Source organism: Colossoma macropomum, unplaced genomic scaffold (assembly GCF_904425465.1).
Source record: "Colossoma macropomum unplaced genomic scaffold, Colossoma_macropomum, whole genome shotgun sequence".
In the NCBI taxonomy this organism is placed as follows: Eukaryota; Metazoa; Chordata; class Actinopteri; order Characiformes; family Serrasalmidae; genus Colossoma; species Colossoma macropomum.
Window position 1 is genome coordinate 15,112,249 of NW_023494803.1, and position 128,498 is coordinate 15,240,746.

The 128,498-nt window shown below is 37.5% G+C and overlaps 2 protein-coding genes and 3 long non-coding RNA genes across 5 annotated transcripts; 2 read left to right on the forward strand and 3 right to left on the reverse strand.

Annotated features, from left to right (window-relative positions):
* Positions 1–8,612: 8,612 nt before the first annotated feature.
* On the reverse strand, positions 8,613–9,111 carry LOC118823502. Its single transcript, XR_005008533.1, has 3 exons — positions 9,064–9,111; positions 8,853–8,969; positions 8,613–8,689 (listed from the first exon to the last, which is right to left on the reverse strand). It is a non-coding gene; the product is annotated as an uncharacterized LOC118823502 (long non-coding RNA).
* Positions 9,112–24,759: 15,648 nt separating this feature from the next.
* On the forward strand, positions 24,760–26,845 carry LOC118824115. Its single transcript, XR_005008574.1, has 3 exons — positions 24,760–24,877; positions 24,992–25,077; positions 25,554–26,845. It is a non-coding gene; the product is annotated as an uncharacterized LOC118824115 (long non-coding RNA).
* A 22,457-nt stretch (positions 26,846–49,302) lies between these two features.
* On the reverse strand, positions 49,303–106,600 carry fancm (FA complementation group M). Its single transcript, XM_036592847.1, has 22 exons — positions 104,841–106,600; positions 104,384–104,556; positions 104,221–104,298; positions 103,458–103,616; positions 77,047–77,178; positions 76,738–76,870; positions 76,351–76,443; positions 76,161–76,253; positions 74,938–75,134; positions 73,843–74,049; positions 73,161–73,401; positions 70,629–70,783; positions 70,166–70,324; positions 56,776–58,462; positions 56,125–56,210; positions 55,164–55,271; positions 54,870–55,029; positions 54,409–54,515; positions 52,864–53,406; positions 51,830–52,178; positions 51,347–51,638; positions 49,303–49,689 (listed from the first exon to the last, which is right to left on the reverse strand). Exons 1-22 carry the CDS (start codon positions 105,487–105,489, stop codon positions 49,563–49,565), a joined length of 5,928 nt encoding a protein of 1,975 aa, XP_036448740.1. The 5' UTR covers positions 105,490–106,600; the 3' UTR covers positions 49,303–49,562.
* soul3 (heme-binding protein soul3) lies at positions 81,841–97,502 on the forward strand. Its single transcript, XM_036592848.1, has 5 exons — positions 81,841–82,494; positions 90,426–90,520; positions 94,915–95,056; positions 95,186–95,369; positions 95,706–97,502. The coding sequence occupies exons 1-5, from the start codon at positions 82,242–82,244 to the stop codon at positions 95,875–95,877; spliced, it is 846 nt and encodes a 281-aa protein (XP_036448741.1). The 5' UTR covers positions 81,841–82,241; the 3' UTR covers positions 95,878–97,502.
* Positions 106,601–112,645: 6,045 nt separating the features above from the next.
* Positions 112,646–116,305, reverse strand: LOC118824146. Its single transcript, XR_005008577.1, has 3 exons — positions 116,198–116,305; positions 114,341–114,440; positions 112,646–113,550 (listed from the first exon to the last, which is right to left on the reverse strand). It is a non-coding gene; the product is annotated as an uncharacterized LOC118824146 (long non-coding RNA).
* Between the last annotated feature and the right edge of the window lie 12,193 nt (positions 116,306–128,498).

The window sequence follows — 128,498 nt, forward strand, 5'->3', positions numbered from 1 at the left end:
CATGAGAAAAATGTAAGCATGCTGAAAATATGAGTGAAAAACACTTGCTAATATTAATATTACCTATTCTAGCTATTAAATTAACAGTCATGCTTGTTATGTCATTTTTTATTATTGCCCTAAAAATGATAAAGCACACAGTTTAAAGTTAGAACTCTAACTAGGAAAGAAGTAATTTCTTTTATGTACATTTATTTGGCTCAATAATGAAAATGTATCCAGCTCACATTATACCTGTCACAATATAATATGATTATGAAATCTAATGGCTGTAGAAAATAACTGTGGTTAGATTAAATAATTGCGATTATCTCAAATAACTTTGATCAGGTCATTATATAATAACTGTAATAATTGTGACAGGCCTACCATATTGCACATACTAAAATAATGAATTTTGTATCTTTAAAATGAACAACCTTTCCCTTTAAATTATTAAATTAAAAAAAGAAAGTAATTGTGGGTAAAAATATTAGCTAAACACCATTAATTAGTTTTCTAAAGATAAGATGAAAAAGGTAAACTTTCCAAATTTGATTATATGTCTTTACATCAGAATCTTTACAGCTGCATGAGAACTGTTACTTATGGTACATTAAATAACATGGCACTCACTGTGAAATGAAGGCCTGAAATAAAAACCCAAAAGAAAGCTATGTTCAGTTATCTACACACTGAGTTTAATGATGTTTCAGTTTCACAGTGATGACAATAATTACAGACATTAGGCTCACAGTTCTGTCTCTGACAGGCTTTCATAGTAGGTCTCAAACATCCTACAATTTTTAGAGAAAAAGCATACTATTACTTCAACGTAAAATCTCCATATCCTCAGAATACTGCTTGAATGTACAAGTACTGGCCTACTAGTAGCTCCTTAGATAAAAGTAATTTCCTGTTAGTTTAAAAAATAAATACCTGTTAGAACCGGTGTGCACAACTCCAGTCCTGGAGGCCCATTGTCCAGGAGGTTTTGAGGTTTCTCTACTCAAAAGACACTCACTAAACCTGGCAATTAACAGATAAATGTACACTGTAAAAAAAAAATCTGTGTAATTTACAGTAAAATACTGGCAGCTGTGGTTGCCAGAATTTCACTGTAAAAAGTAAGGTGACAACGTATAAGACATTATGGTACGCTTTTTTGGCAACCATAAATTTCACAGTTAAAAATTGTTTTGTTTACAGTAAATTACTATGAAAAAAATTAATATATTGTAAATCTATTTACGGTAATATGCTCTAAAAATAACAGCTATATTATAAATCTGTTTATGGTAAACAATTTTAAAAACCAGAAATATATTGTAAACATAATTACGGTCTCTCTCAGTGATGGACACACTAAAACTGTATTATATATTACAGTACTTTATTACAAAGTTCAACTTTATGGTAAATTACTGGCATCTGTGGTTGCCAGAATTCCACCGCAAAAAACGGTACAACACATAAGGGGTTACAGTTAGTTGGCATAGAATTTACAGTCAACTACTGTTTATGATAAACTACAAAGAAAATAGTCCATTGTAAACAAAGGTATAGACTACTACAGATAAATATTAAGATACTGTTTTTACATTTACAGATTCTCTGTGAAAAACAAATTGAACTGATTTAATAACTTGTCCAGTACACTCACAAATTAGTGTTGAGATCTTGAAAAAAACAGCATGTGTCCACATATAGAATAATCCATGGTGGAATGAATAAACCTCATGGGAAAAAATAGCCACTTGCCCTGGTTGATCAAGAGTAATGAGTCACCGAGTCCAGACTTGACTCAAGAGGGTGTTCAACATGGTATAGACTCTCACATGGACATGATGTTCAAGAAACCGGAACTTAAAGCATGTATTGTCACCAGTTCTGCTTGAGGACTCACATGTTGCCCATCAGGTGTTTGTTCACTGTGGGCTGGCACCATCCTCTCTGCAGCCATAAAACAGAAAAAAAAGCAGTTAGATTGATGTATTTCTTGAGCATGAACCATATTGCAGAAACTTCTTACCTCTGAAATCTTTTTAGTCACTATGACAACTTCAGTTAGGACTGAATTTAGGACAAACCCCAACAGGGTCCTAACTTCTGTTTAAGCATCTGTTTCTACCATTTTTAGGCAGCTGCATAGGGCAGCATAGTTCACGACTAGCATAATGACGCTACATTTATTTATACTGTGAAACGCTGCTTTCACTGTGAGATGTTTTTCTTTTCTTTTCTTAAAAATCTCAGACACTGCAGACCCGATCTCCACCGTCCCCTTTTATTACCTTCGTGTGTTAATGTTGATGATAAAATATTACAGTGATGGTGGTGAATAATGAGAAATAATGAGGATGTGCTCTTACAATATTCTTAACTTAGCACACAAGTTTTGTTTGACCTTTTTACATCATGGTCGGTTGCTAGGTAACAGGCATAGCAGTTGACTGTCAACTTCAACTGAGTAGGTTAAGATTTCCTAACTTGAGATAAGATTCTGCAAGATAAGATAAAGAGCCTAAATTAAGATAAAATTTGCTTCTGTAATACGAATGTGAAAAATCTTAACCCTCAGATCTAAAAGATAGGAAGTTTCTGTAATTTGGCACAGCATTCTAGAATATAGTTTATAGTCAACAGAGTATCAGGGCAAAAGGTAGAAACAGATGTTATTTCACTTTTGAGCCTATTTACAGCCCAACCTCCGCTACTCACGTTGTCTTTTCTTTTCCTCCATATCTACCTCCTTTTATTTATTTATTTATTTTAAGATGAACACTAGGGATAGGTATCGAGAACTGGTATTTAACTGCTACCTGTTCCAGACTGGTCAGTAAGGGTAAGACGTTCAAAAGTGTGGGCTCACTTTACTAAATTTGATGATAATGCAGCATTAACCATCTAAAACATTAGTTAAAAAAATGAGAGTGTAGAATCCCTGGTGATGCTACAGCCATCCGTAGCCGGGAGTCCGAAAGAGCACAATTGGCCTCGCTCTCTCTGGGTGGGTGGGATGGCTGCCCTTCTCCCCCCCATCACTCACTAAGCGCGATGCTAGTCAGCGCAGGCGTCTGTTAGCTGACGTAACAGATCTGGCGGTTGGCGCTTTCGTCCGAGCGCGTTCGGCTGTCCAATGACGTTGCGTGAGCGGCGGCTCGAAAAGATGCGGTGGCTGGCTTCACAGGTCTGTGTTAGCTTTCACCATCCTAGTGTTGATAGCATCGTATGATTGGGGGGAGTCCTAACTAGCGGGGTGGAATTGGAGACGACTAAATTGGGGAGAAAATCGGGGTAAAAATTAACCTCAGTGAGTCAGACTTAAGTTATTTTTCCATTTTCAGTTTCAACATTTTCGACATTGAACATTTAAAATACTACTTAGATTCAAAGTGCAGCATTCACTGAAATTAATACAGCTGAAATGCTTTTGAAGGTTAAAATACAAATATTAATATAAAGTAATTATTGCAGTTCATTCAAAATTCAAAAGTTGTGTATGATTGCTGAAACCTCACTGCACCATATACAACTGTTTGTAGTGTCGGGTGTAATACAGCTGAAATATTATTAAAATTCAAAATATACAAAAATTAATAAAAAGTAGTCACAGCAACATATCCAAAATCCAAAAGCTGTGCATCATTGCTGACACCTTGGTGCACCATACACAGCTGTTTTTAATGTTGTAAATAATGCAGTTGAAATATTATTGAAATTCAAAATACATAAAAATTAATAAAAGGTAGTTACAGCAATATATAAAAAATCCAAAGGCTGTGCATCATTGCTGACACCTCACTGCACCATACACAACTGTTTTTTATGTTGTAAATAATGCAGCTGAAATATTATTGAAATTCAAAATACGTAAAAATTAATAAAAATAAATACAGCAATATATCCAAAATTTAAAGGCTGTGCATCATTGCTGACACTGCACAGCTGTTTTTAATGTTGTATATAATTTAGCTGAAATAGCTTTATACTTTATATTAATGTTTATGTATTTTGAATTTCAATAGAATTTCAACCACATTACATACATCACTAAAACCATTGTATTTGGTTCAGCAAGATGTCAGCAATCATACACAAGTTTTGGATTTTGAATGTAATGCAATCTCTCATTTAAATAATTTTTTATATATAACTATATATAACTGCTTTATATACATTTTTATTTATTTTGAACTTCAATAATATTTCAGCCACATTACATACAACATCAAAAATAACTGTGTATGGTCCAGCTAGGTATCACCAATCATACACATTTTTTGGATTTTGGATCTAATGCAATATCTCATTTAAATATTTTTTTTATATATTTTTAATTTCAATTATATTCCAGTAACATTACATACAGCACTACAAAGAATTGTGTACAGTGCAGTGAAGTGTCAGCAGTCATACACACCTTACACCTTTTGGATTTTGGATATAATGCAATAAATACGTTATATTTTTTTTATTTAATTTGAACTTCAATAGTATTTTGCTCATCTTACATACAACACTAAAAACTACTGTGTATGGTGCAGTGCAGTGTCAGCAATGATGCACAGCCTTTGGATTTTGGATATAATGCAATAACTACTTTATATTAATTTTAATTTATTTTGAACTTCAATAATATTTTGGCCATCTTACATACAACACTAAAAATAACTGTGTATGGTGCAGTGCAGTGTCAGCCATGATGCACAGCTTTTGGATTTTTGATATATTGCTGTAACTACTTTTTATTAATTTTTATGTATTTTGAATTTCAATAATATTTCAGCTGCATTATTTACAACATTAAAAACAGTTGTGTAAGGTGCACCAATGTGTCAGCAATAATGCACAGCCTTTGGATTTTGGATATATTGCTGTAACTAATTTTTATTAATTTCTGTGTATTTTGAATTTCAATAATATTTCAGCTGCATTATTTACAACATTAAAAACAGTTGAGTATAGTCCAGTGAGGTGTCAGCAATGATGCACAGCCTTTGGACTTTTATATTATATATTACTGTAATTACTTTTTATTAATTTTCATGTATTTTGAATTTCAATAATGTTTCAGCTAAATTATATACAACATTAAAAACAGCTGTATATGGTGCAGCAAGTTGTCAGCAATGATGCACAGCTTTCGGATTTTTGATATATTGCTGTAACTACGTTTTATTAATTTTTATGTATTTTGAATTTCAATAATATTTCAGCTGAAATATATACAACATTAAAAAACAGCTGTGTATGGTGCAGTGAGGTGTCCGCAATGATGCAACGCCTTTAAATTTTGGATATTTTGATTTAACTTTTATCAATTTTGAATTTCAGTAGCATTTCAGCTGTATTACACCCAACACTACAAACAATTGTGTATGGTGCAGGTAAGTTACAGCAATCATACACAACTTTGGAGTTTTGAATGTACTGCAATAATTACTTTATATTAATATTTGTATTTTAAAAAGCATTTCAGCTGCATTAATTGCAGTGAATGCTGCATTTTGAATCTAAGCAGTATTTTTAGCTACATTATATCCTCAAGTAAAATTCAAAGTTTGTGTGTTTGAAACTTATCTGCACCAAACACTGCTGATTTAAATGTTCAATGTCTAAAATGTTATCGAAATTCAAAATGAAAAAATGTACAAGATTTAAAACTTACATCTGACTCACTTAGTGTTTGATGGATTTAATGATGATTTGCAATTTGATCCACTTAAATAAGACGTTTTCTTTTCTATATTCTCATTTTTTAATATTCTCATTTTTTAATATTTTAGACGGTTAAGGATCTATTGAACCTTCAAGACTGCTAATGTCTGTCGATTACTGAACCTCCGTCATCAAGCTAACTAGCTATATCAGTATATAGGTAATATCAGTTTTTACAGGTAAGGTACGCTCAGTACTTTTAGGACAATTATTGGCAAGTACATTTTAGTTACAGGTTAATTCAAAGTCCTTTTTCTAAATTAAAGTGGTGTGTGTTTCTAACCATAATTTAGAGCAAATAACACAATTAATCAGATGTGCATGGACACAGTGTTTATGGAGCTATTGACGTTTTATTGTCTGGCGGTGTCTATTGTTAGCATGAATAATTAAAATATGTATTTAAATGCACTGAAACGCTTTGGAGGAAAACAGAGGCGTGTGCATGGATGTAGGTGTGGCCTAGAAGTGCATGATTTTCCTTCCGACTGAAAAACTTGTCTCAGTTCTATGGTATTAACACAAAATAGCGGTACGTTAAATGTCACCCAAACTGCAAAAGAACAGGTGTGCATCACTCTCTGTGGTCGTACTGTCAGGAATATGTAAGTCTTTACTGACTATCTTAGTCCGATCACATGTTATTAGCGCCGAAAAGACGAATATCGAAAATAAAACTAACTTTACCGTGGTAAACTAGGCTGTATGTTAAACGGTAAACTGTAATCTGTGGGCGACACCTGTTAACTAAAGTAGCTGACAGACTCCCGTAAACACGGTACCTGTTTAGCTCGGCTAACGCTCCCTCAGGCTGGAGTCGAGTTGTGAAAGCGGATCTCAGCAGGTTTCGTGTTTGGCCGCTGATAATAACGCCGGTTTCTTTAGTTCATGTGAAAATGAATACAGATGACCGTTTGGATGCGGTCTGTTCCTCGTATGTGCTGGTTCAGTTCTCCTCTGTCCTTCTCCACTTAACTGGACATCTCTGTAGTGTTTTTCTTGCCGGAGGTGCTGTTTCTTGATTGGTGAATCTTTTCAATTTAACCACGCTTTTTTATTATTGGGTGATAAGCTGATACGCTCATCATTTATTTTTACTTTGTAAAAATTATGAAAATTAAAGTAGCAAAGTAAAAGTATTTTATTAAAAATGAACTAAGAGTAAAAGTACTATGATTTAATTCTACTCCAAAAAGTACAGTTACAGGGAAAACTGTGCTCAATTACAGTAACGAGAGTAAATGTAATTCGTTACTTACGCCTCTGATTCTAATGATACCTATGCCTAGGGACCACTGTATTTCGTGATTATGGCTGAAAAATTCAGTTGGGAAAAGGGAGTGTCGTTTGTTACCGTTTTTAGCAAGGTCAAAGAAAGTGTGGTTAATGTTTAAGTTAATGTTTTGTCTAATTAAATGTCTCTGAGACGTTATGGGAGAAAGTGCCGTTTGTGGCTGTCAATACAGCCGAATGAAGATGAAATTAAGACTCGACTGGCAATGCTACAAGCATAAAAAAAAGCTTCAGCAGACATGAGACTGTGGCTTCATAATGACTTTAAAAAGCTCAGTTGTTAGCGCTGAAATCTGTGTCTAACCGACACAGGCTCAACATTTTAATGTCTGTCAGCCATCGATGATGGACGATGGCATCGTTCATCAGCCCAACCCTAGTAAGTCGATGGGGAGAAACAAATGCTGATGATGACTTAGTGTGGAAATGCATCAGTTCCTACCGGTCACCCTGATTAATTATATTATTAATTATTAATTATAAAAGTCATCTAACTACATGCAAAACTACATTCCAGAGTGTTGGTTTCTTGTATGTAGAGTTGTGCTTGCATCTACCTACCCTTTGCTACACTGAACTATATCACCGCTTACCTCTAATTACCCTTGACAAGACTGGTGTCCAAGACGTTGGGTTCAGACGTGAATGCAGAGCGGTGGGATAAAGTCCAATACAGTCAGGGTATGATGTTCAGAAAACGGGAACTTTGAGCAGGTGCTATCATCATTTCTGCTTGAAGACAAGCAAGCAACTTGTCAGTCAGGCGTTTGCCGTGGACTGGCAAGGATCCTCTCTGCAACCAGAAAAAGACAACAAAGAAAACAACAAAGAAAACATTAACAACACCAACACCACCACCACCACCACCACCAACAACAACAACAACAACAAAAATAATAATAATACTACAACCCCTTTTCCAAAAAAGTTGGGATGCTGTACAAAATGTAAATAAAAACAGAATGCGGGTTTTTTCGCCTGGGGTCTCCACAGTTTCTCCCTCAATCTCCCTACCTCCTTTTGCATCCTGGAGGATGCAGCATCCATGATTTCTAAAAGGAATTCCTTAAATGAGCTTGGGCTGAGAGAAGTTGCATTTGTGGATCCTGTTTACATATGGTTTATCATTTGCACAGTAGAGTTTTAACTTGGAGGGGGGGGGATCAAACAAACATTTAAGAGTGACACTAATTTAAAAGTCTATCAATTAAATGTACTCACTCAATGCTGAGTGTTGATAATGCTGATGACAAATCAAAGTGCTCACCATCACACAGTCCTGCAATGTTGACAGCCTCGCCTTTTCCAGCTGCACTGTGCTGAGGAGAAAGTTCATCAACATAAAAGTTGCAATCTATTGAAAAATACAGCATTAAAAGAGACAGATCTGAGGTGGTTCTTATTAAACATTGCAATCCCCCCACTATAGCCTGTGGACCTCAGGTTACTTTGGGCCAAGTCTCCATAAGGAACAAAATATGTGTATTCTGGTAGTCAATAAAATCACTACGGATAAAATATTTATTAAACAGCCTAAAGCCTTCTGTTGTTAAATTAATGTACACTGAACTGTACAACGACTTACTACTATTTATCCTTGCCAAACTGGTATCTGATCAGAAGTGCAGAATAGTAGGACAGCAAAGAAGCTGACGAAATCCATGTCAAGTACAACCACTGGTAGACGTAATAAGACCTGAAAGAAAGAGTAAGGAGATAAAAGACAGGAGGGCATACATCCTCTTAAGTGAAAGATGAAATAATCTCAACCATGAACCGTTCTCTATTTTCAATGCACAGGTTGCAAATTACAATCAAATGGCTAAACTCACACACAAAAACAGCCAGGCCTGGCTTACCTGGTGTAACATATATACATATTGTTATTGCAGCATCCAAGGTTCCATTCCAGCTTGGGCCCTTTTCTGTATATCATCCCCTCTCTCCACTGTGTTTCCTGTCTATTAATACTGCATCTGTCCAATAAAGCAGAAATGCCAAACAAATCATCTTTGAAAGTTAAAATTAAAAACAGCTTGCTTTTGATATTTAAATGTATTAGAAACTCACCGCTTTCCATAACCGCTCACAGGAGTATGAAAGCAATGCATGAAAGGTGACAAGAGTGAAAGACTTACATTTTTACACTTGTAATAAACAGAATTTATACAAGAGCAGTGTGTATAGATAATTAAGGCATTTTACTCTTAAAATGTTAAAACATTTGTTAGACATGTGCTCAGTTTACTTACCTTGAAGAAGATTATTAGATCTTAGCAATGCCAGCAGCCTTCAACCTTCTCTGAAGTGTCACAAAAGCACTGAAACAAAGGCTCAAGTGGTCATGGACCAAATCTTCTGAATAGTTGCTTCTGGCAAAAAAAAATAAATAAAAAAAAATGGAAAACTCCCTGTATGTACTGTAAAATCTTGAACTAAATTACTGTTTGCCATTTTCAGAATTATATAATGAAAGTCAGTCTTCCCCTTTAAAATGTTTAAGCTAACTGAAAGAACAGCCTCCAACAAAAATGACAAACAAAATTGCTGTTGCTTTGAACCGTTCAAGTAATCATTAGGCATTAGTAATTCCACCAAAATGTACAATATTCAGTTCAGATAAATTAAACAGAACCAAACAATGCTTATTAAAACACTAAAGCTAGCTGAAAACATCAAAGAATACTATTCTGAATGTCAACAATTAACAGTTAACAATTAACAATTAACTGTTCCATACAGCTAGTGCTGTATAAGAGTTCAGTTGGATAAATCCATCCTTAACATGTCCCTCTCCACTCATGATCAGAGAGATCTGCGATGAGCGTGAGGACTCTTGGGTTCACTGACAGTTGTTTCTTGTTTTTCCTTGTTTCAATTTTTGTGCCCCTCTCTGGATTGATGTTGAAGAAACACCTTTGCGAACACAAGAATTCATAACCAACCACAATATACAGTGATTTGTTCTAAAGGGGGAAATTTAACTCATATATATATATATATATATATGTATGTATATATATATATATATATATATACACACACACACACACACACACACACACACCTCTGAAGGAACTCAAGTGTGGAGCCCAAATACATGGGATAGTGGATATTGAGGCAGTAATAGCATCAAATAGTAATAACATCAAACAGATATCAGAAATGAAGGTGGAGATTTGGTCATTCACAACTTCATGGTCTAGACTCAGCATGAACTGCTTTGAGGTATAGCAGGAGGTTCCTGCAAAGAAGATACAGGTAGACAATAATTAACAGCACATCAGCCATTACCATCCAAAATTGGTCTTAAAAGATGCTAGTTGTGTTTCTTCCCCATCCAGTGGTATTTTCTCCTTTATATGAGTGTAGTTTGACCTGTCAGCTGTCCTTTCCTGTGGTGAGAACATGTGCTTCACCAGGACAGCTGTTCTCCAAAATGAATGAAGTGGAACTGGACCTGCGAACACCACTTTGAGCTGAAAGATGTTTTGAAGAAAGCATAACAACACATTTATTGTGCATTCTGTTCTTGTTGTGCATCCTTCAAACCATTTTAGCAGCGTAAAATGGTGTTTGCAGGTCGAGATCCACTTCATTCACTTCAGAGATGAAACAGTCCCAATGAAGCATTTGTTCTCACAAGGAAGGAGCTGACAGGTCAAACTTGGAAGATCTATTATACTTGTATGGAGAAAAAAATACCACAGGATGGGGAAGAAACACAACTAGCATTTTTAAACATGATGATGCATTTGATTTAATATTTCCTTACATTAGCTTAGGCTCCTTCAGTTAAACTGAATATTAACTTACCACATACAATGATGCATGGAGTCACAGGCAAGCTTTCCACTTGTACTTCTGTTGTCAGACATGTTTCGTCTACATAATGTAAGAGGTTCTCCTCTTTTTCCTCAAAATAGGAGAGATGAAGGAGCACCATATCCTTGACATCTTCTGAGCGACCCTCCAACTGTCCTCACAGAATTTTCAGCTTTGTGACAGCCTGCAAAACGCGTTTGTTCTTGTTCGCACAAACAGTTCTCATGAAGTCCAGAAGCCATTTTCCCTTTTTTCCCCACACTTGTGAGGGAAGTCTATTCTAGTGATACTCCAGTGAGCTCTTGGAAGTGAACCGCCAGTCTCTCGGAACAAAAAAGGCCAATCCTCCATGAGGCACTGCAGATCTGTACCCTTATTTATCTCTTTATGTTGGGAGTAGTAAGTGCACTTCATAAGGGTTTTTACCTCATCTGAGCTGAAATTAGTTTGTTCACTGAGGACCTTCATTTTGCCTTTTTTCTCCTGTTGGCTTTCTGGTGTCTCACTCACTGGCATGAACTTCATGTCCCAACTTATGCAGCCATAAGTGTCCTGAATAGCTGCCTTTTGTTCGGCTGGGATAACCTCTGTGTCATACTCATCTGACCCCTGTTTGCGCTTCATCATCCTTGGTGCTGAAGACTGCTTCACATTTTCAGTTCAGGCTTGTAACTACTTGACCAGTGAGTGATATCCTGGTCCTACTACATCACCTTCTATGACATTTTGCAGTGACTGTGGATACTTGGCAACCATTTTTTGGCAACTACTGTGGAGGCTTGTTTACTGGGAGAAGCACAAGCATTCATCATCTCAGAAACAACAATCTGGATCATTTCCCTCCTTAAGCGTGGGCTTGGCCTTTTCCCCCTCTCCAAACACTGCATCAAGGCTTCAGGCAACTTCACCCATGGAATCTGAAAGCTGTCAACCCAGTCTGCAGCAGTAATTGGGAGGCTGGGAGAGGGGGACGGAGAGGGAGAGAGTGAAAAGCGCGATGAGGAAGCTGGAGAAGTTAAAGCTGACTGACTTTGGATTTCAGTGTTCTGTGCTGTAAAACAAAAATAATGAAATTAATAAAGCATACTGGCTGAATGATGTTTTAGCCTTGGTATTACTTAAAAATATATTTTGTCAAAATGTACTCACTGGCTTGTTTCCAGGCAGCCACCAATTTTCTCGCCTGAATTGGTCTCAGTACTGAAAGCAGATCACCTTCCTGGATGAAGTGAAAATCCTCAGTGGTCTCCACCCCTAACGATTGTAGTGTCTCCTCTACAATATTTAGAATTGAGGCTGGTAGGTCTGGTAACACCTTAGTAATGGCATTGCTTATGTTGATTTGCGCTGCATCATCCATTTCTGAGTATGAAAGTGTGAATAAATCTCATTTAACACCAGAACAACAGCCCAAGACATTCATTAGTGTGACAACACACTGTGTTTCAAAGGAACCACTTGGTATCCATCCTTCATGTAAGATGGCAATGGATAGAAATCAGTCAAGTCATTGATGTTTAGACACTGCATCTTTTCACTGGCTTTCTTAACTGAGTACAGATGGTAATGAGGAAGGAATTCTGCTATGTACACTGACACCAGAAAATGGACAATGTCATTTTTTATCAAAATAAGCACTAGTTCACCAAACTCCATGGGGTCAGTGTTCCCTGTGACAAGGAATTGTCCTTTCTTGTATGATGTCCCCTTATATAGAATTTCTACTGTGACCTTTGTGTTGGTCTCAGTGAAGACAAATTGTCTGACTGCATCTTGAATGGATTTACTGTATAGTAGTGAGTAAAATGGAGAAGCACCTTTAACTTGCAAGACAGTCTGACCCACTGATCCAGCAGAAAGATAAGCCTTCAACATCTGATGTCTTTCAGAGAGAGTATGGCACATCTCTTGAAATAACTGTGCTTACTTTCAAATCGCATTGTCCACAGCCTGATCAAGGGGTCAAACTTCAGAATCAGTGCTGGGTAATGACGTAAATAATTATGCTTTGGTTTGAGGTTACTTTCTGGGAATAGAGCCTTTCTTGACTCTAAATATTCTTGAATAAGAACATCAAGATATGCAACCTGAGGCACAGAGATTTTCTGAGCACATATCATGTCCACAATGTCTTTCAGCTGCAGTCAACTGCCACACATCATCTGCTGTATCTTTCACTCTGTCACCAATTATGAGAGGCAGCAGCCTTAGAAAATTCCAATTCTATACGGCCTGTCCTGAGAGTTTAGCTGCTTGAGGGCTGACCTCACATGGCAACAGCAGCCATCTTAGTTGTCACATCTTAGTTTATAGCCTGGAACAGCCTTGCAACCACCAAGTGCACCCTTGCAGCCACCTACAAAGACCTTGGCAACGGGCTACCCAGATAGCAAGCATATATCGGTCTGCTGGTTTGATAAGACACCCCGCTGACTGTTTGCCACTGCTGTTCCACCCTCAGACCACCCAGATATTTGTCCTGCATACAAGCTCTACCTATGTTTTAATCTCCCCAAACAGATTTTAAATGCACAGAGCCTTTTATTTTAGAAAAAAGAAACTAATATTACAAACAACTAAGATAAAAATAATGACTAGGCCCGATATAAAATGATTTTATACAAAATGTTGTTGCTGACTCTGTGCTAAATTAAAATTATTTACTAAACTAATTTACAAAGTAAAATAGGAAAAAATAAGTAAATAGGACTGTGAGTGGAAAATGAGCGATAATGAGTGGAATTTTTTCTATTACTCTGCTTAAACACCAGTGGGCCACTCAGAGAACACTGAACAAAACGCCAGTGGACCACCAGCTTTGCCATCAGCGGGCCAACAGTAGTCCTCTATCCTCTTGCTATCAGGGTAGTACACCCTAGCAATCACCTACACTTTAGATACCACCTACACCTTAGCAACCACATGGTACACGCTAACAACCACCTAGTTCACCTTATCAAACACAACACCCCAGCAGCCATCTTGTGCATCTTCGTAACCAACTAAAACACCTTACCAATCACCTAGACCAACAATAGCAAACACCTACAAACACCCTAGCAATCATCTAAAAACACCCTTACCAACTAGTAAACCCTGGCAACCACCAAAGATTGCTAGCATTGCTGCACAGCAATCAGTTGAATTTATTTAAGAAATAAATCTTTCTGGTAATGTTTGTGTTTTTCATTGCACATAACACATTAACTGTCAGATTGAACCCATATTTACAAGGATATCACCTAAAATTACAGTAAATTACAGTATATTTAAACCTATGTTTTACCATGAAATAAACATTATTTAACAAACATATACCATATTTTTAACATCTTGTTTCTATAGAAATGAAGGTAGAATTTTGCTGAATGGTGGAAGGCTTTAGACTGTAAATTTAAATGTACACATCAGCAAAATCCATAGTTTATACAGAGTAATACTGTTAATTTTAGGGTAATTACTTGCTAGTGGCTTTATGGTATTTTCCCATTAATTTTACCAAAATGTTATATTTTCACAGTAAAATTGTGCATTTTCTACATGTTATGACAGGAATAATTAAAGTAATGTAGTGTTTCTTGATTTAAGGTAAGCCATTGTATCCACTACGGTGAAATACTATTTTGCATTTCATGGTCTTTTACTGTTGCCAATTCATAGTTTTTACTGTAATATCTACGGACATTTTTTACAGTGTAATCAGTTGTGTTTGAGTAGGTAAATTACCAAACTGTGCTGGCCACCAGCCCTCCAGGACCAGAGCTGTGCCTCACTGTGCTAGAATGTTTAGGTAACAATAAAAGTAGAAAAAGAACGAGCCTTAACGTCATTGGTCACAAGAATTAATGGATGGTACCTGATATCTTGCTTATAAATCCTTATATATCTCGAATATTAAATTCTAAGTAATTATATTTTTTTAAAAACATTGAGATGAGGTGGAATAACAAGAAATTCTTTGAGCCTGAATACATTTTTTGAAGTGTTTAACTTGAGATCTGTTTAACTGTTACGTTACACAGGTCTTGAAAAATTGGCAGCTGGTATTTTAAATGCATGGCAGTTAGGACATTGCCTCTGCTCGTGTTTTATCACTTTACTGGAGCAGGGGTTCTTAACCTTTTCTACCCCAAGGCCCACCTGTTTATAAACACAAAGAACAGCGGCCACAGGAAACCTAAAATTAACTTTTTAAAGAAAATCGTATTTTTCTCTTCTTAAGTGCTGAACAAAATGAAAAAAATACGTTCCTATCCATGAGCCAAAATCAAACACATATCTTCACTATTATTTTATTTTGCTGCAGCTCGTGGTGCAAAAACGAGAGTAAACGAGAGTCTGTAAAGAGTCAGACGTTAGAACAGTCAGATTGAGCCGACGGTACAGTGCCGGCGTGCTGCTAGAAAAGGAAAACGAGCTCTGTTGATGAATCCCGTCGTTTCATCATAAACTGCTTCCAACCAGTAGCCAGGGTTCGTTTGGAAGCGGGCCACAGTTCAACTGTCTGTTGCAGAGCCGAATACGGTTGGAGTTTTCACATACGTCAAAACGGAACTAACTAAGGAAAAAATCTGATATGTCCATACCAAACAAGGTTTTCAAAGCGCCCTGAGAAACTTCTTCATCTCTGGCTGGCTAACTGCATCGCGCGCCCCCGGCTGAATTGTCTCAAACTGATGACGTGCAATGTTTTTATTTGTACGTATATTAGTTATATTTAAAAACGTTCGCTTGAGTTAATCTTTTCTTCCATTTGACGATACCGGCCCACTACGAACTACTCGGTACGGTGCATGCCGGTTAGTTTTTTTGTCCGAGTTGCGTCTGCGCCATCGGCGCGTCACGATGACATACGGCGTTATAATATGGAAAGCCAATAGTGCCGAAACGCTTTATGAGCAATCGACTGCACGAGTGGAAATATCACACGTCCGCATGTAAAAAATGCAAGTGTGCAGGCGGTAACAAATTACGTGTTTAGAGGTTTTGACATCTTACATCCAATCAGTAAAGCTGTATATGAATACATCTGCATTTTAATAAGGGAGCGTGACAACACCTGAGGAGATGCAACGTATGGTATTCCATATTCATGAGGCGCTTACAACGTAGTGTCGATGGAGCGTGACATACCGGTGTAGGTGGTGATACGTAATCTGAACGTAGGAGGTTCGTAATCGAAATGTTATAATCATGTGACTATAATTGTGCACTGCCAAAACAAGTACCTTAAAAGGGATCTCAATTGGTAATAAAGAAATTATCATCAGTCAATTAGCAGATGACACCACACTTTTCGTAAAGGATACTCATCAAGTATCTGTAGCAATAAAGATCATACAGGAATTTTCCAAAGCCTCTGGCCTTTTTTTAAACCTTAACAAATGTGAGCTTCTTGCATTTAAAGACTGTGCGACAACTCATATATATAACATACCTGTAAAAGAAGTGATAACTTACTTAGGCATACAAATCACAAAGAACAGACATTCTGGAGGTGCTCTAAACTTTAACCCTATCATAGATAAAACAAAAAAGGCTAAATCTTCGGTTGCAGAGGGATCTATCAATAAAAGGCAGAACTCTTTTAACTAAAGCGGAAGGTCTCTCCAGACTAAGTTATGTCGCCACTCCACTACATGTTAACAACCAGTTCTCTAAAATAATTGACAGCATGTTTTTCAACTTTGTCTGGAAAAACAAGATTCACTATATCAAAAAATTTGTTATCATGAATACATATGAGTCTGGAGGACTAAACTTTCTTGATTTTACTACCCTTAACAATAATCTTAAAGTCAATTGGATTAAACAGTTCTTAAATAACCCTTCTTCTATTTGGAATTTCATACCTCATTATATTTTTTCCAAACTTGGTGGCCTCAGTTTCATTTTACTTTGTGATTATAAGATTGAAAAAATCCCCTTAAAATGATCTAACTTTCATCAGCAGGTTTTATCGGCTTGGTCCCTCATATATAAACATATTTTTTCACCACATACATACTTTATTTGGAATAATAAATACATTTTATATAAAAATCAATCATTATTCTTTACAAATTGGATTGAACATGGTATTTTGTTGGTTAGAGATTTATTTAATGATAGAGGATTATTGCTTAGTTATACAGAATTTTTATCCAAGTATAAGATACCTATAACTCCTAAAGAATATGCAGTGGTTCTGGATGCAATTCCTTCTGGTATTATTATGCTCTTTAAAGAAGCAATTAAAGAGGGGCCCACACACCAGCCAGTTCTGAATCCAAAAGATACTTTTATTGGTCAGATATGTTTCTCCTCTACTTCCAAAAAAACAACAACAGGGATATTCGCAGGCTGTTTCAAAGAGATGTCACTTTTATTGCTTATGCAGTTACATATTGGAATTCTCTTGTAAAAAATCCTGATTGGAAATATATTTGGACCTTGCCGTCTAAATATCTGTTAACCAATAAAATAAAGGAAGTTTCTTACAAAATTATACATAGATGTTATCCAGTTAATCAATTTCTTGCTAAATTTAAAAACAATATCAATCTCAGTTGTTCTTTCTGTGATGTAAATCCAGAAACTCTTTTACATCTGTTCCGGCACTGCTCCCACACAAAAAAGCTTTGGAAGGATGTATGTAGATTTATCATTGATTGTATCGACCATGATTTTAATCTCTCTTTGGATAATGTGTTGTTTGGCTTCAGTCATTATAAAAATAATAAAGTCAAAGAATATTATATTATTAATTTGATCATTCTTTTGGCAAAATTTCATATACATAAATGCAAATTTACTCACTCCAAACCAGATTTTCTCAAATTCGAAATAGAAGCTAAACAATACACAACTTCTATTACCCTCTCCAAAAACAAAAAAGCTGTCAAAACAATGAATATATGCACCTTATTTAATTTGTTTCTGTAAAAACGTTTTTTTTTGTTTAAACTTTGTTGTTTAAATTTGTTTCCACATTTTTCTTACTTAACTATATCTGTTCTGCTTTATACTGCTTTTGTACAAATGTAATTCTATAATAAACAATTGGAAGGAAGGAAAAAAAAAGAAAAGGAAAAAATAACTCGAGCTAAAAGCTGTTAAAAATAATAATAATAATAATAATAATAATAATAATAATAATAATTGTGCACTGCCTATTTCACACGTGGTCAACGCATCATTGTCACATGACCAAAGCTCCGTGAAATGAGCTATACAAATTTACAAATACAATTACTAACTGCAGACTTGATCTGTTTGATTCAAACCTTAAGCCAAAAAAAGTTGTTGAAGAATGAAAGCATTTTAGCAGAGCTGTTTTTTTTGTTTGTTTGTTGCATGGATGCAATTTTGATTTATATTAGACCAAAAAAACGAAGGGTTTACTTAAACTGTTGTGATTTTACTTAGACTGTTGCACACGGTTCTTTAAGAAAAGTAATATTTTGAAAATGTAGGCCTTGGAGCACTGGCACCATATTTTATATCAGAATAGAAAAAAACAGTGGACTTCCGACTGTTTGACTAATGCCCATTCTCACAACAGGTGTGGCTGAGAAATACTGTTTTGCTGTTACTTTATTAGCATAATCTTACTCAGGAAACATTCATCTATAAGGTAGACGTATACATCTAATAGACTAAATCAGCACAAGTAGTATTGCTGAGTTTTTGCACTGGCACTTTATTGATATCATTCTATGGACACATGAATCTTTAAGAAAAGTGGCATTAAGAGTGGTATTAAGAAAAGTGGCATTAAAAGTGGTATTAGTCTTTGATTTTGTAGCAGGTGTACACAAAATCGGTAGATTTCAGACATTTTGTCTCAGATGTCTATACTAAAATTAGTATAGAATTAGTATTAGTTGCCGGGTTTTGCACTGGTAATTTTTTAATATAATCTTACTCACGACACATTATGCACTGCTGTTGTCTGATTCACATGTAACACACACTAACACGCCACAACCACGTCAGTGTGACTGCAGTGTTGAGAATGATCCACCACCCAAATAATACCTGCTCTATGGTGGTCCTGTGGGGGTCCTAACCATTGAAGTATGCAGAGAAACAAATGGACTACAGTCTGTAACTGTAGAACTACAAAGTGAAACTGTATGGACAGTGGAGCTGAGTGTAAAAACAAGGAGGTGGGCTGGTCAGTGTATATATGCACTTATGGAAAATTCTTCCCACGTACTATACCGGACAAAGCTTGGGAGGTTTTGAAAAAGCATTCACACACACACACACACACACACACACACCGACGCAAAAAAAATGAACTTGGCCCTTAGTAAATTTTACATAATAAAATTGTGCATACTTTTCTCAATTTAAATGTGTTTTTGCTTCAACTAAATAATAATAAGCAATGTTGAAAACCAGTAAACTAAACATATGAAACACGCTTAAAGTGAACTAGAAATAATTATGTTGTGTCACGGGGTAGAAACTGCGCATGCGCAGGCACAACTTTTCCCGAGCTGACAGCAGCCATTTTCTACACCTCGTCTCTGGGGAGATTTGGCTGACCTGAGGACATTCTGTCCTCTTACGTTCACAATGTTGGAGATTGTATATTGTCTATTGTTTGTCGTTATGGACATATAACATATTCATGACATTTACGCAGAAAAATATTGGCAAAAACGTGAGGTTAAGGGAGGACTTAGCATGGCTTAAAATTAGCTAGCTTAGCTAACTTGGCTAGCGAGCCAGTTTAGTTTAAACCGACGCAGATTCAAAGAACACATAACGATACTCAGTCAAATAATCACTAAACTCACTAAAGCTGACCGCAGTGTTTTAATTTAACGTGTCCTTCATAAGTATCTGTCATGTTGAGGTCCTCACTAAATTTGCTCATCAACACAACCGTTAGCTAACGGTACTGTGGACGTAGCCAAGCTAGCTAAGTAACGGCGCCATTTTCTAAAGTTCACTGCAGCATTTTGCTGCTGTGTCATCGTACAGATACACGGTAAAATATCGTTTAGATGGTTGTAGACGCACAAACAACGCAGCGCTGGATATAACTGTGATGAAAACGTACAGTTAAGGGACGACTAGCATAGCGTAAGTTTGTGAGGGGCTCAATTCAACGCATATTTGAAGTAGACAGACCTAGCTGTGTCCTTGACATGGCCTGCAATAATCTTTTCCCACGGAGGAGGCTGTGCTCGCTTCACCTGTGATTTCGGATGTGATATTTGGGTGCTAGGTGTCCACAAACCTGTGTAATTTCAGCCTTTGTTAGCTAGCTAGCTAGGAGTTTGCATATGGAGCCAGAGCCGGTTTCTGATGGAGCCTGCAAATGCTATTGTAGCTAGCGTTAGCTTAGCAAACATAGCGTTAGCAGCTAGTAGGTTACAGACATCAGCTACCTGGTTTAATTTCAAAATTTGTCCATTTAAGACTTAATGCTTTGTTCGATGAACCCAGTTCGCAATGTGGTGTTCCAGCATGGGCTCTGATACCGTTAGCGCAGCAAACGTTAGTGTTAGCAGCTAGCTGGCTAACTTAGCTAGTAGGCTACAAGCACCATGAAGCAGGTTTAACATTAATTTCAGCTTTCTGTTCCTTCAACACCAATCGCTCGACTTTGCTCTATCAGAATTGTCAGTGGAGATTTAGTTCGGCATAATAGAATCCGTTATCTTGTTAATTAGCAAGCTAATGATAACTGTTTAGCCCTGTGGTGGAAAAGAGGTTTGTTTGTCTGTATAACAGCAGAGTGTCATTAATCATTATTATAATCAAAATATAATTTTGTATATAAGATGGTGCGCACACACACACACATTTTGCTTATGTGACTCCCCTGTCATTGTTACCAAAATCAGGTTTTCCTTATGTTAAGTCACCCTGCATTTATGTTAAACATTATGGTCTTCAAGTGCCAAGTGGTAGAAGTAATTATTAGGGTTCAAGCATGCAATGCATTGAACCCTATTGAAATTGTCAAGATTTTTCTTATTATTATTATTAGAGTTCAAGCACGAAGTGCGTAGAACCCTATTGGAATTGTGTGGATTTTTCTTCTTATTAGGGTTCAAGCACGCAGTGCGTAGAACCCTATTGAAATTGTCAAGATTTTTCTTATTAGGGTTCAAGCATGCTTATTACAAGGTCGACATATAAACAATTGGTGCCGTGTGACTCAGTTCACTCGCTTGAACAACTTTCTAATTACATGTTATGTCAAAAATTGCGCTGCTTGTCTTTTATTTTGCTTTATTCATTCAAAGTCTACATTATACAAAGGTCAAAAGGTCAGTCTACTCAAAACTTAGGATACAGCCTTGTATATGGTCCCTGATCAATAATCATACCATATTGAGACCTTTTGACAAATTCTGACCCACTTTCACTGAGCTCCTCACACCATTACTGCCCCTTATGAGTGCATTAGCCTCACTGTGGCCTACATCAAACCAAAGGGTAAATATAGAACCAATCCACTGTGCAAGTGCTACTAAGTGAGAAATGCTGCCATTAGTCATGTAGTTTTGACATGTATGTTGACAACCTCTTGGATGTTCTACAAACCAGTGTAGATCAGTACATATGAAGATAAACCTATAATGTGTTTAAAGACCTCTGCTCACTTTTTATGGCAGGTGACGGCCTTTTGACGAACTGACTTCCTTTCAGTTCTATTCAATCTGCTTATGAATAAGACCCACAGCTTAAGACCTTTTTAGGCCTAATGGGCTAAACGTAAAGCTTGAGGCCTTTTTAGGCCTAATGGGCCAAACCCGCAGAAGGGCCCATACTGCTGTTGCATGCTTGAACCCGCTCATTGCCGCTTGCGGCTATATTTAGGGTTCAAGCATGCAATGCATTGAACCCTATTGAAATTGTCAAGATTTTTCTTCCTATTCCTTTTCTGCCCTGAAACGGAACGCACAGCCCAAACCGTAAGTCCTAGAGACACCAAACTTGGTCAATAGGTAGTACTCACTCCCGCTACTCAGGCGCAAGGAATCAGCCCAGTCGGCCACAAGGGGGCGCTATAGTGCACGTCAATGCGTTTGGGTCTATAACTCCTAAACCAGATTTTTCGCAGACAAGCCATAATTTTTTCCAAGTTCCTTGGGTCCAAACAAACAACTTTGCTATTTGGACCATTTAGCTCCGCCCACTTAGATTTTGAGCTAATTTGCATAAAATGCAAAACCTACTTTTGCGAACTAGTCCTACAATTTTTTCCTGATCCTCATGTTTTTGGTGTCAAAAAATTCAGAAGAGCCTGAATCTCAATAATTATCAAAAACATTTTGACTTTTCGAAACAACATGGCTGCCATATGCAAATGAACCCTTCTGGATAAATTCAAAATAATTCAGAATTAATTGAAAATTCTGTAACTCGACAATCCTTCAGCCAAAAAATTTCAAACTTGACAGACACATTTGGGAGAAGATTCTGAGGTAGCCATTCGATTTTTGTGCGCATATGTCATTAGGGGGCGGAGTTAATGCTACATGGCTGTTTCTCAGCATCCGTACATCCAATCAAGCTGAAACTTTGTAAATACCATCTGTTGGCCAGACTGTAAGTGAGTCCTTAAGGACAATTTGATTAATTGAAGTACATGGTCGCCATCGGCCAATCAGCATTTAGCAGGCTTTTGACAGGCTTAACATTGACCAGTCATCATGAAACTTGAATGATCTCTTCATATAGCCACTTTCTAACAATCAATAAAGTTTGAGAAAAATTGACCACTGGGGGGCTTTTTTTTTCATAAAAATTAACATATTACATATTATTACTATTTTATTACAAGTTTGCTTGAAAATCCTTGTATATCATATGTAGTACGTTATTCCAAACAATTTTGCAAATGCATATTTATTACAAAACTGCATAGTTTTTTTGTAATTCGTAACTGTTTAAAAAGCCTACATTTCGAACTAGTCCCTGGATTTTGATCCAATCTTTTCGAACTTGGTCTGGAAAAATTCTTTGGCATGTGTAGGTAAATAATTATCAAAAACATTTTGACTTTTCTACTTAGGGTCATTTGGATCAATCAATTAATTACTGCGACCATGGCATTGTTAGCTTGATTAGCTACAACTCAACAGTCATTGGTCAGATCATCTCCAAACTTTATGCATATGTACATATTTAGCCTTGAATGGTGTATGCCAATTTTGGTCCAGATTGGCCTTTAGGGGGCGCTTTAGCACTCAAAAACACTTAAAAATCAATTAAAATGCTATTACAATGTTATTACAAGGTCTACAGATAAATACTTGGTGCCATGTGATTCAGTTCACTGACCTGAACAACTTTCCAAGTACATGTTCTGTCACAAATTGTACTGTTTGTCTTGTATTTTGGCTTATTCATTCGAAGACTACATTATACGAAGGCTTATTATACAAAGGTCAAAAGGTCAATCTGACCAAAACTTGGTAAACATCTTTGGATATGGTCCCTGATCAAGAATCATACCATATTGTGGCCTTTTCACTAATTCTGACCCACTTTCACTCAGCTCATACTTTACTTTAGTCCTCTGTTTCTATTTTTCATCTTTTTCAACTTTACTCATATTTTTGCCTGTAACTTTTGATCAGAGTGAGATAAAGACAAAATTCTTTTTTCTGCTGATTCCTTGGGACTTGCTGTGCACCCTTGGTAAATTTTTGCCCCACCCCCTTAGTTTTTGAGCTAATTTGCATAATGTGAAAAACCTATTCTTGCGAACTAGTCTCAGGATGTTTTGCCAATTATCATCAAATTAGTATCTTAAGATTCAGAAGACACAGATCCTCAATAATTATCAAAAACATTTTGACTGTTCCACTCAGTGTATTGAGCATTAACCAATTAATTACTGTAAACATGGCATTGCTAGCTTGATTTACTATAACTCAACAGTCATTGGTCAGATCATCTCCAAACTTTATGCATATGTACATATTTAGCCTTGAATGGTGTATGCCAATTTTGGTCCAGATTGGCCTTTAGGGGGCGCGTTAGCACTCCAAAACACTTAAAAATCAATTAAAATGCTATTACAATGTTATTACAAGGTCAACAGATAAACGATTGGTGCCGTGTGACTCAGTTCACTGACCTGAACAACTTTCTAATTACATGTTATGTCAAAAATTGCACTGCTTGTCTTTTATTTTGGTTTATTCATTCAAAGATTTCGCTATGCAAAGGCTTATTATACAAAGGTCAAAAGGTCATTCTGACCAAAACTTGGTCCCTGATCAAGAATGATACCATATTGTGGCCTTTTCACTCATTCTGACCCACTTTCACTGAGCTCCTCACACCAATAGGGCCTCTTATGAGTGCATTGGGCCTCATTATGGCCTACATCAAATCAGTGGCTTAAATATAGAACCAATCCACTGTGCAAGTGCAACTTCTTGGATGTTCTACAAAGCAGTGTAGATCAGTACATATGAATGCAAATCTATAATGTGTTTAAAACACCACTGCTTCTTGTTTATGGCAACTGAAGGCCTTTTGATGAGCTGACTTCCTATCAGTTCTATTCACTCTGCCTATGAATAAGACCCACAGCTTGAGACCTTTTTAGGCCTAATGGGCTAAACCTGCAGGAGGGCCCGTGCTGCTGTTGCATGCTTGAACCCGCTCATTGCCGCTTGCGGCTATATTTTTACTTTGATTTTGATGCTCAATAATGCACAAACCCTAGACAGGGAATCCTGATAGCCATATTGATTAAAAGAACATTGAAGTGACTTAAATATCATAATTGGTTTCAAACTAAAATATTGTTCACAGGATTAAACCAAATAGCTAAATATGAATAAAATATATATTATTGTAAGACTATTAAATTATAGCCAAAATAATGCACTGTTATGTCCTTCCACATGGTGAGATAAAACATTAAGGTACAGCGATAAAACATTAAAGTAAAGCTTATGTTTAAGATAAAATATTAACATGGTCTTTCACTTAATTTTATTTAAATGTCCTCTTTGTTTATAGGTTAAGGCTTAACAAGGTTGTTGAGTGCCATCTTTTAAAGGATTCTGTGGCATGTTCTAAGTCTCTGGTAAGTGCATTTTTATGATCCAGATTTGATATTTAACTATGAGGCTATTTGTTTTGTAAAGCTGCTTTTTATTTATTTATTTTTTTAATGTTCAAATTAGTAATCATTTTTCAGTCTCTAAGATGATCGGAGAAGCCATCATAAAAGCTCTTTGTCCGCACCTGAATGATGATGATGGATTTCTCATCAAGGAGTACATGGTAAGTCAGTATGTGACCTAAGTACATCACCATCATTCTAATTCACTTCTAATTTCTAGGTAAATTCATCTTATTTCATATTTGTGCTCTGTGTGTGTCTTCCAGGCACCTCTGTTCTTATATCAATTGCTAATAACATTTGCTTAATAAAATCAGCCCCCTCCCATCTGTATAGTCAATCGAAATCGAAACGCGGCGTTGGTGTGTTAGTATGTTAGCACCAACCATAGATTGTAGGTGCTAGTGTGAGAAGGGTGAGCTAGAACTATCAATTTTGTAATGTGTATTTTACCATTGAATGGAGTTTTGTGGAGATGGGGGCTGATTTTATTAAGATTCATCATAAAATAAGTATTTTACTGTCTGAGGTGCCTGGAAGTATTTAGAAGAGCTCAAATGAAAAATAAACTGAACTTACTCTTTATGGAGCAAGAGAACAGTGAAGTTTAGTATTAATAACAAGATTTAATTTGTAGGACATTCATGGTGAAGACATATTGAGAGACCAGCACAGCACTGAAATGGACATTTATGTCATCAGAAGAGGGTGGAGCTCTTGGAGCATATGAAGACAGTGACACTGATGGAAACATTATTGTAGGAAACATCAAATCAGTTGCACCAGACTGCAGTAATGCTTGGAGTAATCTGTACTGAATATGGCTCACCACAATGGGCAGAAATGCTGCTATGAATTTGTACATTCCTCATGCCAAAGGATGGTACAAAGTTCTCCCCTAATATTCTTGGTTTGGAGAACAAAATCTTGGGATAGTCAAAGTAGGCTGTCCTTTCTGGAAATATATGGAACTTTTCACACTAGCTTGTCCTTTGCTTGAAAAGCAATGGACTTTTGAACAACGCTTAAGTCACATTCTATACAACATGTCAAGATCCTGGTCATGTTTAAGAACAATTTGTCTTAAAACAGCATGCAGTTAAATTTTAGTCTTTTTTGCTAACAGTGTACAAAGTAGCCTTTTGAACAATTTGAGCTCTATAAATTTTCACCCTAAATTTGCAAAGTCTAACAAGCAAAATAAGGTTGTGCTAACAAGAGGCAGTGCTTTGACAAGAAGGTTGTACTCTGTAGGCACTATTTTTTGGGCATTATTTTGATCATTGATGAGAACTGGATATTGTATAAAGTCGTATAACATTAATACTGTTATTGTGCTGTTCTGTTTTAAATATCTGCTGTTGTAAAGTTGCACTGAAGGTTGGTGTAATTACTGAATGTTACTTCATTGTTTCACAAATTCTGGGCCATTACTTAATTAATTGTGATTAAAGGCACACACATTTAGGTGAATGTGTTTATAATTGCAGTGTTCTGTTTGAAGCTTATTGTTGTATGTAAACTTGCATTTTAGCTTGTGTTGCCTGCAAGTCAAGCAATAATGTATTGATAGCTGTGTACTTATAGAGAAGTATTTAGTCTATTTTTTTACTACTCTGCTTTATTTTGTCTACAGTCTTGTTTTATTACTTAATATTCAGTGTTGTTTTCTATAGTGGTAAAGCAAATGTGTATTTTAATTAATCCTAATATGCATGTGCATTTGATGTACCTAAATAAAGTCACTGTAATTTTTTTTTTTATTGTCATGATAGTCATTCATGTCTTGACCAGGTGTTTAAATAGATGGAACATTAATTAAGTGTAGTTGAAGTTTAATTTGTGAAAATTAACTTTTAAAATTGTACATTAATAAATGGTCTGTGATATAATTAAGCTGTTGTACATAATAAACAATGAGTAACTGTTTGGAAATACGTAAATTTAGTAGTTTTTCTAAAAGGTTATTTAACAATCTACATAATTTAATGAAATAGCATGAGCATGATTAAATTTAGTTGAAATTACACCAAGGAAATTTTACAAAATATAATTAAGCTGACAAAACTTACAAGCAATGAGTAAATGTCATCAGAAAGGCATCAAATTTGAGTTGGTTTAACTAAAAAAAGTTTCTTACAATCTACATAATTTGCTTAAGTAGAAAGAACATGATTCATTTTCGTTAAAGTTACTGAAGTTATTGAAGTAAATCCTGCAAAATATAGTTAAGTTGACATTGCTTATTGGTAATGAGTAAATGTTAATCAATTTATGTATCTGAATCTAGATAATTTAATTTCGTGCAACAGTTTGACGAAAAAAAAAGTAAATTCAAAGAGTCATTTTTTTGAGTGCGGTAAACCCTCACATCTTTTTTTCATCGCTATTTTCATCCTTACGTTTCATGGCCACTCTCTTTAATTTTTAACTAATCTTTTTTTTTCATTAACACTTCTCAAGGGAAAATTTGCTCACGCTTTCCCACTCCAAGCCGCACCCAGGGAAAAATTTCACATTTTTTCACTGGAAAATACTTTACATCCTACAATAGTTGTTCACATTTTTACACACATTACCTCCTGGGAAAATTAGATGCAATTTTCACACGTGACATCATACAACTGTTTACATTTTACACACACCAACCCCTGGGAAAATTTTTACATATTTCACATGTCACGTCATACAACTGATGTTTACATTTTTATACACATCAACAACCTGGGAAAATTCTTTACGTATTTCACACGTGATGTCACACGTAAGTCATTAAATCATTTTGACTTTTACCGGGGTTAATAACTACTAGCGTCACCTCACAGCAAAAAGGGCCTGGGTTCGATTCCCTGGCTAGGCGACCAGGGTCCTTTCTGTGTGGAGTTTGTATGTTCTCCCCATGTCTGTTGGTTTCCTCCTGCAGTCCAAAGACATGCAGTCAGGCCAATTGCACATGCTAAATTGCCCCGTGTGTGTGTAAATGTGTATGTCTGTGTGTCTTTGTGTGCGTAAACCTGTGTGTCTGTGTGTCTGCCCTGCGATGGCCTGGTGACCTGTCCACGGTGTTTCCTGCCTTCCACCCAATGACCACTGGGATAGACTCCTGCACCCCGTGACCCAGGAGGATAAGCAGCTTAGATGATGGATGGAGCTGTGGTTCTTGTGCTCTCAACACACCTGATTCAAATATACTAATGAACAAGTCCGTCCTTGTGTGGATATGTTAGAGCAGGGAAAGCACTAAACTGTGCAGGCCTGGATACTGCAGGAGAAGGGTTGGGAAACACTGGGCATTAGGTAAGCAAAAAGCATAATGAGCTCACACTCAGCATTTCATGTTTAAAAGCTCAGAATAAGAAGAAAATGCTATGTTATTTTTTATAAATGTAATTCCATATTTTTAGTGTTCTGTTATATTTATTAAAATACAAACCCCATTCCAAAAATTGGGTTGGGACAGTATGTGAAATGCAAATGAAACAAAAAGCAATTTATAAATCTGCTTTGATTTATTAGAATAAAAACAGTACAAAGACAAGCTATGTAATATTTTGTTATCAACTTTGTTACTGTTGTAAATATATGCTCATTCTGAAATGATGCTTGCAGCATGTTCTAAAAAAGTTGGAACAGGAGCAATTTAAGACTAAAAACACAAACAAAAAACAGTGCAAGATAAAATATCAAATATAATTTTTTGGTATTGTTTAAATTTTTAATACAGGCCAAACAATTTACTAATCACTGCTGCTTTAATGACATTTCACATACTGTCCCAGCTTTTTTGGAATTGAGTTTGTAGGATATCAGGTCAGGTAAATTAATCTTTATTGTCATTCCAGCCATATACAGGTGTGCAGTTGGATAAAATAGCTTTCTCCAAGGCCTTGGGGCAATATGTAACAGCACAGTAAACAAACGGTGCACACAAGGCACAAATGTGCTGGTGTGTAATACAGAGAGTCTTTCACATGCAGCAGCATATTAAAATAGTGTCTAAGCAGCATAACGGATTCCTAGAGTGTAAAGAGGGTGAATAAAATAAGTGGCCATAACCTATGTTTATAATGGGTATAATTAACATATGAAATATTGTAATCACACAAAATTTCAAAACTCTTTAATACCACAATTTCAGTTCATCCATTACTGATATTGTTCTATCCATTATCATTATTTATTTTTGTGTTTAAATGTATACCTAAATGTGTAGGAAAATGTGTAAACAATAGTTATTGTGTATGTTATTGTGTATGTACTAGTTATTGTGTATGTACTACACATAAATCTGATCAATATCAAATAGTTATCTAATAATCATAAAATCCATAATCATTAAAATAAATATATTTTGTTTTGGAATGAGACTTGTGTAGTAAGCTACTCTTAGATTTTAGTTTGGATTGTGCTTTGTTTTAGCAGTGGTCCTGTCAGTCATAGTAGTACTTTATTTGATCTCGTTTGGTTTTGTCTCATGATTTTAGGCTACACTGTACTGCAGCTAACTGCGCATTTTATCCACAAAATGCATCCTGCTTTATCAGTCGACTTTAGCCCACCCACACTCACCAATCAAAATAATAATAATAATAATCAACCGTGTGTTGGTTTTGAAGAGATGAAGGAGAGAAGGAGAACTCCGGCTAAAGTGTTATTTCTGTTTTCTATGAGATAAATGAAAAACAAGCACTATTGTTTTTTTTTTCATTTTCAGTTCATTAAAGATAGATTTAGGACACATCTGAGATAAATGAAGCATTGAAAGTGCAAAACTAAAGACAGCCCTGCTGAAAGAAATCACAGAAACCATTAAAACTTTCTGTTGGTTCCTGGTGGTGTCCAATAGTCTCTAATGGTATTTTGTGAGTTCAGACCATGCCTTTAACATGTGGTAGTAGTATGAGGGAAGACTGATTGAAAGAGGGGGGAGAATTCTGAGAACTTGAGCTGGAGTTCTGGGCAGCTTCAGCCTGTAACTAGATGGGGCGGATGGGGTGGCGGTGGGGATTGCAAACCCTTCATCACGGGAAAGTGAAGATGTGAATTTATAGAGAGTTAGATTAGAAGAATGAGGGGTCTCAACCATTTTCCTCCCTCTCAAACTTCAGGTATAACATAACTACTTTTAGTGTTTTCCTGATGGGCTGATATCACAGTGTTAAGGACTTGACTGGTTTAACAGGTATTCAGGGACTGACTCCAGATGCATTTGAAGATTTCCTGAATGGATCCAAAGGTGTCCTACAGAAAACTAGTGGTCTCTAATGGTAACCATTAAGCTAATTCCCATTAGAAAGCAAAACCTTCAGGTTTTAATCCTAATGGTTCTAATGGTCTCTCAGAAGACGGTGAGCTTGTCAGTGTAAGAGGTCTTATGTCCTGTATGTGGAGTTGTAATACATTGGCAGCCCACTAGGGGGCATCAGCACACTTTGGGAAATAGCGTAAAATCCTGCCACTATTACAAGTAAATAAATTTCTCCTGCACATAATAAAAAATCACATGTAATGTGTCAAAATTTGTGGATGTGTCAAAATCGGTGTGAATGAGCATGGTGTTCTGTTTCTTTACAAGAATCAACAACAGAAAGTAAGCTCTTTTGGAATGTAAGAACAAAACAATGTGGTGTTCAGAAGACGATTGTGTTAAGAGATTCATCTTTAATTAACCACAGCCAAAATTCATCTTCAATGCCTAAATAATTGCTTTGCCTGTGCCTGAAGAAGCACAGACTTCTACACAATCATACAATGTACAAATTAACCCCAATGACCCAATTAGTGACTAATATTGGGCACATCCTTCACTGGTGTTTCTACTGAAGTACTGCTACAAAATACATCCATAAAATAACATCCAGTATTGCATGTTATGTTATTAGTTATAATAGGTTTGTTTTATCTCCCAACAATTTGATGTCATCACTGATGTTGATAATATATGAATATATGCACTTACAAACTGCAGTTTCATACATACCACTTAGGAATAGGATAATTCAGCTAAATGGCACACACAATGGCATTCACTGCTAACTGAATTGTGTTTAATTTGTGTAGGCTAAAGACCACTCACTAAATCTAAAAGCCAATCACTGCTCAATGGAAAGATGTGTTTTAAGTGGCAGTTTGCAGTCTACACATTTGGAACAGGTGTGCACTATTTCTCCATTAGACCTTTTGGTATATAAGGCCACTGTTTCATGTTATATGTGCCATAACATCAGAACATGGACAACATTCTTATCAATTTGAAGGACAGCCAAAGAGATATCACCTTATGTACCAAAAACGGTTGCAGAAAGGCTGAGGAATGGTGAATCGACAATAAAAGCATGATGCTACTGCAATGGTTTTGGGAATACTTTATTCATTTTGATGTAGTTTTCCAGACAAATAAAAATTGCAAGGAATACAAAAAGCTCTGGGCCTGCAGGTACACTCTGTATTTATTACACTCTGCTATACCCCTGTATGACTCCTTCTTCAACATTGTCCATAGACAGGCTAGGACACTCATTGTCAGTGGCAGTTTTGTCTGCTGTGGATTCATATAAACAGGGCAAAGGGTGTAAATCAGATCCTAAATATTAAGCAAGATAAAAAAGGTTATCATAATAACATTAAAACCATTTGGATGGTTATGTGGCTTCCACATACTCTACACACCTCTTGTCCTTAGGAGAGTCTGAAATGACCTCTATATTCTAAAAGGCTATTAGAGAGGGATGACATCCTCTAAAGTCTAAAAATGGGAAATGTAATTAAGTCCTTACATAGACAAAATGCTTATTTAGACAGTTTGGACTTAAAGTCACTTTGACACAATATAATTGGAGTCTATTTACTGCAACCTTAATGATTAAGATCTGAGTACACTTGATCATTTCCATTTAATTATTTCTAGAATTTTACACTATTTATCAGTATTCACTTATTCTACCTTGAACAAAATGAATATATTTGGAATTATTTATTCAAACGTTTTAATGTGAAATGATTCAATAGACAGTCTTAAAAACAGGCTACTTAGTTTAGGTCTATTAATTTAAATTCTTATTGACAAATATTAAGGCTATTCATAAACACAGATAACAGTTTGTTAAAACTTCTTTTCACCAGTCTACACGTTAAATGAATGATGAATAAAACAACTTGTGTTTACAGATGTTAAGAAACTTAGTTTGATGCTTTGTGGTCACCTATAGTCACAAGTGTGGATTTGGCAAACAAACGCTGGGCTTAACCAGCAACAATGATCAAGAATATTTTGTTTAGCCTACAAACGATTAAACAAACGCTGTTTCACATTCGTTGTTCATCATACTCGATTTCATGCAATAGCAGAGGGATTTCTACTGCATCCACTTCATCAGCTACGAAGAGCGCAAACGCCACGAGATCCGCCAGCTCATGTGAGTTTCATGTGGCGACTGTCCGGCTCTTTTTTACCGTCCTCCCACGACTGCAACCGGCTGCTCTCGCTGACCACCGAGGCGAGGCACAGTTCATCTCGAACAAGCCTAATGACTGCAGCCTCAGCGCCGCTGAGTCACGTGACAGCACGACAACAACACAGCAGAGCAGAGGAGGAGCAAAGTGTGCATGCAAGATGTGAAAGGAGGGGTGATTGCACAGATATGTCTACTTTTTGATGAAGCGAGAGCAACGTATTGAACGTAGAGGAGAGAAGTGTCGATCCTATCACGTTAGTATCGATCCGATACCAGTACCAACGTTGGTATCGATAGTATCGATATTTGGATCGATCCGCCCACCCCCTACTTCGCTGCTCCACACGAATGTAACTAGAGGTGAAAGATGGCTACAATTAATCACCTTACTTTGGAAGAGAAAAATCGTTGCCTCACAAAGTTGATAAAATAGGCTGCGATCCAGTTTCTCCCTGAACTCCTGGTCCCGCTTAAACTGGCGGAAAAGCTACCAAATTTGTGTTTTCCTGTTGTATATTTATCTCATGCACGACCCCTGTCCCTATTCTGGAGAGTCTCTCAGAGCGGTTAAAAGCTCAGAAGCCTACCGGCTCTTCATGTCAGGGTGGGTAAAGGATCCCATGGTGTTGCATAAAGAGGAGAAAAAACTCTTTGTCATCAAGGGTAAGGCGACATCAGCTAATTAACACAGATGTGAACAATGCTAGCTTTTAGATAACTTTCGCTAATGTTAACAGCCAAGAGATATTATCCACCTAACGCAGCTAGCAAACAGCCGGGCATAACTTTACTTCTCTGTGTCTAGAGACTAATATAACGTTTGAATGAAGAAACATAAATGTTAAATATTAGACGCATGGGACAGTAAGGCCGCCGGTGTAGGATATTTTGATGGCCTACAGAAAATGCTAGCATAAATCTCCTTATCAGAAAATGTTACCAGCATTAAAGGAATGATTAAGGTATTTGACGTCCTTATCAGGAAGTAGGTAACAATATTAAGCCGAGTCTGTACTGAATTAACATTTAAAAACATAAAAAACGTTTGAAACATTAAGTTACTGTGCTACAGTAATAATATGCACATACTCAGTAGGGCCCTCGATCGGTAGGACAAACTGTTAGATTACTGGAACCACAGTGGCGAGCAGGCATTTGTCCCTCTAATTTTTGAGATCAGGACACCCCTAAAAATTATGGAGGACTAAAAATGACATAGGTAAAAATAAATAAATGGACAAATAAATAATTTAATATATAAATAATAAATTAATAAATGCATATTTTTTTATGAAAAAGGGCATACTTAAATAAATATCTTGAATTTCTTTCTACATTTCCATACATCACCTTTTATTCGGGCTATTTCTGTATTTATACATGTATTTATTTATTTCTTCATTTATTTATTTCTATTTTTTCCACATTTCTTCATTTATTTATTTCTGTATTTCTGTGTCTATATGTTAATTGTGTGGGAGGTCCTAACCTCACTATAAAGCAGTACTGGTCAGCTTGGTGAACCAGGCAGAAGCAACCGATTACTAACAACTATGTGACCAAAGCTAGTTATGCTAACCTTCAGTGGCCTCGAGTGGGAGACCGCTGGCAGATCTCCTGCAGGATGTAGCCGACCAGCTCGAAAACTGCAAGTATTTTCCATTCATATCTCTCAGGTAGATGAAATAACCAGTGCGACCTGAAAAAAAGTAAATTAGCTAAATGAATAACTGATATTCAGGCTACTGTATTAACCTAAACTGAGCAAGTCAACAATGTGGTGTTCAACAGCAGCACCGGGGGCCGTAAACTCGCCAAGTTCTCCTCCGCGATCACATATCATGACACCCAGTCACCCAGTGGACGGTAGGTTTCTGAACATTTTGTGAAGCTGAATTCCCGACTGTGATACGTGCACATTAATTATGAAAATATTAGGCCAAACGATTGTAAAAACTGATATTTGGACTAATATAAACCATTGTCGGTGATGTGGCTAGCTGTCTTCATGTATTGCCTTACATTGATCCTAGCCGTTTCTCCTCACTATAGCCGAGGTTTCAAGACTGTTTGGTCTACACACACGGAGGGAGAAGGCTGACAAGTCGGCAATGCCTTGCTGTGCCCGCACAACTTAATTCTTACACTCATGCCCTCTGCTGTCTTGAGGATAAAAATGTGGATTTAGTCCCCAGTCGACATGCCAAACAAAGGCTTGCTGCTGCAAGATTAGGGGAGAAGCATCTTACATTTAAAGGTATGTAAAACGTCATGATTACCATGAACACTCGGTTTTAGTCAACGTATTTTATTATAGAAATTGCACTTTTTGCATATTGTTGTCTTCTTTTCAGGTAGTCAGACAAATCCAAATGAATTCAGAGAATTTTATTTAGCTGCAGGGGGTTGATTTGAATTGCTTTAAAATTTGTGGAACAACTCGAAGTCGCCAACTGAGCCTTATCCCTTGTCCCAGTGAAGGCTACCATGTCAGACATCTAAAAGATTCACAAACCCAGATTGGTCCTGCTACCATTTTCATTCGACCACTTCAACGGAACCTGAATCTGCGAACAGCAGTTTAAAGTGAGGAACTTACAGGCTCACTTAAACTGCTGCTCGCTTCTTAGAAATGCTGACTTTGAATGACAGTCACATAATTTTTTTCTTGTGTTGAATTTTAAAATCATCTTCTCTGTAGATATGTCAACCAAAATGCAGTGGTAAGCTAGTTGGACCACCTCAGAAATGTGTCACATGTGGAGAAGAATTCCCTTTTTCACAAATCAAGGCTCATAGTGATGACTGCATGAGGTGTTGCTTTACCTAACAGCAAAAACATCACATTTGTAAGCACAATGATCTCATACTTCAGACAGATGGCATAGCGAGTTCACCACCAGCCAAAAGGCATACAGCATCTTTGATAGTATGTGCCTGTGAATGTAGGATCAACCTTGTAGTGCAAAATATATAAGGAAAACTATATGAACAGGTGCAAATCACAATCTCTTTGGTGTTTTTTATTATAGGCCCAAATAATGCTCTTTTGATTCCAGAAAATCACTCTCTAAAAGCCATAATGTTAAGGTCTTCATGTCCTGGATATTGGTTCTAAAGGACTGAATTTAAAAGTTTAATTTTAATATGACCTCTTTGCCACTTTTAAACTTCTGTTGTACTAGATTGCTGTCTTTTTGTTATTGTGTCTTGCAACATATTAACACACTAACAAAAATCACTTCTATTTATCTAAGACAATCACAGAGCACTGTTGAGGTAGCCACAGAAAGTGCCAGCCCCCCTAAAAGTGAAGATAGATGTGTGAGTACGTGGACAACACCACAGGAGAGTCAGACAGCAAGGGCCAGCAACACAGACGTCTCAGTGCCACATCAGGGAAATATGCCAGCTCCAGTGACACCTCAGGGAGATGTGCCTACTCCTCAAATCATTAATCTAGGTCCTGTTGAGGAGAAAGGTGGTCTGTTACATTAAATTTAAACATTGCATGATTTCTTTCAGTAATTTGTTGTTTTCTAAATATATGGATTTATTACAAATTTAATCAAAATCTAAATTTAATTTTATCATTTTAACTGTTTAAGAATGGAAAATTGAGCCAGGTCCCACAGAGGCAGCAAAAAGATTCAAAGAAGACATTCTAAATAAGCATGCAACTGGAAAACCACGTCTTGCCATGGATCTTGGAGGCAGTGCAGAGGACAGGGAAAGGGCAATCCTTACTTTTTATAAAACGGCTCATGTTGAGTGGGCTTCCCCTTTGACATGCACACTGAAGGGTAAATTTATTATATGCTTAATATATGCTTGTTTATAGCAACACCATGTTTATAGTTAAATGAAATCACAAGGAAATTAATGAAAAAATGAAACACATTAATATAACAGGAATTATACAGGAATGTGCAACCTGAAAGCATTCACAAGCAGGTAGAAAATGATTACTGGGAATATTGTTTAAGTTACAGAGAGATAGAGGTGCTTTGATTTTTAGGTGACACTGGAGGTTATTCTACGACATTGCCACACCAACAGCAAACCATTTTTCCATAACTATATGTTTTGTTCACTGATGTATACATTGTTTTGCTTGTTCAGGAGATCCAGCTATTGGTGATGGTGTGATTTGCCATTTTTTTGCAACAATCATGTCCAAACTTCAGTATGGCTTTGATATTTGTTTTGGTAAGTAAAAACTATGATCTATTTCCCTATTTATTTCACAGATGTTTTATGATTTTATTTTATGATGCACTCCTTTTAAATCACTGTTGATCTGAAAGTGCTTGTGTATCAGCCATCAGGTTATGTATTTTGTGTGTGCCAATTCCAGGCTAAGAAGAAATCAACAGTCCCAGACCTGTACACTAACCCTGCCTAAGACATACGTGTAAATGTAGCTTTTAACCTGTAGCTTGCTCATAACTGCAAAATAAAGTCAACCAGTATATCCAGTGGCTAACTGATATTTCCTTTACTAATGCTATATTGCAGTAGAATATATAGCACTAATGTGTTTTGACATTTCTTTTAAGTGCCAGGAGGAACTCTTCTTTTTGAGGGTGAAAAATACCACTTGATTCCCTTCACTTCCCATTCCCTCTTGGAGAGCGACTTGTTTGTTGTTGCTGGCCAAATGATTGGTCATTCATTCCTACATGGTGGGCCATGCTTAGGTGGACTGAGCCCAGCAATCCTGCATGTGCTCTTTGGTGGATACCCAGAAGAAGCCACAATAGATATTAAGGATTGTGCTGACCTTGATATCTGTGAGACAATCAAGTTGGTATGATTATTTTTTTTCAGTATGGTTTTATTGATAAGTAAGGCTACATTTATTAAAAATATTAATTGATGTATGATATCATATTTTTATGGTAATGCAATTTAATTTTTTTTTCAGCAGATCAACATTAAGATAATTCCTTGATCACATGTCATAGTTTTGCTTGGTACCAGCAGAAGTGCTAAAGTATTATTGAATGCAGTAAACTTGAATAAATCTCTTTAAACACTTAATTATATTGGCAGATGCCACTTAAAATGTTCTTTAAGCAAGAATGATGTTAACAAATTTCTAATTATGAGAGAAACCAGATGGCTCTGTTATTGCTTGAGGAATTTTGTGCTTTTTGTGGTTTTAAACATGTCAGTGTTGTTTTCTGATTCAGTTAACATAACTTTATATATTTACAAATAACAACCATATTTTTCAAGTACATTTTAACTGCATGATTTCCAAGTTATTGGTAAGTAGTTTTATCCCTGTTCATTGTATCAAAGTTGATTATGTATGGAAAAAGTCTTCTTGAGAAATGACATATTAACTCAAATTTTCTATATTAGCTGGGTGGTGCAGCGGAATTATCATCTGAGGAAAAGCACACCATCAATGAGCTGGCACTGTCCTGGGACTTGCCTCAAGTCACATCTGAAAATAGGAGATGGCTGCTTGACAAACTGTTCCTTCATGCTGTGAGTATTTTAACTTGTCATTAAAACAAACGGGCTAATACGGAGTTATGAATTATGATGAAGGACTGGATTTTTGTTTTTTGTATTCCAACAGCATCTCAAATACAGTGCACATCACAGGTAAATGCACTAAATCAATAACACTCGTCCTAGCCAAGGGTATTGGTTTCAGTTCAACAATTAACTTGGGAGTACAGCTGCCATTATTGGTTGATTGACAGAAAATGTATCTATTTTGCTAATGGAATAATGGTTTGAGTACACTTTTAAATGCAAAAATGGCAAATATCTGCTGGTATTCTTTTTTTGTTGTTGTACATGATCATAAACTCATCTTGGGAGAGACTGCCTGAAACCTATTGCAGATGCTGTTAATAGTCACATTTTCATTCAGCTAAACTTACAACACTGAATAAGCAAATACAGCTCAAACATGTTCCTCTTGAAATGATTTTTCAAAGAAATGAACAGACACCAATGGCAGCCTAAAAGGAAGGCAAATCAGTCAAAAATCTGATCGATGATTTGGAAATGAAAAGTACTCTTATTTTACACATGCAAATCAGTACCAGTATATTTAAACCATCTACAACTTGCCTTTTTGCTTTTGCTTTAATGATTGATGATCGTTGGATAAAAAAAAAAAATATATAGTTTAAGCAATAACATAAATTATTTTTTCTCTCCTATGGTAGCATCTCCAAACCTGCTTGGAAAACTTGTGCAATTCTAGGTGGGCTGGAATGTGCTTCCCAGACACTTGGATGTTGAAGTGGTGGACAGCAGCTTGCTGCAATTTGGAGTGTTGACACTGGTTTTGGAATGGTCTAAAGAGACTGTACAAACATAAATGTTCCCCACTGCACCAAGCATTTGAGTTATATTAATGCTAGTGCCTAATTCTGTCAGTGTGTACACTGACTTTTAATGTGTTGAGCATGTTGTTCTATTAGGTTCAATCCCACTAGCAGAGATTTTGACTTGGCAAAACAGGAAAAACACTGGTGAAATTAATAACAAAAGACTCATTTACATGAGTCACATCCAGCACTCTGGTATTGTGAATGCTGGCTCATTGGCATGGCTTACTGGGACACTTTATGGAATGCATTTTAATTTATACCTGTACTTTATCTGATTTGATGAGTCAAAATGTCTGACATGAAAAGGGTCAATTTTGAAAAAGGAGACAAATTGAACTCTTTTTTTTAATAATAAAAACACTGGATGTTCAACATTGACAATTGTTTGCTCATTTGTTTAATTTTCAAACAAGTAAATGTATTTGGTAAATAGAAATCTTACAACAAATCAACATTATCTGAGCTGTTATAAAGTGGAGCATTGCTACTACTTTCTTCTTAATCTACCCTGAACCTTCTGCATCGTACATGTTGTGAATAAGGACTTTACTGGAGCATTTCTGATAATAAATGTAGACATCCAAAACATCAGACAGAGGGCCATTAGGTAGACTCTGGTAGACTTAGGTAGACTCTGGTAGACTTTCAATTTCCTGCTCAGTTACTGAGTGCTGCAGCTGAACTTCAGGACAGGCAACATCAAGCTGTCGATGACCACATGGTCCAGTCCAGTCAACTCCATACTCCATGTCAACCTTTAATGGCAAAAGATGCAGCTAAAGGGTCTGTTCAGCCCAAATCAATGATTATCCTGGTCATTATTTCTTGATATAAATCTGAAAGCCATCTTCAATTAGTTCACGTGCTACCGCAACAGAACGTAGTTTGTAAGTAACTTGTTGGATTAACATATATTAATGGCTATTTTTCAGCATTGATTACAAATCTCCTATAGCCAATAAATAAATATGATTTTATTTATATATATATATATATATATATATATGAAGATAGCTAGCATCATGTTTTCATGACAAATTACTGCTTCTTGTTTGATGTGAACACTAGCAAGAAATTTAAAAACAAAAATTCTCTCATTTAGTGCCAGGTTACCTGTCTACTTCTAATAGTTACATTATGTTACAGATGCACGTGTGCAGTACAGGGCATGGACTGGTCCCTTTCATAAACAAATGAAACATTTTATTGTATAATGTCAGATAAGGTAGTTAGAATGTCAATGTACTTGAACAGTCAGAAAAAATTCAAACCTGCATGGGGTCCTGCTCTGCCTCATGCACATGTCAAGTCCACAGCTGAAGTGGGGACTGATTTCCCTCAGTGCGTAGTCGGTGGCAGTTCCAGCCACGTTGGAAAAAGTCTAGTGCTTCTGAATGTGAGGCAAAAAGCACCAGTGTAGAGCATAGAAGTGGACTTCGCTGTCAGGATTAAGAAGGCCTTCTCTCTCAGGGTTGGTGAAGATTGTGTAGAAGAGATCAAGCTCTCTACTCTGATGGGAAAAGGAAGAGTGGTAACTATCATTCTGTGAACCTTTCCGTATTAGCCTTGCTGTGTGTAGGCATGTGGTATACAACATAGGCTACACACCATAAATAAAAAAAGAAAAGAGAAGATACGGAACCTGAATATATACAACCAGCCAGAAGAGATATAGGCTATTGTGCAAGAAGAGGGAGGATGATGACACAAGCTGACAACAACTGGCAAACACATTATTATAAAGGTATTAATTTGTATGTTGATTTAGGTTTTAAAACCTCAGCTGTCATACCAGTATTAACGATTAAGGAACTGTAAAATGTTCAAAAAGTATAATATGTTTTGTTTCATCCTGCAGGTTTCAGAGCTTCCCAAGATGCTATCAGCCTCCTACAAGTGGGTAGGAGCCACTTGTTAATCTGCTATTATTTTTAAGAGTCTCCAGTTCTGATGTTTTTGAGAAACACCTTTTAAGCTAAAGAAGGATTGTAAGATGGATTTTACAATCATATTAGCCCTAGATAGTTTTGGGAAATGAGGCCCAGAACTGTATAATACTATATATTATGTATTCAATATTCAGTTTGTAATAATCAGACTGGTCGCCAATTGTTCATCCTGTACATATGCAAAGTAATTCCAATATAAGTAATTGTCAATAAAATCAGTTCTTCTTCTGTGTAAAGGCATTTTTAAGTTCAGCTTAAATTAAAATAAGGCTTCACCAGTCTGGGTTAATTAGATCAATTTGGGTTCTACCAAAGTTACAGTTTTTTAAGTACAAAGTTCTCTCTGTGTTTCTATATGTCTACCACAGCAAGGCATCACTGTCCATGGAAACACTAAGAGTGCGTTTAGTACTAAAAACACTGTAATTTTGGAAGACTGCTGAAAACACATATTAACTTCAGATTTAAGTTCAGGTAAATGTTAGAAAGTGCTTTCATTCCCAAAAAGGGCTGTGGACTTTTCCAATATCACTTTCATTGATATAATATTAGTAAAGGAATCTTTCATGATCAGTATTGTAAGGGAGAACAATTGCAGTGACCAAAAACTCTTTCAGCATATAAACACTGACCAGCCAATTCATTAAGTCTGTCTCCTTGTATCTTCATTCTTTGTCCATTTTATCAGCTCCACTGACCATATAGTTTCTCTGCATAGTTTATTATCCCCCTTCACCTGTTCTTCAATGGCCAGGACCTCCTCTGAGCAGGTATTATTTGGATAGTGGATCATTCTCAGTACTGCAGTGACACTGGCATGGTGGTTAGTGTGTGTTGCGCTGGTCCGAGTGGATCAGACACAGCAGTGCTGCTGAAGTTTTTAAACACCTCAGTGTGACAGCTGGACTGAGAATAGCTCACCAACCAAAAATATCCAGCCAACAGTGTCCTGTGGGCAGCGTCCTGTGACCACTGATGAAGGACTAGAGGATGACCAACACAAACTGTGCAGCAGCATATGAGTACGATATTAAGACAGACTTGAAACGGATATTTTAATGAACATAATGTATGGCAAATACCAGTAATGGACAGATTAAAACATCAGCCCTATATAAAAATGTGAAACAGTTTGTGTTGCCATATTGAATGATTTCATGTTACCGTTGATAGAATCCAAACCCCAACGAACCAGGGAACTAGGTCTGTTGTCTGGACAAATGAAGTTTATTCGTTGTGCACACAGGTTCCAGACAGCCAGCCAGCCCGTAAGACAATGGACTGTCACAGATTTATAGCTGGACTGATGTCAAAATTAGACCCAGCTTATACAGGACAAGTAACAGGTGTGACAACATGACCATATAAGGAGAAACACAAAAATAGGCAGCCTAAAATACAACTTCAACACATACACCCACAACACAGCATATTAACTTCCTTCACCGTTGATTATGGACACTCCTGCCAGCAATATGTGAACTCCTGTTAAGTCCTTGGTTAGCCACCATGTAGCATGCAATGTCAACATTTTTCCCACCTTTATCTGACCTTACACGAGACGGCATGCCATACACTTCAACAGCTTCTAGAAAGGTTCTCAGAACTGTTGCTGCACGATTGTTGGTGTACACTCAGGTACACGATGACACGGCTAAAGCCATCAATACCACTATGCACAACAATACGCCGTCTGAAATAGATACGTATGGACATAGGTTAAGAGCAATACCACAACTTGTATCTTGTATCTCTGTGTGCATGCTCAGTGTGACACATAGGTCTATCTAAACTGTCTAAATTTGATATTCTTAGAAACATAAATATAACATGTTCCCTCCATCCCTCCCAAACTCACTAAATAAAAATTCTAGTTCCCCACTTCTGTGCTTTTACTCAAACATTTTGTATATGCAATGAAAACAATGGTTGAGGTAAAGTGATGACTGCAAGTTTTAATACTGGGATTTTCAAATCCATACTGGGCCAACAGTGTTAGAGTCCTAGTCCTTTTCTGCCCCTGACCAAAAATACAATTTCTACACTGTTCATCTGTTGTGAATGTAAGCAACCTCAAATTAAAACTGCAAGTTAACATTTAAAAGTTACTGTTTAATTTTAGCCCTGCGATGGACTGGTGACCTGTCCAGGGTGCGTCCTCCCTTCCGCCCAATGGCGGCTGGGATGGGCTCCAGCACCCCACCGCGACCCAGAGGGATAAGCGGTTTAGATGATGTATGTATGTATGTATGTTTCATTTTAAATTTAAAATCCTGTATAATAGAGTCCTGTGTTAAAGTGTATCACTGTTTAAAGACTTTCCAACTGAATTGTAACCATTTTAAAAAGGCCTGGCTAGATCGCTAACATTCTTCAAATACCTTATCAATTTGTGATTGCCGTCAGTGTACCACAAACTGTTTGGTGCTGGTACAAAGTACTTCCTTTGCTTTTGTGGTTTCAGCTGAAGGGTGCGCATCAAAGCTCCACGAGGATCCACACGCCGCATGGATTCCTGTACACGCTGTCCTATAATTTGCAAAATAGAAAACAGAATTAGGTGTATTCAAAAATCAAGTTTCCCAATCAGCTTTTTTCCCCACATTGTTAGTAGATCAGCAATTAGTGCAAATCCCAACCTGTTGGTAAATAAAACCCAGACCCAATGAATGACTACATGATTATATTGTCATGACTACAATCACTTACTCTGTATGCGGATGCCCTGTGCATTCAGGCGCCCAACCATCATTTTGTATCCACAGTTGGGATGGTGCTGCAGAATTTGGGTCACAGTTTCATCCATATCGTTGTCTTCCATTGGAGTTAATAGACTGTTGACACTGATCATCAAAAATATAGTCAACATAACACAAACATGACCACAGCACAAACAAAACACAATGATCACAAGAGCTCAGTTGCTCGGTCACTAGCTTAGCTGCAATAAGAGGTTTATGATGACTTTTTATCTGTGCTGTCTGGGACAAAAACTTCAAATTAAAACAAAAATACTTGGCCTCTTAAACCTCATGGTCTAAAACCAACTGCTGTGTCCTGCAAAAATTACATAAATGTAACAGGTTACCTTAAATGAGGTTATCATATATGCATGTGTATGAGGTTGAATTTAAATCTAAGCAAATCAGATCAAGTAAAGACAATTTTATGGCCCAATATCAGAAACCACAAATTTTCTTCAATGGACATGAAAATGTACAGCAAGACAACAGACTCTCCTTGACTCTCAGGAAGAGCAAAAGAGGAGAGAACTCCCTTCCAGGATGGGCAAACATGCAATAGATGTATGATCAGAATAGACCAAGATAAGGTCATGGAGTTCAGTGTAATGTTTTCTAAGGAGAGACTTTACATTTTTTAATTTGTAAAAGTTAAAACCTTTCACAGTGTATGAGTTTATGAACACAACAACATAAGTATAAAACCAATGCTATTGAGTATTAAAGGTTCTCAGGGCTGCCTCAGGACCAAACTATGAACTAAAGCACAAATCCAGTAGGTTAGGCCATTTGAAAATATTGAAAATATTTTTTGTAATGTTAATGATGAAGTGCAAGTATGTATTTAACCAGTGATATTTCTGTTTCTACATTTGCAGTAGAGATACAGCGTGCTGTACTGTAAAATCTGGAAACCGACACCTACTTGCTTCACTACTTTTCTAGACATTTGCACATAGATATAATACCAATTACATTTTCAGCAAACAACAAAGATGAAGTAAAAAGGAGACAGACTGGAAAAAGCTGTTGGGTGTTAATTACCTTATCCCATACCTTGCCATCCTCCGGCGAACTGTTCTCTCGCACACTCTGAACAGCTGTGCTATGTGTCCAGCGGTGTGGCCCAAAAGAAGGTGAGCCTCGATTACAGTTGGAGGTAAAATGTAGGATGGACGTCCAACTGTCGCTTCCTCCGTCTCTGAGAGATGAAGTTGGTGGGCGACTTCTTGAAGACGCAGTTAGGTCAAGGTTCACATCTATATCAGCACTGAGCTGAACCAAACCATCCATTAATCTTTCCGGACGAAACAGAAGGTAGTTATTTGGTGCGTGGTTCTCAAAATCATTCGCTAATAAAAAAAAAACAAAACGCCATTAGCAACACGGGACTACACAAAACTAACGAATGCCTACAACTTAGCTAAGTGGCTTGTCTAGCTAAGGGCAATCCGGGCAACGCTACAATGTACCAGAAAGAAGCCACTGGAGGCCAAGGGCCTCCGTGAAGCTGGTGGAGGTAGGTAGGCCAAGGCAGTAGTAGCAGAGCCGAACCGATCTCACCTCTTTAACAATCCTGTTGTAGAGTGAGGTTAGGACCGCCTGCCTTATTAACATACAGATACAGAAATACAGAAATAAATAAATGTCGGAATGTGGAAATATATAAATAAATAAATGAAAAAATGTGGAAATACAGAAATAAAAAAAATGCAGAAATGTGGAACTATAGAAATAAATAAATGAAGAAACAAATAAATACATGCATAAATGCAGAAATAGCCCAAATAAAAGGTGATGAATGGAAATGTAGAAAGAAATTCAAGACATTTATTTAAGTATGCCCTTTTTCATGAAAAAAAGTATTTATTCATTTATTTATTTATATATTAAATTATTTATTTGTTCATTTATTTATTTATACTTATGTCATTTTTTAGTCCTCCATTATAAAAAAAAACTCCGCCTTTCCTAAACTGCATGAAGCGCTGATAAGTACGAACAGGCAGAGTGAAACTGAACGGCAGAGCCATTCAGAACCTCCATTTAATCTGGGAGGCGTTTTCAGATCTGCCTTGGATGGCGTGAACCTGTCCAACGTTTTCTTTAGTTTGGTTTTGACGTGCGAAACTCCACCAGAATGCAGGCAGCACCAAACAACTGAAGCGCGCTCATTCACGAGGGAATTCAACACCAGAGCGCGTTGTTTTCCACTGAACATTTTCTCTGTAAGTTACAGCCTGCGCAATCTGCTGCTTTAAAATTTCACTCTTTACAAACGATCACACACGTGAGTGTTTGCTTTATTGACCAGACGTTTTGCAGCGCTTGTTCCTGCACTGCGGGCTGCTGTAAATACCGAAAGACAAGCAATAAAACACTGACATGCGTTTGATTATGGACTGTGGAGCACATTTTTGGCCAGACATCAGTGGCCTAATTACATTGCGTCACTCAGCACTCAGCTGTTTTTTGTGTCTTAGTAGTTTGCTTATGCAGTTAGTTCAGAGTTCCCCAGCTCCAGTCCTGCAACCCCTGCGCTGCGGAATTGTGGTTTCCCTGGATGAAATATCTCATTTTATTAGCTACTTAATCCCTTCTTGTGCTGGACGAGGTCTGTACAGCGGCACTAAACTATATAGTGCAGGGGCTTAAGGCCTGGAGTTTGAAAACACTAAATTAAAGGTATGTGTAGTTTCTCGTCATTTTCGGCTTCTGTCGCGTCTTGTCTTGTTTGCTTATGAGATCAATAAAATATTTTTGGACTTTATCTGGAAAAATAAATCACACAAGCTTAAAAAAATGTGATGTCCAACAGTAGAGCAGAAGGTGGTTTGGAAGTATTAGATTTTATTGATACTATTAATACCCTTAGAATTAACTGGCTCCGAAGGTGTCTCCTAAATTCAAATTCAGTGTAGTTTTTCATCCCCAATCATATTTTTAACAAGACTGGAGGCTTTTCTTTTGAAATGTAATTATTTGCCAAATAAGCTCCCAGTTTCTCTCTCTAAGTTTCATCAGCAGGCTCTTCTTGCTTGGAAGTTGTGCTTTGTGCACAATTTCTCCCCACATAGAACCCTTTCATGGAACAACTCTGAAATAACTATTAGGAATAAGTCCTTGTTCTTTTCCAAATGGTTTCAAAGAAATATTAATAATATTCTTTCTTTATTTGACAATTCTGGAAATGTGCTCTCTTAGCATCAATTTATGGCTACACATGGCTTCCCAGTCCCCTTTAAAGAATATAATGCCTTAATTAGAGCTATTCCTGATGGCCTCATTCATCTTGTAAAAAGTCATTTAAGTTTTAGTAATACTGAAATTACGCTACCCTCTTTGCCTTTGGGTGTTATAAATATACCTGGAAAAAAAACGTGATAACATATTCAATATGTTCTTCAACAAAGAAACAAAATTTCCCCTAGGGGTAAGTTCTATTTGATGTCCTTTGTTGAGGATATCAATTGGAAAAGGGCATGGCTTTTGCCTCATTAATACTGTATGTCCAATAAGATCAAAGAACTTCACTTTAAAATTTTACATAAAATATACCCTGTGAATTCTGTTCTTACCCAATTTGTTGACATCAATAGCTTTTGCTCCTTCTGTGGATCTGCTGATGAAACTTTGACTCACCTATTCTTTCAGTGTGAGAGAACAAATGACTTCTGGTCCAACCTATGTGCTCACATTTTTAACCCTGTCAAAATGACCTATTCCTTTAATCTCAAAGATATTATTTGTAACTTTACTAACAAGCCTCTTAAGTAGTGGAAGTGGAATTTTAATCACTACTCCAGTCCTTACATCTTGTAGAAACTAAGAAAAGTAATAGATTTTTGAATTTCTGTGACCAGCTTTATAGAGAGACACTTGATTAACTGGCTTTCCTCTTGTATGTGTGTATGTATGCATCCTCCTGTACTGTTCATATATTCTTATATGGTGTCTGATAATGTACTGGTCTATACCAATCTGGTATAGGTCTATTGGTCTTAACCCTAGACTTTTGAATAGTCAATCTCATTGAACTAAATGTACACATCACAAATAATGTTAATGTATGTAAATGTATTTTTTCAAGTATATTGCTTACCTATCTTTCATTTGTCTTCTCTTCAAACATAGCTGCTGGCTTGCCCATTTAAAAGTATGAACTTGGGCGAGCATTGGCTGTTTTCTGTAACTTTGGTAATGGGCCATTTATGACATGCCAGACTAGGGCCAAAAGTACTGAAGCATAAATCAACCTAGCATTTATGTGCTGCAACATAAAGGTGTGGCCCTCTCCCTTCATCCATGTCGTTGGGCCACAACTTTCATGCCAGAATTGGACCTTACATGCATCTACAAGTTAAAACCAGGGGTGTCCAATTTTATCCAAAAAGGTCTGGCATGGGTGCAGGTTTTTGTTCTAAATGAGAAGAGCACACCTGATACCATTCGTTTAATTAGTCAGACTCAGTCTTTAAATCTCTGATCATGTGAGCTCCTGCCTTGTTGCAACGAAAAGCTGCGGCCACACCTGTCCTTTGTGGATAAGATTGGACACCCCTGGTTAAAGCCAAACACAGCTGTCCAACATCTGGCCCAATTCTGGCCCACATACCTAATATCTATTCGGAAGTCAACCAACACTCGCAGATGTAAGCCAGAATCGGCCCAGAACTGTCTGCTTTTTGAAAATAGTTCTATATCACATCAAAAAGTATTCTCATATTTTGACAAGCTTGACATCGTAACAATAGCAGAACATTTTTTGGTACTGTATAGAACTGCATACACCACATTCTCTATCAAGCTGAAGAACCATTTCACCATGCAAAGAGCCATTTAAACATGCAGATGGCATTATATAGAACTAAAGTTTCTAAATAGAACCACTCTCTTTACTGAAGAACCATTTTTTTTTAAAGTGTGCAGTTAAGAAATTAACTATTAGCATTTACACTAGCAGTGTAAATTTTGCTATTTTCACACTCAGAGAAAAATTGAAGCTTTCTCTCCTTCTACACGTGATCCTGTGTAGAGTCTGAGTGTGTGAGTGGAGAACAGTGAAGCAGCAGACAGAATTTCATATCAGCCAATATTTAAAGCGGAACTCCACCAGTTTTTAAATAATTCTGCGTAATTAAATTATGTAAACAAAGTCATTCAGAGTGAATGCCAGGCTTGGCCGTCATGGGACCCTTAGCCAAGGAATATGCAGGATTGCTTCAAACGCTGAGAGCATTGCATAAGTTCTCACTTGGCTATATATTTCCAATAAAATATTGATGAAGTCTACCACTGTGTCTGGCTGTTCAATATAAAGACAATGAAGCCCCCAGTTTACAGTGTATTATAAAACTGGTGGTCCCTGTTCTTGAAATTTGATTGGCAGGTTTCACTTATATCACAGGCTTTGAATTTAAGAAGAGTGATGTACAAAATAAAATAATTTCAAAACACAATATTGAGTGTAGTGACATAGCTGCTTCTATAGAGCTAGAATAAGATGGGAAAAATATACAGTACACCAGACATTTAGAATAAGGAGGTTCTGTATGTTGGTCACAAAGTATCCCATGTATTTTACAAACTACTGTATTAAATCTTTAAGGCAACTATTGTGCTTTTGTTTATTTATAATTTGCAAGCAAGTCTGGAGGTGTCACAGAAGGATTAAACTTTGTCCAGCAGGTGGCGCTGTAGCTCTGAGCCAGCATTTTCCAAACACTGCAGCAATACCAAGGCTATTATCCCAGTAGAGACTTTACCTACAATGACAATTTCCACTGGCTTCTGATGGGCAAGTTATATAGATATAAATTCTATTTATGGAAATTTGTTCTATCAAAAGCACAGTCAAAAAAGATAGGAGAGAGATTTTTTTAATAAAACATGGTTAGAAAATCTGCTTTTATTGCTCAGTTACCTCCACATATTCTCATAAAACTCTGTATTGTTATTTACAGATCTAACAAATTGTTCCTTAGTAAGCTCACGTTCACACAGTACCTCCTAAAACAGAAAGATCCTAAAGTAGCTGACTGAAGGGCAAACATTCCCTGTGTCCACAATAGTTCAAAACAAGGTGCAATGAAAAACTAATATGTAGTCTACATTATGTAGCTTCTTGAACCATCAGATGCTTAGAGGCTGTTCTTTGAAGTGACGTCTTTTATTAGTGTGGTGTCACATGAGTAGTGCAGACAGCGGTAAATCTCCTCAGCTCTAGAGCGGCTTATGTACGCACCTGCCTGCAGTGCATCCACTGAACTGAAACAGAATAGAAATATGATTTTGTATTTAATCTCCTACGACAAACAGTGGGAAAGTAGTGTAAAAAAATATCATGGTTTGAAAAAAGATGAAAAGGCAAATCGAATGCAAAAACATTTATAACAAGGTATAACGTCAGCTTAGAACGAACAACCAACAGTTGGCTCGGTAGGTCAGTGATGGATCACACCGCCTTAATGCCATCACTCCTACCACATGCACGTCAGAGCGCATCACAGTATTCAAACATAAGCTAGCAGATGTCTGGATTTCTCTATTCTATTGTAGTAGTTTGAGAGTTTGAGGGGTGAACCGCAATATATCTATTGCTTGCTGTGTAAAAGCATTAACTTCAGTGGGATTCTCTCACCAGACAAACAGAGTCCTCTTTTTAGGTACATTTAAACTGAAATCGGTGCTTTTTTGTCGTGTTTGATCTACAGTAACAATTTGGTGTGTTGTGACAGAGCGCTGCTTCAAGTTAGCCAGCTGCTAAAAACAGCTAGCCTAGAAAGCTAGCGTTCTCCCACTCTCAATTGCCCAACACACAGAATCCTCAGTTTACTTTCGTTTAAATCAGTGCTGTAACTAGCATAAACCCACTTCTTTCTTTCACTGTAGTTGTGTGGAGCAGACGTGATTTAACGCTGCTAAAGCTTGTTAGGATATTAGGAAAGAAGTGAGTTCGCTGTAGGACAGTACAGTTACGCCACTTATCTTGTCACTCACACTTGGTCACACGAGAACAGATTGCCGATCGCTCCACTCAAAAAGGGAATATATAACTCCACGTTTCAGACATTGCTAAAGTATATTTTAGCAAATATACAAATCACGCTGAAAAACTCGGAAGTGTGCCCTCTTGTGGCGACCGCAGAGTCGTTTCCTTGCAGCAGAAGGTAGTGTGAGAATGGTCTATTATATCGAAAATTTATCAAACATTTCTTATATTTCTATCGAGGAAAGGTATGTCGCAATAATTATTGTTTATCACCCCACCCTACTCCAAACAGACTATAATTAGACTAGAACTGACATAGTAGAATGAACACTCAAAGCACAAGGCACAGAGTTTGGCTTGTTCAGACAGTGATGTAATGGTGTTGTATTTAAAGCTGCACTATGTAAGATTTGGAGAGTTGTCTGGTGGAAATGTGTAATAGCTTGCAACGTGCGAAAGAACATTTTGAGGTGACGGTTGTGCTTTGGACCCTCCTGAGTAGATGAATCTGGTGTGAGCGCATTGAGAGCATACTGAAAGAGAACTCAGTCTAAAATTGATGAAGGATGTGTCTTCTGAGGATGTCAGTGAATGAGGTACTATTGTCATCATATCTTCATCAGTACTGTTGATTTTGCATTTGTCAAAAACATCTAGACATCTAAACATCCAGCCAGGCCTACTTTTGAGCCTGCGCATGTGACGTTAATACATAAAGACATATGACGTATGGCGTTTTAAAAAATTCCCACAAAATCCAACCAATCTCTGACTTTTAAAGTGCTCTTTCAGGCTTTACAGCGTGACTCGCAGCAGCGTACAGACCTAATTTTTTTCTGAGACGGTAATGCTACTTCTTTCAAATCTAAGAAATCTAACAAAATCTTGCATAGTGCTGCTTTAAAATAGGTGTACAAATACTGTATGCTATACCTGCTGACCAGATGACTGACAGAACTGAAGCGATGACACATGTACAGGGCATTAATGTAGGTGACACAGGGCAATGTGAGGTAAAACTGTAATGCCTGTAGTCGAGGACCTTTGACCTCCAAGGGCACGCAGATGGCCTGCCCATTTCTCAGTTCCACCTGGGCCAATTCTGCCAAGAGTGCAGCAGTGTCCTCTGGACCCTGGCTGACCAACAGTCGTATTCCTGCTCTCACCAGTGCAGCTACAGTGCTGTCGTAGTAACGGCTGCGCTGGAAGGATCGCAGTGGCTCTCCTGGGCATAAAACATAAAAATGCAAAAACCTAAATAAATTTAACAAATGAATGGTGTTTAATATACAATTGTACTTTAAATTAATGACATAAGCTGGGTTTATGAAGCAATTCTTCATTAATCAAAGAGAATTTTTCCAAACATCTCTCAAAACAGTTATTTCTGATGAACTGCAATAAAAGATAGCTTACCAGGTTTAGTACGGTCTTTCTCCACAATGAAGCACACCCGGTCAAACAAAGCCTGAAGGCTCTGTATCCTGTCCTGTAGCCGTTTTCGACTTTGAGGGTTGGCTATGTCAGACTCGCTCTGCCACTCCACTGCCATGCGGTTGCTCACAATGAAATCACAGTTGACTAAAGAGCAGACCTGCACTGCTGCCCCATGCTTTAAGCGGAGGGAGGACACAATCTCTGCACCACTGCTGATGCAATGGCTGTCGACTAGTATGCTTACACAAGGAGGAGAAGCAGGGGCTTGGATGATTGAGACACCAAAATCTACAGGACCATCAGCCACAGAGAAAGAGGCTCCAGCTGCCTGAAAACATGAATTAAAACACCAAGGGATGTTTGGGTACAATCATCATAAATCGTAAAATATTAAAAGTATTTGTATGACATTAAAATTAAGCATTACATTAAACAACCAGCAAGGTTTAAATGAAAAACACATGGTAAATCTGCTAAAAAACGCTAATAGGATCTATTTGAGAACTGTCTGAGTGTGAAGCTAATATTTAATAAGCACATTTGACTAACAGCCGTCCATCCCACACTCACAGCCTGCTACACCACTAAAGCAGAACTATATACAGCAGCGTAAGTGAGAAACAAGTGAAGCAGTTTTTGCATATACAGATTGTAGACTACCACGCTGTGTCTGTGTGTAAAACTGTGTGGGTAGGACAAGCCACATTAACCTTGTGACTGGTGAGGCTAATGCTTATGCAAGCTTACAAGATTACAACTACATAGTTTAAATCAAAGGGAGAGAATTTTGATGAAATACATACATAATTTATAGGGCATACTTTGTACTGGCATATTGTACAGTCACAATAAGCTAATTTGAAAGAAAAGTTTTAGGTTCCCCTTGGGGTTTTAAGACATGAGAGTAGTGTTTGTTTCTTTTGCCAACTTGGATTCTAATTCTACAGTTGTTTCACTGCTGCTTTTTATCAACAGTATTTTTTTTAACTTAACAGGAGCTACTGTAATCCTACCTGAGCTGTAACTAAAGAAGTGGAGAGAGACTCCTTAAAATCCAGCTTTTCAGACAGCAGTGCCTGGTTCCTGAACTTTTGTCTAGTCATCTCCTCTTGCTGCTGCATAACCTGCTTTGTGCTCCTCTCTACATTTTGAGAATGTTCAAAACCAGGCAAAGAATGCAGTTGCAGAGCTTTAAAACTTTTCTCATCCGGTCTCTCTGAAATACATGTCTCTTCAGCAAGTAGCATCTTCCTCTTTTTTCCTTCTCCCTCCTCCTCACTGTCACTGGAATCCTCCATTTGGACAATCCTGGAGCGTTTGGTTTTCCAGGGTACCTTAGTCTGGAGGTCTGCCATCTCTCCTGTAGTCCGAGTCTGTCTAAGTCGAATTCTGTGCCGTGTGGCATACAGTCTCCTCCCATCTACGTAGGAGTCTTCAGGCATGATCTCTACTTCAGCCTCCTCTTCTTCCTCATCAGCAGCACTACCAACCTCTTCAAGTTCGCTGCCACTGACCACAAAGCTGTCCTCTGCATATGTCTCATCTTGCTCAGGGACCTATGTATATAGGAGAGAGTACTTTTGATCTGCTTACATAAACCTGAGTTATTAAGAACCTCTAGCAAATACCCATATAACATCATGAGTCTTTTTTTTTAAGATCAACCTTAGGTGTTGGCCAAATGTTTTTATTTTTATTTATTTTTTTTTTTGGAGAAAGGTTTACTTGTAAAGTATCTTTAATTTTATATTTTCATTTCTTTTATCTTCATATTATTATAAGCTGTTAATGATCATAAGCAGTTTTTTAAGAAGGTAAAACAGTAATTTTATCTTCGAAATCCAATTTTTTGTAGTTGAGAACATACTTTAAACAATGTGTCTCATTTTTGCTGGGTGCTTCAAATTGTTTTGGAAAAAAAAGCAGTTCAAATTACATAAGAACTGAAAATATACAAGTTTCATTTTTGGAAATGTGGTTCCTGTCCACTGTATAATATAAAGAGAAGCAGGACATTGCTGTCTTTCCCAGGCTTTCGGGACATTGAATTTGTGTCTGTTAAAACACACATGTTCCGGCAGCAGCGGAGCAGCAGTGTGTGTGTATATATGTATATATATGTGTGTGTATATATGTATATATGTATATATATGTGTGTGTGTGTGTGTGTGTGTGTGTGTGTGTGTGTGTGTGTGTATATATGTATATATATATATATATATATATATATATATATATATACACACACACACACACACACACACACACACACACACACACAGATATATATATAGATATAGATAGAACATTACGGTTTTTATGACCAGCAACTTTCTATAATCTTAACATAGGCCTGGATGGCAAGGATCAACTCCTCAATTGCACTATTTGTTAGTTGCTATTTTGCTGTCCTAAAGTTACAGAGCTACTGCCAAACAAATTCCTTGTGACATCTTACTTGGCCAATAAAAAACAATTATAACTCAATTATTTCTTCTTTTGTTTATCAAGTTTAATTAACGTACAGTATTTTTCCAAGTCAAGTCTATCATACTAACCTGTGAGAAGATGTCTTTGCTGCATCTAGACTTATACACCATTCTAAATTTGTTTCCAATCGCAGGGCTCTTCACAGACTTCAGATAAAATCCATGCATCTCAGAATCTTAAAAAAAAGGAGAAAGTTATGACTCAAAGGCATATTTCTGTATTTCGCAACTTTGTTCATCTCAGTCATCCCTAAACAGTATCTCAATTCCTATATATAGTTTGGGTTGTTAGTAAAAGTGTTTAGGACAAAATGCGTTGAACACAATTCTTGACTTAGAAGGTCTTGTTGGCATCTCAAGTACAGTTGCACCCAAAATTATTCAATCCTCACTGAGACTGCAAGGATTTACAAAATCAGGCTTTTATGAAGATCCAGACCATTTTAAAATACCTGTGTATCAACTGAATGACCTATTCAAATTGATAGCTGATAATGATACTACAAGGACTATCTAGGTCTTTTCCTTACCATTAAGGCCTTGGGAGAATTGGGTGGTGTCTACTACAAAGCCTTGTAAAGACTGGTCCAGTTCTTCACCATCATATTCATCTGACGAGGCAGAGCCTCCTTCTTCAGAGAGCTCTGCCTCTTCATCCAGGAACTGTTTCCCCTCTCTGTGCATCGCCTTCTGGGAGAAGTGAGAGGCAATGATGCAAGATTAACATGTTCTTTTATTTAAATTATAACCATGGAATTAAAAATGGAGCACTATTCACTCGCAGATAGTGTGTGCCACTGCATCTGCATGGTAGTTGTCTTTACCTTAGATTTCATCGTAGTATGTGAACGTTTACATGGCCGGGACACTTTGTGCTGAGTAACGGAGGTCTGCTTAAAGTCATAAACTGACTCTGCTTCACTCTCCTCTGACTAGAAAATAAAGCCAACCTTAATGAAACATGATAATACAAAGCACTAAGTACTACAAGCAAGACTAGATTCATCCATGTAGAAAACTGAAGTACCGTATTTAGAAGAGTGATGCACATCCATTTGTTAGTGCTTTATTAAACAAAAATTAGTTATACGGTCACTCAAAGCAAAAGGATTTTAGTCTTAAGTCAGTTACCAGTCTGAAATGGGTTTTCAGCTCTGACTTTGAACCAATTTTCATAGAATGATCCATATACATCACCACAATGAAAAAAACTGATTCATGCCAATGTTTGTGTGTGCTCTTTTCTTCATGATGAAATCTTTAATGGGCGTGAACAGAGCCAACAGAGTGGGCTCACGTGATATCTCTGTGAAGACACATTGGTTGGAAATAAAAGCAAACTAAACAATTACACTAATATTTGTTTTATAATCTTACTTTGATCTTTCTTTTTACTTGACTTGTGCATAGGCTGTTTATAAATTAGCTATTTTACCCGACTACCCTAAAACAATTTTGGCTAGCCTAATGATGTTTTCAAGACATGCATTGCATACATGTTCCAAATAACTACAAGTTCACATAACTCAAAAATGCCAAATAACTCAGTTTATATTACTGTGCAACATCAAAATAAAAGAAAAATGTGACTAGCCACTAATACTATATACTTAATATGGCTTGTAAACTTTTTTTGACTCTCTCATTCATGTAAAACAGAAGGAAATGAGGTATAAACCTTTTTTTACATGTTGAATGACCAAGTGTCTTTATAATGGTACTGATCTAATTGAAAGCTTATGCTCTAAACATACAGTGAGGACTGTGCTTTGTAGTGCTTCTCACCTCTGGAGAGGCCAGAGGATTGACCTTTCCTTGATGCCCTTGTTTCCTTATAACTACTTCGTCCTCACTGTCACTGCTTGGTGTTCCTTAAAGAAGAAGGAAAAAGAACTAAACAAAAAATAAACACAAACTGCCACACACAAATGACACTACATGGAAAAGGTATCTTTATGTTCAGGTATCAAGTGGACCATATGTGAATAAAGTCAAGAGGCTGTATATTTTTTTTGCTTGTTAGCCCAGTTTCTCAGACTGAGGATCATAACTTATTTTTCTTCATACCATGATGTATTTCTGAGTGAGACACTATATTTGGGTGGATCATTTACTTGATGATAGGTGGTGAGTGTGGGAGGGGAGAGTGAAACATAACATTAAAATTATTTTTTAATATTTTTTGCACAGTGCCATCATCAAAAATCAGATGATGTTTTAGAGGTGGGCAAAAGTTATTACATTTTGATGGAAGATTACAGGAAAACACAAATTTTGTCTTTTAAATGATAGGATACTTAATATAACCAGTGACGTGAACTAACAGGCAGACAATATAAAGCTGAATGGTGTGTTGACTTTAAATAACTCCTATACACTACGTTACAAAGAAATGTTATAAGATTTTGTTTTACCAATGATTTTGCCAGCAATTACCTGAACAAGCAGGATCTTGATTAAGAGTCTTCTCGGTCTGAAGCAGAGACTGTCGGAATGATGTGTTGTCTGTTCCACAGGGCTGTGCTTGAGAACTCCACTCTTTGGGGAAAATTTTTAGACTTGTGCAATTTGATGAGGCAAATGCAGGAGTTGGGGTGGAAGCATTTGACTTCACCAAATTCTTGCTCTCGGTTACTATGGGCGACAGGTTAGTTTTGGCCATAAGGGATGAAACTGCCTTTCTGTCCATTGAGCACACTTTGGGAGTTGAAGCAATTCCAAGAGTAAAGTTGGTAGGTTCACTGGTTTGGATCAGGGGGAGTGAGGGAAATTCTCCGTCAGCCATTGGTCTTGTGGCCATGCTAAGACCTTGTTCTGCAGTTTCTTCCTCGTCCGAGTCCAAATAAAACCCAAGGTCAAAGTTCACTGAAAAAATGTCCTGAGACAAATCAAAGGCCTCAGAATTCTTCTGATGTGCCAGTTTCTCTATAGGTTGGGGCAACATTAAACTCTCAGAAGAGTAAGAAGGATTAAAACTATTTGATGCATGCCGTACACCAGGTGTGGTCTGTCCACACTGTGGAACATCCTGTCTGTTAGAGATTACTGATGTTTTTTTCAGCGTATCAATTTCAGGTAATGTCACTTGTAGGAAAGCCTCATCATCCCCAAACAGGTTGACACTCACATCTAAGTCAGTAAACTCCACATGCTTTTTAGATTCTAAAAGCACATCAGTCTTCTTATATGCCTCTTTGCCATCCAGACCATCATCAAAAAGCACATCCCAGCTAGGGCTGTTGGGCATTTTGGCTGGACCATAAGAAAGCCTGTTACCAGGCAACAGTGCAAGTTTTAGATTAATTTCTGGAGCATCAGATGGTTCAGGAAGGTCAGCTGCCATGTTAGACTTCACAAAGTCACTATGCACATAATTCTGATCTGCTTCAATATTGAAGTCCTGGAATTGATCAATCTCTTCTACTGGATCATAGCAAGTGTCCTTTGGTTCACCAAGGCCAGCAGGTTGATTGTTAAATAAGCAAGTTAGGCCAAAGATCCCTGGTGGAGGTGTAGAAAGGAATTTTTTGACATTGGATAGAATTATTCTTAAGGCTGCTGAATATTGTTTCAGATGGTGCAGTGTTGGGTAGACATTCCACTTTGGTAGATAGAACATGTCCTCAAGAGATGAGCATTCTGAATGCAGATTACAGGGTGGATCAGGCTTTGTTTCAATACTTTCACCCTGTGAATCTCCAGAGCAATTCTGTAGCTGCTCTTCTTGTGCTGGCAGTTTAACCTTCGAATGCCCGCTTATACCATTTGCAACATTCATATCAGCTGCAGAGCTGTCATAGGAGCATTGGAAAGCATTGAGACCTTCTTTGCCTTGAATGATGTCAAAGCCATTGTCAGAAGAGACTTTGCGTTTTATTGAAGTCAATGAAGCAGACAAAGTAGTGTGTGTTTTACTCTCCTCTTCATCTATTACTTCTTTTGTTTCCATCTTAGCTGTTGAAATAGGAGTCCTAAAGTCTTGACCCAAAAATGTGGCTTTAGATCTTTTCTGCTGAGGAGCTTTTCCTCTTGTTTTTTTTGGTACTCTGCTGTCATCCTTGCAACCTACGACATCTTCCTTTTGTAGATGTGCTATGAGCTCTGTGTCATGTTTGTAGTCAGCCTGTTGGATGAGCAAACTTTGATGAATGTGATAAAATGGTGGGGATTACACACACACACACACACACACACACACTCATACATACATATATATATATATGTATATATATACACACACATATACATATATACATATATATATACACACATATACATATATGATGGAAAAACTACACATAGTCGGGTCAAAAATGCAATTTTTAAGGGAAATTTAAAGGTACAAATATTTAAAGCACTGGCTTGTATAAATACATAATTAGAAATCAGACGTAGTTCACATACACCAGTGAAGTTTTTATGGACTTTTTTAATACTAAAATCGAAAATATTAGACAACAAATTCAACCCACAGTATTAAATCCAATTTGGCTGTCATCTGATGTGGCTGATATAAAACATAACGCAGTTGCAGAAGAAAGGCTGGAAACTTTCTACCCACTCCCACAGGTAGAACTAGAGAAGATTATCTCCTCTGCAAATTGTACAACCTGCACACTTGATGCAATTCCCTCAAAATTACTCAAAGAAGTACTACCAGTTATCATTAATCCTCTTTTAACTATAGCAAACTCGTCCCTTAGCCTGGGCCATGTACCCAAAGCTTTTAAACTAGCAGTTATTGGGGCTCTCGAGTGGCGCAACAGTCTAAGTGTTGGCCCTATCATCAAGAGATCGCGAGTTCGATCCCTAGTGATGCTACAGCCATCCGTAGCCGGGAGTCCAAGAGAGCACAATTGGCCTCGCTCTCTCTGGGTGGGTAGGATGGCCCCTCCCTCTCCCCCCATCACTCAGCGCGATGCTAGTCAGCGCAGGCGTCTGTTAGCTGACGTAACAGAACTGGCGGTTGGCGCTTTCCTCCGAGCGCGTTCGGCTGTCCAGTGACGTTGCGTGAGCGGCAGCTCGAAAAGAAGCGGTGGTTGGCTTCACAGGTCTCGGAGGAAGCCTGTGTTAGCCTTCACCCTCCTAGCGTTGATAGCATCGTGTGATTGGGGGAGTCCTAACTAGCGGGTGGAATTGGAGACGACTAAATTGGGGAGAAAATCGGGTAAAAATTAAAAAAAAAAAAAAAAATTAAAACTAGCAGTTATTAAACCTCTGATCTATGCTAGCGTATTGTCTAATTACAGGCCTATTTCTAACCTACCATTTATATCTAATATCTTAGAAAAAGCTGTAGCCCAACAACTTTGTTCATATCTACATAAGAACCACATATATGAAAAATTCCAATCTGGATTCAGGCCACATCACAGCACTGAGACAGCTTTAGTTAAGATAACAAATGATCTTCTTCTTGCCTCTGATCAAGGCTACATATCCCTGTTGGTGCTACTTGACCTCAGTGCAGCTTTCGATACGATAGACCACAATATTCTCCTAGAAAGGTTAGAAAACATGGTTGGAATCACAGGGACAGCCCTATCGTGGTTCAAATCTTACTTAATGGAACATTATCAGTTCGTAAAGGTAAACGATGTATCTTCCAATTATTCAAAAGTAAGATTTGGAATTCCGCAAGGCTCTATTTTAGGACCACTATTGTTTACATTATACATGTTATCGTTAGGCACAGTTATAAGTAACCATGGCATTAACTTTCACTGTTACGCAGACGACACGCAATTGCACATATCAGCCAAGCCTGATGACAAATACAGGTTAAAGAAAATAGAGGACTGTGTAAAAGACGTGAAAGGCTGGATGTTGCGTAACTTTCTCCTTCTAAACAGTAACAAAACAGAGGTTCTCCTTCTGGGTCCAAAAGTGGCAAGAAATAAATTATCAGATTTAATTTTAAATGTTGCTGACTTTCCAGTTATACCTGGTTCAGCAGCAAAACATCTTGGCGTCATGATTGATCCAGATTTATCATTTGATCAACACATAGGCAGTATCACTAGGACAGCTTTTTTACATCTTCGCAACATCGCCAAAATAAGAAACGCCTTATCGCTGCATGATGCAGAAACATTAGTACATGCCTTCATTACTTCAAGGCTAGACTATTGTAACATAGTACTGTCAGGATGCACCAGCAGGAATTTAAGTAAACTTCAACTAGTTCAAAATGCTGCAGCCAGGGTCCTCACTAAAACTAGAAAATTTGATCATATCAGTCCAGTTCTATCATCACTTCATTGGCTGCATGTTAAATTCCGTATTGATTACAAAATTCTTTTATTGACATATAAAGCCCTACATGGGCTCACTCCTGAGTACCTGCAAGAGCTTATTTTCCATTACGAGCCACCACGATTACTTAGATCACAGAGTGCTGGCTTTTTAATAGTTCCCAGAATTCAGAAGGTTTCAGCTGGGGGAAGAGCCTTTTCTTACAAAGCCCCCAAACTCTGGAATGATCTTCCAGAAAATGTTCGGGACTCAGACTCAGTCACAATCTTCAAATCTAGTATTAATATTAGTAGTATAATAATTTTGTAGGTAGTTTGACCAGAGGAGGATGGGTCCCCCCTTGTGAGCCTTGGTTCCTCCCAAGGTTTCTTCCCCAGCTCTGAGGGAGTTTTTCCTTGCCACTGTCACCCTTGGCTTGCTCACTTGGAGGATTTACATTTCATGTTAAAACATGTTAAAAGTCTAATGGATTTCTGTGAAGCTGCTTTGTGACAACATCAGTTGTAAAAAGTGCTATTCAAATAAATTTGACTTGACTTGACCTTTTGTGGTAATATCTCCTTCTCGTTGCTTTGCAAATAAGCAGGGAACTGAGGGCAAATGCAGACAAACAGCAACAGTGACTGGAAACACTTATGAATTATCTTTCTATGATGCATCAACAGCACTTAATTGTTCAAAAAAGGATGCATAGCAAATAAATCAGTCTTTGTTTTGGGGGGAAAAAAGGCAGCATTTGAGAGAATCTCCAACTAACCTCTTCATTGCCCATTCATGGACAACTAGGCCACTTAGGCCTGGCCTACTTACAGCTTCCTACACTTATATAACTATTCTGAGAAGAGTTATGTAAGACCGAGAAGAGCCAGTCTGCCCTTTGCTTCTTTTGTAAAGGGGGAAGGGAGGCAGTGAGAAGGACAGTAAAGAAAATAAAGCTAGATGCACAGACAAAACAAAGTTTTAGATTAAATCAAAATAACCGAATATTATCCTAGGCTTGAGTCTTTCCCCTTTTCCCTGAGTTAACCTCTTCTGAAATTATGAGATAAGATTAAGCCATTTGAAGCAACGAGAGAGGGCTGATAAATGAAAACCTACCAATATAATCACTCTCTCTAACCACACGGACCACTGATCTACTGACACGAGGATACACACAGTCACAGTCAATAGCGAAGCCTGGGAGCGGGACATTGCCCAAAAAGTGTAACCTACGCAGCCTTACATATGCAAAAGTCTGGATGTGCCTGGTCAAATGACTTGTTTTGTTGATTTTTAAAGTGAAAATAAGTATGTCCTCCTTTTCCAATGTGTTAAAATCACCAAATATACATTATACAAAAATTTGCTGAAAAATCATGTCACATGTAACGTGTTAACTTGTCACTTAGAAAAATTAACAAAATAATTTTTGTATACAACATAAAGGGGTACTGTAGTAGTATCATTAACCCCTCATTACAAAGCCACATTTGAGAATTCAGTGGTGCAAAAGCCATAGGCAAATATCTATTATTGTGCTTATGCTTGGCTTATTTTATTTCAGAAGACAAGAGAAGTGTTAAAGTTCAAGTTAGTCTCTATAAGCTAGAAACAAGTAAAGCATCAACAACATCAGTAAGCCCTCCCTCAGCTCTTAAACTCTTACTGGATAAACTTGCCAGGTGAACTGATCATTTAAAAAAAATAAATAAATAAATTACCACAAAGCTGAAGCTGACTTTTTATGCGGCAGCTTCATATTTGAATTTGCGCCTTATAGGGTGCAGCAGTTACGCACCAGAATGTAACAGCTGCACAACTTAAGGTGGAACGGAAAATTCAGATAAGAAGCTGGCGAATAAAAACTCAACATTAGCTTTGTACATTCACCATTATTTTGCTGTCTTTTCTGTTCAGCTCTGTTGTTTTGATTTCTGTTGTCGTCGTCTAAATTCAATACAAAGTAACTTAACCCTGCTGAAAAAGGACCATTAGAACGATAGACCAAGAGGGTAGAAGCAGATGCAACAATATTTGCATTTTTGGCCTAGCAGAGAATGTAGAGGGTAGTTATATGCCTCAGTTCGTTGAGCAGCTATTGAGAACTGAGCTCTCCATACCCGCCAAAATTGATCTGCAAATCCAGCAGGCACACAGAGCATTAGCCCCGAAGCCAAGCCCAGACCAACCCCAAGATCTACTGTTGTGAACTTACTCCAGTACAAGGTGAAGGAGATGGTTTTGAAGAAAGCCTGGCAGAAAACAATGCAGTACCAGGGATGAACGCTGTCTTTCGATCATGACTATGCCACAGAAGTAAACTAGAAACGTAAAGAATATATCAGAATAAACAAAGTCTTGAAAGAAAGAGGTTTTTACTTCCAGACGCCCCTGGCCAAGATGAGAATCCACCCAGACTCTGGTCCGAGGACGTACGGGAACGTACAAGAGGTGGCATAGGACCTGAGGAGGAAAAGGTTCGAAGACCAGATTCCTGACAACAACTTTTTCATGGTAGGGAAGGAGGAGCAGCTTCAGTGTGCACTGCCGTGGCAGCGAGCTGGAATCTTTGGTGATCAATCAATGGCCGAACAAGCTAAGCAAAAATTACAAGAATTTCAAAAGAAATAATGGATATGCTAGGTATATGCTGATTGGCTAATAAAGGCTAGGTAAGCTGTAAACATAAAAGTAGAAATAAGGTGATAAATTATGTACATGCTTGATTGCCGTACATTAATATGCTTAGGTAAATAAAACGCTAAAGTTAGTTAAATAGTTCAAGTTAGACGGTCTTTGCTTCAGTTCAAGTTTGATTGGGACTAAATGTGTGTGGCGGTCTGCAGAAAGGAAGGTTATTATATAAATCTGTTTGCAAATTTAGCTGTGTGAGAGAAAGAGGTGGTTGTTTTGTGTGTGTGCATGCGTGCGTGTTGCCCCATTATCAGCTGACCTGCCTTATAACACTTATAAAAAAAAACACTTATATATAAAACCAAATACCACCAGATATTTGAGCGCTCTCACTCCTATAATAATTAACTAAAATAACTGATCAGTGATTATTTTATAACTGGTCCAAAACCAAAAGTGAAAGTGAGACGGAATTAAGTAATGAGAGTGACAGCACAGTACCTAGAAAAAATTGAGGTCTGCAGCAGGTCCACAGGTAGAGTTACAAGTACGTACACACACACACACACACACACACACACACACACACACACACACACAATCATCTAAACTGCTTATTCTTCTGGGTCGCGGTGGGGTGCTGGAGCCTATCTCAGCTGTCATTGGGCGGAAGGCAAGATACACCTTGGACAGGTCGCCAGTCCATCGCAGGGAGTTACAAGTACAATATTGTTATTTATTGTCTCATTTAGATGTCCTAACTTTGTCTTTGATTAAAGTATCTTAAAAATTCAAAAGGTAACATATCTGAGTTTGAGTCTTTTTTTTCCCCTCAACAAAACTTCCAAATTACAAAAAGTGAAAGTTTCACTTTTTTGAAGGGTTTCTGCAGGCTGTCACACATATTACTGTAATGACTTAGGTTAAATGAAGAGGTGATATGATATACCGTGGGATGAATGTGTTTGTAGCTTTACAGCTACTGGCCATATAAAGCTTAGCTGGCTACGTTTTAATCTAGCTAATGTTAGCTAAAAGGAAGTGTTTCAGGGACAGTTGCAGAGACTAGAGAAGGACTTCAAATAAGAAGGAGAAGTCATATCTTTTGGACCCTATGTAAATGATTCCCCCGTTGTTGAAATGATGCTGATACTTGTGTGACAAATGCTATGCAGCCAATGGTGGTTTAGCAAAACTAGGCTATCTACTCTGGTTTTCAACTGCAGTTCTGGTGACTCCTGCCCTGCACAGTTTTAACTATTCTGTACCCCCTGCAGTGGGGGGTAAATTCCCTCAAATCCCCTTTTTACCTCTTTTTATCAGCTTTTCCTAATTACCAGGCTAACTGGTAGCCCAAGAAGGGATTTAAGAAGGGCTAACATTTTGGGGCCTTTATCCCTGGAAAGAAAACTTTTTTTTCCCCTTGCTGACAGACTTGAGCAACAGGGCAGTGAGAACAAAGCTCTCTCAAAAGCATCATTCTTCTGTTTTAAATCTAACACCTAAAATAATTCTAAATTTTTAAGCAATGAATTTTCAACAGAGTGTTAAAAACTGCATGCTAACGGCAGGAAAACTGTCTGTGCTAAAGATGCTAATTTTAAGACTGTAATTAACTTTAATCTAATTGTAGCACACTGGGGTAACAAACCCAAACCCAAGGTCCTCCCTGAAGAACTGCAAAGAGGCATAAGGCTTATTCTATGACACTCCAGTGTATTTGTTAATTACACACATACTAAAAAGAAAATCTACAAAAATAAACAATTCCGGTGACTCAAGTCCCAGCTGCCTAAATCCAATGTTACTAATAGCATCAGGGTTAAAAGCAGTTTGAGGGCCGCAAGGGCTCTCTAAACAAACACCAAAATGACTTCCCGTGCTCACCTTTCTCCCCACAATATACCTGTAGCCCTGCCTACATATGCCTAGGCAAAACCATTTTGTTTAACAGGTAGAATACTGGTTTACTTGAACAACAACTAAGTATGCATGTATGTCACTACGAACATTTCTTTACAGCTTTTTTCATTTAAGCAACAGAACACAAGAGGGAGTTCGAATCGCGAAATGACATCACATATTTGTGATAACACACGACCTTGAGTGTTCCATTGTTTTTATACAACAGTTAAATAAATAAAGTAAGAAATAAATAAATTGGGCCGTGAACATGGCATTTAATGTGTTTTAATGTTAGCAGTTCCTTCCGCCAAATTGTAGTTCCTTAACAAGCAGCTCATTGCTACGTCAGAGTAACAAACTCCGCTCACTTGCTGCACAGCCAGCAGTTTGCTCTCCAGCTCTACACTAAATTCCGAAACTGTCATTACCACTGTGCAAGCTTTGTTTTTTATGGCGGCAGTTTTATGGCTCAGTCCGATTTGGTCAGACTCTGAAGACGAGACTACACGTTTGGCGAACGGTATTCGGTTCATTTCTGGCTAATTCCAGGTTGTTTAGGTGTTGTTCTGTCACAGCTGCCGAATGAAAAGCATGCTCAGTGGTAATGACAGTTTGGGAATTTAGTGTAATCTCATCTTCAGAGTCTGACCAAATCGGCTGCAGGTCAAATATGATCTTAAAAGTATCCATTTTCTGTTTGTGCGCAAAGTAAGAAGTAAAAACGTTCAAATGGCTTAAGCGTCTTCTACAGCTGTCAAACTTTTTGCTTAGCAATGGCGTCTTAGCGGAGTGATACAGTGTTTGTGAAAAAAATTTGATGAAATAAGTGCACGGTTAGAACGCTTCTCAACCAATCAGCTTGCGTGGCCGGAACTAACTGTTGTATAATAACAATCGTCTAATGTTCATTATCGGTAAGCTGCATCTTTAGTCGACTCAATGTAATTCATGTTTTCTTTTCTCTCATTACAGGTACTTCAAGCACATTGTTTTTTATTCATCATTTTGAGTTCAGTGCATCACATATTCATTTTGTTTAATGCCAGAGCATAGCAGGATGGGGTGCACAGGGCTGTCTTACCACCCTAGCCTTATCATTAGCACTGCCAATGCTAGCTAATATATTTCTTTCAAGCCTTAAAAACCACAATAATTAGACACTTAGTTGTAAATTAAGTCACCGTAGCCTCAAATGGTTCCCAGGGCCATATTATGCTGTTCTGCACTGTAGTGGGCTTGCGAGACTGGTTTTCTAAAACCAAGAAATACTGAACAAAACTCCACAAAACAGTGGCTAACTGCTAACAGTCTAACACACACACACACACACACACACACACACACACACACATTATAAAACCAGGTTTGATTCCGGCTGTCACTGCAATACCAGGCTCTTTGAGTGTCAGTTACTGAAGCTGAGCCTGTACTGTGGTGGGTGGAACCTGAAATGCTAATTTTTTTTTCCTTTCTCTTACTTCTCCAGATGAATTTGTGCTCTCAAAAATGAATCTTTATTCTCTTAAGTTTTTTATGCATCAGTTTGCTGGAACTGAGCCTGTACTGAGGTGGGAGGCACCACTTGTTTACATGAGCTAGCCCAGAAGGCAAGATAACAGCTTAAGACACTACATAGCAGATTTGATTTGGCTTTCTGTCACTCTAGCACCATACAGTTGACTTTGCCTTCTCTGATATGTTTTTATCGATAGATACTTGATTGATACATGCTTGTTTGGGAGAATGCATTTTACTGAAAACAATCTTTGATTTTTGATGATAATTTCTATTATTCTAACACTCCCTATTTACAGCATAAGGAGGCACCGTGATTTGTGATAAATGTAATATGTATACGATAATATATGATATTTTAAATTTGCCTGCAACACTTTCCAAAAAAGCTGGGACAGGAGCACGTCGCTGTTGTTGGAAGAAAACCTCGTATCTCCATTTTTTGACGTTCACGTTGCCCTTTACATTGTGTGTAAATTTCATGATGAATGGACTAAAAGAAAATGACCTAAAATGACTTGGAAAAAAGTCTGGTTCCATTGACTTACATTAAAAGTAAAATATGCTTTTCCCTTCTGGAGTTTCCATTTTGGAGATACAAGGTTTTCTTCCGACAACAGTGATGTTTACTACTGTGTTACATCACCTTTCTTTTTAACAACACTTAAGATACTTTGTCTTGGGGACTGAAAACAACAACTGATCCCGTTTTGAAAGCAGAATTATTTTGTTAATTCTTTCAACTGCACATGGTCTTTGTTGACATATTTTGTGCATCAGTCCATTTCAGATGAGTTCGATCCCAGAGAAGTCAGCTGTGTTTCTGGATATTGTCTAGTCTTAACATTTGTGGATACAGCAACTAACAGTGTTTACTGACCACAGTTTGTCAAAGTATTCCCAAGCTCATGTTGTGATATCCATGACAGAAGCATGGTGTTTTTTTTTATGCAATGCCATCTGAGGGACTGAGGTCTACCCATCCTTATAAAGGACTAAGCTTTTCTTAGATGCTCCACTTAAATCCAAGCATGATTTTATCACAGATATTTTCACAATGTTCCTAGTCTTCAATTGCCTGGACTCAACTTTTTTGGAATGTACCGCATGAATCAATTTCAAAATTAAAGATTGTTTTTCAAAAAACAATGAAGTTGATGAGATAAAACATTAAATATCTTTTGTCCAAGTGGATTTACAAATCACTGCTCTGTTTTTATATGCATTTGACATACTGTGCCAACTTTCATGGAATTGAGGTTTGTATTTTATTTATTAGATTTTTATTTTGATCATTACAAACATGTGACTAACAAAATGCAACACTATTCCAGAGGCAAAAATGCACACTTTAAATTAAGTTATATAATCAGAATTCCTCTTAAAATAAATGAAATATTTGAATAAAATTGACATATTACATAAATGAACAGTGTGTTAAGAAGGAAGTGGAAGAACCTATGGTAAGGATGATGCATTTAACAGCATAACAACATGATAAGAATATAAAATACAGACAATCAAACTATGCTAAACTAAACAGACTAAATCCGGTCCACCAATGCCAGCACAGCATGTGCTCAGTATATATTCCCTGCCATATATTATACAATTCCTATTACTTAATTTAAAGTTACTTATTACTTAGTTTAAAGTTCATTATAGCCCCAAATGATTTTTTCAGCGCTGGTATGGATAACCTTACCTTTTATAGTTGGATTTTATTTAAAATTACTGGGGAAAAAGATGATGTGCACACCACTTGATTCCCCATGGCGTCACCTGCACTGAGTACAGATAGTCCTGCACAAATGGAGTTAGGATGCCATTCTAACAATAGTTAAGCAATGCCCTACTTAATCAAGGCTTAATCAAATTTCATTGGGATTACAACAGTAAGGGTGTAGGGGTCTAAAAATTTGCTGGTGCATCGTGCAGCACTGATTTAAAGTTAGAGATTTAGCTGCATCTTGAAATGTTATAATCAGCTATAACTGATTCTAAAGTATGTGCTCATTCTTTTTCTCAAATAAAATTCTGTGCATGTTTAATAGTGTGTGCTGACTAAGAAGTGGTGTGGTGTTATCAGTGTGTTTTTGTGTAACTGACACAAGTGTCAGCTGGTGGGCTTTTCCAAAGTTTTGGCACACCAACAGCGAATGCTTTAATTTAAAGCCGAGGCCATGGAACAAACAAAAGTTATTGATAAATGAACCTTAGACATCTTGAAGAAGCATTTAGACAGAGCATGTCCAATATTTATATATAGGTGCATGGCCACAAAATGCCTTAAAAGCAATCAAAGCCACCTTATATTGGATTGATGTGATCTCTTTTCTATTGTACCAGTTAAAAATCAAGCTGTGGCATTTTAAACTAGTTGTAAATGAGCCAGAGAAGTCTCATAATTACTTAATAAATCCCATGATACTTCTTCCAGTAATATTTATGAAAATATTCCCAAACTGTATTAAAATAATTAAATCAAATCATGGTGAAATTTGAGATATAATCTAATCAAGTCTGGTGAAAGATTTACAACCCTATTAGGCTACCCCCTTACCAAATCGAAACAATGTGCTATCAAATTAATGCTGTCTGCTAGGTAGCACTGTTATCTTGGGGGGGGGGTGACCAAAATAAATAAAGGATAAATAAAAAAAGTTATGTTAGCATTTCTTTTCTAATTCTATTGTATTCTAATGTATTGGGATGCAAAAACAGTAATAATTCATGATACTTATTGCATATGAAATATGCATACTGTTGCACCCCTACTGCTAGGATATGGAGACCGACATAAACACTTGAGCTCTACCACGACACTGTGTGATTAACGGCCTTAACAGCGTGTTTACACCAGAGAGTGTAGTACATCACAGTATGGTTGTGAATCCTAACAGTACCCAGGTCAAGTATCTGTGTGGTTTCCCAACACATCACGGGACCAATGAAAGTAAGAGATTTCAAACTATTTTGTGAGCGCATTTTAAATTACTGCATCATTTCTTACTTGACCCATATGTCCTTGAAATAACAATAATGGAAGATTGCAGATTTATAATTGCACTGCACTGCACTGTTGAGAAAGTCGCAGCGGCTGGCTTCACAGAACAGGTGGTCATATGATACAGGAGATACTGCTTAAAAAAAAAAAGAAAAAAAAAAATCTTATTTATGCAAATTTCCCCTTACCCTAAATATAGTCAGTTTGCCAAAATATGCTTCTTTTTCACTTAATACTATGGTATCAAAGCTGGAATCCTTTACTTGTTAGCTTAGCTACATTAGCTCCTGGGCAAAAGAAATTAATAAGCAAATTTCAAACACCACATGTCTTTGGTGTTCGACCACACTTGGGGTAAAGAAAAAAACTGTGTAAACTGCCTTCTACTGTGAGCTATTGCTTTAAAACTGTGAACTGGTTAAGTCTACTTTTTGGATATGTGGGTTTGGTCCACACTGGCAAAACCTGGCCATGTCCCCCTCATATCAGTTTGTTTTTATTTTCCTCACACCCTTTCTTATGTCTCACCTCTTCCCTGAGTTTCATCCTGTCAAGGAGGTCCATGATGGTAGTGAAATGGAGGCAACGGCTGGAGTGCTCCACTCTGTGTGTGGGAAGTGGCCGATTCTGCCAATGTCTCCATTCCCAGAGAGACAAATCTCTCACTAGGCTCTGTACACATACTTCCTATAAAAACAATGACACATACAACACAAAAATTTACATAAATGCATAAAGGATGCTTTACATACCAAAACATTATTTGATCATTTATCATTTTTGTAATGCTTAATAACAGAAGAGCTACAAGTCTGTACTTGAGACATACGGATGCAGATGCACATTTTTTTCCTTTAACCATCAATAAATTGCACTATGAAAGATACATTTGTTACATATTTTCAGTGATTTATTTAGTGATTTAGTAATTTTAGTAGCAGAAAATTCTGCTCCAAAGTCATTATATATTTATAGATAAATGCAAGCATACATGAGGTTGGGAGTCTGCACTGACGGACAGGAAAGATGACTGCCTGAGCACGGGCTGGGGTTCATTCTCTTGCAACTTCATAGTGGAAGTCCACAAAGCTTGTTCAGCAAGGTTGAGAAAACTGTCCTCTTTCACACACTCCTGCTCACCACCTTCTGTAGAAAGAGGACACAGTACAAATATTTATGCATTGTCTCAGTGCCTTTCTGAAACAAATGTAATACTAAAGTTAACTTACTAGATTGCAACATACAAGAAAAAAAAATCCAGTAACTACATGAGATGTCATGGGTACTTGAGCACTTGTTTAACTGGCTTGAAGTGCCAGTAATTATAAATCTCTATTCACAGGAAGACAGAAAAAATATACAGGTCAACTGTGAAATGGCATTTTCATGTTTTAACAGTACTGTAAATTGTGGAGAATATACACACACACACACACACACACACACATATGAGAGTATAAATATAGATAATTCCTTTTATTTAAGGTAAAGATTTACTCAAAATCATATCACCCATGTGAAAAAGTAATTACCCCCAAAAACCAAATATCTGGTTTTGCCACCCTTGGCAATAGTAAAAGCAATCAAACGTTTGTGATAACTTTCCAGGACTCGCTTATGTCACTGTGGAGGAATTTTGGCCCACTCTTCTTTGCAAATTTGTTTTAATTCGGCTACATTGGAGGGTTTTTGAGCATGAACTGTCCGTTTAACGTCTTGCCACATGTTCAAGTCAGGACTTCGACCTAGCCACTCCAAAACCTTCATTTTGTTGCAGTGTTAGCTTTACGCCACATGTAATGGGAGCCACGTCATCCAAAAAGTTCTACGTTTGATTCATCAGTCCACAGAATATTTTCCCAAAAGTGTGGTGGTCATCTAGAAGTTTTTTTGGCAAATACAAAACCAGTCTTTGTGTTCTTTTTGGTCTGCAGTGGTTTGCACCTTACAACTCTCCTATGGATGCCAGTGTCTTTCTCATTGTGGAATTGTGTAAACTGACCTTAACTGAGGTAAGTGAGGCCTTTGAGGCCTGCAGTTCTTTAGATGTTCGTCTGGGTTCTTTTGTGACCTCCTGGATGAGTCATTGATGCGCTCTTGGTGAAATTTTGGTAGGTCGGCCACCCCTAGGAAGGTTCACCACTGTACCTTGTTTTCTCTATTTGTGAATAATGGCTCTTGCTGTGGTTTGCTGGAGTCCCAAAGCCTTAGCAATGGCTTTGTGAACCTTTTTTGGACTAGCAGATTTCAATGACTTTGTTTCGCATCTGTATTTGAATCTCTTTAGAACATGGCATCATGTGCTACTTGTTGAGAACGTCCAGCCTGTCTCACATTGCCAGACAGGTTCTATTTAAGAGATATTTAGATACAACAGGTCTGGCAGTAATCGTGCCTGGAACACAAGCGGCTCAACATGAGCGCACTGCCAAAGACGTACTGCACATTGCCAAGAATGTACCTGAGAAGGCACTTGTAAGTGGCTTCAACACAAACAAGTCTAGTGAAAATGAACCCAATAGTCAACTGGTTGTGGTTAACTGGTTGATTTAGTAGCTAAGGGGGCAATTACTTTTTCACATAGGGCCAGGGAGGGCTGAACACTGAACAGGTACAATTTTCCTTCAATAAATAAAATGTGTCTATGCTGAAATAAATAAGATTTGTCTATGCTGAAACACAAGTGGCTCAACATGAGCACGTTGCCAAAGATGTATTACTAAGTGTAAGCATGTTACCAAGGATGTGTCTGAGAAGGCACTTGTTAGTGGCTTCATCACTAACAAGTCTCTACCAATATAGCATCACATAGCATCAAATTGGTCACCGTATTCAGTGTTCACTATCTCTGAGGAACTCTGTCCAACAAGGTTAATGTTAGCTAACTTCTGTTATCTGAAGTTGGCAAGCTAAATAGTTTGTTGATGTCCACTCGACCCATTTTATTTTGTTTGGCTTTAAGTTTTAAGTTAGATGTAGTTAACTTCCATCAAAACCAATCTCCTTTTAAGAATGTTCAACAGTTCAACAACAATTTAATAAAATATAAGCATGAGGAATGCACCACAATTAAATTTCTTACAATATGATAACTGAACATCAAAAGCTTATTGTGGTCCAAGCGCAGGGGGGCAATTTCTTAACAAAACAACAAACAAGTTAGCTTCCATCATTATTACACAGACAGCCCTGCCATCTATTAATCATAATGCATCTCATCCATGATGACCACTTTCAAATTGAGTCTAATGTAATGCTGGGAGAGCATCAACTTAATCGAGACATAACAGTGAGTAAACCAGCAAATTACACTGGCATTTGACTGAAAGTAATTATGGTTTATATATAAATCTCAATTACACACATATGCACACATAAGCACACACAGACACCAAACAAAAAAAGAAACAAAAGCCAAAAGCAAATTAAAAACTACCTCTATAAAAATATATGCCATAAATATGTGCTTACAGATTTACAAACAATGTCCACTGAGACTGTCTGGTGATACTGAGCCTCTTACCTTGGGCAGGAGGGTTGAGCAGTGATAATGTGTCCCTGGGGAGTGATTGCCTGCCCTTGATGGAGCCATGGTTAGTGTGTTTGGATTCAAAATTACCACAGGTAATGTGCATTTTGTGCAGGGTGGGGGTGACACCAATTGGTAGCATCCTGGGGCTGTGGGGGAACATTTGGAAGCTGTGCTTGTTCCCTGTGATGCATTTATTCACTTTACGCCGGTTACTTTGGCTTTGGTTATAGGTCTGTGAAGCAGATTCGGTGATTGTAAAGGCAAAAAAATGTTCACAAAAAGATTAAAAACTGTTTATTCACAAAAGATGCAAAAGCACTAAAGTTCTCCTAAACACCTAAAAAAACAAAACAATAGTCAAAATAGCAACATGCCCACTATGAACAGAGCAGGTGAGGAGAAAAAGGCCTGTATATTTCTATTATAAACTATACAGGATGAGTCAAAAGACAGGAACTGCTAAACTACATCTAAAATGCTAGACGTTAGATTGCTCTCATCACTGTTGTTATACGTTAGCCCATGGGTAACATAAAGCATAGATACAGGCACTGGTCTAACACATAATTGTAATTCAGTAAGTAAGCATGACTGTCACTATGGCAATACAAATTCAATAAATTCAATATAAAATGATGAGGATCAATATTGCGCCAAAATAAGTGCTACTCACTCGCTCTTCCCGCCCCTCGGCCAGTATGATCACTATACGTCCCTGCCTGCGGCGCCCAGTACGGCCCATGCGCTGGATGAGACGGATAGGACTCTTCTGTGCATCAAAGCAGACAATGAGGTCTACTTCACCAATGTCAAGACCCTCCTCACCCACACAGGTTGACACCAGTACATTAAAGCCACCATTTCGGAACCGATGCACCACCTATGGGTAGACGCGCACGCTAGTGTAAATAGAAATCAAATCAAATAGAAATTTGCTGTCGTACATGTTAAATCTTAGGACATGTTCATGTAGTACATGAATCTTAGATTGGATAACTAGATTAATTACATATGTAAATTCACAGTACAACCCATGTTATGAATTAGAATAATAATAAAAAAGGTAGAAAAATAATCAGTAACAATATTGTAGAGACATTTTAGTATGATTAAATCCTAATCATTTTAATTTATTTTAGTTTAATAAAACCTAATACAAGTATTCAACTCAATCTCTAATATCCCTTCCAGGTTTAAAAAAAAAAAAAAAACTCCACTATATCTTTACATAAAAATGAGTTGTTTGCTGTTATATTAATGTTTAAAATATTGTTTAAAGTGTAGTGATTTTCACCCACCTCTAAACCTTGTCTGTGTTCCAGTGGCAGGAAAAAATATACTAACTAGTAATGTCTTAGCCTGTTTTCTCTTTTTCTCCCACCACCCTGACCTATCATCGAGTGAGAACACCTGTCATCATGTCCACTCCCGGCTGCATGCACTCTTACTCTGTTTTTGGTTGTAAAATAATCATTTGAGTTATTTCAGCTGACAACCCATGGTCATGTTAGGCTAGCTTTCAACAAATAATGTTTCAGAAACTACTGAAAGTGTGGATGACAGTATGATTATTGTTATGATTTTTTTATACCCATTTAGTAATTCATTTTTGAAGTTATGTATGTGTTTCATGTTGTGTGCTTTTTCATGTCATGTTGTGCTAATTATATTCACAGCATAATTAGCATAACATGATTTGCCTAATGCTTTTAGTATCAATTTTGAACTGCATACGGGTAAATGCAATGCATATGGCTCTAATAATTACCTCAAGCTGCTCCTTCTGAGTGAACCCTCGGACCCCCTTCCCTGCCGATGCTTGCCCCATAAAGGTCATAACTCTGATAAGAGGCTGGTGGCGGTTAAGCATCTCCGCGATCTCCTGAACACTCTCACGGAACGAAGAGAAAATAATCACTCTTGTGTTAATTCCTCCTGAGATGTTCCCAGAGTCTGGACAACTGCCTAAGCCAAAACAAATAAATGTATAAAACCTATTATTTAATTTCACTTTTGAGTATATTCTGACAGGGCATGCCCACAAGGGATTTATCATTAGAGATAGTGTCAAATGGGTTCTGGAATACTCTGACAAGTCTCTGCATCCACAAAAGCAAGTTAAGACCATGGTGTTCACATTAGAAATGGACTGGTGCACAGTAGAAATGTGTATTGTGGTCTGACAAGTCAACCTTTCAGACTGTCTGTGAAAATGAATAGACACTGTGAAGAAAAGGACCCTCCAGATTGCTACCAGCATAAAGTTTAAAAGCAAGGGGCTGTCATGGTATAGGAGTGTATTAATACCCAAGACATGAGCATCTCTGAAGACACGGTTAACAGTGAAAGACATATAGACATTTACGAGCAAAATATAATGCCTTCTAGACAAGGTCTTTTTCAGGAATGTCCATACTTATTTCATTATTAAGGACAATGCAAAGCCACATTCTGTATGTCTTACAGCAGCATGGCTGCTTTATCAAGACTTGTGTAATAGAAGAATGGCTAAAATTCTGCTTATAAAACATTATCAACTGGTGTCTTCGGTCCCCAAACGATTATCAAGTGTGACTAAAATGCAGGCATCCAATTTAGAATGAGCATAGAATATACAAAACATTAAATAAATAAAGTTACAGTAAAACATCAAATATGTTTTTTTACTGTGTACTATGGGAATTCACTACACGCTGCTTTTTGTCTTTCATAGTATTTTACATACTGTCCCTTTTTTAAAACTTTTGTGAAAGTTAAAATAAAGATAAATATAGTGTTTTTGGTTAAGTGTTTTGAGTGTCAAAGGTGATGTATTACAAGGAACAACATTAGATTAGAAATCAGCTGTGCTAGTATGCATATAAAGTGCAATGTTCACAAAGAAATATACAACAATAGAAGAAAAGTATTAAAAATTTGACATAAAATGATGTTATTTATGAGCATGAGAAATGGAAAGATCATAACACAATGACAAGTGGTACAGTTCACCTGAGTTCTCAGACCATGTACTGAAGTGCTGTTGTACAACCTCATCCAATTTCTGAAGTTTTGGGTGACTGTAAAAATACTGCTCATTAGGCCCTACAAACGGAAAACAAGTCTGATCAGTCCCTTGCAATAACTAACAATGGTGTTAAAAGAAAAGTTCACATAAAACAATGACAGTGGAAGCAGGTACCTTTGGTCAGTGCGAGAAACATGTCCTCCATATCTCTGTAAAGTGCCATGAAGACAGGGCTGTGCTGCAGTTCATTTCTGGCTCGAGAGGACTCTGAAAATACATAAAAAAATATCAGTCACTACTGTATATTGCCTATGAATTTTCAAAACTAGAAATCAAAACAAACACTTAAAATAAATTAATTTAACACTCAGGTGGCCACGAACCACATACTTTTACAGGAATAGGGCATCTGATAGTAGTGGCTATCTCAGCATGCAACATATCTATCAGAGGATTTCCATTCCTCTGTGGGCAGCACATCTGAGGCTCAGACTAGACTCCAGGCACAGAGTCATGAAAATCCCAAAATATTTTTTTTAAATGGTCAAATGTAGCCAGTACCTTTGGAGCCCAATATGATGTTCTGTGTGAACAGAAAAAGAGATCTAAGGCCCATCTGCTGCAGAAGTTCATAGCCATGGTAGAGGCTAATACACATAGCAAAATCTCCCTCCAGCACACCATGTTGTGCACCCTGTTCATCCAAGAGACAAACATAATTTCAATGCAGGCTTATTTATCACCACCAGTCATTTTTTTCAGACTCATGCAAATAGTCTCCTAGTTTTCAACATTTCAACTTGACTATAACAATTTCTCAGGAAAAACACTGATTAGCCAATTTGAGCTCTGGCATGTAGCATGCTGTACCATGATGTGAGGTGGTGGGTTGCATCTGAACTGCTCCCGCGCCAGAATGAGCTGGTACTTGGTGAGAGCGTGAAGGTCATAATGATTAAGCACCCTCATCTGGGTCAGACGAGATGTGAACTTCTCTAGAACCTGCAAAGATGCAAAGAAAAAAGTAGAGACAACATCTGTGGCACACAATGGTCTTGCATGTCGGTCTTTTAATCCTCAAAGCAGGTAAGTCTGGATACTTCAAGTCATTTTAATCGTCATTTTCTTATTCATTTAGGTATTTATTTTCCTTTTCACTACTTAGTCATGGATTTTTAAACTGCAGTTACTAAATGTTTCGAAAAATAAAATCTATGCCTATAAACAAAAGATAAAAGGCATCGTTAAAATACTTTTTATGTTTTGCTGATACTTTACAGTAAAAATAAAATGACATTCCAGTCGTGACAAGTTTTAGGACCAGCCACAATGTTTAACTGTCTAAGAGTACACATATTACCAAGATAAAGAAATAATTTTGTCAAAATCCTCAAATAAATAATCTAGCAAAATGTGCAAATGAGAGTTTCAAGAAAAACAATTGCATTGTTACAGATGAAACAGCTGCATTGTTACAGATGAAAGTTCAAAAAAGCTGTGGACATTACGTTAAGCCTGAATGCTGGATGCAGTAAACACAGAATGCAGGCTGAATGACAGCTGCTTATTTTTTGTGACCTTCAGCAAGGCGTGCATTTACACCCTTTTCTGAGAAAAACTGATCTCAGGACAAGTTTATTTACAAGTTAATTTTAAAATCACAGTGACCCGGGTAATCAAGGCCAATATGCCAAGAACATTACTCAGAGGAAAAGTTCAGAGTAAAACAGTCCTCATTCACACAATTGGCTTATGGTCAGAAAATGAACAGAAATAAGACTTACAGAATGATCTTGCACATAGAACATAACTATCTCAACACATACAAAAGCATAAATACCTATGTACCTGTATCAAACACATACACAAAGCAAATTTTAAAAACCGTATGATCTATTTTTGTCCTTACGGTTGGCTTTTGGTACAAATCTACCTCAAACACCTACTGATAAAACACTCCCACTCGTCGCTGTCAAATCCACATCAAATCTGCCTGACCTCAAAGGCATGTGTCTTTTTTGCAACACTCTGCAAAATGGTTTCCCAGGTAACAAATGTTAAGAGCCATGGTCTTTGCCTCCCCTTGATTCTACTGTGAAACTGTGCTAAACTGATGATGATCTTCCGACCAGCCTGATTACAATACCTGTATGAAATTTCAGTTTTGTTTAAAAGAGATGAATGAGGCATGAAAAAGTGCTGTGCAAGGAGAAAAAGACATTTTACATTTTTTTTGTTTTGTTTTTTTAAACAAATCATTATACAAGCAGATTAAACACTCCCCTCCGCACCACTTTGACTAGAGACTCATAGAAATCACTGAGGAGAAGGTTTAATTCTGTCTAGTGTGACTCAACAACACACTCTTTTGGACTGTAGTATGTCCACCCACTCATAACTCATTTATATGAGAAGGGAAAGAAAATAAAAGAAGAGAAAAATAAGAGTGTTTCTGATAACCATAATCCCATGTAACATTTCGGGATATGGAGGGCTAACGAGGGATTCACAAAAGCATTTCTGCAGTATACTAAGCACTGAGCCATGATGTTTCATATTCCAGTCTCGACTGCAAAATTTTACTACTTGTCAGTCTAAACACCAAGCATAATTTTGGGCCCAACCTTCACTGTTAGCTTGTAAGCTCTCTCGTTAATCTAGCTAGCTAGCTAACATTAGAGGAAATCTAGGATGTCATTCTTTATCCAATTGTTCTTGGAGGTGTTGTATCCATATAACTACTTTTCTATTATTAAGGGATTAGTTGGAGGACAGTGGTTTCCTTCCTAAAGCAGCAAGCCATTCATTTCTGCTTTCCATGCTGAAATATTAAACCACATCAAATGGCATAGTTGACACAACAGCGCACAAAATAGCACTTCCAACACTTGAAAGTCATTCTGAAGTCCTAATTATGGAGGCATCTAGTTCTATAGAAATTGATCCATTAAGTGCTGTTGCCTGCACACAATCTTGTCTAGTCTTGTAGAAGGGGGATGGGTGAGGCCTATTAGAGCTTCAGTTAGCCACTACGTAACTTTATGATTACACTGAAAACAAAAAGGTCACCAAAGATCAGGTGACATGGTCAGTCTGAATTGCTTTTTTCTTCAACCAAATCGCTTGACCTAGAAAAACAAAATATTATTACAGTCCCTTAAAAGGTTGGAGAGTTCAGGGAAACACGAAAACAGTTTCAGAGGTCACTAGGGTAGTGACTATTGAGGCTAAGCCTTATCCTAGATTCAGCAATGAAAGCCTTTGTATAAAATTTCAGACAAAGATTATGTTTCAGATATTCACCTCATAGCTTGTATGCTGACAAACAATTGCAATTTCTAAAAAGCTGCAAATATAATAACACAGCAAGTAACAAAGCTCCTTCATGAATGAGATTAATTAAATGACCTGAAACACATCACACAGAAGCCTGAGGTGATTTTCCAAGTATGCCTCCACTGCTCTCATTCTCACACATGCAGAAACAGACTGACAGAAAGTATAAGTTTAGGTTTTTTGTTTTTCCCATTTAGAATCATAAAAACCATAACCCATTGGTAACTCACAGATTTATTTGCATTTCAGAAAGGTTCTGGGTGAACCAGAAGATGTGCAGCCACCTACACACTCACAGCTCACACAAAAGGCTGAGAGGGACTGAATCAATAGACTGATAAGGTGATGTGAAGGCCAAGCCATGAGCTCCTGTCCGCACAGCATCTATTAACAACACTCCAGCCACATCAGTGGTTCACATCTGTGATGAACAGCATGGAGGCTTATTTTACCAAGCAAACAATGCGAACAAACAATTAGCAAATAGTTTATTTTATACATAAACCTGAAACCAAACTAGTTTTATATTATTGGAAACTTCCACACCTTTGAACAGTAGTGTGGAATTTACAAATACAAGCAATGAATTTAATTATATTAATGCCTTTTTCTAGCACAGTCATCAACAAGCTTCAACAATGGGCCGTGCGTTCAAAACACTTCCACTAATTAAATGGAATGGCTTTGACTGGAACTCCATGCATGTTAAGACAAGACAGTCACCTGAAAAATTGAGGCTAGCAACAGGAGAGCACTTTTCCTGATGATGCATAACTAAAAAAGCCTAAACTGAAAAGTCGCAGCTACATTAACTTTCTTTGAGGAGCAACCCATACCTGGCAGTGTCTGCATTACAGATGATGTTTTCCCTATTTGTTTTAACGTCAACAAATGACATACAGCAAATGAAAGTTTTTTTTTTTCTGCAACAGCATAACTTTTCACCTAACTCACCTAATTCTATAATTAAAAAAATATGGAATCAACAAAAAGTTTAGAATATAAACATTTTTCAATAAACTACAACTGAGAAAAAAAAAAAAAAATCAATGAAATTATTACATTCTTCTGTTCCCACTGTCAATAACTGGGACTTTACAGTGAATTTGCTAGGGATTTAGAGTGTGTGTGTGTGTGTGTGTGCGCTCCTGTAAGGTTTTGTGAAACACAGCCTCATGCTAGGCTGTGTGTGTCAGAGGGAGTAGTCTGTCGGGCCACATGGAGAACAGGCTTACATAACAGTCCCCGCTACGTGTCCAACAGGGATCACAGTATGGTGGCAGGCTGCTCAAAGCTTACTTTTATCCATCTAATATCCATTTATTATCTCTTATACACTTACTCACTCGTATGCATTTGTCTTTTTGATCTGTATCTTTCCTCTCTTTGCCTACATCCATTTGAATTCTCTTTTATCATCTCTCATTTTATGATAAGATTCAAAGCAAAATGTAGATCATACTCAGTGTGATCTACAGTTGTCATGGTTACAATCAATTCAAATTCAAACACAATATGCATAATACTGTTCTTGTCTTTTGCGTCTCTGATGTTATAAAATCAGAAATCTGATAATTGCTCCTGCTGCTGCTGTTAACCAATAGTTCTACTTTAACATGCATTACAACGGTAAGCAACAGGAAAGCCTAGTTTCTTTATATATCTGTCTTGAGTTATAAGCTTTGCTATGTGAATCATTCACATCTGAAACATTCTTAATAAGAATGCCCAAATTTTAATCAGGAGCTATAGATCAATAAACTAACAATATATAGATTGATCGATCAATCAATAAATAAAGAAATAAAGAACCAATCAAACTACCAAGGTTAATCATGCTGACTAGTGGTAGATTTTAGGACAAAAATATTTTAATTATTCTTAGCCACTTAAACTATATTTTAAGCTAAAACTGCTTACAGTTTATCTACTGTCCTGGATCATTTGTGTGCCTCAAATAATTCCAACCCCTAGTATTTACATCTAGTAGAGGGCTGTGTGTTCAACAAAAATGTAAAGTTTGTGAAAACTGATCAGACTGGTTGATACTTCGCATTTCTCCTAAAACTGCATAACTGACTACGACCGCACAGTTCAAAACCTTCCTGACAAGAGGCTTTGAGACCCTAGCATATGCCATATTTGCTTTTAACCCAGTTATCTTTCCGCATTGTTCTTTTCAAACAAGCACCCAAATCTAGTATTATTTTAAAGTGAATTAACCCCAAACCGTCCCACTAGGCGCACGCACTGCACTTTTTTTCTGAAAGCGAGCTTACGAACAAAGCTGTCAGCTTCTCCACTGGCAGTGGGAGAGGCGGAGCTTTCGTCTGTCACGTCATCTCGCCGCTGTGCTCCTATAAACATTGAAGTTCCACGTGAAACGGCACGTACGAAGAGCTGTGCACGTTCCTGTGCACGAGATAGGAAGCTACCAACGACAGCTAAAACAGACCCGTCAAGACTGACATTGCGTATTTTGTGCGTCTTCTCGTTTCTCTGTGTCGGAAAAATGGTTCTTGGTATTGACATGGCCGAGCGGTGAGCACCAAACGCCATGTCGTCAGAGTAAACCTGAAGTTCCTGTTTTAGCCTGTGGAGCTATAAGCAGATGCACCGCGCGTCGACCGTCGAAACGTTCAGTACTTCATAAACAAGTCGCCGGTATAACTTAATAGTTTTTAGTTTCATTAATTTTGACTTAACCAAGCAGTCTTGGTATTATCCACATGGATCGCGGGGGGTGTCGTTTAAATGGGGTCGGTGGAGATGAGGGCCAAGCCGGAGAAAGCCAGGGGTCTGGAGGGTCTAACTACGGAATGATCACGCTGGAGGACCTGGAGTCCTTCTCCGAGGACCAGCTCTCAGACTCCGGCAACGGCAGTTTGGAAGAGGGAGAGATGATGGAAGACGAACAGCAAAACCGACTCCTCCACTATTGGCAGGACGTCGGGAGAGGACATCGAGTGGAAGTGCCGGGAGGTAAAACAGTGTTATATAGCTAGCAAACATTTTTTTTTTTTTTACATCTAGCAAGCATTTGCAGACATTAACGAAGGTTAACAAAATATGGCACCTGCTATAGAGTTTGTATTTTATTTTCATGAGCGACGTAGTTAACAGCATATTACATTAAAAACTCTGAAAAAACGTCTCACATTGTTTACTTTTGCTGTAAGACCAGGCCAAATTCTTATTTTGTAATCAGCTTATTTTAAAATAATAATTTCTGGTGCAGCAGGTTTTCTCTGCTCTTATACTCGCACATTATACAGCCGTATTGTTGGTGCCACGTGACAATCAAATGTGGGGCGGCAGATTACTCGGAGGGTGTGGGGGAGGCCGTAAACATTGCCTTGGATGTGTGGGAGGTGTGCGTAGCCTGGGGTGCAGTGGAACAGAAATTTGCCAAAGCCACATATACCTTATCTTATTCCTCATTATACTGTCAAAAAGTGTGTGTTTATAAACTTATCATAAATTCAGAGGCACTGCTGAGACTGTATTTTATTTGAGGTAGCTTAAGAAGAGCTGGAAGAGCTGTAAATGGTCTGTCTGGTCGAGCAGTCAGTAGTAGGGAGCTTTTAGTGATGTACAAGTTGTGGTTTGGTCTGTATGATGTCCAGTCAACTGACACTAATGTATCTGCCCAGGGTATAACTGAAATTACAGATTATGTTTTTAAGGTCCCACATACTGTCATTCAAATCAATCCAGAACTTTACTTAAAGCAGATTAAAGCAGATTTTTGTGAAAGAAAAAAAAGGCAAGTTGTAACAACAGTTGTAACAACGTTATCAATGCAGCTTATTATTGATATCAGCTTTAAGGGTGATTTGGCAAAAAATTGGTAAGTAATGAAGAGCACCATTACTGATACTGCTAGTAGCAGCGCACATCAGTACTATCAGACTCTATTGTCAGAGATCCTTTATATTTTTACATATACATTTATATTTTTATATATTTTACAGAAATAAACATTTTATATAAAATAAAAATCAATAAAAGGTAAATAAATAAAGCAAAAATGATTTGCCTTTCACACCACGCTGTAGTCTAGTTTGGTTGAACATGGGAGTCCGGCATCTTTTCAGACTCCAACAGGCCTGCAATCTGAAACCAGATTTACACTAGGGCTGCACTTAACAATTATTTTTATTATCAATTATTATTGATAATTATTTATTATCAATTAATCTAATGATTTTTCTTTTTCGATAAGTCGACTAATCCAACAACTAATCTGTCAATTATTTGTCAGATGTCTGATCAGAAAAATACTGGACCTCAAATTTAAAAGGATTCCTGTGACAGATTAATTTAATCAATGTATGTCATAAGAATGCTTTCTCTGAACTGAATCAGTATTTTTATTTAAGTAAGTGTAAAATGGTTATGAGAATGTTTTTAAAAATGTATTTCATCACTAAAGCAATGTGGCACTGTTCAGTTACTCAGCGCATCATAGTGGGCTTCTCAGCAATAGTCATTACTACATTAAATTAAAGCCATATTGAGGCCACAGAAAGCCAGTCAGTCTTAGAGGTAAACAGTCAAATGCTAATGGTAAATTAGCTCAGCTTATGTTATGAGTTTTTTTATCTGCAGCTTGTTCTCTATGCTTTGACCTAGACGCAGCCATCGCACTTTATAGTGACGCACCGATGCACGTTATGCAAATTGCCATATTTCCATAATCGATTATGTCGATTAGTTGTCTCAGCCCTAATTTACACTTACCCTAAAACCCTGCTTCAGCTACTAGGGTGAAGGCATGTTGTGCTGACCTACTTCTAGGGCCTGTGGAATGTACTCTAGAGGTATAACCCATCACAGTGTGGCAAAGGAACACCAGAATACCCTCCCCAGCTGTTCACATAAGTTTTAAGATCATGAGAGGAGAGTCTCTTGGATCAAGGTAGATAATCTAGTTTTATACTAGTTCTATTTTTTGAGCAGTCAGAAAGCAAACAGCTTTCAGATTTTAAATCTAGAAAATAAGACAGTTCAAGACCATCTCATTAAACGCCTGCTGTTTAATGTAAAATGGCATTAAGTTGAAATCAGAGCTCTCATTACTCAATGCACAGAAGTTGCTGCGGTTTAAATGCAAACCTGTTTTTTTTTGTTTTTTTTTTGCCTGTGTGGAGGAAGCTTATTTTGCTATTTATCAGGTTTTGCCTGTTAATTAAGCTATAACTTGAAACTTGACACCAAAACTAAGTACAAGGTAGTGACTGTCATACAGTGTCCTCACTCCTCCTAATAAATGAATAATTTTCTGGGTCTGTTTGACCTGTCAGGTTCTGAGCACAAAAGGGCTTTAGAAAGCTTTTGCAGAATTAACATTTCTGAAGGAAAAACAAAAGAAAAATGTGAAGCACAGGACCTGTTACTCAATATCATTATTCCTTTTGAGCTATAACAGTAAAACTTATATTATAATATAATGTAATAATAATATTTTAAGCCTTTAGATATTCAAATCTAGTGCCATAGATGGCAATTAATAAAGGTTTTACAGTTAGATCAGCACATTTGTCAAGGCCTGGTACTAATGCATAGGCTTAGAGACAGAACGCTTTGTGGCTCACAGGGATTAGCTGGCAATCCTGCTTGAACCGGAGGAGCTTCGAGTCCCGTACTGAAAAATTGTGGGTGACAGTCAATACACCTCTTCTCTCTTGCAGTGTGTCTACAAGCAACATCAAGAGTATTTGTGTCTATGTTCTAGAGTTATGAGAACTCTGTGTGTTCCTGTTTGTTAATTAATAGGTGGTAGCGATTAAGTGTACCTGAATAACCCACAAGTCATTCCACTACTAACATTATCACAGTGAAACATTAGTTCTTTAGTGGAGTATAAATTAATTTTTTTTTTTTGTAAAAAAAAAAACAAAACGTAACATTCTGGTTCACCTGTACAGTTGTCAGCAAAGAACACTAATTATCTGTACAAGAAATTATAAAATTTATATAATTAAACAATAAGAAATCAGCATCCACAGCATTGTACATCACAGTGAACACATCAGCATCCAATCCACATTGTGCTACAGTAAAACTGAAATTAATGTTTCGCTGAAAGATGTGCTAGTAGTCACAGTAACACATGAACCTTAATTTTGACAGGCAGTTCAGTTCTGAAGGTACTCCACATTGTTACAGTATGTGTACTTGCTCCTCGTCAGCCAACTTCTTGCATGGGGACTATGGTTTTGCACGTTTGTATACATTCTACTAATTTATTCTGCAGTTCCTTTATGCTTTTTAATGTACCTTAAGTGAAATACTATGAGGTTTCAAAAAGAAAAAAAAACAAAACAAAAAAAAAATTATAAACAATTATTGTCATATTGATTAGCATATGCTAATACACTAATCAAGAGAATCCCACCTGTGGCATGTGAATTGGCTGTTTAGAGGAGTCATCGATGAGCACTGCAGAAAAGCAGCAGAATTTTATTGTATTTATATATTTATTTTTACCCTGTTCTTTTTATCCATTGTCTTAAAACATGAATACAACCTTTGTGGTCAACTGATCGGTGAAAGTCAGTGTTGGTGAAATTTGCCTGTCAGACTGATGATTTCTTAAATGAGGTGAAAGTATTACAAACATGAATGGCTTTCCCAGTTTCTGAAATACTTTATACCCAGGATGGGGAGCTCTGGTCCCGAGGGCCAGATTCCTGCACAGTTTGGTGATTTTCCTGCTTCACCTGATTCAACTCATCAAACTAAACACCAGGTTGAGTTGGTGTGCAAGACCAGGGAAATCACCAAACTGTTTTGGACCCTGGCTCTTAGTTCCCCATCCCTCTTAATGCTTAGTTAATGATCACCTTTGGGTTCCTTGAAAAGGTGTGGGTTTGTACTGCTGGCACTGAGGCCTACTGTTATAAGGTGATTAATTTATCGCTCCAGTCCCCACATGCAAAGCAGTGTTTATTTGCCTTTCCCACTACACTAACCCTAAAACTACAGGAGGCTGACTGAGCTTGGTTTCTTTTTCTGTGTTGACGCAGCACAGCTTGCAGTGAAGCAAACTTTTGATAATGAAAACCTGTGAGAAAGCAGCAAAGGCACTAAAAGCGAGTTTATAAAAAACAGCAGTTCTTAACCATGAGACTTGGCAAGTTTGTTATTTATCAGGTTAGTTAGGCTTCTTCTGACATGTGAAATGAACCAGGAGGCTAATTTTCTTGTCATGCCCTGTAAACATAGTAGCATTCAAGGCCAGTGGCATGCAGCTTTGATAAAAATCCACGCCTTTGTATTCACGCATAAAAAATACACATAATAAAGTGGTAGGAGACTCTGGTCAAAATAGGTCTTCACATAGGTGCTCCTAAATAAAAATTATTTTTGCATTTTAAAAAACAAAGGATTAAAAGCAAGCTTTTCATTTGTTCCTTCTTGCACCTTCTCAAAACTGTTATAAAACAATGTCTCTGGAATCAGACAACATGTGGATAAAATCATACAAAGTTACATTGAAAAACTGCAAAAAACTCAGATTACCAGTGACAGGCACTACTCTGGACACAGTTAAACATGTGGAAGTTCTCATTTTTAAACTCTAAATGCCCAGTAAGAAAGGAGTATGAAGACTGCTGTGCAGCAAAAAAATGAAAGGCTTTTCATGGTTAATATGTATTAAAGAGATATGGTTTGTGTTATTAGTAGTCAGTGTTCTAATGTGACACTAAGTACATACATACCTTGAAGACACTTGTCCCATTTGTGTATGTTGTCTTGTGTGGAGCTGCATTACCAAAAATCAGTGCAGACTAAGTTACAGAGATGTGAACTGTGAGGGAAAGTTTTAACTCCTGAAATGAGAAAAACTCAGTTCTCCTTTTGCTTTTTCAAAAAGAAAAGCATCCTGCACACTAACAGTCTGCCCATTCTAGAAGAGCAAATGAGATCTTATTTGCAATTAAAGAATGAGTTGCAGATATGAGCTGTGTGCAAAAGAGTTCATGAAGTTTTAGCTCCTGAAATGAGGTGGAGAAACTTTGTTCTCCATCCTTTTTTTCAAAGTGGAAAGCATTCTGCACAATTTCACAGTTTGCCCGTTTTGTGAGAAGTGAAGGACCTTCTCATAGATATTCTTCTCATCTTTTTTCTCAGCATGAATGATCTGATGAATTCCAAAAAGATGAATCTTGTCATGTCCAGTGTGTATAGTTTGATGTAAAATCATGTTTGAATATTTCAAATTTTTGTCGTTTTTTGCATCAGGTTAGGTGTTTAACAGCCTTAACATGCCATGTTCAGATGTTTCTGATTAATCTAGTCGATCATTAAGTTCTTCAAACGATAATACAACATGTTTGTGTTCATAATTACAGTTTGAAATCCTATAGTTGCAAGTTTTTTTTTTTAACTGCATTATGTCATGTAATCTTGGTGAGGACTCAGCAGCTTATATCAGTAAGATAATGTAAAAATTAAAAGGAAAGTTAAAAAAAAAAGTCAAATAGCTCAAGCTCAGTTATTTCACTTATTAGGTTTTTGTAAGACTAATGATGTGTTTCAGTTAAAGAGTTTCTTCTTTCTTCTATGTTCTATGTGTTATATTGGTACTCAGGGGAGGGTAGGAAGTCTATATTTAACTGTGTAAAGCGCCACCCGCTGCATGTCTCAGGCAACTTGTGCATGCGTGTTTCAAAAGGGATGCAGTGCTTGCAGTTCTGAAGTAAACAGCTATTAGCATTTCAATTACATTTGTTTTGCACCATAGTGAATGGTGCTGTTGTATTTTGTAATTTTCTATTTTTTTTTGCTATTCACTCACACACACACACACACACACAGAGACAAACATACAAAGATACACACATGGGATGTGCACAGGTACTCGAGTACTTGGTTAACCATTTGGGGTGCCATTGTTCAAAAACTACAATCACTATTCAGATACCCAGTTTCAACACAGGAAAAGGGAGATTAACAATTCAATAAAACGCCACTTTTATGTTTTAACAGGACTGAAAAGTGTTAGTTTTGCTCATATTTGTGAGAATGTATGCATGTATATTATTAACACTTACAAAACAAGGCAGTCTAAACATGAGGAGCATGTTGCCAAGGACGCATTGTTAAGGACATGATTGAGAAGATGCAGATAGCTCAGCTTTAACGCAAACTAGGCTAGCTACTCTAGCTGATGTTAACTAGGTCCAGGTGACTGCTGTGCTACTATGTTTTTAGCCTCTTAACACTAGTGCCATCACATTAAAAAGTAAAAATCCCTATGTTAATTTCAGCTAAGGTACTTTTTTTAACCGGATATTTGTTCACACTCAAATATCAAAATTAGTCAGAATACCCATCCCTTAACACACACATACACACTTTGCAGCTGAGCCATTATTGTTCCTGAACATTTCCACTTCACAATGAGAGCACTATTTTTTTATTAATAGAATATACAGAATAACTGTCACAAGCCTTATCCCAACCCAAATGTTCTTTTTAACCAGGGGTTTCACAGAGCAAGTAAAGCACTCCAATTTTAAACAAATGAATTAACTTTTGGTCAGTGTGTTTTCTGAAACACTGAGCTCAATAATACAAATTCGCCTTAAATGTAATGTTCAAACACAGTTTTAATCTATATGCAATTAAATTAGGGTGTTAGAAAAAAGTTGAAAATGGGGTACCAGCGTTTTGTGTGTGGTGGAGAGATCACTTAAAGTCTACGTGAACTCAGAACGCATTTTTTTCCTTGATGTGATGTATTTTCGAGTGAAACAGGCTTCTTGGGCAGGAAATAATTGTGGGTGGGACATGATTTTATTCTTCTTGATTTGTCTGGATAGTGAAAAGCCATTCCGTAACAAAGGCTCTGAGGGTTAGCATGAACTGTCTTTTTTACAAAAAAAACAAAAAAACAAAATAACCAGATTGTCAAAAATTGTATTACTATCATATTTTGATAATGTTTTCTGTAGTTTTTGAAACATGATCCATTAATTGTCGTAGCTTTAATGTACCTTGTTTACTTTTTTATGATGTAGACAAGGTGAAACACCAGTTAGAAGGGTAGGCAGTTAGCATCCGTGTTGCTCTTGCTTTTCCAACAATTTCACTGCAAAAGCAAAGGAAGAAGACCTCAAGAAAAAAAACAAAGTCAGGTTAAACCAGGGGTGCCCAATCCTGGTCCTGGAGATCCATCACCCACATGCACAGCTTAGTTCCACCTCTAATCAAACACACCTGATCCAAATAATGAAAGCCTTCAGGAGCATTTAAATATGAGAGCCAGGTATGTTGGAACTGAACTCTCCAGGGTGCTAGATCTCCAGGACTAGGATTGAGCACCCATGGGTTAAATAAATCCATGTATGAGTGTAATTACCTAAAGTTTGAGCATGAGATGGACTGTGTGTGTGCGTGCGCATGTCACTTCTTCATCAGCTGACCCCCTTAGCTTCTCAGCTCCCAAGAAAACTTTATAGAAAATACTGCCAGATATCTGAACTACCTCAGTCCCATGAACAAAGTCTTCCAGCTTAAACAAGCTGAGATAACTCATAAGTGATCATATTACAACCGGCCCAATAAAATGAAAGTGAGAAAGTGAAGAGAAGAAAGGAGGTTATGTGCTGATATACATGTTTGGGTAGTCGGAGCAGAGGTGATCCACAGGTGTTTGGTCAGGGAGATGTGGGAAGAGGGGAAAGCAGCCAAGATCAAGGCAAGCACTGATGCAAACGTCAGATGGTGTTCAGAGGCAGGCAGAGATTACTACACTTCCAAACAAAAAAAGGGGGGGGTGGGATAATGCACCACGATAGATCGTGCTTAATGTGACCAAGAACATGAAATAACAAAGTTAAAGGTCCATTTTGATTTCAGGTTGACACATGGCCTAACATTTGCTCATGTTGCCTTCACAGACATGGCAGAACCCATTCAGCAGATAACAACCAATAATAATGGCACACACCCCAGAGAGACAGTTCCCTACACATTAATGTCCCGCGAGGAGAAGGTATGTACACACATCTGAATTACGGTACAATGAGCATCTGCAAATTTCACTTTAATTATTTAGTTTCATCTTTGGCATATCTGTACAATCTGTATACATTTACACGCACCTTGATAAGATGTGAATAACAGGAAGGAAAAAAAAACAAACACATAACTGGTCACAGACAGACAATTTATGGTTCTACTGTTAGCTTTTTTCTGGTGCACAGGAGCACACAGAAGAAGTGCAAACAATTTTTTAAAATTCAGTTCCACTAGAAAAGCAAACATTTTATTTAGCAATCAGCATTTTCTTTCAGTAAGCCCAGTATGGTTTAAATGCATAACATTTAGGACTGTAATCTTGAGTAACTTTTAAAACTGCTCTACGGCAACAACTGCAGTTGGACTAATAGCTGACCTTTTTATGATTATTTATATGATTATAAAATCACAGTTCTCATTTGTGATCATTTAAATTACAGTAATTACCCTGTTTGCATTCATGAGCATATCAGTGTGCACCTGCACTTCTGGGAGAACAACACAATATATCTTACAAATGGTAACTTACACTATATTGCCAAAGGTATTCACTCACCCATCCAAATCATTGAATTCAGGTGTTCCAATCACTTCCATGGCCACAGGTGTATAAAACTAAGCACCTACGCATGCAGACTGCTTCTACAAACATTTGTGAAGGAATGGGTCGCTCTCAGGAGCTCAGTGAATTCCAGCATGGTACCGTGATAGGATGCCACCTGTGCAACAAGTCCAGTCTTGAAATTTCCTCGCCACTAAATGTTCCACAGTCAACTGTCAGTGGTGTTATAACAAAGTAGAAGCGATTGGGAACGACAGCAACTCAGCCACAAAGTGGTAGGCCACGTTAAATGACAGAGCGGGGTTAGCGGATGCTGAGGCACATAGTGCACAGAGGTCGGCAACTTTCTGTAGAGTCAATCACTACAGACCTCCAAACTTCATGTGGCCTTCAGATTAGCTCAAGAACAGTGCGTAGAGAGCTTCGTGGAAAGGGTTTTCCATGGCCGAGCAGCTGCATCCAAGCCTTACATCGCCAAGCGCAATGCAAAGTTGAATGCAGTGGTGTAAAGCACGGCACCACTGGACTCTAGAGCAGTGGAGACGTGTTCTCTGGAGTGACGAATCACGCTCCTCCATCTGGCAATTCGATGGACGAGTCTGGGTTTGGTGGTTGCCATGAGAACGGTACTTGTCTGACTGCATTGTGCCAAGTGTAAAGTTTGGTGGAGGGGGGATTATGGTGTGGAGTTGGGCTTGGCCCCTTAGTTCCAGTGAGAGGAACTCTTAATGCTTCAGCATACCAAGAGATTTTGGACAATTTCATGCTCCCAACTTTGTGGGAACAGTTTGGGAATGGCCCCTTCCTGTTCCAAGATGACTGTGTACCAGTGCGCAAAGCAAGGTCCATAAAGACATGGATGAGCAAGTTTGGTGTGGAAGAATTTGACTGACCTGCACAGAGTCCCAACCTCAACCCGATAGAACACCTTTGGGATGAATTAGAGCGGAGACTGCGAGCCAGGCCTTCTCATCCAACATCAGTGTCTGACCTCACAAATGCGCTTCTGGAAGAATGGTCAAAAATTCCCATAAACACACTCCTAAACCTTGTGGAAAGCCTTCCCAGAAGAGTTGAAGCTGTTATAGCTGCAAAGGGTGGGCCAACATCATATTAAACCTTATGGATTAAGAATGAGATGTCACTCAAGTTCATACGCGTGTGAAAGCAGACGAGCGAATACTTTTGGCAATATAGTTTATGTCAAAAGCTGATTAGCTTTGTTAGGCAAGTATAAATAAAACACTAATAAGCTTACCTCAGGAAAAGGTTGTCAAGGCGAAGGTGGCAACATTTCATGCATTCAGGCTAGGGTTATTCCCTCTAAATCACACTGCTGTATGACTGTGTGTAGTCAGAATTCTTGGTTAATAAAGAATCTGACAGTTGACTAATTGCATCTATTTATTTATGTATATGCATTATGGTTACAACAAATATTCAATAGAAATAGGGCTGCAACAAACGACTAATTTGATAGTCGAATAATCTATCGATTATTCAAACGCATAATCGATTATTCGGATTATGAATCATTCATTTACCAAATAACTCTTATGTAGCTATAGGCTGTTAAATGTAGTTTGAGGTTGTTTTTATACATTTGCTAACTAACAATGAGGATAAATAACCTATTCAAAAGATCACACTTTTAATGAACTTTCCTGCTAATACAAAAGATAAATATAACTCCAATATCTTTTTCCTGTCAAAAGTACCAAGGATGTGCAAAGTATCAGCAATAAAACATAAAACTAAATCAGTTTTCCTTTAATCAAGTAAATAAAAACAATCTAAATTAAAATTTTAAATTTACACAACGCATTCTGTGCTTTGTGCCCTGTGTAGACAGACAGCACCTAATCTGATCTAATATTTTGTACTAACATTAAAACCTTATTCTCTGTTCATACGGCTCTTTTGTTATTGTTTGCTATCTGATGTCAACCAGAGGAGGATGCGTTCTCCTTTTGAGTCTTGGTTCCTCTCAAGGTTTCTTCCTCTTGCTTTTAGGGAGTCTTTCCTTGCCACTGTCGCCACTGGCGACCCTCACGGGGGCTCGGACCCAGACTTTTTCTGTAAAGCTGCTTTGCCACAACGCCTGCTGTAAAAAGCGCTATATAAATAAACTTTGACCTGACTTGTTGCAACTAAGTGCTACATGTCAGCATCTCTCTGTGCTCCTGTGAGAGGCTCTCTCTCCTCTGAAAGCAGATATTCCCCGCTGCAGAGAAGATGCGCTCTGATGGAGCGGATGGGAAAGTGGCGAATGTTTGTGGCAACCCTCTCTATGAACAGATAAATTAAATTTGAACGATTTTGTGTAAACAGTTCCTTTCAACGGTAACTCTTCATCCAGTTGCCTTGTACCTCCTGAAACTGCGACGTGTTTCCTCCTCAGATACTCCATCATGGAGGATGTGCTCCCATGCCAGCTGAGGTTGGCTTTACAAATAGTACAACTGACAACCTTTTTTTCCTAAATTTTGGCGTGAAATGCTCCTAAAACTTTTGAGAATTTTGTTCTTGAGGCTGTCAACGCGCTTTTGTTAAGTCTCCAGCAAGCGGTAACGTCAAAACATTCCTAGTGAACGTGAGAAACACGCATACGTGATGAGGTCACCAACTAATCGTCTATTGAATTAGTTGCCAACTAATTTGGTCATTGATTTTAGTCGACTAAGACGAATAATCGTTGCACCACTAAATAGAAATACAAAATAATTTCTAATTCCAACATCCACGTGTCAAAAACAGTATCAGAAATTCATCTGTTGCATGTAGAGAAGGAGACCCAGGTTCATCTTGCTTTTGGTTGGTTTAGAGGTCTTTGGCCCATTTTGTGTTCTTACCTCAAATGACCACACCAGAGCTGCGAGAGGACCAAGACTGATTTCAGCAGGTCTCTGTATGCTTATTTGGTGCGATTTTTAATGGCAAACATTCACACTTGTTCTAATGTACCGCACTAACAGAGCACCAGAGTTGATTTTAATCAAATCAAACCATGCGCCTTTAATGTAATATAGTGAACAAAAATGTAAACACAACACTTTTTACTGAAAAGATTTTAGGGTAACCCCACAGAACAGGGCAGTCTGTGAAACAGAATTCTCACATTGGTATTTGGTGTGACCACTGTTTGCCTGCAGCAGAGCAACTCATTTCTCTGAAAAAATCCTGGATTTTCTTTTTTTTTTTTAATCTAACTACTGCTACATTTTTATTGAACAAGTCTGAGACATGCTTGATATTTGCAGCTAAAAGAGTTTTAGCCTGGTTTTAGCTAGGGATGCACCAAAAAGAAAATTTTTGACCGAAACAAAAAAAACAAACAAAAAAAAAAACCAATACCGAATACCAAGCATGGTTTTTCAGAGTGTTTCATTAATTTGCCACTTTTTTCACAATTGCATAAATTAAATAGGCTAAATGTATTTTTGTTTTGGTTTTCAGAGAAAAAATAATTACTAATCTGCAATTTAAAAATATATATTGAACACTGAACATTTTTAACATCCCAGCAGACATACCAACAAAGCACGGTGACTTAAATAAATTAGCAACAAAAAAAACTCCATAAATTAACCCATTTTGACATACTGTGTTGCACTAAAACAAGTTTGACGGGACTAATTTTGCTCTTTTTATAATGAAACAGGCAGTTGGTCAGTGTTCTACAAGTACTGATCATATACATGATAGAATACTACTTGTAAGAATTATCTTCATAGGATTTCAGTAATATTTTCAGTTAGATGAATAATGAAGTAATGACCGTGTCCTGTTTTGTTTTTGTCTTACAGTGTGGAGATGTGCTTTATGAGAAGAGACACTATGAGAAAGCACACTGGGCCTGCATCACTGTCAAGGAGGATACATATGAACAGAGCATCTGTTATGGCTTCATGAGAATAATGAGATACATCTGCCAGCAGAATTCATTAGGTGACTGACTTCTCATATCAACCTGGACAGCAATGTGTAATAGATTTGCAATGGAAAACAGTGTTCATATCAACACATTCATGTAACATGACCAAACAGGTTCTTCTCCCCCCACCTTGTATCTTCTAGGCAGGTATCTGGGTATGACTATACCTATTGTGACTGTGGTTAATACAGATGAGATGCACACCACCCTGTCCAGAACAGTCACAGTAGCATACTACTTGCCCGCAAACCACCAAGATCAGCCACCACAACCCTATGACACAGAGATAGTCATTGAGCAGTGGCCAGCCACCATAGTCTACACTAGGTAAGTTACATGTTTTAGACACTTGTTTTGTCATTCAGGGTAGTTTAATGCGAAATGGTGCATTTTGTAAATCATAAACCTATGCAATGTATTCGTTACCAATTCATGTAATAACTTTCTGCGAGGTAGCTTTTAGATGCATTTAAAATTTTGGACGTCTAGTTCCAATCACTGTGACCATTTATAACTCTTAGGTTTTCTACAAAGGCGCATTTTATGTCAAATCACTTCAAATGACTTTTCAATATTTTAACGATGGAACTGTGCAAACATTTAAAAAAATTAGTGTAATTCCTCTTTCATTTAACAACTCATTATTAATTTTCCAAATTTCAGGCCCTTCGCTGGTGCCACAAATGAAGTTACCATAATCAGTGAGATTAACACTATGGCAGAGATGTTGGATTCTCCAGTAGTCTGCGTCAGTGACTCGTTCATTGTGGCTGGCTATACCAACCCTGCAGCTGCCAACCGTCAGAATGAGATCTGGTTCCTTGAAAGGCCCTGAAGTTTCCCATACTAGAACAGTTCTGTCCCTGAACCTTGTTCTTCATCCCCTTCTCTTCCCACCCAGTCTTCACAATCTGCAAATTTCAACAGTCACTTTGTTCTTCTCAGACAATGAAATGAAAGGACAGAAAGAGAGAACGAAGAGAAAGAGTTTCAAGCACTCGAAGAGTCGTTCTAGTTCTCAAGGATCAATGGACACAATTTTGTCAAGAGATGTGTTAGTTGTGGCTTTTAGCGTCCCAACAAACTAATAGTATCTTTCCTAAGACACAAAAGAAGTTCCTTACTTTTCCAACGACTTGTTGAGGTGCACGGACATTATCGCGTCAGTTTCCCAGGACTGGAACTCAAACCAAGCAAGCACTCGTCTTTGGAAATAACACCCATTCATGCTAAAGGGCATATCTTTGTAGTTTATGAGCATTGCTGCTTTCCCATATATAAAGCTAGAAAAAAATATACCATTACTAGTGATGCTACAAGAACAGCTAGATCGTACAGGGCAAAGATCTCTCTTTCTCTCTCCCTTTCTCACACGCGCACACACACACACCTAAACAGACTGAATGTATCAGTAAAATAGAAATGAAAACATAATAGAAAAACAAACCAAAAACTGAAAACCTTCTGCTGTATGACAGTCATGCATGCTATGTGTACTGTGTACGATCTCCATTGTGAAGGTCAGCATTCCTCATTGTTAAAGCCATGATCACACAAGACTCTAGTATGCCTACCAGTTCTCCAGTTCTTTATCTCCTGCATTGCATTACACCAGCATTATTGAGTGTACACATACAAGCCACTGGACACTATTGCTGCCATAGTGTACATGAGGGAAATGTATACTCTACAGAAAAGACAAACACATACACACAACAATTCAAATGTTATTTCAAAAGTTATTTCAAACATTACTGTTTTTAATAATAAACAATTTTATTTACTACAACTGTGTGTAGAATGATAAACTGAGCTGTAAATGATTCCAGAAGTGAGAAAAATGTATAACACCAAGAGTTATATTCAGAGGTGCATAGTAATGCATTACATTTATTGTGCAACATTTACGTGCAACTTTTTGAGTACTCATATAAATCATTTAGAGTATACTTCATATTGTTACTTGAGTGCAGCTGTAAGTATGTTAATGTTACTTTCACCGCATTACATTAGACTGCATTGTTCCCACAATTGTTTGTCATTTTTCCTAATTTTCTCCCCAAATTAGTCCGGTCTAATTTCACCCACTTGAGCACATGAGCACAGTCTTCCTATTAAATAATGTGAAGCACCATATGTGTATCTTTTTAGCCGCTAACGCAAAATCTGAGGAGAATGCTAACTGCCAGTTCTGTTACATCAGCTAACATCACACTGAGGGAGGAGGGGAGAGGGAGAGGGAGGGGGAGAGGGAGAGGGAGAGGGAGAGGGAGTGCCACCCACAACGAGTGAAGTAAATTTTGCTCTCTTGGACTCCTGGCCACGGATCACCAGGGATTGAACTTGTGAGAAATATTTTACCTTTCATCCTTATTTAATCCACTGTTGTTCGTTAGTCGCACCCTTACACCTCTGTCAAATCATAATAAAGTCATGTGCATGACTGCATCGCTAATCCAACACAGCCTCTTAACTGTGATGAATATGAACTAGCAGTGTGAAAGTGTAGCACTAATTCCACTGCTCAACAGGATGACCACAATGACAAACAGGAGGCAATTCTATGGAAGGAGATCATCAATTTTTCCGATCTTCAACTGTCCAGTTTTGGTGCTCCTGTTCCCTCTGCAGCCTCGGCTGTTTGTTCTTGGCTGATAAAAGTGGGACCCAATGTGGTCTTCAGCTGTTGTAGCCCATCCACCTCAAGATTTGATGTGTTGTGCATTTGAAGACGCTTTTCTGCTCACCACAATTGTACAGAGTGAGTTATCGTCGCCTTTCTGTCTTTATGAACCAGTCTGGCCATTCTCCATTGACCTCTCTCATCGGCCACCAACAATCATGCCATCAAAATGTGATGTGAAGTGAACATTACCTGAAGTTGCTGGCACATATAAGCAAGATTGTGCTGCTGCCACACTATTGGCTTATTAGATAACTGCATGAATGAGTAGGTGCACAGGTGTAACTAATAAAGGTACACACTGCACAAAAGTCTTAGGCATCCAAGAAAATATGTAGATATTTTTCTGGCTAGTAAGCGTTAATTTGGTCAAAAACAATCAAACATTCACCACTAACATTAGATTAACTACAAAAAAACATTCTGTGATTGTATGTCTGTTACTGTTTTAACTATTTCCAGATCTCTCCTTGAGGAAGCCTCTGATTTACAGTTACCATTGAATTCCTGGCTAATCAGTAATTCCTTAAACTGCATTCTTCTAACTGTATTTTAATCTAAACTTTCAAAGCCTATATTAATATAAAATCCAGATCTATCCCTCATATATATTCTTGACAAAATGCATCAACCTACACATTATGTTGCATGAAAAATAAAGGAAATGTAAAATCAACATGTATCAGATGTAGGTTAAAAAAACAAAAAAACAAAAACCTTTTCTTGATCATAGGGCAGGAATGATTTGGGGAAAATATATAATTGCAATTTTCCTCACTGATACTGTGACTGCATTTTAAATAATGATTATAAAATCAAGGTCCAGCCCTATTTTTTTGCCATAAAAACCAGCATAAACACTTTGTAGCTAGAACAATGAAGTTGATGTTTGACAGTTTCTTGTTGCAGATTAATCATATAAGGAAAAAGCTGGAATGCTTATAAATGCAAATAAGTCCATCTCCAAATTATCCATGTTCATTCTAAATCTCTTTCTCTCTGCCTATCCGTGAGCTACTAGCTAGATTGTTGTCTGTGTTGCTATGCGACCCAGCAGTCTGCATGCCAACCTTCAGAGTTAAAGGTTTGTGAATTAGCAGTTATACATTAACTCCTACGCTTAAGACCATTTATTGTTAAAACTGTTAGAATGATTAACAAAGCTTTATTTTTACTGCAAAGGAGGATTTTTTTACCTAATGGTCTAACTCATCTACAGGCAGTTTACGAATACTGTGATATTAGGATTAAATTCCCCTCCCTTAAAACTTGATAAGACAACATTATTAATATAATAACGACATGCTAGTTTAAATTCAATCAATCATTAAATCACGTCATCAATGCCTGACCATTCTATTAAAAATGCATCCCACAGTCCATGTAAAAGGTAAAACAAATGCTTTGCTATCACTCATCTGCCATTATGCAAGAAAGATAAGCATCTATCAGGAGTCAACTGTTAAAACAGGCAGGTTGTGAAGTGCTGACATGCACTGAGAAAGCAAGGTTTAATACTTAATCTTGTTTGGTGCAGATCATCGTAAAAATCTCGCAAGCAGTTAACTAAACCAGGGTTCCCTTGGACGCAAACAAAGACCTGCAATTTTTGGCTAACGATTTTTTAGTCATTTGGTGTGCAACCAAGTACAACAGAAGTGGTCGCACCTTTCAAAAATGGACCGAACTGAAAAAAATGTTTAACTGGTTCACCCTAAAGTAGGTGCAGAAGCAACCTGAGAAACATCAATTTCTTGTGTTTTAAACCCAGTTGTTTGCAGCACTATAATTTACAAAGCATATTGTGCTTTCACTGAAGACATTAACTGATTTATCCAGCTCAGTCATGCAGCCAGTTTTCCTTGGCAATATTGTGCAAAATCCTGCAAACTGCCTTCACAGTTAGAATGTTTTAATACATTTTTATACACACAAACACACAAAATATACTTTGTATCTTTTATATACTATACATAATTAGTATTTGCTATTTCATAATTAGTCATTTAACAACCTGTCCTGTACACTTGTGCTTACATCTTCGAGTGTTAGACTGCACTGGAGGAAATATTACAGTCGTTCGCACAGTCAGTAGCAGCAGCTGAGCTGCAGCTTTCTAGGCTTGGTTAATGCAGAAGGCTGCGAGACCACGCCGCTGCGTGATGCAGCTGACAGACACAGGTACACCGCAGGCGGGATAGTGGACACACAGGCCTGACTAGCAGACTGATATCGCTGCTGTCAAAAAAGAAAACCTCTCCATTTTTGTAGTTTTTCAGTTTTTGACATGCCTGGTGCCCTTCACATTGTGTGGAAATTTTATGAAGAGTGGGCCAGAAGAAACAGCCCAAAACGACTTGGGAAAAAGTCTAGTTCCATTATTTTACATTAAAAGTAAAGTATGTTTTTCCTTCTCCTATAAAGTTATCATTTTGGAGATATGAGTTTTTTTTTGAAAACAGTGATATGCTAAAGGCCAAATCAAGGATAAAGGCTATGATTACCACAAGAAACTGGTGGTTCCTTCCATATGTCACTCCAATGTTTGCTTCCTTGATAACAACCTGGACTAATATGAACTCTGACTACACTTGTAACTGACTACACAGCGGCAGAGTGAGTGATTACTGAAAGAAGACTGACTCAGCTATTCATGTTAGGGGCTTGTGTTAGCATGTTTTACACTGTTTGTATGTTGCATTTTCTGCTGTATGTGTGACATTACACTGAAACTCTGAGAACTTTTTTTTGTGCTGGCTGCAGCAAATTCTGACTTGGTCCCAACTTTCACAGCATGTGGCATCCCTGCAATTTCAGGCCCTGTGAAAATCCACTGTTGTTTGGTCTCATTTTTCTAAATTTGTAGAATGTGTTCCTATTTTGTCTTCGAATAAGATAATGGATAATGACTGCAATGGACCCTTTTCACAAAGAGTTGCGATTACTTCCGGTTTTAGTCTTAGCAGGGTAAGGCTATCTTCCGCTCTATATAACTACCGCAGAAGCAATGGCAAAATGTTATAGTAGTGTACTATAATGTTCAAACACTGAGCTACAACAGCTATATTTTAGTTTTCCTGCACTGTCGTGACAAACAGCGAGAATAAGAAGTGGATGGAAGCACTGATTTAACTGTAAATAGAGCTAAAATGCTGTATGTGTGTGATAGCCTTGTTTTTACTGCAGTCTGCTGCAGCTGACTCACATCAAGCAGTCTGTGTCTTTGTACAACATGCCAGCAATTTCTGTAATATTTCTGTTTTAAAAAGAAAGAACTTTTATATGTAGTATGAAACTGATTGTAGTATGAAACTAGTTTACATTAAGCTAGCTACGCTGGCTAAAAGCCATTGCTAACAGTAGCTATTATCCCAAACTGGATTACTCAGCTAACATAAAGCAGTTTTCTGCATCACCACCAAATTTTGTACTTGTCTTTAAAAAGCTAATGCAGGCAATAAACCGTCAACAAAATAATTCTTACATTGTCAGCTTGGTATGAACAGCTAACGTTACATGCCTCTTCTCAGATCACAAACAACTAGCTAGCTATGTCAGAAAACTTAGTTAGCTAGGAGCCGCGTTTTTGATTGAGCAGTGAAAGGTAGATGTTATCCAAAGTACTGCTTTAAAAATTGCCATGAATCTAAAAGAGTGATGCAGTTTGGCAGATCGCTAACATAGCCAGCCAGCTAGCTTTAAAGTTTTACTCATATGAAGCTGGTGTTCCTTAAACGGCTAATGGTAGGCTAGCTAATCAGTGTCTGTAGTCTGCTAGTCTACCATAAGCTAAAAGAGAGTTTAAACGAGGTCTATCAAGTAGACTTTACATATAAAATATTTGGGTAATGTTATAGAAATCGCCAGCATGCTGTAAATGTGTCACAGAACCTGCTCCACATTAGCCAGTTGGTGCTAGCAGCTAATGAAAACTAGCTTCCTTGTTTGGGAATACAGCTACAGTTAGCAATGGCTTCTAGTGTAGCTAGCTAGCTACATCTAAACAACAACTACCAAATTCATATTACATATAAAAGTTCTTTCAGAAATATTACAAAAATCACTGGCATGTTATACAAGACAGAGAGACTGCTTGATGTGAAGCAGCAGTAGTAAAAAGGACTACACCACGCATGCTGCATTTTCACTCGTTTAAAATTAAATCCATCCACTTCTTATTCTCACTATTTGTCATGAGAGTGAGCAAAAACTAACATATGTCTGTTGTAGCCCAGTATTTGAACATTATAGTACACTACTATTACATTTTGTCATCGCTTCTGCAGTAGCTATCTGGAGGGGAAGTTAGTTTTACCCTCCTAACGCTTAAACTGGAAGTAATCACGACTCTTTGTGAAAAGTGTCCATGGGAAGAAGGACTGGTAAAGGATGGCTGCCATTGCTCTAAAGTCAGAGCATTACAGCTTTCCAGTGAGACAAGAGAAACTGGTCTGAGCAGCAGTGCTGTGAAAGAGGGATGACACAGAATGAGCTTGTTCACTGGCAAAAATAAGCCCACAGCACAGAAAAATCAAGACAAAGTACAAGTCACAAAAAGACTAAGTGCAAAGCCAGAGGCACCAGTGTGGTCCTCTCCATTTACAACATCCCATCACAAGACGGCAGAAGAGCTACAGAACTGTAAGAAATTAAACAGATTTGTACAATTCAGTGTAGAATCTGTGTTGGGGACCTGGCTAACACATGACAGTACAAGATCATTACTATTTTCTGTAAACATCATTTCAAAACAAGAACTATGACCATGAATTCTACCAGATTTCAATCAAAAACAGGCAGGAAGGTAAAGGTGTCCCAGAAATACACACTGGGTCTTATTCACTAATCTTTGTGTGCAAATGACCAGATTTCTGCACAAATGTATAAACTCTAAGACAAATGAAACAGAGTAAATGGACAGGAACATTCCAGATTCTCCCAACCATCACAGGTATGGTTGAACAGGATGAAACACAGAGATGGCATTATTAAAATCTGTACTATGACTTCAGTATCAGTTATGAATATGCTGCTTGATGCCTGAGACATTAGATTTAAAACTGATTTTGACCAACAAAAACAATTCAGATTTTTTTTTTTACTTTTACAAACAACGCATCAGGAGAAATTCTAAACATCAGGAGAAATACTAAACAATGCACTGAGAAGACAAACGAACTGACGCACCACTCGGTTTAAAGAAATTCCCATTTTCTTCCTTTTCCACAATTCAGACACTTTACATGAACTCACGTGAGTTCATGAGTTCACAAATATATTAATTTTTTTCTCCTTAATATCCTGAGCCTAGAAGAACAAACATCACCAAAATGTCTTTCTTGCTAAACTGACAGGATTCATAATAAAACATCCTCAACCCTGCTTTTGTTGTTAAAAGTCAAAAGTATTCTGTCTTTAGCTCCCTACAAACTGATGCTGCCCCCCCATTTCCAACCTCCAACATCAGCAGTAGCATAAGTGTTCAGAATCGGTTGTTGAGTTTTTCTTTCCTCTGCCTTCTGTATGCCAGCAAGTTGCATATTCTTAATGCTCTATTCCAAATCAGTAAAATCAACGCTGAATATTTAAGATACGTGTTCATAAATATAAAGCTCATTAAAAGCCTTCAAGCCTTGAATTGTATGCAGCTTCAACACAACCATGCCCAGGCAGCTACTTTCACCAATTGTCGTCAAACATCACATGGAGAAACCTGAGGTCACATGTCTTACCTGTAAGTAGCGAGTCTGGTATTCAGTGAGTGACTCTCCTAAAGGGACGACAATCTTTTCCAGAGTGCGTTGGTGAGAGTAGGCCTGAATGTCTGGGCTCTCCTCTGACCGCAGCTCTATATGAGAGATCAGCAGATTGGAGATGACCTGCTGCACAGCCTGAAATGAAAAATAGAGGTCTTAGCATTTTTATTTGCAAAGTATTTCACAAATCCTGCTCTTAGACATTTTTTTTCAACAGCTGGATTTAACACCCTGTAAAACCTCTTGCATACACAAACAGTTGAGGCAGTGTAAACAATTGCCCAGCTGGAAGTTACTGACATTTGCCGATATATATCAAGCATCTCAGAGCGAGAGCACTGATCAGGTCTCATCAGCCTAAGCTGATCGTAGATCAGTATTTTTACTCTAAGACGTTTGATAAATACAGGCCGTTGTTAAGGAAAACCGCTGAGTTGCCTTTACCAACTACTACTGTTCTTGAACCCATCAGCTCAACAACCATCCAGATGAGGTAATCTAGCTCAATATGAAGATTTTACAATGTTCTGATTCCTCTTTAAGCCAACCGCTAAGATCACTGAAGATTATGGACATCTGCGTGACTGTTTTGCTACTTTACCTGCAAGACGTGTCACATTTGCAAATTGTAAAAAAAGGTAAGGCCTGAACATTTAATGCACAGTGTAATGTCTGATTAACTTAACATCTACACCAGGTAAAAGTAGAGTTTTACTAAGGAAGTGTTTTTGAGACACACCTTAATGTCTCCACCAGGTGTAGCGCTGAGGGCCAGAACACGAAACTGTTTTGTCTGGTTCCATAATTCCCGGACCACCTAAAAGACAGGGAGCCATGCACGATAATAAAAAAAAAGGACTTCCGAAGATTTAATAGAAGACAGAAGAAAGTGTTATAGATACCTGACAATATGCATGATTCCCTAGCGCCTTGTGAGCCTCATCAATAACCACACATTTAACTTGAGATCTGGGGCATGTGTTTCGTGACAGGTCATTCATCATCACCTGTGGGGTAAGGAAAAAAACACGTCTTGATCTCCACAGCTCCCTCCTCTGCAGCGCTGGTATGCTCCCTAAAGGACAAAAGATTAAACAAAACAAATTTGTGGGTAAACCTATTTACACTTAACCTACAAACAGATCATTGAGGAATAAAAAAAGACCGACAAAGCTGACGGATTAACAACTACATGAATTTGCCTGTCAGCATTCCTGGCCAACACCCCTTTACTACCATCAGTACCGCTAAAAGGCTCATGGTAGTAAAAACAGCATTTCACTTATTTAAGCAGTGTGTGTTCAAAGCAGTGGACACCTTTTTTACTGCAGTGGAATGCAAAACAATCCTAATGCACACCTGTCAACTCTGCCATATGCTGCTGAGGTATCCCCATCACTTTGTAACATGCTTCAATTTGCTGGGCCACAAGTGGTTTAGTGGGGGCCATAAAGACTATCCTTCCTGAAGGATACCAACGGTAGAAATTATACATCACCACAGCGGCTATAAAGGTCTTCCCAAGGCCGGTGGGCAGGCACACTAGCGTGTTTTGGAACAAAGCAGCTTCTGAAATTTTCAGCTGGTAGTCCCTGGCTGGGAAATTGGTCGGATAGATCCACACTTTTCCTGAAGAGCTGTCGTAGCCTGGAAGGTCTGCATGAATTCCTGCGGAACCTCTTTTTGAGGCGTCAGCCACTGACTCAACGCGGTTCTCCAGAGACTTTTCGGCCTCGTCCGCAGCTATGAGCATCAGGTCATCGTCCAGCTCCCTCGCCTCTTGCGGGGACTGGTTCACAGAGATCGCCCGACCAACCTCAGCCCAGAGGGAGCAACTGGGATACGCATTTTCCTTTTCCCTCTTCTGACTTTTGTCTTGATTTTCGTTTGTGCCCACTTTTTGTCGTTGTGGCGCTTTTTTAAAACAGTGTGTCATCTTACTTGCCCCACTTGCACAAAGACTTGCGCTCCAGGTTTGGAACAAAGTTCTCTGATTGGCGCTGCTCATTTTATTGAGAGTAACCTGGCAAGTCGTCCTGTGTAAATCCGTTCAATACATTATTCCACACAGTACTGTGTTCATCATATAATTTCCATCCTGTGAGTTTAGTGAAAAGAAGTCTAGAACGAGGCACAGTATTTAGCCAGCTAAGTTAGCTAGCCAACGTTAGAAAACACGAACTGTTAGGTAGCTGGCTAGGTTAGCAAACCAGCTAGCGCGCTGCAGCAGATAGAGAGAACTAAGATAGGCGGCTCTCTGACTGCAGCTATCGGCTTTAACTTACTCAGTAACTGAGCTATAGCTACAGACCGACATGAGGCAATTTCAGTAACGCTACTACGTACTTGACATCGATTTTGCTTTTCGAGTAAATTAAGCGACCACTGTAACTAAAGACTCTCGTTTTGGATTTCTTTTTCAGTTCTAGACTACACACATAATCCGTCCAGATTGGCTCGTCTCTTCTAATGTTAGCTTCGTCGCCTAGATAGGGATAGGAAGTTTCAGTGAAGAAAAAATACACTCCATGTCTGCTGCAGTAATGCAACTGCAACGCAACATTTAAACGTACGGAACACACGAATAAATTCCCGGCTTGAATCTCAGTTGTGCCCGTTCTGTTTGGTTAAATGTGGCGCTCAAGAAGGTCAAAGTGTGCATACTATACCATGTATTCAGGAGCGGCAATGTGCGTAAGAGTTACGCAGAAAGTTAAAGGCAACTGCACAGATTAATCTATATTTTACCAACTAGAGGACTTTTAGTACAGATGGTGTCAAGAATTGAATTCTAAATTCAAGTTCAGCATATTTTACTGAGGTGTAAAGCGCCAAAGCAAACCTACAAAATCTAAAGTAAGCGTTGCAACTTTTAAGCATGTGACTTCTGTGGGATTTTACTGAACTAGTTTGTAATAATGCCATAGCAAAATCCTGACAAATGCCAATTCTATTCCCGGTGTGCCACTATTCAAAATGCCATTAAAAAGTTCTGTCAAATCTTTATCACAACACTCCACTGCACTTTCAAACAACACCTTCTCAGTTACTCATCTTATGACTTACGTGAGATTTTACTGTATGGATTTGGAATAATTCCATTGCAAAATCCTGACAAACGGCCATTCACATCCATGTGTGCCACTTTTTACAATGCCATTAAAGAGTTCTGTCAAATTGTTATCATAATACTCCACTGCAGTCTTGAAAAACACCTTCTCAGATAGTCAAGGTATGACTATAATTTGGTGTTACTGTGCAAATTTTGAGTAATGCAAACTGATGCATTCACAAACTATTTAATTCCATTAATGGCAGTATTTATAATGTAATAGCACTATAAATACGAGTTATTATCATCACACACAATCGTGAAGAACATCCTTTCAGGTACTCAGTATATGACTTGTGTATTTTTAATGTAGAAATATAGAAATATTGACTCATCTATCCTGTATAAACGTTGCAACGCTTACTTTTGATTTTGCAGGTTTGCTTTGGCGTGTTACACCTCTGCAGGTTATACTGAACTTAAATTTAGTATTCAATTCTAAGCCATCTGTACCAAAAATCCTTGCAGTTTTTTTCCACGCCATACCGTAAAGCGCGATGCACACACGCACGAAAAAATGTAAGCGATGATAGGTGACCGAGCTTTTCCAAAGCCTGCCCATCTTCTTTCAGCAAGACAGCAAGTTTAAAAAAACACGAAAAAAAGCACCATGGAACAAAGCCAGAACCAATATTCTGCGTTGACGTTGAACAAGGGATCCTTATGACTGCAAAACTAAATAGAGGTCAGAGAGTACCAGTACATGTTTGCAAATGTACTACTTCCCAGATCATTGGCTGTGAGGTTGAGAATTGCAGTTCTAGTCACACTTGGTAGGCTTAGTGGGAAATCATTGCCATGACCCAGTACCTCTGGAACAGTAAACAGATTCCTGAGAACTTGCCACAGGATTTCAAGATTCAGTCTACACCTGTGCTTGGTACGTTGAACCAACTGAGACTGTATGTTCATTCTGTCCAGGCCCAACACCACCTGGTCTATCAAAACCAAGGCTTGTCACAACAGATGCAGCTGTTTATGACCTGTTTTCAGTAAAAGAAAAGGTTTGTGCATTTCCGCTTCTTCTAAAATAGACATTCATTGGTCATTTTAGGAGCCAGGGATGCAGGGCTGAGCAATGAAGACTGGGTTAGAGCAGCAATATACAGTTCTGGTCATGGAGGCAGGGCCACCTGGTAACCCAGGGGTATTGAGTTCTAGTGGGCTGGTGTCCAACAGAATTTGGTGATTTTCCAATTTTTAGCACAACAGCCAAACCTGGCAATTAACAGTGGGTTTGCCTGTTTTTAAGTAGACAAATCACCACACCGTGCAGGACTCTGGCCCTCCAGGACTAGAGTTTGCCACCCCTGATCTCACCTAATTAACATCGGTCAGCTTCTTCCCTCAGGACTGCTGCTAACCAGGTATTATTTGGGTGACTACTTGATGTATCTTTTAACAGTTCATCTCTTCAATTACAGGTGTTCATGTCTACGAAAAGGATTGCTTGGTCTGCAAGACCCCAGTGTCGTTTCAGAACTACACATCAGGATTTCATAACTTTAACAACAAAGTCATTCTGAGCATGCCTTTGTGTTCAATGATGACTTCTGCCCTGAAGACTGTAATCCCGCATTTTGTTTTAACTCAAATAAATTAAATCTGTTGTACATAAAACTCAGTATATCCCACATATTGCTCAACAATTTTAAGCTAAGGGAACGTTTTTGATGATTTTGTACACTCAAATGGCGTTTTTAAGTTGAATTAACTTATTGCTTTTAGTTTAGTCTGTTGCTATGGCAACTTTGAAACCCCACATTCAAAAAATGATGACATTGGTTTTAATTTTTTCTTTCTCATTAAAGTTGCTGAACAAATATATGAAACTGAGTGAAGCTAAGTAAGCTGTAAAATACAGTTACATGTTTTGTTTTGTTAACACAATCTTGTTAGATAAAACGTGTATTTCTTTCCCATATTGAGTGTTTCTTTCCATTTGTTCTACTCACCGTCAATGTGCTTTCATTTCACCTAGGCTGCCTTTCCTCAGGCGTATGTTTTTTTAAATGCTTTACTCAGCTGCCTGATGCTGTGTTGTTGACAAAGAGTGAAGGTTATTGTTGTCTTTGCTGATGAGTGGGCATTTGTGTTCGTCAGTGACCATGTTCACAGTAAAGGTTAATCCTTTGGTGTTTGGCAAAGTGGTAAATATCACTAAATTAGAAAAAAAATTGTAATGAAACATATAGGTAAATTGCAATTTTGAGATGTTAAATTAAAATAATTGGAATTTATGAGTTGCACAAGCATGTGTTTATGTTAGCCTAACACAAAAATTATAGTTATTTTAACTCAAGTTTTCATTGCATATTATTTTTATTTTTTTTAAGGCAACCGGTTTCTCAAATTTTTAAAGTAAATTCAACTTATCCAGGCTTACAGTGAAGGTATACATTAACAATATTCTTTATAATGGAAAACAATATCCAGGGTCATCAACCTCTTCCTTGAGATCTTGTAAACTGTAGAGCAGCTGTCACCAGCCTTATCCACAAAGGGACACTGAGGCTGCAGGTTTTCCTTCCAATCAAACAGGATCTCACTTGATTCCACTTCATTAATCAGTTGGTTTCAACATTTGATAAAGTGATCTGCTTGGTTGGAATGAAAACTTGCAGCCACACAGGCCCTTTGTGGAAAAGATTGGTGACCCCCGCTATAAAGTAAACACAACTTTTTACTCTCTTAATAAAATTTCCTTTAATTTTTCCATAACTTCATCATTGAGATGGTGATGTGAAATGATTTGTTGTAGAGAAACTTACCAACTCATTTATATACAGCGTTGGTAATGTGAACAAGGGGTTGCAATGTCTACAACTGTCACATCTGTTGCAGATTCCCCTCCATGCCAACAGAGGTCTCACTCACCTGAATACTGAATCATGCTGACACCTGGCTCAAATCAGAAGCCAATTAGTGGACTACATAATTAGATTAAGTACAACCCCGAACTAAGCTCTGTGCAAAGTCTTGTTAAGGTTTATCCTAGTGATTCTGAGCAGTTTATTCCTTGTATGTATTTTCTGGGTATGACCCCTTGCTTAAGGATTAAGTTATTGATTTCTGGATTGTGTTTTTGGACTGTTTGCCTTGTTTTGTGTGAAGCTCCAACGGTTTTGACCCTGCCTGTCTCTGTTTATTACTCTTCGAATTCCCCTATAAACCTGCACTTTATTTCAACTACTCTCTGGGGGGTTCATTTTTACAAGACAAATACAGTGAATAAATTAAATGTTTTATTTCATATCTAAAATCACCAGTAAACCCACACACGTCTCCTAAATTGATGTATGTATTGTATTGCTGGCAAGGATAAAAAGCAGTAAATCTGAAAAAGTTTTTAAATGTTTTCCTAACTATCATAACACAATGTCTCAGGCATCAAACAACATATTTGTAGCAATTTCAAGAATAACTTTCTGTGGGTGCTTTTCAGGCATCGGACTCCTCTGTTTACACTACTACTGTGAACAATTCAGACTAGTTGCTGTACAGAACATTTCATATTAAACTACTGTGAGGGGCTTTTATTTACATCTTAACAATATTATGCAGAGATCTTGAAAGATCATTTAAATTCCCATTCCAAAGAGGCATGTTAGATTTGGGTTAGAGTTGAAACCAATAGCAATGAAAATCTCCAAGAAAAGGGCTGGTGGCCACTGCTAAGTTGTTATTTAAATTGTTGTTATTTGCCAAATTAAATTTCATTATATTGCCACCTCAGTACACCATTCATTTTTCTTTGACACTCCTCAGACAAACACAGCAATAGGACGTTTCTTATCCATGATGGAAGATCAATTGAGTGTTCATTTACATCACAATACTTTGAGAAAAGCTTTCTTTCATTTCTGGGCAATGACCAATTACAGTTAGGATCTATTTTGCAATGAATGTGGTCACCATTCTCCTAATGTCATTGGCGATGCAAATGGGAAGGTAGCGTTTTTTGCCAAAAAATGTTCATTTACACATAAAACTCCAACACCAAGTATAATATCAAATCTATCTGTATTTAATTTGTCCACTCTTTGCTTTTGTTTAACCTTCTGCCACATCTGTGTTAAGGGGAATTCATTAGTATTAGTACCACCTTTACTGCTACAGAATTACCGTTACTGTTACCAGTATTGTTCTGCAGTTTTGTTAGTCTTAGTATTATTCCTTTCTGTGATTCTGCATTGAGTGGTGAAAGAACCCTCAGAAATACATTTCAAATGCAACATTTATTTAAAAGCATTTTGACAAGAATAGTCTTCATTGAATGCTCTGGGAACACTATGAAATTCCTGATTATTACTGCTTGAAAGTTTGCAAATGTAAGTGTTTCCCTTAACAAACAGAGGAAATTTGTATGAGACAATCCATTTTTGTTCCAATCAATAAAAAATGCTCTAAAAAAAGGAACATTTCATTGTACTAAGAATTTCACTACAGAGGCAGCTCAACTGTTAATACTGAGAATCTGGTGTGGGATAAAAACTGTCTGCTAATACTAATGATTATATTAATTGTTTTGCCTTTGCTGACAGAAATCATTTCAATTCAGTGAAACTGTTCATAGCAGCATTCTTGCTGCTTGTTTAGCCTGTCTTCTATCTGCCAAGATTTAACACTATAGTCTGCTCCCGCCTTAAGGATAGATAGAGGTTAAGGGCACCACACACATCTACAGGGACACTGAGATGGCGCTGTGCCATGATGTGTATACATACAGTGAACACATCCTTATCACAAGGTACATCTTAACAGCGAGAACATTCATCTTCGCAGCACTGACATTTTCTACTCACCTGTTGCTTAGCTAGCTGCTAGGCCTACTGTTGTATGTTTAGTTCCATCAGGAAATATTAAATTAATCCACCACCAACCGAGATGATCTCCATTACTGATTTTCAGACTTTTGTAAGCGTTCGCTTACAAAAATAGCCCAGTTTCTGCTTTCTAGCTTAGCCATTTTACCACTGAACAAAAGTCTTCCATCACGTTCAAACCTTTTCATACATTTGTAGTTTTTGCTCAGGCCAATTAAAGTTTTTTTATTTTTAAATTATTTAAAAATGCTGACATTGTACCATACATATAAAATTACAGTTACATTTAAAGAACTGATGTAAAGGTATGACTGAGCATTACCTATACGTGTCCAACTATTTAAAAAAATCACATGGAATGGATTATTTGTGCTGGAATGTTTAAGTGACAGCTGATTATGGCACTATCATAAATGAAATGATATAAGTCTGCAATCACTTTTTACTGTAAACAGACAATAACAGACATTTTAGAAAATTATTTGTTAAGTTATTTATCTAAGCAGCAAGTGTTATTTGTTCCAGAAAAAACTAACATTAGAATAAATGCAAATAAACAAATAAAAATCCCCTTGTGATTTGGTGTGCATTAGCTAAACCCTTTTCTAAAACTCTCCTGAATGAAGTCTAGTCAGAGCTGGTCGCGTAGGGCCCCACAAATTACACAAGGCCCCCGCCTCTACTTTGTGTATTGTGTATTAAATATTGAATTTGAAATGATTAACTGGACATACACTGTAAAAAGTAATAGCTTTATCTAATTCATAAAAAGTGAGGTAAGTGGTTGCATTGGACCTTTTGAGTTGAGTCAACTTCAAGGCTTTTTTAAGTAGCATGAACTCAGTAATATTACTTAAAATGAACTCAGGAAGGTCAAACTGAGTTAACTAACACTACTGATACTTACTTAGACAAACATAATTTTCTTGGTAAAGGTAACTTAATTAAAATGAGTACAGGTTACTTGTAGCAACCTATGTACAAGTTTGAGTAACTTAATTTTCTTAGTAGTATTACACTAATCACAAATGTGTATAAACTCCATTAAATTCCAGGCTACAACATCTGGTAAATAAATTATGCTGCATACATTTCTCTATAATTCTTGTAATAATTTCTGTATCTACAACCATTACCTTCTGATTGACTTTACATAATTAGACAGACCTGTCAACAACAATCACTATTCCAAGTTAAGAAGAACAAAATGGAATACAGATTTAACATTAGAATATTTGTTTAATGTTTAGCAACCAATTTCACTTCTAACAATGACTGGAAAACAGATCATAAATGTGGCCATAAATGTTAACGAAAATCATCAATAAAAACAAATAAAAAATTGACTCAAGTATATATGGATTTTGAAGTAGGAATTAACAATTAGGCACAAAATATTCAAATTTCCAAAGCTGCAATGTTTTGATTAAGGTAAATGCGAGACATAACATTACACTGACTCAGTGAAATTGCTGTATCTGTCAAAGTAATTGCATCAAATATGGTTTTTGACTATATTTTCAGCCCTATTTTAAACAAACATTATTTTTAAAGAACTGAATTGTTCACACAATACTGTTGTCTATTTACCTCATGAGGTAATGACTGGTACAGAACACAGTCCAAAGTCTATTTTCATCAGAAGCACATTAGAATGATCACAAAAAGAAAACACTAACTGTAATTCTGTCACATGAGTAACTTGCCAAAAGACAACTTATTTTCAACATATGTAACAGATCAAACTGAAAACACTCAACTGTCAAGTCAGTTTTAAGGCTATCAAGTTGAGATTACTTGCATTTTTTAATAATGGCAAAAGTTATTGAGAAGTAATCTAAGACATTTGTGTATTTAGATGATGGTTTAGGGCGCATGTGATCCATTCCAACAAAAATGCTCTGATAGGTCTCAAAAGTGTGCACAAGTTTCGGTGCATACTTAAGTTCCAGGGCATAGGCAAGTCCAAAGAGCAGGCAGCATGCTTTTGATAGGTCGTTTGGTTTAGGTTTTTGATAGATGTCACTGGCTGTCCTTCCATGATGATGCCAATGGCATCAGGCTGATGGCACACATAAATTTTCATCAGGCAACTGCTGAGTTCGGCTTGCACGTTGGTTTCATTGTGAGTCTATTGGTGAAGACAAAGAACAACAAAGGATTTTGGTCAGAGAAACAGGTAATATGATTAAACATATCAACAGGTTAAAAGATAGCTCAAAATCAAAATTTTACAAGTGTTACTAAAGGTGATGGATACTAGACAGATCAGAGAGAGAGTGGAGCAGGGGGATTTTGTATGGAGCGAGGACCAGATTTTTCACGAAATTAGAGCAGCGCCTTATCTCCTGCTCCATCCCACTCCAGATTCACTCTGGTACCACTCACACTAAAAAGGGTGTTTAAAGTTAACCCTAACAAAAGGTTAACCACATTGCTGGATTTTGCGCTTCTTCCTGTCTGCTGCAGCCTCTCTGCTCTGCATGTGTGTATGTGTCAGTCAAACAGACACACCAGCTGCACACAAAGAGGACAGGGAGGGAAGCAGGGGAAACAAGCAGTGAACAATTTTCGTTGAGTGGGGTAAAAACTCTGTTGAGCACGGAGCAAGATGCAGCAGACCAGCCAGATGCAACTGTAAGCGAGTAGTGGAAATTCTCACCAATCCACTCCACTCACATGCTCTAAAAGAGACAGATATGGACCTACAGTAAGTATGACAGCATTGGCATACAGCATCTTTAAATATGCCTGCGGGGTTTGCCAATCTTAATTTACGATGATGAATGTTACTGATGTAATATCCTGATGACTGTTCATCCTCAAGTCAAGTCAAATATCTTTTGAGAGCAATGGTAATCATCCCTATATTATCACAATTTCAATACATACAGAAAAGTAGCTTTAAACCAAACACATACGTGGTGGTCAGTGATGAGTTCTTCTTGTCTCTCCCCCATGTATTCGATCAGACATCTCAGGACCACTTCTCTCCTTTTCCCCCACAGAGGCAGATGGATCCTATCAAAAAGTAAAACCTGATCAAAATTCACAGCCTGATGACAACCAGCACAAACCCCACACCCTCTGTATTTAAACTATGCAGTATAACAGACCACATATTCAGCCACATTTTGCATTTTCACTATCACTTCTGAGACCAAAATATACAGTATATGCACATTATTTACTCAATTAAGTTGGGGGGCAGGGGTTGGGGGTGGGGAACCAACATGTGTTTTGACAGGAGTTGCTTGCCTCATAAGAAATGGGACCATCAAGATGTTTTTAAACTAAAACGTGTTATACCAAGCAGCATACTCCTTTATATCTCAGTGCATAGCTTGTCTGTCTAATGTTAGCCAGTGTAAGGTTGAGCGAGAGATGTGTGTGCGCGAGCAAGAGACAGCAAAAGGGAGAGCAAGCAAGCCCAAGAAAAACCACTAGCTAGCGAGTTAGAGAGCATCTGTGCTGGTGAATATAAAGTTAGTACTAATGTTATAGCTGTAAAGGTAGCAGGGCAGTGTGGGTACAATTTATTCTACCTGTCAGTGAAAAAAATGTTACAACTCCTCAAGACCCAAGCCAAGTTTTGTGTCTTGCTTGCCACCTGCAAATTTAAGTGAAGGGGGTCAGCCTTGAAGTTAGCGGCAGCTTCGGCCCAGGCTCACTTAAGGTGGACTGACCTTTAAGATGGACCAGCTGCTCTCATTTTAGTGACAAGCTGCTCCTCCGTAGGTTTTTTGAACCTACAGTTCAAATAAGTTGCTTTGGAGCTTGGAGTCTAAATGTATATTTGCTAACAAGTTTTGTGAGGTACAGCCTCATATAACTTTACACATAATGCCAACAACAACAACAAATAATAATAATAATCATAACAATAATCTCCAGTGCTTTTTTGGATGAAAAATGTTTTACATATCATTTTCTTCCTCTTACCTGGATGAGTGCCAATATCTGGGACTTGATTCTATATATTATTATCATTATTATATATCCTATATATTAGTTTGGTGCCTTTTGTGAACATTAAAAATTCATACAACATAGGCTAAGATTTTCACAAACAGCACCGAGGGGGATAATCACATTAAATTCAAAACTGAAAACCGAAAATAAACCTGTTCTCTGGTGTCTGGAGCTGTAGCCTCCCAGCTAGCTAAGCTAATGCTAGCCAGCGCCTATCTCCAACTTAGCATAGCTGAAGAGATCCAAACACTGCATTGCAGGTTCGATTTGACTAACTGGTGCTCTGATATCACAAGCATAGACAATAACATGTACAACAGCGACAGCAAAGGAAAAAGTCAGAGTAACAGAAAGCCGAACTCGAACCTGTTCTGCAGCTAGTGCTTTAAGCTGTAGCCTGCTATGCTAAGATAACGCGAGTGCACTGTGTCTCCCACTGCAGTACGGGATTGGTTCTAGCGAACCGATGATTAAAAACACCCGTTTAGGGGATAAAGTCTCATATCTAAGGGCACAAATTCGAATGCCCGGTGTCGAAGTGACAGAAAGATAAAAATATAATTGTTCGGTGGTGCTTTGAGCTGAACCCTGCCGGGCGACGTTGTAGCTAGTTATCCGGCTTCAGGTGAAACCCACACCGGGACTACGTTGGTTAGCACAGACCAGCCAACTTAGCTTGTGTGCAGGGCAGCTAGGTTAGCTACAGTACGATTTTACTAACGTTAGCTGCCGAACGGTATCTTTGAAGTCATCAGTTTAGAGTAATTTTACATCATCAAACATTCAGCTAAAATTGCTCAACTTACCGTGTTATCCAGGATCCATAAAATCTAGAGCGGCAAGCAGGCTGTATCCTACAGCCAAGGAAGATGCCCAGTCTGCCCGGGAAAAGTTAATTCTCAGTCCCAGTGCAGGATAACGTTAACTAGTTTTTTACCACGTTTCATGTACAGACGCACTGACAACTAACTACTTTAATAAACTGAGTATCTTAACTCAATTTTACAACGTTTCATGTACACAATAATTACATTGACATATTTACTCAAACTGTGATAGTTTTATTTAAAATATGCTGCTGTATATACACTGATATATTTTGAGTAAAGGGAAAGAATATTGATATTTTTAGGATAAAACAAATAAAGTAGATCACAATGATTTAAAGTATTTTAAACCTACATGATGGCTGTAGCACTTTTTACAGTGTACTGAGCAAAATTAATGTTCATCTTTCAGTAAAAATAACCATGAAGCATTCTGCCAAGCAATAGTGTAAATAGTATTTTATATTCGAAAATGCATAAAAGGAACTCTAGGGAAGCCAGTTTCAATGGGCCTGATGCAGCTGATACAATTAATAATAGTTGACTATTATCTTTGGGTGCTGAAATTTTAAGCAGCATGTGACATAAACAGTGAGGTCATACATTTGATTCTTTTGGATACTTTATATCAAACAGAATGTGTCATACTGCACCATACTGGGATGAGAGATGATAATATATGCATAAAACTGACACATCAGACCTCTGATGCACATCCTCTCTCTGCTCGCTCCTTCTGCAAATTAACAAAAGTGGGTTTTCCATTTACCCCGTTTTTTTTTCTTTTTTTTAATTTTGAAAGTGCTCAAAAAAAAAATCTGAATGGAAAAAACTCTGAATGTCGAACAAAAACTCAAACATCTGAAAACGAGTTTTTACGTTAGGACCCGGTGGAAAAGTTAGAATATGTTGTTCAAATTAACGATCACGTATCCTACAGATGGTCCAATGGTTGCACATAGCTATATATATATATATATATATATATATATATATATATATATATATACACACACACACACACACACACACACACATACACACACACATACTGTGTATATATATATATATATATATATATATATATATATATATATATATGGCCATAAAAAGGTGGCAAATGGCTGTAAAGATAATTCTACTTAAAGCAAAAACGTAGTTAAATCTCTCCATCTTGATGCATTTCGATGCAGCCCCTTATCATGGTAACCTGTGTCATCTAAAGTTTCTTTGCGTAACTGTAGTGAATGGAAACACGACTTAATGTCTAAATTTTCTTTCTGTCGATATTTTGTAAATGCACATATTGTTTGCAAAATGTTTGAATGTAAACCCGGCCTAAGTGGCGACCAATCAGATTGTGGCGCGGTAGCCCATTGTCATGCCCACAGTCACGAGGTGATTTATTATGATTTATTATTTAAAAGTTTAAAAACAGTGTTATTCTGCTTGGGGTTTAGAACTGGCCTCAACGTCTGCACGTTCTCTTTGCACCTCAACCTAAGTTTGTCAGTAGAGGAGTAAATATTGATTAATTGACAAATACTGTTTGTTTATACCTCATTCTGTTCTGGACAGGTCTACTTATTCTTAGACTGACAGGTGGAGCAAACCATTTTAAAGGAGAGAGGATTGTAGTGGTAGCACGGGGGTGTCAGTTGTAACTGTGTGGTAATTGCAGATGATTTCCGTGGCTCACAGGTCAAGTAGAAGAGCGCCTTTGTAGAATTGAGCTTGGCATCCCAGGGAGGTCGGGACCGGTTTTAGTATTTACAGTCACTTTCCAATATCTGTTTTATCTAATCGGTACTTCAATAAATTATTACAGACGTGCTGCTGATGGAATTTAACAAATCGAAGTGATAGCTGGAGTGCAGTGAGAAGTCAGGAAACAAACCTGTGTTGTTTTAACTATACTCATCCAACCTTCTTAATAAATAACTTCACTACCAAACAACACATTATTTTTACTGTATTTTATTTCATTTGTGTTTATGCCAACATTATATAGCAAACCAAAATACAGGTTGATTCAAAAAGATTCATCCGATTTCAAAATGTTTTATTTCACTTGTAAATCATGACAGAACAATGCAGTAAATTGTAAATGGTTTAAGTGAGCATAAAGAGTATTATGTAATTTTACAAGTGCGCAGTATGACCTCCTCCAGCTGTACGGACATCAACGCGATAGTCAAATTCATCCCACACTCGATTGAGCATGTCGCGTGTCACTGTACTCACAGCTCTTTCAGTGCGATTTTGGAGATCATCCAGGGTTGTGGAACCAAGGACAAATCTTCTGAGCTGTTGGAGGTTCACTGCTGACGAAAATCACGTTGCACAGTTATGACGGATTCACTCTTATTGAAGTGGAGAACGCAAAACGCTTTCTGCTCAGGGGCTGCTATCTCCTCGCAGACTGAAGGGAGCCATCTTCCGGTGACAATAAGAAAAGGCTTGTTCGAGATGAACTGCGCCTCACTTTGGTGGTCAGCGAGAGCAGCCGGTTGCAGTTGGCTGAGGAGGGTAGAAAAGAGCCGTCAAGTCGGACAGTCGCCACATGAAACCCCCGTGAGCTGGCGGATCTCGCGGAGTTTGCATTCTTCGTAGCTGATGAAGTGGATGCAGTAGAAATCCCTCTGTTATATGCATGAAATCGAGTAGGATGAACAACGAAGGTGAAAGGGCGTTTATTTAATCGTCTGTAGGCTAAACAAAATATTCTTGATCATAGTTGCAGGTTAAACCCAGCGTTTGTTTTCCAAATCCACAGTTGTGACTACACTGTAATGTGTAAAAACCATAAGATGTACGGCAGCAAAAGTTGCCAAAAAGTTCCCGTAATGTTACAGTAAAATACTGTACAGTGGATTACTGTAAAATTACAGCTTTTCCCTGTAAACACTTGTGTAATTTGTAGAATTACAAATTTTTCATTTCCAGAATGTATTAAAATCACAGAAATACTGCATAAATACACTGAAAATCTACAATTTGAGGGCTGCTATCTTTTAAATAACAGTGTAATTAGGTTATTTCATAGAATTATTTAATCAGTCTACAACATGCACCTGTCAAAGTACAGATTTTTAAAGTAAAATAAAGAAACGTTATTTAAATTAAGTCACTTCACTGTCTTTTCGATCCTATTAAACATTTTTTCAGCAGACATAATCTATCAATAAACGTTCTTACCCTACAAATTTACAGTGGATAACAGTTAAATGTTGGTTGATCTGCCTACCAACTATTACAATGTACTGTTTATCCACAAGATACCGCTGTTACAACATTGGATTCTACTGGTTAAATACAGAAATACAATGCAAAATTACATGTAATTAACCCAATATTAAAGTCGATGGTTATTGTTTTTATTTTATCATTCAGTATATTCACAGAATTTTGGCATTATCAAAAAATATATACTATACTTTTGTGGTCATTTTGTTATATTCCAGTTTTTATACAGGAGTCAATATACTTAATTACATGAACATTTTGCACAATTACCTTTTACTTCAGCAGATAAAAGAATGGTGTACATTAATTTTACACAACCAATACACTATTGCGCTTTCAAAACAATGTAAAACGTTTGGCCAGAACAATTAAACCTCAACAATAATACACTTTTTAAATCTTTTTATTTTGACAGTTGAACTTTAACAATCAAGACATCACCCAGCAACTTAGCATTCAAAATAAACACCAAATGGAGGCAAAAAGATAGCTACTGTAAATCTTTCTACAGTTTTAAAGATTTATAATGTCTGTCTAAAACAAACAATAATGTGAATTAGAGCACTAATTACCTCCTGTATCATTCTTGATTCATCTGTAGTTTGGACTGTAACTGCACTTACTAAAAAAATCAGATTGGAACTGCATGAGAAAAATGTTTCTCGATTTCATTTACGCCTGCTGAAAACTAAACCAACAATTTGAGGGACTAAGCAACCACACTACACTCAGGCTACACTGAATATGCCTCTAGAATGAGGACTTTTAATTGGCTAATACAAAGCACAAGGGCCAATAACAGATCCTAGTACTGCAACAGTTATTACAGTCCTTAAAAGGGGCCCATACACAGTTGTTAAGGGCATTTTCAACAATGACAGTAAGTTGGAAAATGTGCTGACAATACAAACCCTGAAAAAACTGGGACATTTTGTAAAACGCAATACAAAGAATCTGTGATTTGTTAATTTCCTTAAACTTTTATTTAAGTGACAAACAAAGAAATTATTTTTAATGTTTTGCTGATCAACTTAATTGTAATTGTGAACATAAACAAATTTTGAATTTGATGCCTGAAACAAACTCAAAAAAAGCTGAGATGGGGCAAAACAAGAGTGAAACGTTTATAGAATATTCAAGTTATTCCATTTTGAAACATTCCACAGTAAGCTTGTGAACTGGTAACAGGTGAGGGGATCATAATTGGGTATAAAAGGAGCGTCCACCAAAGGCTCAGTCTTATCAAGCAAAGAGAGGATTTTCATGAGAGAATTGTCAAACGGTTCAAAAAGAACACTGCTCACCACAAAACTGCAATGAATTTTGGCCTTTCATGATTTACTGTACATAATATTTTGAAATGATTCAGGGAATCGGGAGAAATCTCAGTCCATGTAAAGCAAGGCCAGAAACCATTGCTGAATGCATGTTATCTTCAAGCCCTCAGATGGCACTGCAGGAGAATGGAGGGAGTACTTCAGGAGTACTGTGGAAAACCATTGTGAGTTAACACAGTCCACTGCTACATCAAGAAATTCAACTTTAAAACTCTATTGAGAAGGAGAAAGCTGTGCATCAATACTATGCAGAAACATTGGTGAATTCTCTTGGGCCCAGGCTCATTCAGACAGACTAAAAGACAGTGGAGATGTGTTTTGGGGAAAATGGATGTCAAACTCTCCATTCCAAAGATTAAAATGGACCATCCAGACTTTTGTCAGTGAAAGGTGCAAATGGCAACATCTGTCATGTATGGGGGGCATCAGTGCCCATGGCAGGGGTGAACTGCATATGTGTGAAAGGTACCACTGTTGCATTTATTGATATTTTAAAGAGACATATGCATCAAGACAACATCTTTTTCCCAGATGTCGATTCTTTCACCAAGACAATGCCAGGCCTCATTCTGCATGTGCTCCAACAGCATGACTTTATAGACACAGAGGGTGTGTGCCTTACAGGCCTGCCTGCTGTCCAGATCTGTCTCCTATTGAACATGTATGGCACATCATGAAGAGCAGTATCAGACAACGACAGCCACAGACTGTTGAGCCAATGAGTTCTAAGCATGAATGGGCAAAAATTCCACTTACAAAACTAACAATTAGTAACTTCATGTCCCAAACAATTAAAAAGTTAAAAGGAAAGACGATGTAACAGAGTGGTAAACATGGCTCTGCCCCAACATTTTTTGAGTGTGTTGCAGACATCAAATTCTAAAATTATTTGAAATAAGCTGGTCAGTGAAAACATTCGAAATCTTTTCTTTATACTTTTGTCAGTTGATATAGATTCAAGAGAATGAACAAATCACAGATTCATGTTTTTATCGCATTTTAGAAAATGTCCCAACTTTTCTGGAAATAGGGTTTGTATTTTAAGGATTAGGACTTTAAATTACATGCAATACTCACATCGAATATCTCATAGAATGACATGTCACTGTTCATTCTCACTGTGCACTTTTGTTTTCTTCAGTCTCAGTCCACTCACCCTTAACTGTCACCACATAACAGTTTAAAGATAAACTCTTAGAAAGATGACAATCATCTTAGGAGGTATCCGTAAGGAAGACAATTCCATAACACCTGGTGGGTGGTTTCTCTCAATGATCTTGTTAGCTATCATTAAAGCAGTGACCACTGCCTCATCTGTGAAAAAAGAAAATCAAACATTTATCTGTTTTAGCCTGTAAACTGACACGTTCTGTGCACTTTTAAATCAATTTAGCATGCATACCATTGTAATATAAAATGTAAAAAATCTGAAATCATGATAACTGTTGTTGGTCCTGTTATCATCTGTAATTAATATCTGAATTAGCTGATCAACTGGAAGTTACTGACTTTTGATGACTGATTTGCCACTTTTCTCTGCTCTATGTCATTGTAACTCTAACCTTTAAGATTTTGTTGTCTGATAATAAGCAGCAGTTTGATGATATTGTCTTCATGAAAAATTAATTATCTTGAATCATAGTATGTGCAAGCTGTAGTGAGGGCTGAACGATTTGGGGAAAATATTTAATTGCAATTTTCTGACCATACATATATATGTATTTTTGGCCAAGTTTGGCCAAGACGACCAGAATATCCAAGAGCAAGACTACTATTTAGTGGTTATCACATATACAGCACATGCATTGGTCAAACTCATCTACAGGCAGTTCACAAGCACTGTAAGATTTGTTGACATTTCCTCATTTAAACCTTGTTAATATATATTTTCTATAAATACTGCAGTTCTTGTGATTTTAATATAAAAGCAGTTAATCTTTCAGGCCTAGCTGTAGCACAAACAACAACATTCCAGCCTTTATACTGCATCATTATTTCATTTTCTAATGTTACATGAACATATCCAAAAAACATACCTTAGTCATGTCCCTTTGCTTGTTGGAATCTCCTAAGGCACGTGGGCATATTTTCACTGGGTTTTTATTACTACCCTAGTCAGGTTGATAACAATAATCACATGCAGCTCTTTGTACTTGTATCAAGAGCTAACATCTTTCACCTTTAATGTTACTGCCAGGTTAGCACATTAAATAAGCTCAGTAATACAACAGTGACCACTACTAAGTAACGTTTGATATTGTTTGCCTAAACTGAACTTAACAGGTGCACCACCACGTAACATATCTAAAACTAATGTACCTAAACTTGTTAAAGGGATTAACCAGGGTTGCCAGATCCAGCAAAACTCTCCATCCCAAGGTGCACTTAAAACCCTCCCAATACTATGCAAAATTCTCAGTGATGTATTATATGCAAATCTATTGATCTGGGCAGTACAAACACACAAATAAATAATACATTATTTTTAACCTTTTAATACCATCCAATACATAGGCTGAGTCTCACATGGCTCCCTACTTCCTACATAATGCATAACATAGGCCTCAACTTACAGCTCCTGCACTCAAACACTGCATACTGTGTCTAACATAGAGATTATGCACTATATAGACAGGAGGCAGCCATCTGAGATTCAGCACTAGCTTATCTAATCAATCCTTTATTAAATTACATCAGAAGTGCTGGAATTTAACAAATCCATTCTGAAGTGCAGTGAGAAATCAGGAATCAGAAGTATTCGTTTAAACGCTCATAAGGCCGTTCATTTTCTGTCTGTAATCAGTCGTTTTGGCCGCTACTGCCGTTTTCAAACGAGCCCAATTTGGCGGCGAAACTGCGACCCTGGCAACTCTGGGGTTAACTTCAGCTGCGGTGTTGTACACTTAGTTAACTTAGCTAAACCTCCTGTTAGCTTGCCCTAAATCACTTAGTTTACTACTATTAGCTCACCGCTACTAAGACTGCTATTCGAAATAAAGAAACTAAATGAAAAGTAAGCCGTTTTCACTCGCAGCAAAGCAGCAGGTATGTGAAAAAAATAAAATCAAGACATTACCTCGGTGCTGAACATGAAGACATGGTGTGAACAGGGACTTAGTGGCAGCCAGGCCGGCATCTTCCTCTTTGGTTCAGTGTGAACGACGCTCTCCTGGAGCAGCCGGCGCTCAGATTCAGAGAATTTATTCTCGACATTCATTGGCTGAACAGACCATAACTATGAAGGACCAGATTTGCCAAATTGAAAAATAAATAAAATTAAAAATAAATGACTTAGTAAATTAATATATGAAGTAGAATTGCAAAGAATAATGATGATAAATCTAAAAATAAATAAATAAATATACATAACAATTAATATATTAATAAATAAAATCTTACATAAATTAATATGTCTGCATTTATTTCTGTCCATTTCGTAATTTCCCCTTCTCACTAATTTTTGTATTTTTTTACTTATGTTTCTTTATTAATATTTTTTTCTGTTTTTCTATTAATTTATTGTATTAATTTATTTCCATAACTATTCATTTCTATATTTATTTATTTCTGTATTTATTTGTGTATTTCCTTGTCCTTATGCTAATAAAGGGTCTGTCAGTCAATGATGTCACAGCGTCTTAATATTTCTATTGGTTGATCGATGTCAGATTCTGTAGATCGATTGTACATGTCTTGCTCTCTCAGCGGTAACTAAGGACAAGACAGTACCGTAATGGCTGTTTACGCAGCAGAAGGCTAGAAAAGGTCCGGATTATTCACTCTTCCGTGTGGAGGCTGTGGCGGACAGTCTGCTCCATTTTGCTGCCTCTGCTGATACAGAGGTCGACCCGTAGTGTTGAGAACTTTGGAGGAGGTGGTCCATCGCCTTTTTCTGTAAAATTCAGATCACTCAGACATTCGGACGCCCTTCTCACACACTGCCTGTGGAAGCCATCGAGAGTTATTTATCGGCAGGTTTGTCTGTTCGTGGCATTGCAGCTCTTTATGGAGTTGGCGAAAGCACAGTTTAATCAGCTCTTCTCCTCCTGGTCTTGATTGCTAAGCCTGAACGTGAAAAACACGCCCCCTTATTATCATATGAAAGACAAAATACAGAAATAAATAAATGAATTAATGAAAAAATTAATTAATTAATGAAAAAAAAATAATACATGAATCAATGAGTAAAGCGAACAATTGTTAAAAATATAGATATGGAAAAAATATATAAAATGGCATTAATAAAACAAAATAAATAATACAGAAATAAATGAATTGAGAAACTGCAAAAAAGGAAATATGTGTATAATTACAATCACAATAAGCAATATATACTTTATTTAGTTTTTTATTTATTGATTAATTTAATGAGCCATTTATTTTTTAATTTTATTTATTTTTCAATTTGGCAAATCTGGTCCTCCATACATAACCACGATTTTGTCCAATGAATACACACAACTGCCTGCTACACTTATTTTTTGTGGTTACAAAACTTTAATTCTACCAAATATAAAACAATAATATACATTTGAGCTGATATTACAATTTACTGCCTATTTTAAAGAAAAGTGTTATGAATTACTGAATGGTTTGACAATTATTTGAATTATCATTTTAGTCAAAATGTCTCGTCTGATGCTGTATGCCAGTTAATAACATGGAAGTTTAAATTAACTTACCATACACTTACTGTTTTAAAACAACAAATTACTGTTAAGTTACAATAGACAATGGAGTTGTTATATTATTACCTGGTATTGAAAGTAATTTTATAGGACAGTTCTGTAAATTAATTTTCATTAAGTTTTATAATGTGTTATAATGCTTATAATTACAGCAAACATGCATAAAAAACAATGTTCTGAATTTTTAAATAAACGCACACAGAGCAGGAAAAATGTAAAACAACTTTGTTGGTCTGTATTTTTACACTGATAACTGTGTTTTGACCCTGTTAACTGTGTTTTTACAATGATAAATACTAAATTAACACTCAAAACTCTTAACAAATGGTACAACCATGTGGAAAAAAGGTGGATTCTTATCATTTAAAATAAAAGACTGTATTTTTACAGCAGATTTATTTTAAAAGGTGATTTTCCTGTATTTTACAGGTATATTCTTTTATCATGAAAAATACAGAAAAAACTATTTACGGTATTTTTTTTTTACAGTGTATTGGTAACCACAAAGCATCAAACTGTGTTTCTTAACATCTGTAAACACAAGTGTTTTTTTTATTAATCATTCATTTAATGTGTAGTTTGGTGAAAAAAAAGATTTAACAAACTGTTATCCATGTTTATGAATAATATTTGTCAATAAGAATCTAAATTAATAGACCTAAACTAAGTAGTCTGTTTTTAAGACTACTTAGTTTAGTCTGTTGAATCATTTCACATTAAAACTTTTGAATAAATAATTCCAAATATATTAATTTTGTTCAAGGTAGAATGAGTGAATATTGGTAAAAAGTGTATATACAAAATTCTAGAAATAATTAATTGGAAATGATCAAGTGTACTCAGTCAGATCTTAATCAATAAGGTTGTGTATATGGTAAATAGACTCTAATTATATTGTGTCAAAGTGGCTTTAAGTCCAAACTGTCTAAATAAGTATTTTGTCTAGGAAAGGACTTAATCACCTTTCCCCTTTTTAGGCTTGTATCCAAAAATACAATTTTTAGAGGATGTCGTCCCTCTCTCACGTGACAATGCAACTTCCCTCCAATTCGGAAAGCTCGATGGACTGCATTACCCACAATGCGGTGTGGAATCACATGACCTCTGAGGAGATCACACGCTCCTGTCAGAGGTCGCACTCACCTGAATACTAAATATTTGCACCTGCGTTTTCAGTCAAATGATCTAGCTAGAATAGCTTTTAAGCCCGGGCTGTAGTTTAGCTCTTTGCGAGGTATTGTTTCTTCCAGAGCATACTGAGCGTTTTGTCCGAGAGTTATTTGCTGTACGTTTTTGATCTTTGTTCCGTTATTTGACTTTGCCTTTAGCCTTTGCCCTTTTGTACCGTTGCCTGTTTTTGCTGATCTGTGTTTTTGGACCTTTTGCCTGTTTTCTGACTTCGTTTTTGCCTTGCCCTTTTGACTTTGTCTGCTCGGTGATATGATCACCGCTTTATTTTGGATTTGTCTTTTGGAATTGACCCACGCCTGCCTTTTGACCACGCATCTGCCTAGCCCTATTAAAACACCTTTTGCCCTTTTATTCCGCGAGCGTCTGGTTTCTGACGAACGGTTACAGTCGTGGATGGTAATTCGTTGCTAGTTGCTACCGTGAATGAAGTTCCACCTTAAATTCAGTGCTAATTTAAAAGCAGTTCCGCCTTAATTTCAGTTTCAGTGTAAACTCAGTGCTACCTTAAAAGAAGTTAAAATGGTTGAAGACTGTTCATAGCTGTTGAAATACTGCCAAAATGTTCCTTAGCAGAAGCTGCAGTATCCGTGGTGGATTTTAATTCTTTGCTAGTTGCTACTGTGAATGAAGTTCCACCTTAAATTTTGTGCCACCTTAATTTTAGTGCTGCCTTAAAGAGTTCCACCTGAAATTCTGTGTTGCCTTAAAAGAAGTTCCACCTTAAATACTGTGCCACTTTAATTTTAGCACTACCTTAAATTATGTGCCACCTTAAATTTAATGCTATGTTAATTGCAGTGCCACCTTAAACCAAGTTCCACCTTAAATTCAGTGCTAATTTAAAAGCAGTTCCACCTTAATTTCAGTTTCAGTGTAAACTCAGTGCTACCTTAAAAGAAGTTAAAATGGTTGAAGACAGTTGATAGCTGTTAAAATACTGCCAAAATGTTCCTAATCAGAAGCTGCAGTATCCGTGGAGGATAGCAATTCATTGCCAGTTGCTACTGTGAATGAATTTCCACTTTAAATTTTGTACCACCTTAAAAATGTTATTTGAAGTTCCACCATAAATTCTGGACCACGTTTCATTTAGTGCTATGTTATTTGAAGTTCCACCTTAAATTCTTTGCCAATTTTCGTGCTACCTTAAAATGAGTTCCAACTGAAACTATGTGCTGCCGTAAAAGTTCCACCTTAAATTCTGTTCCACCTTAATTTTAGTGCTAGGTTAATTTAAGTTCCATCTTAATTTCTGTGCCACCTTAAAATTAATGCAATGTTAACTGCAGTCCCACCTTAAATTTTGTGCCACCTTAATTTTAGTTTTACCTTAAAGAGAGTTCCACCTTGAGTTTTGTGGCACCTCAAATTTAGTGCTATGTTAATTGCAGTGCCACCTTGAAAGAAGTTCCACCTTAAATTTCCACATTAAATTCCGTGCCTCCGTGAAGTTAGTCCAATGTTAATTGAAGTTCAACCTTTAATTCGTTGCTAACTTAAATGCAGTTCCACCTTAATTTCAGTGTCAGTGTAAACTCAGTGCTACCTTAAAAGAAGTTCCACCTTAAAATTCAGTGCTACCTAAGTGCAATTCCACCTTAACAAATCATTATGTGTGCTGACACTGCTGAGCATTAGGCTGGGAGTGGGTGAGACATTAGGTTCCGTGCGTCAGTTTGGATGGGTGTGTGAGTTAACGGGTCATTGTGACATCATGTGTGGCATGCTGCCAACATTCCGCCCATTCATTCCCTATGGGAAAAAATATCGACTTTGAACGTTAATTTTGGGAAAACCGTACTTCGGATCGCTTAGAAA

Excerpts from the sequence above, each read along its gene's own strand:
- soul3 (XM_036592848.1), top strand. The coding sequence starts at position 82,242 with ATGGATCGCGGGGGGTGTCGTTTAAATGGGGTCGGTGGAGATGAGGGC. Across the intron at positions 82,495-90,425 it reads TCGAGTGGAAGTGCCGGGAG|ACATGGCAGAACCCATTCAG; the intron begins GTAAAACAGTGT and ends TTGCCTTCACAG. Across the intron at positions 95,370-95,705 it reads GCCACCATAGTCTACACTAG|GCCCTTCGCTGGTGCCACAA; the intron begins GTAAGTTACATG and ends TCCAAATTTCAG.
- fancm (XM_036592847.1), bottom strand. The coding sequence starts at position 105,489 with ATGAGCAGCGCCAATCAGAGAACTTTGTTCCAAACCTGGAGCGCAAGT. Across the intron at positions 74,050-74,937 it reads CTCAGAAGGAGCAGCTTGAG|GTGGTGCATCGGTTCCGAAA; the intron begins GTAATTATTAGA and ends GTCTACCCATAG. Across the intron at positions 70,325-70,628 it reads GTGCAGACTCCCAACCTCAT|GAAGTATGTGTACAGAGCCT; the intron begins GTATGCTTGCAT and ends TTGTTTTTATAG.